This window comes from Manis javanica, chromosome 18 (genome assembly GCF_040802235.1).
Source record: "Manis javanica isolate MJ-LG chromosome 18, MJ_LKY, whole genome shotgun sequence".
In the NCBI taxonomy this organism is placed as follows: Eukaryota; Metazoa; Chordata; class Mammalia; order Pholidota; family Manidae; genus Manis; species Manis javanica.
In genome coordinates this window covers 4271770-4393665 of record NC_133173.1, presented here as the reverse complement: position 1 = coordinate 4393665, position 121896 = coordinate 4271770, and the positions used below count along the sequence as shown (strand labels likewise).

The 121896-nt window shown below is 49.7% G+C and overlaps 5 protein-coding genes and 1 long non-coding RNA gene across 13 annotated transcripts; 2 read left to right on the top strand and 4 right to left on the bottom strand.

Moving 5' to 3' along the window:
- Positions 1–1186: 1186 nt before the first annotated feature.
- MESP1 (mesoderm posterior bHLH transcription factor 1) lies at positions 1187–2697 on the bottom strand. The gene is made up of 2 exons (XM_037000431.2): positions 1817–2697; positions 1187–1538 (listed from the first exon to the last, which is right to left on the bottom strand). The coding sequence occupies exons 1-2, from the start codon at positions 2504–2506 to the stop codon at positions 1464–1466; spliced, it is 765 nt and encodes a 254-aa protein (XP_036856326.2). The 5' UTR covers positions 2507–2697; the 3' UTR covers positions 1187–1463.
- An 11660-nt stretch (positions 2698–14357) lies between these two features.
- On the top strand, positions 14358–16682 carry MESP2 (mesoderm posterior bHLH transcription factor 2). Of its 2 annotated transcripts, none has more exons than XM_073227104.1 (2): positions 14358–15256; positions 16010–16682. In XM_073227104.1, exons 1-2 carry the CDS (start codon positions 14417–14419, stop codon positions 16391–16393), a joined length of 1224 nt encoding a protein of 407 aa, XP_073083205.1. In that variant the 5' UTR covers positions 14358–14416; the 3' UTR covers positions 16394–16682. The 2 variants fall into 2 exon arrangements, with proteins under 2 accessions (XP_073083205.1, XP_036856324.2); XM_037000429.2 differs by having other exon boundaries at positions 16124–16679.
- A 4831-nt stretch (positions 16683–21513) lies between these two features.
- On the bottom strand, positions 21514–45389 carry ANPEP (alanyl aminopeptidase, membrane). The gene is made up of 21 exons (XM_017651365.3): positions 45244–45389; positions 38588–39432; positions 37931–38073; positions 37697–37836; positions 37200–37326; positions 36962–37116; positions 36607–36720; positions 36359–36502; positions 36135–36200; positions 35935–36000; positions 34319–34494; positions 34012–34091; positions 32634–32767; positions 32471–32526; positions 31434–31581; positions 28355–28446; positions 27806–27916; positions 27511–27678; positions 26620–26760; positions 26104–26185; positions 21514–22122 (listed from the first exon to the last, which is right to left on the bottom strand). Exons 2-21 carry the CDS (start codon positions 39211–39213, stop codon positions 21970–21972), a joined length of 2922 nt encoding a protein of 973 aa, XP_017506854.3. The 5' UTR covers positions 39214–39432; positions 45244–45389; the 3' UTR covers positions 21514–21969.
- Positions 45390–51610: 6221 nt separating this feature from the next.
- On the bottom strand, positions 51611–96681 carry AP3S2 (adaptor related protein complex 3 subunit sigma 2). 5 transcript variants are annotated; one of them, XR_005056585.2, is made up of 7 exons: positions 96463–96664; positions 93126–93217; positions 92597–92708; positions 83989–84060; positions 63651–63758; positions 63471–63561; positions 57631–62047 (listed from the first exon to the last, which is right to left on the bottom strand). XR_005056585.2 is itself a non-coding variant. In XM_017651368.3 (6 exons), exons 1-6 carry the CDS (start codon positions 96529–96531, stop codon positions 61919–61921), a joined length of 582 nt encoding a protein of 193 aa, XP_017506857.1. In that variant the 5' UTR covers positions 96532–96681; the 3' UTR covers positions 57631–61918. The 5 variants fall into 5 exon arrangements, 3 of the variants coding, with proteins under 3 accessions (XP_073083254.1, XP_017506857.1, XP_017506858.1); XR_005056587.2 differs by lacking the exon at positions 63471–63561 and adding an exon at positions 64712–64924 and having other exon boundaries at positions 61999–62047; positions 96463–96669; XM_017651368.3 differs by lacking the exon at positions 63471–63561 and having other exon boundaries at positions 96463–96681.
- On the top strand, positions 96569–100738 carry LOC140847290 (uncharacterized). Its single transcript, XR_012127174.1, has 2 exons — positions 96569–96707; positions 100477–100738. It is a non-coding gene; the product is annotated as an uncharacterized lncRNA (long non-coding RNA).
- Positions 99380–109415, bottom strand: ARPIN (actin related protein 2/3 complex inhibitor). Of its 3 annotated transcripts, none has more exons than XM_037000644.2 (7): positions 109260–109405; positions 108248–108456; positions 108051–108126; positions 106721–106853; positions 103570–103776; positions 103003–103166; positions 99380–102133 (listed from the first exon to the last, which is right to left on the bottom strand). In XM_037000644.2, exons 2-7 carry the CDS (start codon positions 108439–108441, stop codon positions 102125–102127), a joined length of 783 nt encoding a protein of 260 aa, XP_036856539.2. In that variant the 5' UTR covers positions 108442–108456; positions 109260–109405; the 3' UTR covers positions 99380–102124. The 3 variants fall into 3 exon arrangements, with proteins under 3 accessions (XP_036856539.2, XP_036856537.1, XP_036856538.1); XM_037000642.2 differs by having other exon boundaries at positions 108248–108431; positions 109260–109375; XM_037000643.2 differs by lacking the exon at positions 108248–108456 and having other exon boundaries at positions 109260–109415.
- Between the last annotated feature and the right edge of the window lie 12481 nt (positions 109416–121896).

The window sequence follows — 121896 nt, the reverse complement described above, 5'->3', positions numbered from 1 at the left end:
ACCTGCAGGGGCAGAACGTCGATTAGAGGGCCGGGTGGAGTGCGAAACTGGAGGCATGGGGGGTGGGGGGTGGCTCAAGGGTTTCTTTTCGGGTGATGAAAATGTTCTAGAGTGTTCTAAATTTTAGAACGCTATTCTAAAATAGTGGTGATAGTTGCGTAACTCGAATATAATATAACCACTGCATTATATACCTTAAAAGGGTGAATTTTATGGTGCATAAATTGTATCTCAATAAAGCTCTTATAAAAGACAAATACTAAAGCCTGTATTTCTAGGGTGCTCCATGGGTGAAGGGGAGAACTGCATACCTGCGGAGGGCCGAGGAACCCTTGGAGAGAGACCCCCTTCCTCCTCACCCCCAGTCTGGACGGCTCACCAGACTCCCTGAGCGCAGGCTCCTTCCGGCTCAAGACCCCCCACCCCTCCACACAGCCTTCCCTGATGCGAGTCCAGCCCGTGTACACAGCGTGGGCCAGCCTGGCCTGGTCCGGGTCAACTTACGGATTTGGATGCAGCTCTCAGGGCCTCTCATCTAACACTTGCTAGGACTCAAGGAGGCCATGGTTACATAAACTCAGGACTGACCCACTCGTGTTACTTCATGTCCCTAAACCACATGGGAGATATATCAGAGGGCACAGAAATAGGAAAACCGCAGGGTCAGGCCATGCTGTTCCAGCACAAGGGGAAAAAGGCCTTGGGGCACATGAAATGAACCCTTGCAGCTGGTGTCGCTTCAGCCTTAAGAGCTGGCAAAATCCTACCAGGACTGAGAACTCGGATTCTGAAGTCCTATCTAGGCTCGGGAGCTGATCCTTGCTTTCTTCTGTGAAATAGTTATTTGGGTATAAATGTGTCATGGGCCTGTTGGGCAGCAAGCACTCACTAATGAAAATGTATTTTCATAGAGATATTTTGGTTTTGTCCAGCTCCCCACCAGGTGCAGTGAAAAGACGGACAGTCTCCATTTGCTGACACTTTCTCATCTGAAGGGCCTGCCCCGTGCCAGGCCGACCGCCTGCGACAGGCGACGCTCCGCCAGCCAGGGCTGGAGGCAAGGAGCAAAGGGTCTGAGCTGTGCGCTTTGAGGGCTGAAGGTTGCAGGAACCCTCCCACCCCCTCTATGTTCTTTGGAGAAGGGGGAGGAAGCTATGTGTTCAAGTAGAAGCAGCACAAATTGCCATTTGATACCAGCAGTTTATTCACAAATAAATAAATACATGCTAGGCAGAACCACCTGCCTGCCTCACAGCGTCTACGCTATGGGTCCCTCCACCACGGGAGGGGCTGGGGAGGTACGTCCAGATGGGGGCAGGCTCTGACTCCGGAATGCCCGGGCCAGTGTCGCCAGCGTCCTCTTCCCGGAGAGGGCGCCTTGGAGAGCGACCACTTCGAAGGTGCTGGGGCCAAAAAGGTCTCGGTGCTCACTGGGCGCCAGTTGTCCGTCGTCATTTAACTACTCAGGCCGGTGGCCACTCCAGGGGCGAGAGGGGCATCCAGGTCTCCAGCAGGGCCAGCACGTCGCCGGGAAAGGGCTGCATGGGGAGAGGGAACAGCGTGGCCCTCAGTGTTGGCCGTCGGGAGTGCGTGTCCGCGCTCCTGGGCTGCACTCTCAGGGGGCCTCTGGCGGGGAACGGGGGACCCTGCCCCTGCGTGTCTCTCCCGCCCCTCGCCGCGTGAGCGCCCGTGTAAAGTGTTCTGGAGAGAGAGCAGGAGCAGCCAGGCTGCAGGTGGGGGTGCGGCAGGGGCTGGTGCCCCCGGCGCAGGTAGTAGGTGGCACCATCCACGACTGCGCGGGGAAGGAGGTACTAACCGGAGACGAGCGGCCCAGCTCCATCGCCCGCCCTCCCGGGCACGCCGCCTCGTCGTGAAGCACCGGCGGGTCGCGCTGCCCGGACGCCGGCAGGGCTCCGGGGCAGGCGGGCGGGGACCCCCAGCACGCCGCGCCGCTGGCCGCCGAGCCCGGGCCGGAGCAGCGCGCCTGCGTCTGCGCCTGCGCGGGGCCGCCGTCGGGGCAGAGCGGGCAGCCCCGGGGGAGCGCCGCCTCGCCGCGTCGCCGACGCCGGCGCTGCAGGCTCTCCTCGCTGAGGCCCAGCACGGCCGACAGGTGGCCGATGTAGCGGATGGCCAGGCGCAGCGTCTCGATCTTGGTCAGGCTCTGGCCGGCGGGCGCCACGGACGGCGGCAGGAAGCGGCGCAGCTCGTGCAGGGCGCGGGCGAGCGTGCGCATGCGCAGCTTCTCGCGCTCGCTGGCGCTCTGCCGCTGCCCGCTGCCCAGGCGGCCGCCGCGCCTCCCCGCCCGCCGGGCGCGAGGGGCCGCGTACGCGCGGGGCCGCCCGGGGCTCGGCGCGGGGCTGCCGGGCGCGGCGCTGCCCCAGGAATCCGGAGACGAGGCGGGGGAGCCGCCGAAGTCGCCGTCGGAGGGCGGCGGCGGCCGGGCCGGACCCCAGCCCGTGGGGAGGCTCCAGGACCCGGAGAGCGGCGGGCGTAGGGGCTGGGCCATGGCGGCGGCGCGTCTGGGGGCCGGCGGCCGGCGACCGCTTTATCCCTGCCTGAGGTGTGAAGTGGCCCCTTCCAGGCCGCATCGGCACTTCAAAGCGGGCTCGGGGTCTGCGGGGGCGGGGCCTGACCCTTTGAACCAAGTGGGGGTGACGGTGCTGGCCGTTGGCCGCGCCAGGTTGGCCCCACCTGGGCCTTCGCCTGGGCACCTGACCCAGCCGCTCGGGCCTCCTGCCTGCGCCCACTTGCAGGCATTTCCTGGCGTGTTGCGCCCTTTCAGGTTTCAGGAAGCGAGGTCAGGAAACTGGAAGTCCAGTACCTAGGTTTGGGTTGCCTTTACCTGTTAGGAAAATGCAAATTCCAACTTTTCTCTTTGTTTCCAGTTTGTGTACGGGAGCTTCAGGGCATGTTGCGGTTAGGTCTGTAGAATCGGGTAGGGACCAGGTGTAGGGCCCTGATTCCCACCAGGGGTGAGAGGAACACCTGGATGCGACCTTCCACGGTGTGGACAGTGGTGGGGAAGCTGTGAGGAAGCCGTCCCAGGCAAATCCAACAAGCTGGCCATCCGAGCTGAGGGAGAGGAAGTCCACTGCCCTCCAGGCCACCCCCAGCCTGGTAGGAATTAGGGCCTAGCTTGTTGCCACAGCTGCCAGCACTGGCCTCTAGCTGGTATTCTGCCCCTCTGGGACTGATGATGGACTTTGCCAATGAAATGTGAGCGGGAATGACACAGAAAATCATTTAACAAAATTTAACAATGCTTCATGACAAAAATTCACATCAAACTAGGAAGAGAGAACTTTCTCAAACTGATAAAAAGCTTCTCATCTACAAAGAACCTATAGCTATCATTCTACTAAAGAGTCAAAGATTGAAAGCTTTACCCCAATATTGAGGCAAGGATGTCTGTTTTTACCCACTCCTATTCAACTCTGTACTGGAGGGTCTAGCTTGTGCAATCAGAGAAATGAGAGGCATATAGACTGGAAAGGAAGAAAAATCCATGTCTATTTACAGACAACACAATCATCCACATAGGAAATCTTAGAGAATCTATATTGCCTGCCCAATCCTGGGGTGTGCGTTTGCACCCTGTCATAATAGCTGCTTCATGCATGGGTGTCTGCTCTCCAGATAGACTGTTAAGTACCTGGTGTCTGGCATCATGTCTTCAAGGGAAGTTGTATGTAGGGCCCTTTTCTGTGCCAGAGGTCTACTGTTTTGCAGCCCCTGTGGCTTATAGCCCTGTGAGACTGATGGGTGAACTGACTTGTTGCAAAGGCCAAGTGGCTTGGTACCTTATCCCTGGGCATCTCTGTCCACAACCACCCCCTCCACTTGTCTTTTATCTTCTGCCCTGGGCTGCCTCTAACACCTTCTGTATCCCACTCTCTGAGTCTGTCCTTGCAGCCCCAGAATCCTTATGCCTACAGTCACAGCTGGGAAAGGCAGTGCCAAACCACTCAGGGAAAGGGGAGGAGCCCGTGCCACAGGAACCATCTGCTCTCCAGGACAGCCTGGCCAGGAGGGCTCTGTCAGCAGGGCTGCCCCCTCTGGACCCTGGTTGGTGGACACCTTCTTGGGGCTCCACATTCCCAGCCAAGAGCCTGGCATTGGAGCTCAGTCACTAGGCTCCTTTGGTCCCACTGGACCAGACCAATAGAAGATTGGGAATTAGTAGAGCCTGTGAGTCCCCAGGCGGAGGAGGGAGGAAAAGCCAGGACAGGCAAGAGGACTGGGGTCTCAGAGGGCCCTGGGCACCATAGCCAACCTTCTGAATGTCAAAAAAAAAGACCCTCCAGTTCCCATGTAATCGATTTCCACTTTGTAGCTAATAATTGAGAAAACTCAATGACCAAAAACTCCTAGGCAATCAGTCACCCTTTTGTTTTATTGTCCAATCTTCAAAAATACAATATATGCACATGGTTAAAAAGTGGACAGGTCAATAAGTACAAAGGGTATAACAAACCTCTCTATCCTATCCTGCCTCTGAGGCCTCCAATTCCCTGTGCAGAGGCCATTACAGGTTTGTTGGCAACAACGCTCTGAAATGAATTTTTATTTTAAGTACAAATCAACTAGACATTTTTTGGACAAGAGGCCATGTGTGTGGGAGGCAGATTGTTTATCCTGAAAACACAGCTCTGGCCCCTTATGGACTCACATCTTTGACCTAATAGTGAACATTCACTGGGCACTCAGGCACTCGCTCCAGCACTCGCTCAGGAGGCAGCTGGAGCAGAGCGACTTCACGACGTGGGCATGACAGGAGGAGCTGCGGCGTCAGAGCCAAGGGAGGGTTAAAAAGACCCAGGAGCTGGTGTGGAGGCAGAGAACCCACAAAGATGGCACAGGAGCATTGGGGGCGGATGGGACATTTCCACCTTCAATCCTAATCTTGGGGTCTTCAGCCTTCATGGCTGACAAATTGGAGGCGCCACATGGGAGTCCTTCCCTCTCGTGTTGCCCTTGGGGTCCCTGGGCCCAGTCTGTGCAAGGGCTCCGGTCATGGGGCCTGGCGGAGCCAAGTGGCAGCAGAGGAGGGTCCCCCACCCTGGAGCCGGGCTCTGCCGCCTCCCATCGGCAGCCTCCCTTCCCCCTACCTCTCGCCTTTGATCTCCACATCGCCAGCCTCTCCTGTGGGTTCATTTGGGAGCTGCGCCAGTTAATGAGTTCTCCGGGCAGTGGGGCCCACACGCCCTCCCACTGGGGTGAGGACTTCACACCTCTGGGACCTGTGTTTTGACAAGTGCCGGAGCCACTGGCTCCCACTCCCCTGGCCCGAGCCAGCCTTTGCCTGCCAACGTGTAAGGCTGGGAAATCAGGCCTCAGGGAAGCCCCACTGAGCAAAGGCGAGAGTTCAGTTGGGGTCCTTGGCTGGGGCGGCGGCTGACAGGACAGGGCAGCACCTCTTAGGATGGAGCGTGGGTCTCAGCCTTCTCACTAGGGACCACTGGCTTCCTCAGCCCAAGCCTGGCTCCTGGGCACTGTCCCCACCCCTCCGTCCTGCTCCACTTCCCAGCCTCAGTGTCCTCATTTCCCCATCAACCCCTATGACATAAGAGTGCTAATCAAAGGTGCTATGTCAACACTCCCCTTGCAGCCCCTAATCCCCATCCCCGCCGGAGCCAGAGACCCCAGGAGAAGGAAGCAGATCTTCTACAGCCTGCTTAGCATCAGCAGTGCATCTCCTGGGAAGCCCCTCACCTGGCATCCCTACTGCTGGCCACACCTCAGTGACAGCCCAAGGGGCAAGCCTTTCCAGGGCAGTGACTGCTGTTCACAAGGCCCCCACCTTTAGGAAGCCCAGGACACCCCTTTGGAGTGTGGCCGGTGTGGGTTGGGATAGAATCCCTGTCCTGCCATGTCCGTCTGTATTACTTGGGTGACCCTCTCCATCGTGGACAGCAGCTCCTGGTCCTGTCCCAGGGGTGAGCGACACCTGTGCCGACATGAGGATCAAACCATACTCCACAGACCATGCTTCGTGCAGCACCCACATGCGTGTTCGCTACTGTCACCTGGGCCCTGGCACTGTGCTGGGGCTTGGCTGGGTCACAGCACGTGATCACAGTGATGTGTTACTGCCTTATTTTGGAGAAGAGGGAACGGGTGTGTGGAAAGGTTGTCCTATGTCACATGGCTGGTAGGGGCAGAACTGGGGTCCACCTGGCTCTCTTCTGTCCTCCCCACGACCTCCCCTGCCTCCTCTGAAGGACTCTGGGGGCTCCTTTCCTCCTGCACGACTGCCTGGAGAGTGAGGGTGCTGGGGGGGCAGCTGTGCCCTGGAGTCCTCAGGCCCCCGAAACCCTCGCCGCATGTCACAGGGACCTGTGGAGATGTAAAAGACAAAGGTTTCCAGGCCCACTCTGGACCCAGAGAACCGGAATTCCTGGAGGATAGAGCCAGAAAATCTAGGTATGAAGAGCTCAGTCTCCCCAGAATTATGAAGCTCAGCCACTTTTGAGAAGCAGTGCCCCACAGTGAACACCCTCCCCAATCCAGAGTGAAAAAGGCCCAGGGGAGTGCCTGGCGGGCCACCTGGGACAGATGAGGCCAGGCTGGGGCTGGGGAAGGAGCTGCAGCCGGCCACCTGGAGCCCAGAGCAGGCAGAGGCCCAGCAGGAAGGCTCCCAACCTCTCCTCCACCTCTCCCCTTCCCCAGCAGCCTCCCAGCTAAGGCCCCTGAGGCTCCCTGGGAGCCCCTTCCAGCTGAGATCACCCCCTCTCCTCACACCTTCAGCTCCTGGAGCCACGGAGTTGGCAAGCCATATGGAATAGATTATTCTGGACTCACGATAATCTGATTATCTTGGTCATAGATCAGCTAGATGCGCAGCCAGTGGAAGTCACAGGAGGCAGAGGGTGACGAGGAGGGAGGGGGTGGGAAGAAAGGAGAGAGATGTGGCAGATTCCAGGAGAGGAAGTGCCCGCAGCTCTGAGGTTCAGGGAGCTGGGCTGGGAGTGCGGGGCAAGGAGATGGTGCCTCCCTCCTTAGCGGTGTCACGTTTAGGCCCTTCGCCTCGCCTTGGTAAGTGGACGAGGGTCTAGGCCTTACCGTGTAACACTGGGAAACCAAGGCACAAAGGAGTTAAGGAGCTGAACAGCGCAAAACAAGATGCAGATGTGAATGTGGGAAAACGTGTCACATGGCACCTTCACTTCTCCAACTGTAAAGTGGAGCAGGGACTCCGCCTGCCTACCGAGATGCCCTGGAAGGGTGCGTGCCTTGGCTGGAAGGCGCCAGTCTCAGGCCCGAGTGTCGGCCTCTAGGTGTCCAGTGTTCTCGCATTCCCAACCACAGCCAGCAGGCGGTGCTGCCCAGCCTTCTGGAATCCTGAGATCTGAACAGGGCAGACCTACCTCCAGCCAGAGCCCTTTTTCTTGGAACCAGGGCCACTGCGGGTTTGGGGTGGTTGGTGGGCACAGGGAACTAAACAGATGTGTCAGAGATGCTGGGGTTGGCTTCAGAGGTGTGATGGGCAATGTGACCCCAGACAGGCTGCTTGACCTCTGCACACGACTTTTTACTCATCTGTCCACTGAGAAAAATATACCTCTTTGGGCAGAGGCAGAGCAAGGAGCCCCCGAGGAATGAGGAGAAGGGGGCAGGCTCAGGAGGGCAGGGGCCAAGGGGCTCGCTTCCCCCCACCTTCCCTACACAGCCCTGGAAGCAAAGGTTGAAACGCAAACGCAGACCAAAACTCAAGGCAGGGAGTGCCTTGGGCTCCGTGCCCTTGCCACCTCCCTGGTGGGGACTTGCGGGCCCAGTTCAGCTGCCAACTTGGAGCACGTCCAACACCAGCCCCTCCAGAAAGCACAGGGTGGAGCTCTCTCCAGGCAGGAGGTACAGGTTTCAGGCCCCTTCTACCCCTACACCTACCTGGCCGACCACTCACAACAGCACAGAGAGCAACCAGGACAGTGACGAGCCCTCTGCCGGGTCGCTGAGTGTCTCAGGCCCTCAGCCAGCCCCGGGTCCTCCTTCCCCAGGGCAGGGGAAAGACAGCACCTCCACCTCACCTCCCCAGAGGTTTCTGATTTCAGACCCAATAAAATGCAGAGTGGGTTGAGCTCCTACAGTTGAGGACAGGATCCTTTACCAGAGGCTGGGGGACAAGGATGTCCCTGGACAGGGTGGAGAACCTCTAGGGGGAAGGGACAGAGCTTAAATCGACCAGATAATAAATCAACAGGAAAAAGGTCTTATGCAGTCAGTATGATTAAAAGACTGAGGATAGGAAGAACTTGGTCCTTGGTTTGGGAGGCTCCTCCACCAGGAGACGCTGAGATTCAATCCTGGACCCCAGCCAGGGAAATTTTCTTCACCTTGGAGATGAGGTGCCACCCCAGGCCCTGGGAGTGTATGGTCAGCACCAGACACAGGTGGCCTGACTGGCTGAGGCACCCTAGGTGTGCCAACACGTGGGGCTCACTGCCACATGCATGGCGGATCAGCCTTGACAACCCACCTCTGGGGTCCCCAAGGCTGGTTTCAGGCTCCAGAACAGCCTTGGCATGGCATGCCCTCTGCCCAGTGGTTTCCCAGCTGGGAACTCATTCTGATTAGAAAAGACTGAAAGTGCAAGTGAGGACATACTGCCGAGTGCCAGGACCAGGCTGCAGAAAAACCCATTCAGCATGGCACCAATGACATAAGCAAAAATAAGAGAAAAACCTGAACAAGTCTCACATAGAAAGTTAGTGAATGACACATGCATTTTTGCAAGCATCTACTGTTTGTGAGTGTGAAAATGCCTCAGGGTGTTCACCAAATCTATAAGAACGTACCAGGACTTATGTGGTGTATGGGTGGGGGCAGGTCTGGATTCTGGAAGGAGGTCAAGGGAGTCCTCAACCTCACCTGTTTGCTTATTATTTTTCACAATGAGTTTGCATTCCTGTATTACATGTGCAATCTGCAAAGATAATTTTTTAGGTACAGGTATAAGGATGTACCTATGTAGAAAACTTTAAGGCATCTCAGTATATACTACAGAACCTGTTACCTAAACTGTCACCACCACACCATGGTGTGCTAGGTTGCCTTATAAATCTCATTGCAGAAATACATCCACTGGTGGGCAAAATGTTAACACATTGGTGAGAACAGCTGGTCACAGAACAACCTGCTCTCTCTGTGCTCAACGGAACAGAAAGCAGACTCACCCAGGTGTGTGTATGCCCATGTTCATAGCAGCATTGGGTACAGTAGCCAAAAGGTGGACAACCCAAATGTCCGTCAACAGGTGAATGGCAAACACCATGTGGGAGATGCACACAATGGGATATTAAGGAAAGAAGCTCCACACATGCTACGCCCTGGATGAACCTCAGAGACATTATGAACTAAGCCAGACACCAGAGGACAAACACTCCTTGGTCGTAGCCTGTCTCCTCCCCCTGGTCCCAGGGCCATAGGCCCTTGCCTTTCCCCTGGGCCCCCTAGGGCAGGGACCTGCAGCCTCCCACCCCGACCCCAGAAGGGCTTTCCAGGGTTTCTGAGGGGACCTGCTGCCAGGCTGTTTTGGAGGCCCCTGCACACCCTTGTTCCCAAGTCAACACCTTCTGCCCTGGGGGAGGTAGCCTTGTGTCAACAGGCAGAGAGGTGTGAAGACAGCCAGAGTGGCCAAGGGGAGGCTGGGCTGGCCCTCACCGCTCCCTGGTAATGAGAACACCACATGGCCCCTGCAGCCCCCACGTGGCCTGCCTCCCTCCGTCTCTCCCAGGTTCCCGCAGCCCGACTTCCCCAGGGCCTGGAAGGGACCCAAGGGGAACGGAAAGAAGACGTACGGGGAGGAGGCCAGGCCTTCACCTGCCTCCAGGTCCTTCAGCCTGCTCCCAGGGGCCCTGCACCGCCTGCCAAGAAGAAAGAGCAGGTGGAGAACTTTGGGGAGCAGGGCTGAGGGTGAACAAATGGTGGGGCTGTGCTAAGCCACCAAGAGCAGGCTTGACCAGAATCACTGCCTCCCCAGCCCAGCAGAGCCAGAGCTGAATGAGCACAGTCATGGTCCAGCCGGGGCCTCTGCCTTTCTCACCTGACGGGTGGTAAAGTAGGAAGTCTAGGAGGGGATGATGGGATGGAGGCCTCAGTTTCCTCACCTATATAATGGGAATATTAACATGGAATACTGACATGGACCCTGCCTACCTCAGAGCACCAAGCTTAGCTTAGCCAAAGGTCACAGTGGCCTTGTGGCTCCAGCCCCAAGAGCAGGCCCAGCTGAGCCAGAGCTCAGGCACAGAGAACAGGGGCGGGAGTGTTACAAGCACCGAGGTCTTCTGCATGGCCAGTCCATGTTGCTCTGCAGGGCCCCTTACGGCTCCCTTACCCTGAGACTTCCCAGACCCCAAAATAGCAGCTCCTGTGCCTTCCCTGCACCCTGGTGTCAGCTCTAAAGGAGAGGGTGAGCCTGGGGTCACTCACACACCAAGGCCCACGAAGCTGACTGCCTTCATAGCACACAGCCACAGATGTCCCTCCTTTTCACAGGTGAGTCAGATGAGGAAGAGAAGCAGAGATGCCCAACTGGAAGCCCCTGTGGGGCAGGCCAAAGAGAAACCAGCACTTGGGGCAGTTTCTGGCACAGAGGGAGGAATGCTTGAGGGTCCCAGTGCCAGAGGCAAGCGGGACAAGCAGCTGAGCCAGGACCCAGCCAACAAGGAGAAGCTGGTTTGGACGCTCTGTCCTAGGCTTGGCTGCGCTGGGCAGCTTTAGCCCCAGCCATCTGCGCTCACCCATTGCCTCTGTGACCTTTGCCACAGGCCAGCGGCTGGAGTGCCCTCTGAGGATGACTCCCACGCTAGAGCTACGGAGGGGAAGGGCTGGGGTGGGAGGTGGCAGGTAGAGCTGGATGTCCGAGGCCTGCTGCTAGCATCTCAGAGACGGAAGGAACCACCTCACCTCTTCCAGGGCCAAGACTGAAAATATCAGTCCCTTTACCCGCAACCCGACCTGGTCCTTTACCTATCGCCTTCTGCTGCCTCTGACCTTGCTATAAGCAACTTATAAACACAGGCTCTGTTGCTAAGCACTGTGACATGCATTAGCATATTTTACCCCAACAATTGCCCTCAAGATCAGAATCCCCACTTTATAGATGAGAAAACTGAGGTTGAGTAAGCTGCCCAAGTTTTCACAGCTGGTAAGGGGTGGTTCTGGGACTCTAAACCCAGGTCTACCTGGTTCCATAGCCCGACCTCCTAACCATTAAGCAATACTGCCTCTCTGTGCTAAGTCAAGGCCCAGGGGAGGGTCCAGCCTGACTTCCCTACTGGTGCACGGGGCTGGGGGCTGGCAGTGTGCCTGTGCTGCCAGAGCCTGGCTGAGGGGCCTGGCGAAGAGCCAGCGGCCGCGGCAAACCAGGCCTAGCCCTCCACCTTCCAGACTCGGGCTCTGAGATCCCACAGCCAGTCCGAGGCCTGGGTGCTGGGGCTACACCTGACCAAGACAGGAGGCCAGGCTACCCTAGAGAAGAAGGACAGTATGCAGGGCTCTGTGCGGGCTGTGGATTCCCATTAGTCCCCAAGTCCTTTCACAGGAAACCCCTTCAGGCTGGTTCTCATGGGTAAGGGATGGGGGTAGAGGAGGAATAATTCTGGATACTCAGAATCTTCCTGGAGCTCGCAAGGCCGTTCCACCACTCTGAGTCTAGCTGCCTGTGCACAAGGCAGTAGTTTGACAAAAACATGAAACTACACTGAAGGTGCATCGGTGGGGGACTGCCCATGGTGCGAGCATGCTACGGAACGGCACACGGCCCTTACACGGGTGAGTCGGAAAGCTCAGGATCAATACCACATGAACCTGAAAGCAAAATCCACAGGAAGAAATACATGTGAAACCTGATGAGTTTTGTTTATAACTGTCAATTACATGTATATAAATTCCTTGGCAATGCAGTATGGCAACATTTTTATAGTATTGCTCTGCCTGTGATGAATACATGATTTATTATAAATTACCAACCTAAAAGGTGTAGGACTGACTACTCTCTAAGTCACCCCTGCCCTTAGGAAAAGGTGTTGTTAACCTTAGTTTAAACCCTTCGAAATCATGAGATGTTGCACAACTGCTTCTTTCCAAGGAAAGCCTGTTTGAAATCAGCACCATTGTTGAGTCTGCCTTCTTCTGCGCTGTGTGCACTTCTTTCCTCTCCTCGTTCTAGCAGAGAACAAGCTAAACAAGTTTCCCTGACCACATTCACTGTCAATTATTAACTTTGTCATCATGTGAGAGTGGTAACTTGAGCATATTTTCTCCAGTCTTTCAAAGAGTAAATTCTGAGAAAGTGATGTCATTTCATCGAGTTTATCTGTACCTCCTGCCGTTTTATTTTTTTACAGTTAAAATTATCCACTATGATTTGAGGGGAAGAACATTTAAATCAACTATGACCAACTATAAATCAGCTAAATATGTCCTGACATGGAATGCTCTAAGATAAAGCTGTGGGATGAAAAAGCCAATTTCAGGTGGGATGAAAAAGCCAATTTCAGGCAACTTACCACTGCATGTTTTTTAAGCATACATGTTGCTGTATGTATCCTTGGCCCAGGTCTGGAAGGATGCTTGACCACCTAACAGTAGCTGTTACATTTAGGAAGGGGTTACAGGTTCTCCAGCTTTATCTGTAACATTTTCATTTCTTACAAAGAGAACAGGTTACTTATGTAATTTAATTTTTTAAGAGCCACAAAAATACTACGAGGTCATTTACTACTTCAGCCTGGTATGGGCTAATCTATTCTTGAAACATCATCATGTTAACCTTCAGTTATTGATTACTGATTTTTTATTTTTTAATGTCACGTCTGCTCAAAAGTCTGTTTGCTTCTCATCGCCTTGGGATTAAACCCGACCTCGTAGCCTGGCCCCAGCGGAGGTGTGCTGTGTCTCTCCACAGAACCACCTCCCACAGTGGCCCTGAGGCACCCCGGGAAGGCCCACTGCCAGGCCTTTGCGCATGCAGTTCCCACATCCAGGAAGGCCTTCTACCTGCCTCTCTCCCCATCCAAGTCCTGTCCAAGGTTCAAGGCCCAGCTGCGACCTCTCCACCTCTGTGGCCAGAGCTCTGCGGTCCCTGGCCATCACTCAGCCCTCAGCCTCCGAGTTTAGCCCTTTCGTAGAGATCAGAAAGGACACTGATGCCTCCTTTCAATTGTAATTATTGATGGAGTGAAAGCTTTTACTTTATAAACTTTACTATGTCAAACTGTCTACTATGAATCTATAACAACGGTTCCGTGAGTAGATACTGTAATTACTCCTTTTTAACAGAGCAGAAGAGGTCAGGCTCGAACAGGTTGAGGGCTCTTTATAAGGGTGCACACAGCTAGTTAGTGGGGGGCTACTAACTATATAACGGCCTGTTCAGTTGTCTCTCCCACAAGACTGAAATCTCATGAGAGCAGAGACCACAATTAGCTTGCTCACCCTGGTGTGCCTGACATTACCAGTTGCTAAATAAATATGAATTAAATGAGTAAAGCCCACAAGCATCTTGTACCTACTTTATAAAATGATAGCAGCAAACATTTAGCCCACTTGCCAGGTCCGTATTAAGTGGTTCCATGGGTGGTGCCACTCAGTACTGGCAACCATCCTAGGTGGTGGGTATTTTGTATTATTACCGCTATGAGGATGAGGAAACTTGAGCCTCAGAGTTGTTCAGTGACTTGTCCAAAGTCACACAGCAAATAAAGAGGGTCTGACTCAGGCCTGCTTGGGGAACCCCCTTCCCTCATCTTCATCAACCCCTGCACCCCCATTCCTCTTTGCCGGACTGCTCTGTTCTGTTTTCCAGGGACAGAAATTGCTGGCAGCGAGATGACTTTCTCAGTCACTCAGCACATCAGCAACTGCAGGTTCTGGAAACCCAGGAAGGGGCCCCAGGATGCGCACCCCGTCACTGAGCGTGGGGCCCCCGGCGCTTGTTATGACACCACCCAGCACACCTGGAGGCCCTGAGGAGCAGGTCCCGGGCACCGCCCCGGGGCTGGTGATGAGGGAGGCGGCCGCTCTTCACAGGGGCCCCCGAGTCACTTGAGGCACAGCCTGGCCGCCCCCCGATGTGGGCAATGCCCATGGCTGTGGCGCTCCCGGGCACTCACCCTGCGCGGTGGGCGCGGCGGGCTGGGAGGGGGCGCAGGGAGCAGCTTAGCAGCTCCATCCAGATGCGAATTGTCCCTCCCACACTTCCCGGGCTGCAGGGGCCTCCATTAAAGCCCCTGAGGGGTCAGAATCCACACCTCCGCAAATGGGCCCGCTTTCCCAGGCCCCCCACCCAACCCTTCCCTGGGCTCTGTGGGTTTTGACACCTCTCTGTAACCTGGTCGGGGGTCCCTTCTCACCTCTGGTCCAGATAAAAGCCGGGCCTGGCGGTGGACGGCCCAGCCGCCCGGAGCAGGCCATGGCCCAGTCCCCTCCCCTGCAGGGCCTCCTCCGCCAGGACCACTGGACCTTCCCGCAGGGCTGGGGCTGGGCCGGCCACTCCGACTCCACGTCCCCAGCCTCCTCCTCAGATTCGTCCGGCTCGTGCCCCTGCGACGGTGCCCGCGACCCCTCGCGGCCCGAACCTTCGGCCCACAGCGCCCGCGCCGCCGAGGCCGCCCCGACGGCGCCCGGACGTGCGAGGCCCCGGCCGGCAGGCGGGCAGCGGCAGAGCGCCAGCGAGCGCGAGAAGCTGCGCATGCGCACGCTCGCCCGCGCCCTGCACGAGCTGCGCCGCTTCCTGCCGCCGTCCGTGGCGCCCGCCGGCCAGAGCCTGACCAAGATCGAGACGCTGCGCCTGGCCATCCGCTACATCGGCCACCTGTCGGCCGTGCTGGGCCTCAGCGAGGAGAGCCTGCAGCGCCGGCGTCGGCGACGCGGCGAGGCGGCGCTCCCCCGGGGCTGCCCGCTCTGCCCCGACGGCGGCCCCGCGCAGGCGCAGACGCAGGCGCGCTGCTCCGGCCCGGGCTCGGCGACCAGTGGCGCGGCGTGCTGGGGGTCCCCGCCCGCCTGCCCCGGAGCCCTGCCGGCGCCCGAGCGCCTGGGGAACAGCGTGCCCGATGTGGGTTCCTGGGTGACACCCTCTTACTGCCCCGGGATGCAATCGCCCCGGCAAGTATCCCAAGGGAGAGCCCCGGACGCGGCCCTTTGGACACCGCCCCAAGCCTGTTTCGGAACGCAGACACCACCGGAGCCCGGGACCCAGGCCATGCCCTGGACGCCACCCCTGATGTCCCCGGAGCTGGCTGTGGTGTACCAGGTATGTGCCCTTGCTGCTGCTCGGGGTGATCCCCAGGCGTCAGCTGGGAGCGGAAAGAGTGTGTGGACATTAGTCTGCAGGAAAATCTCATACTTTTTAGATGGAGGGTTGTCTAATCCAACCCAGGCTAGAGGTGAGAGGAGCTAGCTGAAGGTAAGATGGAGAAGTCCCTAGCCATCTTGGGGAATGAGGTAGGGCTCTGGGGAGTTAAGGCCACCGCCGCCCCGGTATAGAAGTCTTCATAGCCATGTGAAGTGGGGGCTCCTCTGACTTGCTCCAGAGGCCAGAGTGGAGAGTAGCAGGGGCCACTGTCAGGCAGTATGTTACAAGTATTAAGGGTTGGCGGAAGCCAGGCTCTGCCAGCCCCAGGGGCAGGGGCTCTCTGAGTAGGTGGCCTTGCATTTGGTGACCTTCATGGTTTCTTCAAGGTCATGTTGACCTTCAAGCTTCATTCCTTCAAGAGGCCCATGAATGAATGTATCATGACTGATGAAAGAGCATATTAATACCACCATTTCTTGAGTGCTTACTGTGTGCCCAGTGCCATTCTTGGCACCTTACATGTATTGCCTCATCCAGCTCTCCAGCAATCCTGGGAAGTAGGTGTTATTATTATCACCCCATTTTACAGCTAAGAAAACTGAGATTAAAAGAGGTTGGGTCCTCATAGCTAGTGAGTAGCATAGGTGGGATTTGAACCCTGGCAGTGTAACTCCAGAGCGAAGTCATCTTAACCACTTTGCTTCACTGCAGCCATGGCACTGGGGCTGTTGGGAAGCTGCCAGCCACACTCCAGGAGCGTCCAGATCGGAGATCTCAGGGCATCAGAAGCAGCCCACTATCCAGCTGCTCTTGTCTTTCTTGCAGGGTATCTCTGTGTCTCCAGAGTCCGGTCTGTTGCCAGAAGCCCCACCCCTCCTGCCCCTCCCAGCATGCCAGAGACTCCAGCCTCAGACCCAGTGGGGATGCTGGAGCCACAGTGCAGAGGTGCCCCCCAGCTCAGAGGACCAGGGACCTGGCCCCACCTTCCAGCTCAGTGATGAAAGCCCTCCCCAGAGCTCAGGCCTACGGCTCAGTGACTGCCCTGAACTTTGGCAAGAAGATTTCGGGGGAACCCAGCTGGGCATCTTCTACTAATGGTCTTGCCTGGCCCCTTTTCAGCCAGGAATTAGGCCTATAGTGTGAGGCACCCTCCTCATTTGCTACTTCAGTCATTTTTAAGCTTGCCTTTAGCCAAGGATCGGGTGGGGCAGTGCCCCCCACTCTTGGACACCCCCTGAATGACCGATGCTCTGCAGAGCACAGCCAGAGCTGCAGTGAGATGACGGCTGCCTGACCGTGAAGTTGGCCAAGCTAGGACTGGTGGGGGAGGGTCCTGGGCTCGGGGTGGGGGCAGAAGCTTATTTGCCCAGGTTTTATACTTCTTATTAAAAACAAGAAAAAGGAAAATTGGTTTGGTCTGTTTTTCTTTTATCAGCCAGGGTTTTTATTGCCTCTAGAAAAGGAAAAATATCCCTATCCTGCAGGGAACAAGTCATGCTACTCCTCCCCTCCCTGCTCTAGGCCTGCAAAGGCTGGTGTGGGCCACTGTGACGATATTTATCGCACAGGGGTTCCATCTAGCCTCCTGTGCAAGGTGACACAGGTGGGTTAACACTTGGGCCCGATCACTTGCCTCAGACCCGTCTCCGCCGCCGTTTTCCTCCCCTCTGTGAGTGCATTCCTGCCAACCCATAGGGCTCTTCCACCATTCCACCCACATGCTAGGTCTAGTGTATTCATTTGCTAGGGTTGCCATAAGAAATATAAATTGGGTGTGTTACAGAACAGAAACGTATTCTCTCGCAGATCTGAAGACTAGAAGCCCTGGATCATGGTGTTAGCAGGTTTGGATTCTCCTGAGGCCTCTCTCCTTGGCTTGCAGATGGCCACCTCTCTCTGTGTCCTCAAATAGTCACTCCGCTGTCTGTGTTTCTATGTTTTAACCTCCTCTTCTTCTAAGGGCACCGAAGTGGATTAAGTTCTCCTCATATGACCTCATTTTACCTGAAGAACCTCTTTACAGGCTCTGTCTCTGAAGACATGCACATTCTGAGGTCCTGGAAGTTAGAGCTTCACTATGAAGTTGGGGGAATGCAATTCAGTCCATAACATCCACTCTTAGATGCCAGAGAGAAAACATTCCCCAGCAAATGGTGTGAATTACAGGGAAATGATCAGAGCCCAGGTTAAGGATGGGAGTTTAGAGAGAAGATGTGACAGCCGGTAGGAGATGGGGTTGGCAACAGTTAATGCTTGAGTTACCTGATCTCTTAGTCCTGCTGTGTTGATACATGCTGCCCTGAGTGAGAGTAAGGGGCACCTCCAGGGTCTCAGGGAAGGATGCCATGATCCATTAGCAAAGCCTGCCATGGGCTTGAGAGCCAGCAAGGGGTGGTGACTTCATTCTATATCTGCTGAATCAGGTAAGGAAGAGTTGTAGGGTGTTGGACTGGGTAACAAACGATGTGCAGAAGTGTGAGTGAAGAGTGACCCAGGCAGGAGAAACAGCACCAGTCAAATGGAAACAGAAGTGGCTGAAGTTCAGAGTTGATGGGGAGAAGTGATGAATGGAGTTGGAAAAGGTACGTGGAGGCAAGGAGCCCCATGTGGTGTGGGGAGACACTGGGCCTGTTTCCTGGGTGATGGGAGGCATTGAAGGTTGGAAGGGGCATAAGCTGGTCAGAGCTGCTCTTGGGCCCTTCGACTGCTTCACAGAAGCAGAACCACGCAGGGAGGCCAAGGTAACAGTACAGAGAGAGAGGGGGCAGGTGAGGGGAGCAGGACCAGAGAGCACCAGCTGCCTGCGCTCTTGGCCCACGTGGGGCCTCCCATCCACCCCTGCGTGGCACCCACTGCCTGCTCACAAGGCCTGTGACATCAGGCAAGTTACTCCCTCTCTGAGCCATACTGGCTCATCTCTTAAAAGAGGAACTGGCTTGGGTGGCCACTGAAGTGCTTTTCCCCAGCCTTCTAGAAGTGGGTTCTGGTTCCTATCGCAGAGCCATCTTGTCTCTAGGGCTGCCAGCCACAGCTGGAAGGATGGGAAAACCCCACACAAGGGTACACACAGCAAGGAGATGATACAGGATACAGTGACCCGCGTGCACATTCCCTACAGCTCTTACATGCTGTGTAATCTTGGGCAAGCTACAAAACTTCTCTGAGCCTCAGTTTCCTCAGCTGTGAAGTGGAGACAGTAATGAACCCTACCCCTCAGGGTTCTCAGGCTGAACACAGTAATTACCCAATACACAGTAGCTGAACAGAGTCACACGACCCTAGAGACCACCCAGTGCAGTGGTTCTCTAACTAGGCTGTGTGTTGAGCCATCTGGTTCCAGGGTCCCACCTGGAATGAGTCAGTGCACTGGGCCAGGGCCTGGGAGCCTGTGGCTTTAACGAGACCCTCCCCAGGGATTCTGAGGCCCAGCCAGGTTTGAGAGCAACGCATAATCTTCACCCCTTCATTTTACAGCAAGGAAACAGGTCCAGGGAGGGGAAGGACTTCCCTAGCTCCCTGCTAGGTATGGATGTCAGGCCCCCGCCTCCCTGTCTGGTGCTCTCTCCTTCTGAGAAGACCCAAGTCCTCGCCCCTCAGTCTCACCCTACGTGCCGCCAAGGCAGAACTGAACAATGGCCTGTCTTCTTCCTCTGGCCCCACTGATCTGGGATTGGACCTACAGGGACAGAGAGAGGTACTCCCTGGTCCAGCCACTGGTTCCCCTGTCCTCTGGCCCAGCTCCAAAGCCCTGCAGGGGCTGGACTGGAACCTCAGAGAGTGCTGGCTTTCACCAGCAGCAACCAAGGCTGAGCATCTGGAACCCGGCAGGCTTGTTCTCTCGGCTCCTCTGAAGAAAGCTCTTCCAGCAAGTGCAAAGACAGAGGTGAGAGGCTGCCAGCTGCAGTTGCCTGGATGCCAGTGGAGTGAGACAAGCATCCAAGACAAGGCCCGGGGTGCTTGGGGGATCCCCCACCCCTGCCCTTACCCTCTGGGAAGGAAGGCTCAGCCCTGCCTCTCCGGCGCAGCAGCCCCTCCTCCATCCGTGGCTTCATCCCTGGCATGCTGCGCTTGGCTACACCTCTGCTCTGCACCTGGCGGGGGAAGGAGAGGGGCTGATGCTGGGGCCCTGCCTGGGGTGACTGGTCTACCCACACCTTCCTGGGGACCCCAGTCACCATCCTAAGAGATTGGACGTTTGCTGAGTACCTCACCCAGGCTCTCAATGCCTCTTCAGTTACAGAACGTGCCTCCTGAGGAGCCTGCTGGGGCGGGAGAGGTGGGAGAGGGCACTGCGGGCAGGCTGCTTCCTGCGGGTTGTCAGGGTCTGCCTTCCCCACCTCGGCCTTGAGCCATCAGCCCACCCCAGGCAGAGCAGGAGTGGGCGGCCTGAGTTCAGGCTGGCTTCTGCCCCACCTGCCACCTGGAGCAGGTCTGGCTCTGCCTGTCCTGTGTCTTCCCTGCGCCTCCAGGGCCTTGACTCCCTCCAGCCACACCGGGTGTTACGAATGAACGGCAGCACTGTAAGGTGCCAGGGGACGACGAGCATGTAAGATGTGGACGTCACAGACCCTGCCCCAAACGGAGGACCGGCTTCCACTCAGAGCTGGGGTCTTGGTTCTAACTCTGCTTAGATGGGACTTTACCTCCCTACCCCTCCGTTTCCTTATCTGCAAAACTGAGATAAAGACAGTCATGTGCTGGGACAGTTGAGAATCGAATGAGATAATGCGCATAAACGCTTAGCCCAGTGCCAGGCACAGAGACGAGGACCCCTGTGGACTCTTCCCCCTGGAGGCCGGCTCTCCCCCGGGGACCCTCGATGACGCTGGCGGTGGTGGGGCTGGCCCACCCCCAGTGGAGACCATCTGAGGGGCCTGCCCTCTGGTGCCCAGAAGGTCAAGTGCCAGCCGTGGCTGCGGGGCACTGGCGACAGGAAGGGCTGGCCCAGAGGGCTGGCTGAGGGAGCCTCCAGGCTGGTGGAGGGACCCCACCCAACTGGGCTGGCCCAGCCCCTTGGCCTGCCTCACCTTTTGATGTGCGGATGGCGGGGAAGCCGGAGCTTTGCCTGCCCTGGGCCGCCTGCCTCTCACTGCGGGGCGGAGGCTGTGAGGGAAGAGGCTGGGGACCTGAGGCAGGAGACCCCGTAAGGATGACAGGAATACAGCTCCCCCAGGGGTGGGGCCATTTCCGCTATGTACCTGTTTCCTAAGATCCACACACCACCCCTGCCTTTACTGCGCAGGGACAGCCCCAAAGCCCAGGGATTTAGTCACTTGCTAGGAAACAGCGGCAGAGCTGTGATCTGAAACCAGACCCCGGACTCAGACTCCAGCCTGAGCAGCTCTCTGGGGTGTCAGTTGGAGGTGACCCAGGAGGAGCCCTGGACCTCCCCATTTCCCTCCCTCTGGCCTCGGATGCTCAGCTGGGCCTCCTGGGGCTGAGGCTGAGGCGGGCCTCTTACAGCCTGGCTCCATTTGCCAAGAAACTCCCACCAAGGCCAGTGCGGGCCCCAGGCCTTCTCAGGCTTGGCCCTGACCGTCAGCTGCCCCAGGTGATCCGGAGGCCTCCTGCCTTTTTCTGTCTGTGCTACTCTTGCAAACAACCAGTTTACAAATTGACATCCTACCCATTGATGGTGAATTCTGGAGTGGGGGGGGCATGCCCTTGGGCAGTGAGTGGTTGCACCAGGCCTGGGACCCAGGGCTTGCTGGCCTCAGTAAGACCCTTTCTCTCCCTGTCGTCGCAGGCGCTGCAGTGCAGGAACACGGGTCCGGCCCGCACTCTGCTCCCTGGCACCACGTGAGGTGGGTGCAAACCCCGGCTTCTGTAGACACAGAAACTCTTGCTTGCTGGAAAAGCACTCCCTCCGTTGTCAGGACCTGTGCCCGGCAACTCTGTGCCTGGCACTCAGCCCCAGCTCTCCCCACCTCACCATGGCAACCACTGGGTCCTCCTGCCTGCCCTCCACCTCCCCGTGGTTCCCCAGCATCCAGCCTCGGAAGCCTGCTGCCAGGGATCCGGATGGAATGAGCACTGTCGGCAGACGCCACAACACAGGTGTTGTATAGGAAGGACCAGCCACCCAGGCACTTCTCCCCTCCCAGGTGCCCTGGGAGTCCAGACCACAGCACTTCCTATACACCCAGGTTCCCTCCATCCCCATCTCCTAGCTGTGCAGACTCACTCCCGCTCTAGTTAGTAATGACTCTGGAAACTCATCTAGAAATCCTGTATTTACATTTTCTCTTAGAAAAAAATATACAGATCTGGTACCCTGTTGATTTCTCAGGTTCAGGGTCTTTACAGGAGGGCGAGAGAGGGCACAGGGCAGCCCCCCAAGGCCATCCATCACACATCAAGGGCTTCTGTTCATCTGGCCCTGCAGCTGGGCTTCCCTGAGAACAGCCCCAGGGCGCTGGGTGACAGGTGCCATGCCAGGCCTGGGATGGGGTTGGTATGAGGAACAGGCGCTGGAGGTACTTGGACAGTCTGGCCATCTGGAACTGGCTTGGCCACATAGGCAGAGTGGAAAGAATGTGGGCCAGAGACGGTGTCCCTGAGGGGAGGATGCTGGTGTCTCAGACTCTGGGAATGGGGACCCTGCCGTGGGCCCTGGGGACAGAGGCACATGGGCATCTCACATGGGGGCAGGTGACTGTAAAGGCCAGGGACTATTTGCTGTTTTCTGTGAACCATGCGAACACCACATCCTTGTTTCGCTTCACCCACTTGATGTTGGCTTTGGTCTTCTCCAGGGCTTGCTCCAGAGCCCGGGTGCCCGAGCCAAAGCCGGTGTCCATGTTGGTCTTCTTGAACTGCTCCAGCTGCCAGGAAAAAGAGGATTCTTAGCTCCAGGCTGGGTCTCTAACACAGCCTTGAGGAGAGGGCTTCCTGGTCCTGTGTTTCCCCCTCCACCCTCCGGGACCTCAGTCTATTCTCCAGGATGGGAAGGTCCAGTCCTTTCTTCCCCTTATCTAGGACAGGGGGCAAAAATGACAGCCAGGGTTAAATCTGGCTCTCAGATGTATTTGGCCTTCATTGTGTGAGTCTTTACTTAGTTAACCCTCAATTTTTAAATGAATTACAATCTCAATCCAATCAAGAGAGGAGAGAGAGACAAATTAAACAAGCAAGCAACCAGTCAAACTCAAAATATGGCCATTTCTATACTACAAATGACCCAGTTGCTTCAACAAATAAATGGTACTTTTTAAAAAAGAGATGTTACAGAGTAAAAGATGTGACAGCACTGGAGATTGCAACCAGATTAATTAGGAAAAGCCTGATTTTGTATGCAGAAAATCCTAAAGAATTCTCTAAAAATAAAATAGAATAACAACCCCAGGCTAATTAAAACTATTGAATTCAGCAAGGTTGCAGGATACAAGCATAAACAAAAATCAGTTACGTATCTATACACTAACAATGACAAAATCTGAAAAACAGTTCCATTTACAATAACAACAGAAAGAATAACATACTTTGGAATATATTTGACAAAAGAAGTGTCAGACTGGTATGCTAAAACTCACAAAACATTGTTGAAAGAAATTAAGAAGACCTAAATAAAAGGAAAAAGATCTAAATAAATCTGCATTAATGGATTGGAAGATTTAACATTATTAATATGGCAATACTGCCAAAATGATAGACAGATTCAAGGCAATTCCTATCAAAATTATAGCTGCCTTTTTTTGCAGACATTTTTGCAGAAATAGTAAGCTGATCCTAAAATTCATAAAGAAATGCAAGTGACCCCAAAATAGCCAAACACTCTTGAAAAAGAACACAAGTGGAGGGCTCACGGTCCCAATTCCAAAACTCACTACAGAACGACAGTAATCAAGACAGTGTGGCACTGCGTAAGGACAGATAGATAAACATCAGTGAAATAGAATTGAGAGTCCAGAAATAAACCCTCACAACTGATTTTCAGCAAGGGTGCCAAGACCCATCAGTGGTAAGAATAGTTTTTTCCCACAAACGGTGCTGGGACAAATGGAGAGCCACACACAAAGGAACTGCCCCGACCTTATACTACCTGCATGATGAACAGTTAGAATTGTTCAAAGTCCTTACTGATCAAAGTCCTAATTGATTATGGCCCTAAAATGATAAGACTCTTCATAAAAAGCATAGGTAAAGACACCATCAGCAGAATAAAAAGGCATCCTACAGTATAGGAGAATGTATTTGTAAATGTTATATCCAACAAGGGGTTAACATCCAAAATATAGAAAGAACTCACAGGCCTCAACAGCCAAAAAGCAAGTAACTCTATTAAAAAAATGGGTGGAGGATATGAACAGACACTTCTCCAGAGAAGAAATTCATATGGTCAACAGGCACATGAAAAGATGCTCCACATCGAGAATCATCAGGGAAATGCAAATTAAAACCACAAGGAGGTATCACCTCATACCAGTTAGTATGGCCAACACAGAAAAGACTAGGAACAACAAAAGCTGGCGAGGTTGCAGAGAAAGGGGAACCCTCCTACATTGCTGGTGGGATTGTAAGCTAGTTCAGCCATTGTGGAAAGTAGTATGGAGGTTCCTCAAAAAACTACAAACAGAAATACCATTTGACCCAGGAAGTCCACTCCTAGGAATTCACCCTAAGAAGTCAGGAACCCAAGAAATGGAAGCAACCTAAGTGTCCATCAGTAGATGAATGGATAAAGATGTGGTACATATACACAATGGAATATTATTCAGCCATAAGAAGAAAACAAATCCTACCATTTGCAACAACATGGATGGATGCTAGAGGGTATTATGCTCAGTGAAATAAGCCAGGCAGAGAAAGACAAGTATCAAATGATTTCACTCATCTGTGGAGTATAAGAACAAAGGAAAACTGAAGAAACAAAACAGCAGCAGAATCACAGAACCCAAGAATGGACTAACAGTTACCAAAGGGAAAGGGACTGGGGAGGGTGGGTGAGAAGGGAGGGAGAAGGGGAATAAGGGGCATTATAATTAGCACACGTAACTTGGGGGGGCACGGGGAAGGCAGTGTAGCACAGAGAAGACACATAGTGACTCTATAGCATCTTACTATGCTGATGGACAGTGACTGTAATGGGGGATATGGTGGGTACTTGATAATGGGGGGATTCTAGTAACCACAATGTTGCTCATGTGATTGTATATTAATGATACCAAAAAAAAAGCATAGGTATAAATCTCAGTGACCTTGGATTAGGTAATTTTTTCTTAGATACGATACCTAAGCACAAGCAACAAAAAAATAAGTAAAAAGTTGGACTTCATCAAAATAAAAAGTTTTTGTGCATCAAAAGACACTATCAAGAGAGTGAAAAGACAATCTATGGAATGAGAGAAATTATCTGTAAATCATGTACCTATTAAGGGCCTGGTATCCAGAATACATAAAGACCTCTTACTAGTCAACAATAAAAAATGGGCCAAGGATTTGAATAAACATTTCTTGAAAGGAGAAATACAAATGGCCAAAAAGCACATGAAAACATGCTCAACACCATCAGTCATCAGGGAGATGAAATTCATGACCACAGTGAGCTGCCACTTCACACCCACTAGGATGGCTACAACTTTTTTAAAAAAGGAAAGTAACAAGAGTCCAGAAAGACATAAAGAATTCAGACCCCTCATACTTTGCTGGTGGCAATGTAAGTTGGTACAGTTACTTTGGAAAACATTTGGATAGTTTCTTTTAAAGTTAAACCCAGAGTTATCAAATGACCCAGTAATTCCACTCCTATGTGTATATCCAAGAGAAATAAAAATTTGTCCATGAGTGTTTACAGCAGCATTATTTATAATAGTCAAAAAGTAGAAACAACCCAAATGTCAATGAACTGATCAACGGATAATCAGAAGGTGGTATATCCATACAATGGACTATTACTCAGCCATAAAAAGAATGATACATGTTAAAACATGGATGAACTTTGAAAATATCATACTAAGTGAAAGAAGCCAGACACAAAGGCCACATGTTGTATGACTGCATTTTATGAAATATCCAGAATTGTCATATCCATAGAGACAGAAAGTAGATCAGTGGTTGCTAGAGACTAGGGACCGAGAAATGCGGAGTGACAGCTAATGGGGATCAAATTTCTTTCTGGGGTAATGGAAATGTTCTAGAATTAGGTGGTGATTCTCCAAATCAACATTTGGAGAAATATTTTTTTTAAACCCTATAAATACATGAAAACCCATTTAAGAGGGTAAATTTCATGATACATGAATTAACTAAAAGAAGAATCCACCTAGTGCGATGAGTTAACTTTGGCTTCTGATTCAAATATACACATCGATTGCAAACAGAATTTTTAAAAAAGTAACTCAGAGAATTTGACAATGGCCTGGGTATAAAATGAGAGTAAAGGATTATCAATTTGCTTGGATTTGCTAATGACAGTGAGATTTTGTCTAAAAATTGTCTTAATTTTAGATATGACTAACGTATTTACAGGTGAAATTATATAGTGTCAGTGATTTTCTTGAGGGCTATCCACCCCCAAAAAGTGTTGGCAAAATGTTCAATCTTGGTAATGGGTACATGGTGGTTCCTTACATTATTCTCTTTACTTTTTGTCTATACAAAAATTCCAGGATGAATTTTTTTGACTGGACTGTCACCATTTAAAAAGTTTGGATGTCCAGCTTACCCTATACGTGAGGAAGGCCTGGTAACGTGGAGCCCATGCTCCCTCGAGACCACCCTCAGTGGTCAGCGGTCGCTGCACAGCAGCCCCCACCGCAGGCTGGGGATGGGCCTTCAAGTGCTCCCCGGGGTCCCTGGCCTCTTACCTGCTGCAGCTCGTACTCGGTGGAGAAACGTTGGGTCACTGCCTGGATGAGGTTGGAGAAGGAGAAGGAGCCACCTCCGTAACTGCGGGGCAGGGAGACATTGGAACCGTGAGCAGGGCTGAGTGGCTAGCGCTCAGTGGCTGGCAGATGACACTATACCCTCACAGCTGTGCTGTGATTGTCCCCAACTTGTAGATGAGATTAAATGACATGCCCAAGTGACACCGCTAGAGACTTGAGCACAGGTTGGACTGCAGTGTCCCTACTCTCGTCTCCCTGCAGAAGGCGCCCACCAGCCAGACTTTCTTTCCCCCAAGTGCGAAAAGGGATGGTCCACACTCTGCCCTGTTTCTCAATTCCTGCCCCAACCTGACCTCAAGCTGGGCCCGTGTCTGACCACTGCTCTGCAGCGTCCACCACCCCTCCTCCCAACCTGCAGTACCCCGTGCACACAGACCACCCCAGGGCACCCCAGCCTTGGCACGCATTCCCCGACATGGCTCTCAGCAGACTCACTCCTGAAAGAGCTTCTTCCAGTTGCTCTGGACAAAGTCCCAGACCAGACTTTGCCCAATGACATTGCTGGCGATGCTGCTAATGGTGGAGGTGGCATCCTGCTTCCGGATGAGGTCGGGGTTCAGGGTGTAACTCAGGTACCTGTGAGGGCAGGATGTGACCTTAGCGACCACTTCTAAGGGCTGCAGTCAGATGACAAGGGAGAAAAGCTGGGATGGCAAAGGACCCTGCCCCTCCCCTGTCTCTCAGGCATCCTCCCGACATCCCTTCATCATGCCAACGGTTGAAGACCAGTTGGTCCCACCTCCCTGTTGTAGATGGGACACTCCCCTAAGCAGGGTCACGGGCTATACTAGATGTCATGCCTCACATGGACCTGGTGCCTGATAAACATCTGACAATGAATGAAGGGCTCAGTGTCAGAGCTGTGAGCCCTGCACCAGGTAGGGAGGGCCACTCCTGCTTTGACACTGATAGTGGCTTTTCTTTACTGGGGTCCAGGAGATGGCATATAAAGCTCCTAGTGGGACCCACAGGCTTGAGGGAGGCCCAGCTGCACATCCAGAAAGGCCCAGGTCCAGCTGCCCCAGAGCCTCTGCAACAGAGGGAACCTGAGTTGTCGTCAAGCTAAAAGCATGGGACGTAGACCCAGACCTGGGTCCAAAATGCCTCTAACCTTTAGTAAACCTCTGGAACTTGGGGAGGCTGCTTTGCCTCTCTGAGCCAGTGTCTTCATCTGTGAAATGGGGGCCATGTTGCCCCACTGTGCACACCTGTGAGGATCCCACGAATGGGAGCGCGGAAGCCTGGCTGCTTCCTTTTCCCTTACAGTGGGATCCTGGTTCCCAGTAGGGAGGAGACCTCACCCAGCCCCAACTGGCCAGTCCTCACCTGTTCAGGATCCAGAGCTGGTTGGTGCAGGCCAGGGCTGAGCGGAGTTTGTCAGCCTCATTTACCAGTGTGGCATTTCGGAACTGCTTCCAGGCGAAGTCCCATTCCTCCTCGCCGCCCTGGGCGATGGCGTTGCAGTAGATGGTGGAGCGCAGGTTGGGGTTGATCCTGGCATGGGGTGGGGGTGTTAGGAGTGGAGCGGCAGCGGGGCGGGTGGGTTGAGGGTCTGAGAAGGACAGGACTGTGTGCTTAAAAGACAGGAGAAGTTTGGAGGAAGAGCAGGGTGCACACTCACGGGTTATTACTGGGGTCCTTCATCCACTGGGCGAAAAGGGCTGAGACCAGCTCCTTACACTCGGGAACTCCATTGGAGCAGGCGGTGCTGATGGCGTTGATCTCATTGTACCTACCCCAGGGTGGCACTCAGTCAGCAAGCCTGGCCCAGGCCCCACCAGGTTCCCTTGCGGACACACACGCTAGGAGGGTGGCGGGCAAGGGCTCTGTCTAAGGCTGTAGATCCAGCTGTTTGCTCTCTGCCTCGGGCAGCCCGGAAACCCAGAGCCACGGACACGTCTCCAGCTCCACCTTCCACACCTAGACTCTGAATGACCAGGCTGGGGAGGGGACTTCAGAGTTTCACATTGGTCCCCTGGACAAAGAAGCTGCAGAGAGCCTCAGGGCAGGGCCTTACACTCCTGGGCAAGGGTCTCTCTCTGCCTGGTTGCTCTGGTCCAGCCAGGAGCTGGGAGCTCCAGAGGGTGACACCACCGGTTGTTGCTCTGATGCCCCAGTCTGGGTGGCTAGGCCACCTGTGACCCCCAGGCCCAGGAGAGGTCATACTCACTGGTCCATCAGGTTTTCTGGGTGCTGAGTCCAGTTTTTGGTGATATTTTGGAAATGAAAGAAGAGGGGTGTGACCTGCTTCTTCAGGTACTCCTGGGAGAAAAAAACCCCCAAAACATAAATATCTTCAAGGGGAGACTCATGCCTGACCTGCCTGGGGCCAATGGGGGGGTAGACAGAGGGAAAAATGCTGGCGGCCCAGGGCCTTGCCCAAGGCAGACAGCACCCCGAGGGGCCAGCAGGGCCAGATGTCAGGTCTGAGGTTCTTCCTCCTCAAAGTCTCAGGCACTTCTAGCACTATGTCAAAGCGTCCCCTTTTCCTAATAGAGAGTTGGGGCGCACCACTCCTCCACCACCTGTCATAAATACTCCAAGATTATCCCAGGGAATTTAGAAAACACAGAAAAGCATATCTTGAAGAAAAAACAATCAGGAGCTCACCAAAACCACAATTTCCAAATGGGTGAGCTTACCCCCTCTTCCTTTCTAGCCCGCACATCTGCAGTTCTGCATGCTGCTCTGTTCTACCTGACCCTGTAATGTGAGCCCCGTCCCGTTATTAACCAGAGTCGGGTTCAACATGGTAGGCTGTCATGCATGCCCGCTGGAATCCCCATCCCAGTGTAAAAGGAATAAATCTCCAAGGACAAAGAGAATCGGAAAGGAAACCACGGTGGATGAGGCATCCCCACAGTTCAGGAGCGGGGAGGCAGAGAGGCGGAGGTGTAACTGGCTCGGCAGGGTGGGACAGCCTCCAGCAGAGCCCCTGCCAGGGCGACAATGGGGACGGAAGCAAGGAGACGTGCTGTGATAAGGCTCAGAATCAGAGGGACGGGTCTGAAGGGCACAGGTGGGAGGCAGGGGCTGTAACAGGGCAATGGAGTCAGTCCGCAGGAGGAGTAATTAACCCCCAAGCCACCACTTCCCTCCTTGGGAAGGCAACACCCCTTCCTCCCCCATGGGTGAGGCTGCATCAGAGGAGCTCAGAACTGGGGTCACCAGACACAGTGGGAGGATCGGTGGGCGTGGAGAGGGCTAGAGGTGAAAGGTCACCTACTGAATGGAGGGACCGCCAGTTTCCTTGCTCACTCTGACCCCAGAAAGCATGCATCATCAGCCACACTGCACAGGACAGAGGGTCACTCTCTGGAGACCTGAATGGTCTCAAGGGGACACCAGCAAGGTCCCTAGTTTTTGAAGGTCCCCATGAGAAGTTTGTTGGCCACTCAGTCACCCACAAGAAACCTGCAGGCAACGACCACCACTCCCCACGGAGCCTCCCACCGCTTTGTACGGCCTCACTCTCAAACCTGACAGGGCAGCTCAGCCTCCAGCTTGAAAGAGGAGAGACCAAAACAAACAGAAAACTCAGAGGAAGCAAGTCGATGGGAGAAAAAGAAAACTTTGTCAAAGCCTATGATAAATATCCTCCAAGAGTTCAGAGAAAAGCTTGCACAGGATGCTGGAGCCAGGCGCAGCACTTGGAAATTTAAAAATATGGTAGAAGAAATAAAAACAATCTGTAGAGGAGAGGTGGTACGCTAGGCTGAGAGCAAGTCCCGGGGGCAGAACAAAAAGGCAACAAGCTGGAAACCAGAAGAGAAAAGGAAGCCAGAGAAGCAATGGAGGCAGTGAGTTAACAGGGGTCCTAGGAAGGAAGATTTGGAAGAGAAAGGAGGGGAAGACAGTCCAAAGGAGAAGCTCCACGTCCCGACGGAGCGCATAAAAGAATGAAAAAGGCCCACCAGGACTGAGAGAAGAATCCACAAGCTTCCAGAAGCAGGCAACTGGCCACATTCAAATGACTGGACATGAGAAAGGCCCTGAGCTTCTCCACGGCAACATGAAAGGCTTGATGTCAGTGGAGCAAGAGCTCAAGTTTTCTAAGGAATACCTGCCAGCCTAGAAACCTCAGAACCCAGGTAAGCTCGCCATCCAGTGTGAAGGTGGAATAAAGACATTTCGGACAATCTGTCTCCAAAAAGTCCACCTTTCATCAATCCTTTCTCAAAAGCTTCTGGAGGAGGTGCTCAGCTATGGGAGAGGGAGATCGGGGAAGAATCCATGTGTTCAAGACACAGGAGAGCCTCCCAGGATAGGGGCGAAGCAGCAGCTCCAGAAGGAAGCAGGCCAGGAGAGGCCTCTGGGAGGATAGTCCTCCAGGAAAGAGCACATCTGATACATCTGTCTAAGATGGATAAAAAAAGAAACATAAACATAGTATTTGATGTGGTTCAGTAGGGAATGATACTTAACTAATTACAATAACATAAACGCTGAATACTGAATTGACCAAATATTGTGATTTAACTACATTAGGATGGTGGGGCGAACCCAAGTTAGGTGGGTTAATGAGTTAAAATGAGTTAAAAACTCATTTACCCTAATACCTCAGTTACCAGAGTAGGAAGTCAATAATGTGAAAAAATTTTAAGTTAAAAAAATAATCTCTTAAAGTATGATCAAATGACTACATACTATCCCACCAAATGCATATTCTAGTTTACTTAATCAATTCCCAACTAAGTGTTTTGGGGGTTTTCATCTTTTATAAAGCACACCACATTGCACATCCTTACGGGTCCAGCTTCATCCAGAGCAGCTGAGGGTCCCAGGACTCTGGGGGGAGCCCTGCGCTGCCATGCTTCAGCAGTGGGCACCTGCACCTCCCTCCCTGCCTGTGGTGGCTAGATAGGTGCAGGCTGGCTACTGCACAGAGGGCTTTCCTGGGGCTGAAGACGATTGCCCCTTCTACAGCGGGTAAAAGACTTCTTTCTGTTACTCCAGGGGGCTTTGTGCCTCCTGAAAGTTTTAAATTCTCCATCAGCAAACTCTCCAAAAGCTTGTGTCCTTTCTTTGCCCTGCTCAGACTGCCCACCTTTTCAGTACCTGCCTGCCCCCAGTACCTGCCCACCACACCCCATATTCCTCTCACTGTTCTGCCAAGCCTGCTCTTAGAAAAGGACCCGATGTCACGGCAGCCTGGAGGGTTCCACCACAGATACTTCTAGTAACTTCCTAACGGTGCACTTGCAGGCACCAGGTGAATGGGTCCCTGAGCCTGCCATGCACCTCTGTACCTTCATAGGGCCGTAGACTTCCGAGCGGTCAAACATGAGCTTGAAGTAGCTCAGGCTGCTCAGGGCAGCCTGCCAGGGCATGTACTCCGTCTCTTTGATCAGGAAGAGGGTGTTGTTTAGTGCCAGGGTGACAGAGACAATTTGGGCACTGGGGACAAACAGAGGAATTCAAGTAAGCACCAGTCCAGCCGTAAGGTGGGCCCTCAGCACCCTCCTGGAGCCTAGGCCCTGGGGCATCAGCTGAGGCAGCTCCCATGTTCACCAGGGGTAGGGGTGGGGGTGGGGTGGTCTCACAAGCAAAGCCTGCCCAGGCCCTGCCCTCAACGAATGCCAATCACATTCCCTTGCTTATTCCTAGTCCCAGGTAAAGAAACTGAGGCTCAGAAAGGTAAAATGACTTGCCTAAGGCCACACAGCACATAAGAGAGAGAGCTGAGACTCACAGGGACAAAAAGCCCATGCTCTTTAGTCTGCCCACCTCTTCTCTGATTTGCTTGGCCCTCTGGGCCCTCCTTCCTCCTCCTTCTCAAGAAGTCTGCATACATTTGGTTCATAAATGTCCCTGTCTATCACCTATGTCAAAGAGCTTAGCACCTGCCAGGAATACAGTAGGTGCTCAATAAATAATTATTTACCTGGGCTGCGTCTCTCCCGTCCAGTACTCCCAGCCTTTTTAGCGCCCAGCGCGGCAGCCTGGCCCACAGTCAGCCCTTAAGAAGAGCTTGCTGCAGTGGGGCAGTCTGGTTTTGGAGAAGGACAGGCGTGTGTCTGGCTGTCATGCTCTGCTGTGTGACCCCAGGCAAGGCACTCAGACTTGCATCTCAGACTCCTTACCTGGGACATGTGCGCTGTAACACTGACTGTGTCCTGGGGCGCAGGGGCCGAGGGCAGGGTGCACGGCATTGGGTACACTGTGCCTGGCACACAGCGGGGATGACCTGAGGGACCACCGGCTCTCACTATGGAACCTTACTTGCCAAAGTCATCAGGCCTTCCTCGGCTGAGCCAGGCGGCCTGGGGAGGGAGGTGGCGCTCACCTGGCCAGGTCAAAGGCATCATGGATGACCTGAGCCCGATTGATGACAGGGATGACCTAGAAGGGGCAAAAGAGCATGTGGCCTCAGGGTCTGCCCTCGGGCTGGCAGCAGTCCTGGGGCTGGGTCTGCAGCAGGGGACAGGGCGGGGGTGGCAGACACCCACCGACAGGTTTGTCTGCAGCTGAGTCTGAATCTTCCTCCAGTTGTTTTCATCATAGTTCACCTGGAAGTAGCCCGTCACGTTGAGGTTCAGCAGAACCCACTCGTCGGCTGTGGTCTTGAACAGCTCACTCTGGTCTGGGGGGAGAGACCAGAGCCGAACGGGCGGCTCAGAACGCTGCGGGCTAGCCCTTGGCTCTTCTCTCTCTGGGCCAGCCTGGCACCAGCTGGCACCAGAGCCTCTCCTCAAGAGGGGAGGAGGGGGGACGTGGGGCTGGGTGGCCAGGCTAGACTCCGCCTCTGGCCAATGGGTGACCTCCGACAAATCGGGTACCATCTCTGAACCTCAGTGCCCACCCTGCCTCCCACAGGCTCTGTGTGGCTGTGCCAGCTGCCTGGACACAACCCCGTACCCCAGACCAGGCTGCCGCTCCTCCGCCCCTGCCCCCCACAAGCTTGGAACAGCCCCACCACATTTCAGTCCTGGGGAGAGGGGGAAGCCCATGCAGTGCTCCCGTGCAACCCCCGCCCCCTCCCAAGCTGCTCATCTCTCCTTGGGGCTCAGTGGCACCTCCTCAATGCTTTCCCTTCCATCCCTTCTCCTGGCAGCCAGAGGAGGTCCTTCCGTACCTGCAGCTCAGACTCAGTCACCTGCCCACCTGCCCCCTGGCCTACAGGACCCTCAGGAACCAGCTTCACCTCGACAGCACACCTCTGTCCACCAGCCACGCTCAGCCCCCATTTCTCTCCTACCTCTATGACTTGCACTTGCTATTTCCTTTGCCTGGAATACTTTCTCTGCTGCCATTAACCTGGCAAACTCCTACTCTTCCTCTAGACTCAGCTCACCTCCTCCAGGAAGCCTTCCCTGACCTCTCCATGAAGTTAAAGCTCCCTTATTCCTGGCTCCCTACCCCATACGCCAGTAGCCCGGAGGCCATACACGCCTCTATGAAAACCCTCAGAACTGCTCTGGAATGTTAGAACTGCTTGTCTTCCTTCCCTTCACCCGTAGTTTTGGCCTAGACAGATTTCATATGCCTTGACTCTGGTTTCCTTGGGGCTTGACAGAGTGGGGCTGCTCATACTATGTGCCAGGCATTGTTTTCAACTTTTCAAGTGGAGGCTCTTTAATTCTCACAGAGCTTCATAGGACAGATACTGTTCTTAGCCACATTTTATAGATGAGGAAATGTAGACCAGAGAGGGATGGTAACTTGCCCAGGGTCACACAGCTGGGCAGTAGCACAGAACTTAGAACCAATGAAGTCGGCTCCATCTGTTGAATGACATTATAAAGGAAGCCCTCCCTGAGACCTGCCATGGCCCTGGAGCTGGGAATAGGGGGTGGGGGTGGCTATGCCCTGGGAGGGCTGGATTACCGCGGGCTTCGCCCTGCAGCCAGTGGCCGCTCTGCTGTGCGCCGTTCCTGAGCGAGGAGATGGGAACAATCCACAGGTAGCTGCAGGAAGACACCAGAGGCAGGCGATGAGGGACGGCCGCGCATGGCCGCTGCCAACAGAGAGCAGCTCTGCCCTCCCAGCTTCGGCCCGACTCTGGCACCAGCACCCCGTCCTCTTGACCCGAGAGGATCCTCAGTCCATCCACCAGGGCTGGGACCACAGCAACCAGGCCCAGCCGTGGTTGGGGGGCGCTAGGAAGCCTGCCTCAGGGACCCCGAGTGCTCACTTGAACTCTGATGGGCGGGTGACAGTGGACTCGGAGTCAAGGAGGAAGTGCTGCTGGGAAATGTCCCCTGTCTTGGTGTCCACGGTGATGACAGGGAAGCCCATCTGCAGGATCCAGCGGTCCATGATTTTGCGCACAGGGAAAGGCAGCTGGATGGCCGACTGATTGTCCACAGCCTGGGGCAGAGCAGGATGGGGCAGCTGTCAGCGGGCCCCGCCTCTCACCCCACCCGGGCAGCGCAGCCCCTGCAGCCCTGGCCTCTCCCCAGGGATGCCATCTTGCAGGAAGGCAGTGGAGAGGCCCTGGGCTGGAAGGCGGGAGCTGGGGGCCTGGCCCGTTCTGCCTCCCTTCTGCTGCCCAGTCAGGTGGGCTGAGAATTTCCCAGCCTCTGGTTTGTTCCACACTGATGAAGCAAATCTATGGGCCCCCCCCCCATTCGGTGGCTCAACCTGAGATGGGTGTGTGTCCCAGGATGACCACATTTCAGCCTGAACAACCTTGGGAGGATGAGAGGGGGAGGGGACAGAGATGGGGAAAGCCCACATCTGCTGGGCAGAGGGTCGTGGGCGGGGTTAAGGCAGCACCCATGGGTGGTCTGCGGACTGGCTTGGGGTGGCCGTCACTGTCCTCTCGGTGCTTTTTTACCTTTTTCTGTGCATGTGCACTGCTTTTGTAATAACAACAAAGTGACAACATCTGTTAAGTGAGAAATTACAGCTAAGAGGGGTCGGGGCTGGGGGGCTGCAGAGAGAGGGAATCAAGGAAGGCAGGGAGGACAGTGGGATGCTGGGGTGGACCAAGGCGGTGAGGCGCCCCCTTTGGCTGGCTGTGTCGGGGGATGCAGAGCAGGCCCACTGCAGATGGAGACCAGCCAGGAGGGCGCGGGAGCCCCACTGTGACTGTGTGACAGCACCCGGGGTCTCCCGCCCTGCTCAGACTGGCCACAGGACAGTGGGGGAGCAGCTGCAGGGGGAGCCTGAGGCTCGGGTTCTGGAAGGGTCAGTTGGGCTGAGGCGGGCTACCAAGGAGGGGTGGAGGCAGCTGTAAGAGAGCAAATGGTGAGCAGTGGCGGTGCACAGATCCAGCCCCGAGAGGCGGAGTGGGGGGTCAGAGGGTTGCCCGAAGCAGGGCCTGTCTGACTGGGCAGGAACACAAGGCAGGGCCGGATGGGAGGGTCAGGCTTTGTGCCGAAGGTGCTGGTGTGTGCAAAGTCAGCCCGCGGTGGGGGTGGGGGTGGGGGTTCAGGGCACAGGGCACCCGGGAGTGCTGAGTAAGTTGAGTGACTGGCTCCAAAGTCCCAGACAGAGGAGGGCCTGGGCTTGGGAACTGTGAGGCCCATTTCCTCCCCACTGAGCTGAGGGCACCCTTTAGCTCCCCTCACAGCCCACTGCAGCGTGAGGCAGACCGCAGGCCTGGTCCTGACCCACTGTCCCACGCCACTCCCTCCCAGGAGTCACTGCTGTGCCCATTTTACAGATGGGCAACCAAGGCTCCGAATGGCCAGCCTGGGCTGGAAGCAGCAGAGCTAGGCACACTCTCTTACATGTGTGGTGCCAAGAGCTTCCAGCCTCTCAGGACCCCAGCCAGATGGCCTTGCGGGACAGGCTGTCACCAACCTCCTGCAGATGGTCCCAAAGGTCCAGGTAGACAGTGTTCTTGTAGGCGAACTTGTGGAGGTAGGACTGTGGGAAGAGGTCACGGTGAGGACAAAGCTGGTGTTCCCCGCTCTGCGCTCCAACTCCGTGGTAGGCTGGGCACAGGGACAAGGGGGTGGCGGCTGCAGGCACCCCCGCCCTGGCTGGCCAAGGGCACTCACCGCCACGCCCTTCTTGAATAGGTCCTCGGTCAGGAAACTGGACAGCATTCTGAGGACAGAGGCCCCCTGCAGGAGGCGGGGCTCAGGGGCTGCACTGAGCTTGTGGGACCCTGGGCCCCCTCCCAGCCGGGACGCGTGTTCCCAGGGCCCAGCAGCAGGGGGCGCCCACCTCCCGCCCCGTGTTCCCCACCATCTCAGGGCCCACACAGAGGCTGGGGCAGCACCTTGCTGTAGGAGATGGCGTCGAACACCTCGCTGATCTGGGCGGGCGTGTTGACTTCCGAGGCGGGGGAGGACAGCGGGTGGGAGGAGGCCAGAGCGTCCACGGCCATCACTCGGTACACGTCATTTAGCACCATCAGATCTTTCTGCAGATCCCCGATGGCCATCAGGAGATGGGCCTGGGAGGGGGTGATCTGCTCCTCCCTGTCCCCCACCCCAGACTCTAGGGGCCCCCGGGCAGCTGGCTCACCAGATTCCAGCTGGGTTCTGCGTAGTCAGCACCCAGGTACTCCACGTAGGAGGCAAAGCCCTCGTTCAGCCACAGGTCGTTCCACCACTCCAAGGTCACCAGGTTCCCAAACCACTGTTGGGGAGGGGAGTCAGCCCTGCAAGCCACCAGCAGTACCCACAGCCACCCTTTCCCAGCGCCCCCCATGCACCATCCCAGGCTCCGGACTTTACTGACATCCTTGGGAGCCTCCCTGCTCCCTGGCCACGTGGGACCCTCTTCCCTTCTCAGCTGCCAAAGGCAGAGCCGGACTTGTGCCATCTCCTTCCAGAGGCCCCTGTTTCTTTCCCTGCATTCCCCAGGATGTGAGGGCTACCTGGTGGGCTAGCTCATGAGCAATCACAGTGACCACCCGCTCCTTGTTGCCACTGGAGGAGGATAGCGGGTCAAACAGCAGTGCACTCTCCCGGTAGGTCACCAGTCCCCAGTTCTCCATGGCGCCAGCATTGAAGTCAGGCAAGGCAATCTGGTCTGGGGAGACAAGGCCACTGAGAGGATGGCCTCTGGGCAGGGAGCCCCGTCTGATGCCCCACACCATGAGGTCCCTCACTCACCAGATTTGTTGAGTGGGTAAGGTGTATCATAATGTCTGGCAAAGAAGCTTAGAATGGGGCCCGTCACGTTCAGGGCATAATCACCATGGCTCTCATTGATTGCACCAGGCCGAGCCCAGATCCGGATCTGCAGAGAGGATGGAGGGAGAGGATGGTCAGGGGTCCCTCTTGGGTCCTGGTGCCCGCCAGGGCCCAGCAGGCTGGCAGGGGGAACCAACTAGGTTAAACAGGGGAGGGGCTCTGAGTCCCAGGGAGGAGCCTTTGGAATAAAAATAGTCTAGCACCCATGGGTCAGGAACTCCGTTCACGTAGAGGGACCTATTTTGCATATGCAGAGACTGAGGGTCAGAAAACTTGAGACACTCCTCTAAGATTCCTCAGAGCTGGGATTCAAACGCTGCCTAGCAACTCAGGGGCAGAGACAGGGCTGAGGATGAACGGGAACATCCCCCAGACAAGGGCACTCAGGGGAAGAACAGGTGGGCCCAGCCTCATACCTGGATGTTATTGGGCGCTATCCTCTCCACATACGTGAACTCACTAACAATGTAGGCCAGCAGGTACGTGGACATTTTAGGCGTGGTGTGGAACTCAGTGACACTCCAGGTGGCCTCTTCCTTAAGTGGGACGCTGGGACCTGAAAATGGAGCCTCAGACATGTGGGGACACACCCTCCCCTGGGCCCTGCACCCCAGCTCCTGGTTCCGTTCCCACAGCGCAGACCCACTCACCTTTGGGCAGCATGTTGGACAGAGCCGTGAGGTTGCTCCAGTGGATGAGGGTGATGTTGAATGTGGCCTTCATGGCTGGCTCGTCAAAGCACGGGAAGGACTTGCGGGCGTCTGGAGCCTGCATCTGTGTCGTGGCCAGCACCCTGCCCAAAGTGGGGTATTAGAGGCTGTGCAAGCAGAATGCCTGCCCCCTGCAGTGATGCGCAGGGTGGGGTCATTGGGGCATTGCTGGTCATGCATGGGGAGGGGTCCTCAGAAGGCTGGTTCACCCTCATCTCGCCCCAGTCCCCTACCCCAGGCAGCCTCCAGGCCCAACAGGCCAGCTGACTATGGGAGATCATAGCTCCTTCCTGACTCAGGGTGAAAGTCCTGACAGGCTCCATTCTTATATTAGCTGGGAGACTGCAGGCAGGCTGCTCTTGTGAGCCCCAGTTTTCCTATCTGTATAAGGGGTACTTCCATCATTCACCCCTGACTCCCTCATGTGGGGTCAAAGCCCTTGGGAAAAGGTTTATCTTGGCAGCTGCTGAAGCCACAGGTCTGCCAAGGGCTCCAGAAGGTTCCAAGGCCTTCAATCTAAGCCCTTCCTGGCCCCCAGGATCCAGCCATGCCTGAGCATCTAGGGTCTGCCCCTTCCAGGCAGTCGGCTCCACTCACTTTTTGACATTGCCCTCCATGTACTCGCTGCGGTAGAAGCCGGCCAGGTCGTCAGCCAGCTCCCCCTCAAACTCACTGAACAGCTCGTACACGCCGCCGGCCACCAGCTGGCCCCGGAGGTGCACCACCAGGTACTCAGTGATCTCCACCAGCTCGGTCCTGTCGATGTCAGGGGCCACCTGGGAGCTCCCCACGGCCTTCAGGACCACCCTGTGCCCCCCGACGGTGGTGTAGTTGAGCTTCTTGCTGTGGATGATGATGACATCGGTGGCTTCCACACAGGTGAAGCGCACAGTGCTGTTACCCTTGAAGATGTAGAGGCCCTTGTCGTTGGGGGTGAGGTAGGGCCTCAGCACCACATTGTAGGAGTCGGGAATCAGTGTCTTGGGGAGGCGGTAGTGATTCCAGGGCTTGCTTTGGTCCAAGGTGATGGCCGCCATGGTGGTGGAACCCGTGGGGGCCGCCGTGGTGGTGGAGCCCGTGGGGGCCGCCGTGGTGCTCTTGTCATTCTTGTTCTTCTCCTGGGAGTACACCACAGACAGAGCGATGATGACGCTCACAGCCGCCAAGCCCAGGAGGATGGCCAGGACGCCCACGGCCTTGGAAATGTAGAAGCCCTTGGCCATGGTGAGGGTGGGGAGGGCAGGGAGCTTGGGGAGGCTCAGGGCAGGCGAGGAACAGGGCAGCCTCGCGCCAGGCTTATATCCCTGATGGGGAGGAGCCCCAGAGCCCACAGACTGGGCAAAAATTAACCAGGGCTCAGATGGTGAAGGTCACTGGACTGGGCAGGGACAACCTCCTCGCAGGCTCCGGAGAGGGGATCCAGGAATGTGTGCTCAGCGCGCCTGCCGGGAGCAAACCGCGTCTGGTTACAGGCTGCAGGCTACCAGGGAGCCCACTGCCTGAGGGCTGAAGGGCAGGCTGCAGGCTGCAGGCCGCGGGCAGAGGCGGCATTGATCCACCTGCCTGCGCGCCGACACAGCGGGGGCAGAAGCAGGAGGACCGAGGTTAGAGTCAGGGGAGGACTGGGGCTCCTCAGCACCAGGTCCCAGCCTCCTCTGCGTTCTTCCAGGCCCCCCTCCCTTTCCCTTCTTGCCAAAAGTGTTTTCCTTAATTATCAACTCCCTGAATAGAATGAAGTAACTCCTGCCTTTCTGGGGTTTTTTTGAGAGGAAGCTAATGGAGGCATAACCTCTTCCCAGCCACGACCCTGGCAGGTAGCTTCACCTTTCTGAGGCTTCTGTCCTCATAAATAGATAACAGTATGTACCTCTCAGGTTTGTTGACCAGATTTAGTGAGAAAACATTAAACACCACAGAGAAGAACCTAAAGATCGTTTCTTCTTTCTTAGCATTTGCCACTGCCGAGATTCCTTGGCAGGAGCGAATCATTATACTCAATACCATGTGGTCTTATAGGAAAACAATGTTCATTCTCACCCTTCCCATCCACCAACCTAGTTGCTCAGACCTTAACCCTCACCTCCAAATCCAACTACCCCTGCCCCTACCCCTGATCTCACCGTGTCCTTGGTGAAAGCCACTCTCCTTGTTCACGTGGACACCTCTCTACCCTCAAAGACTTCCCACTTCCACTCAGGCCCTCTCAAACCTGTTTGCCATACAAATTGGGTCATTTTCTATTGCTGCTTAAAACCTTCCTTTTGCTCACAGAATCCAGACCAGATCTTCTAAGAGGTCCCACAAGTTGGGATGCTATCAGCCTGCCCACCTCCAGCTTCTTTCTCATCACATTCCCCTCTTTCGCAGTTCTCCAGATCCTCCACCCCAGGACCTTTGCACATGCTGTTCCCACTTCCTAGATCTCTCCCTTCTTGCCCTGGTTAATTCCTATTCATCCTTCATGTTTTCTTCAGAGACAATGCCCTGACCTCCCTATTCGGGTCAAGCCCCTATTAGTTCCATTAGTTCCAACCTCTTCTTCAAAGCCCTATAACTCAGTGTTTTCCATTTGATCTGTGTGGTGATGACTCAAGTCCTGTCTCCCCCACCAACTGCAGGACCCATGAGAGCAGGTGCTGGGCTGCTTCTGCTCACCAGCCCTTGCCATGGTACCTGACACATAGTAGGTGCTCAATACCTATCTGTCCAGTGGATGCACACATGTATGAATGGGCAAATGAATGAATGAATGAATGAGTCAGTTCACGAGTCACACCTTACTGAAGACTTTCTATCCCTTCTGCACTCCTTTCTCTGCCCTACGCTTGCTCTGGGATAATTGTCTGCCCCCTTCTCTGAGCCCTCTTCCAACCACGGCAGGCAGGCAGTACTCTTGTTAGGGCCAAATGCACCTCAGGGCTCAAATCTGTCTGCTCCACAGCTTGTCATCTCCTTAAGGACATCATTCATCTGAAACTCCGTGCCCTGGCGTGGGCCTGCCATCTCCTGAGCCCACATGAGGGCGTGGTGAGTGAACATGTTCAGGAATTGATTAGACACGCAGGCTAATTCGTTCAGGCATAATTGCAGGAGGAAATGACTGTCATCTGTCATCTGGCAGCAGAGAGCAGGACCTGAGTGCCAGGTCTTCAGGAGAATCCTGGGTGCCAGTCTCTCAGACTGAGGTGTTCTGAGCCCTTGGCATTTCCCTCCTCTCTAGAGACCTGCTCACAGGGCCTGGGTCTGGGTGGTGTGGCCTCCACTGCAGTGACCAGCAGCTACCCCATGTCGGGCCTGGGCTGATGGCCAAGGGGCCCCAGCCCCAGTGCGAAGCAATGTGCCCAGGAGGAGCCCCAGCTGGGCATGGTCACAGAGGGAACAGTGGCAGCAAGAGTAACACAGCACAGGCTCCCAGGCTCCCTCTCTTAGGACCAGAGCTTGGCAAGGGAAGCCATCTTTACAATTCGCCTGTGGGCTGGCACTCGGGGCCTTGTACCCCCCTGAACCAAGCTTCACTCTGTTCCTGACTGGGCTTGAAGCCCCCTCCCACCACTGCAGCAGAAAGATCCAGCCTGCTTGGCCTAATCCCTTCTCCAAACAAAGAACGGGGCCATGCCTGACCACTGCGATCTCTTCCTGTTTGTTTTGGACATGGACCACAGGCCCAGCTGGCTGGAATCTTTACTCTTTTGGAAAGAGCCTCCAGTCTTCAAAGCTGGCACAGCAGGCAACCCACTGCCCTGTAATGAGCGGTCCCTGCCCTGGGCACCATGCCAGCCAGGCGGGGGCCCCTTCTGTGATACTAAAAGGGCCCCTCCTCCAGTGCCCTGCAGTGGCCCAGGCCTGGACAGCTTCACACCCACTGGGTAGTGGTGGCAATACTGCCCTCCCTGGCCACCCAACCCCACCACACACCTCAGCTCAGGAATCTTCCTCTCCTGCTCGATCCTGGTCTCTGGCTCCTCACTGCCCACAGAATGAAACCTCAACTCTAGCTTGAGCCTGAAGACCTGTGAACTTGACCCTCTGGCCTCCCTCTGTCCAATGCCCACTGTGGTTCTAGTTCCAAGCATTTCCCCAAACATTCTGGTTTTTTTCACGCCCCTGTGCCTTTACTCATCCTGTTTCCTCGCCCTCATGTCCAACTCCTACTCATCCTTTGAAACCCAGCTCAAATGTCACTGCAATCCCATGCACGGCAGCTCCTTTCACCTCCATGCTCCCCTGGCCTCTGGCCCACATCTTCACCACAGTACTTATGGAAAGGCTATGTGTTCAAAAACCTGCCACTAGACAGGCATCCTGAGGGAAATCTCCAACTTCAAGCACCCCTCCATTATGAGCACAGGGCAGGAGACCAGTAACTGCCTAAATAAATGATAGCATCTACTACCCTCGCCATGGCACACAGGTCTGGCATGATCCAGCCCTCAGGACTCTCTGGTCCCGTCTTCTCAAGCCCTCTCCCCGTCGGCTCTGTCCTCTTCCTCACCGGCCTCTTCCGTTTCCTCAAGCCCAGCACGCTCTCCCTCCTCCAGCTGCCATTTGGGTCTAAGAAGCCTCTGTCTTTCTGTCACCGCATCCCCCACCCCCCAGTAGTCCTGGAGGCCCACGTCAGTGGCGCTGTCCCAGGGCAGCCCTCTTGGCATCCCCAAGACCCTGAGCATCATGGGGATAGTATTCTGCACACAGGTGAGCCCCCAGTACATTGCAGGGGGGTAACACATGCATGTGGAGCGGATGCATCAGCACAAAAATGAGAGGCAGTGGTGACAGATGGAATTCAGTGTCCTGCAGACACTGGACCCTCGGGACCTGGTTCGCCTCCATACCTCACACTCCCTCCTGGTCTCATGGAGGGTGCATACAAACCACCTTTGTGAATTCTGCCCTATCTGTGACCTTCCCGTACATTATTTACTTATTTTTATTTAAATCAATTTACCTCTTACCCTCCTTCTGAGCAATAATGACCATGAAATCACAATCAGAAGTGTTAAATTGTATTTTTTCCAACACACATTTCAATTCATGATTGTTGACTTAAAAGCTACTCATCTGGCTTTTCATCTAAAACATTTTGTGTAACGGCACCACTTTGGGGGTTGTTACCTCACCATGTCTGACTCTGGGGACAGCAGCACCTGTGGGCTGTCTTCGGCGTGGAGCCTTCCTGCACGCGAGCAAAGAGTGTGTGTTCCTGCTCCTGTCAACCTCCCAGAGGAGGAAAAGCCCAGGACAGCCAGCCCCATCTCAACCAAAGCAGTCTTTCGGTGCATCTCTATATTTCTATTCCATCTATGCTTTGATCCAGAGAACAAAAGTTCTTCTAAATTAAAAAAGAAGAAGGTTGACAATAATCGTGCTAAGAATATTTACAGCATAGCCTGTGGAAGACATCCACTGAATGGGAAAAGGAAGCTTTGTGTGAAATGTGGGGGTACAAACTGCCTCCTAGTCAAACATGAAAATGCCAGGAGCCTGGGAGGGGCGGCGGCAGGGAGGGCAGCACACAGGCAGCCTGGTGAACTAGGAGCCCACAGACCCCCAGGGCCTTGGGTTAGCTGCTTGCCGCTAATGCTTGCTTGGTTCCCCCGACAGTGGCAGGCCGGGAGCTAAGGGACAACCAGAGGCCGTCTGTCCACCCCGAAGGGGCAGTGAGTGAGTGGGGGTTGCTGAGGTCACAGCCAGGGCCCCAGCGCAGGGCACACGCTGGCCCCCTCAGGCCCCTGGCCTTCTCCCAGGCTTTGAAGCCTGCACCCACAGCTGTATGAGGCTGGGCCCGGGCCAGCCCCCAGGGTGCTTCCTCTGGGAGCCCTGGACATTGTCCATTTTGTGAGAACCTCAGAAGGCCCCAGTGGGAGGTCAGCTCCTGGCTTGGCCTCTCTCGCCCAATGCCGGGCACTCTAGGGAAGAAACAGAAGGGCCCTCGTGGGGTGGGTGGAAGTACAGCAGCAACGGAGGGGCCATTCTGGGCTATGGACCCTGCTTGGCAACTCCTGCCTGTGTAACTGGGGGCCTACTATGGGCTGCACCTGCATGATCACACCACCATGTGGCTGCTGAGGGTTAAGTGACTTGCCCCAGGGTCCCACAGCTAGCCCATGGCCGGTTCTACAGGCTTAACTATACATGGCCCCTGAAGTATCGTTCCAGCAGTCCCCCCAACATCTTCTACTGTGCAGTGCCCGGAGGGGTCAGAGGCCACATGAGGAGACAAACACCTTTCAGCACAACAACACACGATAGCAAGTTACAGGAGGCGGAGCTGTGTGGGAAGAAAGGCCTGACCATCTCTTAGGGCACTTGGTGTCCCTTCCTCTCGATTTTACAGGCACACTAAGGGGCACGGAGCGTGAGCAGCCGCTGCAAGGAGTGGCTCAGAGACTGGGGACCTGGTAGAAGCCAGTCTGAGGGCTCTGCAAATGGACTATGAGCTCCTTACCCCCAGACCAGGAGTGGGAGCTGCGGGGGGTTCTAGGAAGTGGGGCTTCTGGTCAGCCGGGGAGCCCTGGGGGCTGCTACCAGACACAGGCCTGTGGGGACCAAGGCCCTGCCTCCATGGGAGCCACCGTAGGGTCTCTGATGACAGGCACCCAGGGTTGGGCCCACGCAGGGGTAACGGCTGTGGGCCGGTGTGTTTGGCGGTACCCTGGGGCCTCAGTGTGGGCAGCTGGCCCACCACCCATGCCATCCCCCCCAGGCTCTAGACTAGCCCGTCCCCAGCGGGGGTCCCGGATTTTCAACCCACATGCAAGGGTCTGGGCCCAGTTCCAAAACCCTGGGCCCTTCCCACCTGGGACCCCTGCCTATTTCAGAATGCTCAGCAATAAAACTCTTGAAGCAGAGAGGCTGAAGGACTCCCCTTGTGGGGGTGCTAGGCAGCTCGCGCCCCACTCCCAGGAGGCGCGGGAGCCCTGGTGGGGCTGCGCTGCCTCACACGGTGGACCGGCTCCCCCATCCGTGAAATGGGAGCAGTTCTCAGTCACCTTATTCCACTGGCAGCGTGGCCTTAGCCCGAGGGCTTCACTGGGCCAGAGAGCGGCACCGGATCCCAGCCAAAGGGGTTCTGCTCATCCCCAGCCCTCAGTGCCCCGTCTCGGGTGGGAGAGGGTCGGCCACGGACAGCGGGGTCTCTGCGCGCAGCCCCTCCTCCGCGCCCTGTGCCCGCACCCCCCGCAGCCCCTCCATTGCGCCTCGCGGCCCCTCGCCGCGCCAGGTGCCCCGCAGCCCCTCCACCGCGCTCCACTTGCCTGTGGCCGCCGGGGCGCTCAACCCTGGCTCGGAGCCTCTTCCCCAGGACGACGAGCCAGGCACGGCGCTGCCCCTCCAGGACCTGACTCCTCCTTTCCCCGTTTTTAAAGGGAAGTAACCTGACCCGACCACTACTCCTCTCCGTTTAACCCGTCTCAGGCTGGCGCCAGCTGGACTCCCAGAGCCCCCGGGGCGGGGAGCGGCTCCCTGACAGTTCGAGGGGCCTGTAGTCGTTCCTTGACCCGGGTCTCCTGCTACGCGGACCGGGGCCCCGGCAGCCCCAGGGCCCCGCCCGCCACATCTGGACAGCATCTGCCTCTGGGGGAGGGGCACAGCGCCTCGCCCCTCCAGTTGGGGGTCAGGAGGGAGCCCCGCTCAACCAGAAAAAGAAACCGCTCACCCCCAAGACGGCATAACTTAACTTTGGTGATACCTGGGGCTGATCATTAAGAGGGCGGTGGAGCCGCAAGACCTAGCCAAAAAAGGGACCAGAAGCCCGGGGTACATGCTTCTCATCCAGATGCTGCAGGCATGCCTCTTCTCTGGGCAGTGCCAGATATCTGTATTCATTCCCTAGGGCTGCTGTAACAAATTAACCCAAACTAAAAACAATGCACTCACGCTCTCATGCTTGGGTATGTCAAGTCGGAAATGGCTCACTGGCTCAACTTGTGTGTGTGCAGCGGCCCTGTGGACGCTGCCCACATTCCTCTGCTGGTGTCCCCCTACTGATCTCCAGGCCGGCAATGCCCCTCCGGGCTTCCTGACGTTCTATCAGCATCACTCTGATGCTATCTCTTCTTCTGCCTTCTGCCTGACTTTCAGGATCCTTGTGATTACTCTGCATCTGCTGGGATAATCCAAGATCAGATCCCTACATTAAGGCCAGTTGATTAACAATTTTAATTTCATCTGCAACTTTAATTCCCCTTTGCCACATACCACAACATAGCCAGTTCTCTGTCAGGAGGGCTGCTTTTGGACTGACTGCGCCTCAGTACCTGCATTTGCACTGGCATCGGAAGCTGCACAGCCGGCCAGAGTGTCTCTACGTTGCAGCTTCGCTTCGCCTTCCCAATTTGTTGCTGGGCCCTTCAAAGCCAGCTCCCAAGCCTATTGGAATACAGAACTGTGTGCGCAGTAAAAGGCAGGCTCTGGGTTAGACCCTCAGCAATTACTCCGAGTTTTCCGCCTGTCCCTCCAGCCTCCTCCTGACGGCCCCCCGTCCAGCAAATTTGTCATAATCCTCTCCGTGGCTGACCAGCCAAAGACAGGCTCAGTCAGGCCAGGAGAGCATCTTCTGCCTTGGGTCCCTGCTCCTCTGCCTGTGTCTCTGGGGGCATTTGGGGACGTTCTGCTGGGACAGAAGTGCAGCCCACCTTTCTGGAGGCCAGTCTGGGGACAGGAATGAAGGTCACTTTGAGAAAGCAAGCCTAATGAAATTAAATTATTTGTGGACAAGGCTTTTTACTGCAGTATTATTTGTAATTCAGGAAAATCAGAAACAGCCCACATGTTCAGCTCTAGGTGACTGGTTGAATAAATTGTGGTCCTCCCATGTGAGGAAATACTACCTCACCACGAAAAGCAAATCATGTTTTATAACAACTGAATGAAACCATGGGAGAAATTTTTTTAAAAAATCCCCGAGTGGGGAAGTCCATTCTAAGTACCAGGCAAAACTTGAAGCCTCTAAAGCAAAGATTGATAAATTTGACTACCTAAAAAAGTAAAATTTCTGCATTGCAAAAAACATTACAAGCAAAGTCAAAAAGATAACTTTAAACTGGAAGTGGGGGAGACTGCAACTCATAACATAGGCACTTATATAGACATATCTTGAATACATAAGTGATGAAAATGATTCCAAAAATCCTTTTTAAAAGAATCAACAATGACTTCTTCAAATGGTGGAAAATGGGCAAGAGAAATGAAGAAACAGTTCATGGAAAGGGAGATTCAAAGGGGCCCTTGAACATGTGAAAAAATTCTCAGTATCTCTCTTAAAACGATAAACAAAAATTCTGTCTCTAAAGATACTATTCTTCACTTACCAGATCAGCAGAGACAAGAAAGTTCAGTAACATACTATTTGCAAGGGTGGGAGGGGAACAGGCACCCTCCTGCAATTGGGTAACACTCATTAAACATATAAACACGTGTCCGCTTTCATTCAGCACTTCCACGTCTAGAAACTTACCCTAGAGATGACATCACACACAAGGGAAAGGGTGACTGTATGTAAGCTTTTTGCGGCAACATCGTAGCTGCAGAGAACCTATCATGTCCACCAGTGGAGAAGGGACACGGAGCTCTTCTTGTCTGTCTGTGCAATGCAATGCATGGTATGTAGCTACGAAAAGGCTATCCATGGAACAATCTGCAAGGCATATTGGTAAGTAATAAAGGCAGGGGGCAGCTCATTGTTCAAGCAGCCTGTGTGATCTTTAAATTGTTAGATTTCTAGGTTTTTTTAGATTTTAAATTGTTAGATGTTTTTAATTACTATATTTAAAACATACACTATTTTTTTAGCAACCATCACCACCACCAAAACCGTGAAAACACCATTTTAAAAAGAAAGGAGATAAGACAGCATTAGGAAGGTGGTAGGTGTGGGGCCCTCACTGCTCCTGATCCCGGGCAGAACCCCAGGGGAGCGTTGGATGTCAGGGTGGGCAGGGCCCAGCTAGGACAACCCAGTGGGGCACTCTCCCAAAGCCGCCTCCTCTAAGCTGAGTCCTTGGCGACAGGGACAGTTGTCCCCAGGAATTCAGAAACAGCGTGGGGGCAGGCAGGAAAGGGCTGGAGACTCCCCGGCTCCCCCAGCCTTGATGGCCAGGAGCACTGTCTCCTCACCTGGCATAGTCCCTTCCCTACAGACTCCTCCCTCTCCCCGGGGAGCAGAGTGTCCTAGAACTGAGCACGTACTGCGCGTGGGTGCTTCAACGCTGAACCCAACACAGCCCCACCCAGGAGCAGGGAGACAGTGAGGAGGGAAAGGGTTATGGTTATTCATGCATTCATGTGATTGGTTAGTCAGTCAACAAATATTTAAGGAGGACACAAGGTGAATGGACACCGAGCTCGGCTCTGTGCACGCAGGTGGTACGTTCTCTGGGGGACTCACAGTCTACCTGGACACCAGCAGCAGGTATAACAGACTCTGAGGATGCAAAGCCAAGTCTGTACCATTTCCCACCATGTCCCAGGGCCTAGCAAGGAACTTGGCACGTATCAGCTAAATGAATGAGTTCCACAGTCATGACCGGGGAGGAAAGGAGAGACTCAGAGATCAGGGGGAGCTACTTGGTATGATGGAGGATTGAGTTGAATTAGCCTGATGGACAAGTGGAGGAAAGGTGTCCGCAGCAGAGGGTCCAGCATATGCAAAGACAGGGGGTTGGCTGTGTAGCCGGGCATGGGGCTGGTGCTCGTGGGACAGGACGCTGGAGCTTTGGAAGCTGGGCGAAGGGATTTAGGCTCTACCTCCAGGGAGGCTTGAGTCCCTTATGAATTTTGAGAAAAGGACACTGAGAGAGTTACTTTTCAGAGCAAACCCCTGAAGGTGGTTTGGAGGCCAGCTTGAGGGAAATGGGAGGAGGGAAGGGATGGCAGTTAGGAGGGGACAAGGGCTCTCCAGAGACAAGGAGCCCAGCAGCAGGGGGGTCTTCAAGGAGGGGGCGGGCAGCGGCAGGCGCAAGGAGGCAAGGCCTCTGGGAGACAGGGTGGGGCACTCACAGTTGCTACTGAGGTTTTTTTTTCTCATTGCTGTTGTTTTCAAGAATTCAGTTTGGATTTTATTATAAAATTGATTAAAAGCAGGTTTTATGAAAAAAAAGGAGGACAAAGAGCAGCTTTTAGAGCAAACTGTCTCAGCCAGGCAGGAAACAAGGGAGGGCTTGGTGCTGCTAAGCTGGGCTCAGCAGGGTCCTGAGCCACGGCAGGGACAGAATGGACACGGAGCCCAGTGGGAGGGACAGAAGTCCCCACGGCAGGCCGGGAAGCAGAGGGAGCCCCGCAGCCCGCGGCAGGTCCCACCCACCTGGTGCTGTGCCTCCTGCAAGTGGGCACGTGCTCCCAGCGGGCCAGCTCTGCCCTAGGGCTCCGGGCTTCCTGCCAGAGTCTGGCCTCTACCAGCAGGACAACGGACCTTGGTGGCTGCTTAGCCCGGCGCCTTCGCCTGCCTCACCTGTAAAATGGGGACAGTCCCTCACAGACCTGTGTGACCTGTATGGGAGGTATGCACAGAGCTTCAGGAAGCCTCCGCTCCTACCAATGCCTTCCAGGGATGCTGTCTGTGAAGTGTCTGCCTAACCAGTTTGGCAAGGCAGGTACCCCCTCAGGCCATGCCTCTCCCTGGGGGCAACAGCCTCCTTCCCAGGAGTCCTCAGCTCTGGGGCCCCCCCTGCCTCCTCAGCGCCCGCTCCCGCACCCCCTCGCAGGCCCTGCCCGCTCGTGCCCTTCCTGATGCTCCTCCCGGACCTGGAGCCCCAACCCTCCCCTCTGAGAGCTCCAGCCGCCCTCCTCCCTGCAGGCTTTCCCCCCACCTGCTGTCGCCTGTAACCCCTGCAGGCCTTCCTCCTGTGCACCCCGAGGCTACCAGGCAGCCTGTTCTCCTGTTCTCCCTGCGTGCCCACCTGCCAGCCTGGGGCCCACCTTCCCATCCAGGTGCTGCCCCGTGGTGCAGGCATGTGTGTCACATGCCTGTTTTCACCTGTGTTGGTGTCCTAGGGCTTTGGAAACAAATAACTACGAACTGGGAGGCTTAGAACAACAGGAAGTTATACTGTCACTGGAGGCCAGAAGTCTGAAATCAAGGTGTCAGCAGGGCCACACTCCCTCCAAAGCCTCCAGGAGAGGACACTTCAGTGCCCCCGTCAGCGTCTGGTGGCTGCGCCACTCCAATCCCTGCCTCTGTGGCCACGTGGCCTTCTCCTCCGCGTGTCTCCCGTGAGGACACCAGTCATTGGAGTTGGGGCTCACCAGAACAGTCCAAGATGATCTCATCTCCAGATCCGCAACTTAATTACATCAAACACCTTTTTTTCCAAATAAGGTCATAGTCACAGGTGCAGGGAATTAGGACCCACCGTTTGAGCCACCACATCCAGCAGGGCCCTGGGGCCCTCCTCAACCCCCTCAGCCTCCTCCAGGCCAGCCCCTCCCCACTCCCATGTAGCTCCCTGAAGTACACCCACCCTGCAACCCGCACCCCACATCACGCCTCCCCTGCCTTCAGCATCAGAGAGAAAATCATGAGGCTCCCTCCCCAGCTGCCCGTGGGGCCCCACTCTTCTCACACAGGGAGCCTTGCTCCAACTTGTCCCACCTCCCGGGGCTCCCTCCTCTTGCTCCGGCAGCCTGAGGTCTTGTCTAGAATTCCCTCTGAAAAGAATGCACTGGTAGGAACCCACATGGGGGGTGGGGGGGCCTGGTCCCTTCTCAGCCAGGGACCTTTCTCCACCGACCTGCTGTGAGGGCCCGTCAGGTGGCAGCATTCCTGGACTTTCTTCTCTTCAGAGCCCTGGGGAGGCTTGGAGGTCTCCACCAGCCCAGCTTGACCCCAGGGGCTCCCCAGAGTAATCCCGCCCTCTTTTGGGAGGAGGGCCACCTGCCCTGGGCCCAGGTCATGGGAGGCAGGTGGGTCCTCTTCCTGGTACTCAGACCTGCACAAACATGGCCCCAAGACTGCCCATCCAGAGAAGTGGGACCACGGGCTGATGGTCACAGAAGTCCACTCCAGGCTTCTGGGGGACCTGGGGCCTACATCTGGCTGGTGGGTTCAGGAAAGGGTTAAGCCTAGACCCCCTTGTCCAACTGGGGGTGGAGAGTGGACGGGGACCATTAAGAGTCAGGCTTTATGTCCTGGCTGTGATGATTATTAGCTAAGTGACTCTGGGCAAGGAGCTTCTCTGTGCCTCAGTTTCCTCATCTGCAGATAGTGATGACCTTTGCCTCACAGGGTTGGGGTGGGGATTCGATGAGGGGCACACAAAGCTTGTTAGGCCACAGGGCTCAAGGGTGCAGCCCTTCGTGGTTATTACCGGCAGCCCTGGGCTCTGCCTCTGGCTGGACCTGCCCTCCGGCCCCTGCCTCCTTTGTGGGTGGCCAGATCGTGAGGCTCGGTGATGCAGGGGTCAAATGTTTAACAGGGGTGGGAGCGGCTGATTTAGCATTTTCTGATCTCCATGGTGTAAATAATCCCTCCACATGGAGTTCGGGCTACCAAAGGAGGCGAAGTGGGGAGGCCGGGCTGGCGGCGCAGCACCCCAGGGCGCCTCTGCCACGGACCATCACGTGCAGGAGTCAGGAGCACAAACAGCAAGCAGATGTGGGAACCGAGTTAGGAAGCCACAGTTCTGAGTGTTACCTTTGTTTGTAATATATTTCATTTAATTGTAAGCACATGTACTTCAATCTTTAATAATAGCTATGTTTAGCAACTGATTCGCACAATTCCCGTAATTTTAACCCTTGGCTCTCTCCAGCTGGTGCAAACTGGTTCTAGACCCCCTCTGCTGCCATGCCATGTGGTGCCCCCTCTTCCAGGAGATGGGGGGGCTGCTAGGGTCCACCCACCTCCTCTTCACCCCAAGGAGCTCTTGAGGAACACCACGCTGACCTGGGGACCCTTCCCCTGCCTGCCATTCAAATTCCTTAAAGGTTAAAAGGCCCAGGGTTTGGACTCAGGTACACGGGGCTCAGATTCCAGATCCGACCTCGAATAGCGGTGTGACCATCAGCAAATAACTCAGTCTCAAGGATCCTCACTTTACTCATCTGCAAAAGAGAGATAAGAATTTTACTAGAATTCTAGTATAAAAGAGTTAGGTTTTCTTTAAATAGTTTTACTGACATATACTTATATACTTGACACCCAATCATTCAAAGTGTACAATTCATGTATATATTCTTGACAACATCTCCACAATGAGGATTATGAACATATCCACCACCCCTCAGATTCCCACGCGCCCCTCTGTATGATTTAACCCCTCCCTCTCACTCCTCCTCTCCCTTACCCTGTCCCCAGGAGCCACCAACCTGCTCTCTGTCCCTACAGATCAGTTTACATTTTCTAGAATTTTATACAAATGGAATCACCCAAATGGCATGTGCTTTTTGTCTGGCTGCTTTCACTCACAGGGTAGTAGTACAGGATTAAATGCACAGGGCCTGGTACGGAGCACGCCACGCAGTCCAGGTCCAGGACTGGCTGGGGCCGCCTGCAGCAGCCCACTGAGGCTACGTGATGCTACAGTAACAAAGTGCCCCTAAGTCTTAGCAGCTTACAATGAGATTCACATCTTGCTCAGATTAATGCCCTTCGTGGGGTGACGGCAGCTCTGCACCAAGTCAGCTCCACTCCAAAGCTCAGGTGAAGGAGCAGCCCTTATCTGGGACGCTGGTGTCTCCTGGCAGAGATAAAAGTGAACACGGCAGTGCCTGGCCAGGACTCCTGAAGTTCCTGCTTAGAAGTGGCACACCTCACTAATGCTCAGGCCATTCACCGAAGCGGGTCAGGTGGCCAAGCCTGATGTCAAAGGTGGGGAAGTGTCTTGCTCCCTCAGAGAGAAGCAGTGGATATTTTGAACTGTAATAATGCCCACCACGGCTGCTTCCACTATAATCATTTTTGTTATTGCTCAACCCCATCTATGAGCTGGAGGTCATACAAAGGCGCCACACACATGATGCAGCCTGACGTCCCAGGAGCCACCACCCTGGGCTGGGCTGCCTCACCCCTCCTCACCCTGCTCCGTGCCAGATAATGGCCCCCAAGCTCTGTCAGTTCTGACCCAGAATGTCCCATGAACCTCCACTTCTCTCCATCTCCACAGTCCTGCCCTGACTTGGTCTGGGCCACCACCAAAGGACTCCTGGGGTTATTTTCCTCCCCTTTCATCCATTCTCTGTACTAGAGCTAGGCTGTCACATCACACACGTAACCAGCCCCGGCCATGCTCCCCCCACACATAGACCCCTCCCTGCTCCCTGCGTCCTCAGTACAGGCTCCACCCCACTCCTGGCCTGACCTCCCTGGCCTCGTAGTCTCCACCCCAGCTCCAGCGCCTTGCAAGCCCTTCTCCACCAATCTCTTACCCCTCTGGCCTCCTGGCCTTGGCATGGGGGACCTGGCCAATTCCATGATGCTCGAGGGGCTTCCCCTGCCCCCCACAGACCAGCTCAGGGCCCCTGTGCCGGAGCACAGCGCTGTCTACTGTATGGATTTGAGGGCTGAGGACACATGACATCTTCCCCCCACGGAGGATGGCGGAGGAGCCCGGCGGCTGGGAGCGAAACTAGCAGGTGAAGAGAACAATAGTCACCACTACCTAGCATTTGCTTGGGTCATACCTTGTGCGGGTGCTATCACAAGTGCTCCCCATGGACTGATTCTTTTTTTTCCTTAAACCCATATGTTATGTTTTATTAAAATCTAATAAACCTTGAGAAAAACACACAATCTTACGCGAAGAACTAAGTGAATCTCCCCAAAGTGAACACGCAAGTGAAGCCTGCACCCAGATCAACAAAGGGAGCTCCCCCAGCACCCGAGGAGGCCACCCCGCCCCGCCGTCTCTGGCCTGCTGGGAGAACACTAACTCAGCTTCCAGTACTGTAGCTCACCTGGCCTGCGTGTGAGGTGCCAACAGGTGAAATCATACGGTTGACAGCGTTTCATGCCTGGCTTCTTACACCCAGTGTTGTTTGTTAAACGTACCTCCATTGCTGTGTGCAGCCGCTGCTTGCCCTCTCACGGCTGTGTCATATTCCAGGAGACCTACTGATTTATGCCGACTCAGTCCATTGTTGGTGCCTGTTTGGTTACCGCTGTGTTCGGCCATGACGCAGAGTGCTGCTATTAGCATGTTTGTCTGTGTCATCTGGAGGACGTGCACACTCGTTTACCATCACCGAGTCATGGGATAAACATGCTAATGCCAGCGGATTCCACCAGACACTTGCCCAGCTTTCCCACCAGCCACGTGTGAGGGTCCTGGATTAACCTGTAATCCTCGCAGCAATGCTCTGCTGCTCTTCCTCCCGGGGCAGGCTCCCCGCCGGGGGACTCCGGCGCCAGCCTCCTCTGCTTCCCGTCCCGGCTCCTGGACTCGAGCTTCCCGGTCAGCAGGGTCTGGGGCCTCGGGGTCCAGGGTGGTAGTGCTGGTGGCATGTTCCAGAGGATTTCTTTTCCATGTGCCCTCATCAGCTTGGTTTGGGGCTTTCCACCTTCCCTTTGAGCCTATGAAAGCTTCTTATAGCCCTTCAGTAAGCTTCTGGATTTGTTTCATTGTTTGCCACCAAGAATCCTGATAAAAAGGGATTATTTTGATAGAAGGGAGCTATTTTACTCCCATTTCACAGGTAAGGAAGTGGAAGCACAGAGAGGTCAAGTATGTTACCCAAGGTCACACAGCTGGCAGATGGCAGAGTCAGGATTCAGACCAAGTTGATACCCCATTCAGGCCCATAGGGTAAGTGCTTTCCCACACACTTACTACAACTAGAAGTAGGCAGCTAAATGACTCATTCAGGGTCACAGTGAATTAACAAGCCAGGCCTGTGACCCCCACCCCACAGCTTCCTGCCTTCAAGCCTGGAGTGTGGAGCTCCAGCACGTTGAGAGGGAACCAATGAGTGTGCATTCACCGGCTCACTGAATCATCACATACTTACTGACAGTTAAAGGGGGTCAGGCACTGTGAGACGCAGCAGCAACACAATGGCCCAAACAGTGAAAGACCAGAGGTGACACTGCATCGCCAGCACGGTAGGATGCAGCGGGGCCAGGTGAGGGGCAGGGAGTGACTGGGGAGGTAGCATGGGGAGGTCCTCTGAAGGTGGCGTCTGAGCAGGGCTGCCCTGAAGTGAGGCGTGAGGAAACCTGCAGCCAGCAGAGGAGACAGCAAAGGCTGGTGGCGGCTGTGAGCCCGGCGTGTTCGAGGAACCGCAAAGGCCAGTGTGGCTGGAAGGGAGGAAGCTAGGGTCAGCAGGAGATGAGGACAGGGAGGCAGGCAGGGGTCAGCTACGCAGGGCCCCGTGTTTCGTTCAGAGGCTGGTGGGAAGCCTTTGATAGGTTTCAAAGACTACAGGGCAGTGTTGTGGTCTGATTGACGCTTCAGAAGGTTCACTCTGGCTGCTGAGTGATGAATGAGGCTGGAAGGGGACACGCAGGGAGGCAGAGGTAGTTTGGAGCTGAGGTGGTGTCTAGGCAGGGGGTCAGGGTGGGGGGACATGGTGGTGAGACGTGGGCTCCAGTATGGCTGTCAAACAGGATCTGGGGCTGGTGGGCAGTGGGGTCCCCGGGAGAGGGCTTAAGCTTGGGGCTTGGAATGGGGGAGAACAGAGAGGCTGGGGCATCTGAGGCCTGAATCAGGGACCAAGCCAGGGACATTTGGCTCAGAGCAAAGGGGCCACCTGTGAGAACACAAAGGAGCCCAGAGCCACTCAGCAGGGCCAGGCCAGGGCTGGCAGTGGGGTGGTCTGACAGGAAAAGGTTGGAGCCCCAAACACTGCGGCTCAGGGAGGGCTGGTGGCGGGTGCCCGCTGAGGGCTGTCAATGTGCGCAGGCGCCGTGCACTGCCAGGTAGTGTCACTGTGACATGTCCAAGTTTGCTACAGATTTTGGACCCAGGGATTTCCTCCCAATCCCGTAACGTCATCATGCACTTTAAACACCTGGTGGGTTAGCTGGCACTGCCTGGAGCCCTGGTGGGGTCCAGCTGGTGAAGGGTAAGTAGAGGCAGGGAGCTCAGGAGGGGTATTCCAGCAGGAAAAGCACCCAGTCCAGCAACCTAGTAGGAGCAGCCTCAGCCTGGGCAGATGGACCCCACCCCCCCAGGGACACCTCCACCCCCCACCTGGTACTTCTGGGCTGAATGATCAGTGCCTGAGTCATGCTGGTAGCTAAGTATTTTGAATATCACCGGGGACCAATAGACCACCAGCCTGAGAAATGTACCTGCACCTCCTTTATATCATTTTGGCTGTGGCTTAATCCCACGGGTTTGCAAAGGGCATCCATTCTCATCAGTGCAGCAGAAACCTTCAACCTACCCTCTGGAAGGAGTGGCCCAGTCCTAGGAGGCAGGGGACGGCATCCTTATTCCCAAGCACTCCCTGGAGACCAGGCTGACGTCAAGAGTTGAACAAAAATATAAGGTTTGCTCTTGACAAGGCCCAAAGATCCCATTGCTCATGGGAAGTGTGGAGCCCCTCCAGGACCCTAACTCATCCAGGCCTGCTTGGCCAGAGGCCCTCACCCAGTCCTGGCCAAACACTGACTCCTTCTACTGCCTGAGGGACCTCTTGGCTTCCCCGCTGACTTCAGGGAAAGGGACTTCCAGGCCGTGTTCCCCATACTTCTGGTCCTACCAACCATGTTTGCTCTTCTGTCTTCAAACTCACTGTGAGGGAAGCTTCCCTTACCAGACTCCCACTTCCCCTACAGCTTTATTCCAAGGTGGCCTCTAGATATGGGCCCGGGACCCCTGCTGAGCCAGGTCAGCAGCCACTGTCCCCACCGCACTCTACGGAGGCTGGCCTTGGTCCCCTCCCCCATGCCAGGGCTTGGGCACCACACTCCTTCCGGCTTACTGCGTCTCCTGCAGCTTCCACTGCATCTGCACAAGCCCCCGTGAGGACAGCAGCCAGTGCTGCTGGACCCCTTCTGTCCCTAACCTCACGACCACCCCCTGGGGCAGGAGGCACCGGTGCCCCTTTACAGATGCTGCCGCCCAACCCACACTGACGTGACCACCCTGTGGCTTGGATCTGCCCCACTACTTGGCCAGACCCCCCCTTCAAAGTGCCCTCATTTTGCCCCTCCCTCAGGGCACAGGATGGGGGCACCTGCAGGCCCAGAAGAGGCCTTTTCCTTAGTCCCCAGCCCCTTGGACTCTCAGCAGGGGCCCCTTCCCGTTGAAAGGCTTCCCTTGACATGAAGTCACCCCACTGTCTAGACACTCCTCTACGTCCCCCGCCACAGGCTGTGCCCCCAACCCTCTCATCCCTTTGCTGTACCACCTGCCTCCCAACTTCGACCACCATCTCTGAGGGATGGACACTACCTTTCCTGCCCACTCCAGGTTCCCGGCTGGCTGGCGGACATCTGCGCCCGGATACTCTCAGGCAACTCCTACCTAACGTGGCCACACCCCAATTCTGGAGCCTTCTCCTTCCAAACCACCTTCTCCTCTCGGGTAGCGTCCTCGAAGGGCCTCCGGTCACTCGGGCGCGTCCTCGGCTGCCTCTCTCCTCCCCCTTACCCTCCACAGGCCCTCACCTGATCCTCCTGCCGCAGCCAGCGCTCTCCTTCCCCAAGTCCTGAGCACAGAGCCCTGGAGAGCCAGGCTGTAAGCTACTGTAAGAAGGAACCGTTTGCTTCAGCCATTCACTTGTCCTTTATTGAGCGGCACGCACTGGGCAGTGCTCATAGCAGCTGGGGTACAGCCCTGAATGGGAGACTAACCCCGCCTGGGAGGGGCACACATCCAGCGGACAGCTACAACCCAACAGGCAGCACGGCAGGGTGCCACAGGGACAGGTGGTCTAGGAGGCCCCCCTCCCTACACATGGCATGGGTGCAGTAGGCTGAGGTCAACCACCAAGGTCAAAGGGAACATGACCCTTTCAGGAAGATACACTCTGTTCTGGTAATAAACATCCAGGGCTTTGTTTCCTTATATTTTCAACTGGCAAATTGAAGTGCTTGTTGCTACCAGAGATGGTGCAGCTCCATGGTTTGCGGGAACAAAGGTTGGGAATGTGGCTGAACAGCCTTTTGTTATCTTAGTTTTGAGCTGTATATGAATGTATGTCCTTTTTAAAACATTAATTCACAGGAATTACAGAAATAAATAGGGATTATGAAGTCTTTCAGAAAAAATGAATCATTTTCATGCAACTATTTAAAGGGCCTGTCTGCCACATGCCAGAACGCTGCGGATGCTGAACTTCCCGAAGGGGCCAAGTCTTAACATGAGGACAGCCATTTGGCGACCCGCGAGCCCCGACTGCGTGCTGGTGTACGAGTGTGTGTGGACGCTGGCCAACAAAGACCACAGCGAGATAAGCGCCCTCAGAGGCAGGGCAGGTCCTGGGGGCTGCAGACCGGGAGTTTGCTAGGAGCCAACAGCCCCGAGTCTCTCATACGGAAGGAGACCCTCTGTCTTGGCTACTCATGCCCCATGTTTCTCTCCAGGCGCTGATCGCCGCTGCCTCCGGGGTGGTCATACTGAGGAAATCCCTACTAGTCCATACTAAGGACTAGACGACAAGACAGGATGTAGCCAGCAGCCAAGTTTAAGCCATATCCCCCTGGTTTCTTTCCCGGTAAAGCTGGGGCTACAGAGGGCTTCACGGGGGTGGCTCCACGGAAGGGGAGGCAGTGGGGAGGGAAGGCTGGCTCTGCACATGGCAGAGGCCTGAGTGACAGGGACTTGAGAAGGCTCAAGACGCCCTGACTTAATCCTGACTGAGAGGAGCACAGGGCCATGACCAGGCCCAGAGGCAAGGTGGGTGACTAGGTGGGCTGTGTGGGCTGAATGTTTGAGCCCCCCCAGTTCATATGTCGAAGCCTAAACCCCAAAACCAACGTGATGGTATTTGGAGTCAGAGCCTTTGGGATGTAATTAGGTTGGATGAAGCCATGGGGGTAGAGCCTCCAGGATGGAATTAGCACCCTGATAAGGGGATGAAGAGCCCAGGGCTTCCTTTTGTGCCATGTGAAGACACAGCAAAAAGATGGCTGCCTATGAAACAGGAAGCAGGTCCTCACTAGAAACCATATCTGCCGGCACCTCGACCTTGATCAGCATGCCGAACTGTGAGGAACGCTTGTTGTCTAAGCCCCCAGTCTATGGTATGCCTGCTGTAGCCGCTTGAACTAAGGCTGTGTGGGGTCGGCTGGGGGTGGGAAACAGGCTATTGGTCTTCAAATGCTCTACGTAACACAGAATCACCGAGTGGTCTGCACAACCCCGCGTGCCAGCAAGTGCAGCCCGTGCACTCCGAGTCCCCAGGAGAGAGAGCAGGAAGCCAAGCCTCGTTTCTGTCTTCAGTGCCTAGAACTGAGTCTGGCATTCACCAGGCACTTAGAAGTTGCATAATGCAAGAATTTTAGTTTTATTTAGTGGCAGTTAGTACTGAAGACCCAGAGTCCAGTATCACTTTAGGAAATCCTCAGCGCAAACCATTCGGGGCCAAGGACTGCCAAATTCCAACCTGGCCACTATTTTCATAACTGATATTTCTCAGCAGCAATATCTGTATCCCTCTCCCGAAAAAAAGGTCAGTATTTCCTTTTTTTCTAATAGGAAATTCGTTGGTTTTGCTGATAGGCAAGAAAGCTAGCTGATCTGCAGGCAAACCTCCGGTAATGAATGAAGAATTACTACGGCTTGTCCAAAGGGATCAAGTTTTCTAAAAAAACCAGGCTGAAGCTTTATGCCATTTTCAGAGGCAGTGTGAGGGATGTTATTAGGAGTCTACAGGACCAGTCGACAGTTTGGGGAACAATGGTTTCCGACAGGCAAAATACTCGAAGGCTATCCCAAAAAATTCAGGACACCGGGCTGTCCTGCAGCAATGCATGAAACCACAAAATAAACTCAAGAAAAATGGCTTCTAACTTTCTGACCCTCAGCCCTTAACACTCTGGGCTTTTGCCTCATCATCAGTTCAACAAAAGCCTAAGAGGACCCTCCGGCTCTCAGTCTATGATGCTGTCACTGGCTACCTTAGAAAAGGAAGTCTGTTTTTATTGGTTTATGGGAAGCTACTCAACCCCTTTGCGACTCAGCTTCCTTATCTATAAGAAGAAGACAAAATTGGGAGATGCCACCTTGAGCAGAGGAAAAAAAAAAGGATTTTGGAGTTACGCAGGCAAACAGTCTCAGTTCTTAGCCCAGCGTGACCTGAAGCAGGTCATTCAACCTCTCTGAGTCTTGCTTTGTTCACTTGCAAAACAGAGATGACAGTGTCTGCCGTTAAGGCCTGTGGGAGGATCCTGCGCAAGCCACCGTACAGCAGGTGCAAAATAGACATCGATTCCCTTCCTTTGTTCCTTCCTCACATTTGGCAAATGTGAGAGGAAGGGATGTAAACATGCTGAAATATCTGTAAAACAAAAATTAAGTCCTTCAAAAGAATGGTAGCAGAGGTTCTGAGATGAGATATATTCACCAACATATCCTCTTCCAGCATGTAAGAGCCTCCCTTCTGGCCAACACTGCCCATCCCTGCGCTTACCAGAGGGTCTACAGAGTGAGCACAGGAGGCCGCAGGGCACGGTGGGCCCCGGGCACAGGAAGCACTTTCAGAGAGGAGAGATGCAGTCCTGTCCGCAGTCCTGGTGGGCAGCGCCTCAGGTGGGCTCTGCGACAGCAGCAGGCCTGAGGCAACGATCTGGGCCCCTGGCCAGCAGGCACACGGTCCCCGGGCTGGGGCACTTCACCATGACGGCGCAGTGAGCCCCCTTGTCTCAAGGCAGCCCCACCCTATACCGGGGACCTGGCCTCCCGGCAGCACCGGTGCTTTTTTCAGCTCTAACCTGACCACAGGAAGGATTCTTCTCACACCTGTAAACACAGGTCCCTAAGCCAGCTCTGGGAGAATGTCACCTGAGGGGGAACAAGGCCCATAAGCAGAGCTGGGGGTGGGGGTGGGGAACCCCTCACCCTGGGAGAAAGTGCTGCACTGCTGTGGCCTCCGCTGGCTTTCCACGTCCCCAGCCTTCCCCGTGTGGGGGCCAGAGCAGGCGATCACAGCTCGGGCTTCTCACCAGAAGCGGGCAGCAGTGGGTTTCCTGGACCGAGGAGACTCATCACTCAGAACACAGCAAGTGACTGTCTACTCCCCGTGAAAGAGTGTATTTAAACCTGGTTAAGAGCAGTAATTCCGAGATGTTCTACATGTTGTCAGCTTTACCTTCTACAGACACAGCGCCTTTTCCCCAGTTTGTGGGGGACCCTTTGGCTGTGCTGGAGAGATAGCCATGTGGGGGTGCTCTGTTAGCAGAACCACGTGCCAGGCTCACGACTTGGACTGTGTCCTACGCAGAAACATCTGTGAGAGCAGAACTAGGACTCGGCAGCAGGGGAAATATGTCCTGCAGGCGATCATGAGAAAGCCTGACTACACAGAGGGATTCTGGGTACGACAACCCTAGCAGAGCCAATAGGCAACTCTGGCTCTCCTAAACACCTCCCCTTGCCGGCCATTCACACCCCCAAATCTGAAGGGCCGGCCTTTCCTGCTCTGACACCTTGCCAGCAGGAAATGCTGCAGGACAGAAACCTCAGGGCGCTCAGGATGAAGACTCCAGTCAGAGAAGCGCTGGTGGTGGGGTTCTGGGAAGCAGGTGGGCCTCTCAACACAGTCCCCAGTTCCTGGGAGTGGCTGTGTGCGGTAGGTAAAGGGTGTGAGTGGCGGGGTGCGCTGACCGCCCCCACTTCCCAAAGCAGCCAGGGTCCCCTCACATCTGCAGGGGCCACGTGTATCAGAGGCCAGCAAGGCTGCACATGTGAGAACTGAGGACTCCCTTCCCCACCCACAACACGAGGGGCAGGCCCGAGGCTGGGCTCTAAGGCTCAGGGTGGGCTCTGCTGCGGGACCGGCTTGACTTCGCTTGTTTCAAGGACTCCAGTTCAGACCAGTCTTCAACCCTCAAACAAACTGGGACAGGTTGGGGACTTTGATGTTGAGATCTCCAATGTTGATGTTCCGAGGGATCTCTGGCAGGTTGATGTTTTTCACAGCAGACACGGCCCGGGCGGGGGCTGCTGAGAGGCCACCCTGAGGAGAATGAGAGGTGGTATGAGACACACTTGGTGTCAACTACTAATGCTTAAAAAAGGCAGCTGAAGGAGACCTGGAAAATGTCCAAACTGAACACACACAATGCAAGTTTTTATTTTTCCTCCTTATTCCTCAAAGGTGGCCAACAGAACAACCTTTAGGTTAGCTGGGGACTATGGCACACGGACCCAAACTCCATGCTCCTTAACGTGGGGCTGTGGCTTACGCAGTTTTATAGCCCCAGCATTAAAGAGAGCCTGGCAACAGCAGGGACTCTGTAAATGCTTGCTGAAATCATACGAACTGGCTTAGCCAGGCCATATTTAGCATCGGGGCACTCATCAGGTTACGAAACACAACAAAACAAAGCCCGCCCCTCAAGAGACTGCAGACTCCACTAGAAAAGTGCAGTCACAGGAAAATTCTTAAAAGCAAAAGGAATGTCGTAGCCTAGGGCAACCGCTTGCCCGCTAATTATGTGAGATGGGAAAGAACTGGCTCTGGAAATGTCATGTGGTAACAAGACAGGAGCAAGGACACACAGGAGGTGGAGTCACGCACAGACACGGAAGGTCTGGCAACAGAACCCAGAGGGCAAGGGGTCTCGGTGAGCCCTCCCTGTCCAGGATCACCCACAGTGTGCAGAGAAGTGGGGAAGTAGCCAAGACTCTCGAAAGCTCTCCTCCTCACGACTGTGTTCAGGACACTGACTCCAACTCCCCCTCGCCCAGCAAGGCTCCATTGCTCCTGGTTACCAAACCCCTTGCCTCTGACTCACTCACTATTTCTGGAAGCTTCCCAACCCACATTCTAAAAGAACCAGAGCTGCCATAATAGCTGTGGTGTGGAAAAGCTTCTTCCGCAGGGCTGCCAGTCCTCACAGAAGTAGTCCTGGTTTGGCAAGATCAAATTCATCACACAAAGCAAAGAAGACACTCAAGACACTCAGATAGTTAAAGAGTAATTTGTTCTGCTCTTTCTGCAACGTGGGAAGGTGTGTGCCTGTAACCTCGACTCTCTGGTAAGGCTGACGAAGGCGATGGAAAGCTCAAGGGGATGGGATCAAATTTCCTGTGAGCCACTGTCTCCAGCCTGGCACTATGTGGGGGTGGGCTGGGGCATGTTATTTTCAAACCCAGCCCAAGCCTGTAGCTTTTTATAAGGCTAACTGGAAATAAGGAAATTGGCAACTCTTGAGGTCTGAAAGACATAAGAAATGGCTGCTGGGGGATGAGATTCACACAGCACACAAACTAGGAAACCACACTGGAATCTGAGAAAGGGCTTCAGGGTGCCTCCAGGGGCTTTGGCGAAAGGAGGAATCACAAACCACAAACAAGGGCCCTAACACCAGGCCAGAAGCTGTTTCCTTTCCTGTGCCCTCTGGCTTTTCCATTCACACTTTCCGCCTCATGCTTACCTGCTTAATTTTCAGGGACAGCCTTCAAATCATTGAGTTTTGATGGATTCAAGGAAGAAATAAGATGTGTCTAAACACTCCTAAGGTTCCACTGCAACACAAATCAATACATGTATCCATTCCTCCTTCTGCCCAGGCCTTCTCTCACCAGCCGGGGGCAAAAGCATTGCCGTGACTCACCTCAGATCTCTCCAGCCTGCTCTGAGCTTCAATCTGAGCCACGATTTCGTTCATGTTCGTTTCCAGCACCATCCCCCCCATCACCACCTCCTGGAGGATGTAGTGTACCTGGAGGGGAAGCAGAAGCAGGGAGAGCTAGAGCTCTCTCTGCTGTCCGGAGCGGCCCAGAAGGAATCCTCGCGGGCATGCCTGCAGCAGCCACGCAGGCCGCCCCGACACCTGCTCCTGATTCCCAGTGGACCTCAGCCCCCTGGACCACCCACTCTCACGTGAGACCACCGGGTGTCCCCACGCGTGGGCATGTTGTAACACGGATCTCTCCCACGAGCGCCGGTAGCTCCTTCTAACCTGTTTAAGGTGGGGAGTTGGTGGCTGAGAGCACAGCCTTTGAAGTCAGACCGACCTTATTTAAATCTCAGCTCTGCTCTTCGTTCGCTGGGTGACCCTGGGCAAATTACCCTCTCGGTGCTTCGGTGTCCTTCTGGGACTGAGGTAGGACCAAAGGAGGTGCCTTGTGTGAGCCCCGGCTGAGGCCCGGCACACACTGGGTTCTGAATCCATATTGAGGGCTTCCAGCGCCAGTCCCGTCATCACCCACCCTGACTGGCACTACGCCAGGACCACCCCGACCCCAGAGCATGTCCGTGTGAACTGAGATGTCTCCCAGTCTCCCTGACATAGCTCCTCCACTGTGTGCTCGGATGCAGGCACCACGGCCTCTCCTTAGCCCCCGTCCTACCCGTCTCTCATAGCCTCGATAATCATGAAGCCAGGCTCAGCATGAATACCTTCTGGGCATGAGGCTCACACTGGGGGGGGCTCAGGTTCCATCTAGCCAACTGCTCCCCAAACAGAGCCACATCCCGGCGCACCGACCGCCCTGACAGTTAAGTGGCTGCTAATGCACCACGGAAGGCTGCATGGAGAGCCCCAAGTGGGTGGCGTCTGAGGCGCCCACTGGGGTGTAAGGGATGGTACTTCATCAGATCCAGTCATATCAGCATGACCGGCAAGGTGCTCTCAGCCAAGTCGGAAAGAAATGCACCACCTTGTGTTGTTACCTGTTAACTCGTAAGTGCCATATTAGTGGAACAGTCCTATAGGTGGCCAGAGAAGGAAGCCAGCAGCGGATAGAGAGACCAGAGGTCACTTCACAGACCGCGAGGGAGGACGGAAGTGTGCTCTGACATCAGAGAGGCAGGGCGGACTGCAGGTGAAAGGCACTGGATGAAGCAGTTTTGCGGGTGTACGGTACGGGGAGCACCGCACTCTGGCTGGAATGGCAAGTTCAGGCAAAAGAGAGGCTGGAGACAATGCAGAGAAGGTGGTCTGGGCCTAAAGCCAGGTCTCTCAACCCGGCACTACCGCCGCTTGGGGCTGGATGACCTCCTGTCTGTCCCTGTGTCTCTGTGCACGTGCATTCTAACACACGAAGTTCTCATAGTAAGTAGAGGGAAGGAATTAACAAGGGTATTTCTTCCGACCTCCAGGGGAGTGTGTAGTAAAGGATACATTCAAATACAAATAAAGTAAAAAAAAAAAAAAAAAATAAAGTATATTTGTCTACACTGAATCTTATTAATCATGGTTCTGTCTATATATACACTTTCATAAACATTCTTAAATTTTATATATTATGAATTATTTCATTATCTATATGTAAAGGGAGATATAATAGTGAAATTCTCATATTTAGATAACTTACAAAATGTTAAAGAAGACTGGTCTTAAAATTATTCCCTGGGGAACTGTACTGTTTATACTTCCCCATCAAGAAATAGACCTCTGAAAACACTAAGGTGGTTTCTCAAAAAAATTAAAGTCAAATCCGTATAATCCGACAGTTCCACTGCTGTGGATATACCCCAAAGAACTGAAAACAAGGATTCACAGAGACATGTGCACACCCATCTCCACAGCAGCAGTATTCACAATAGCCAAAAGGTGGACACAACAGCCAGCATCCATCAGCGGATGAACGGATAAACAAAACGCGGTAGTTACAGTTTCCCCTGGAACAGCACAGGGGTTTGGGCACTTCAAAAATTCGTGTGTAACTTAACTACTTAACTACCCCAAACACTTAACTACTAATAGCCCACTGTTAACCAGGAGCCTTGCCATAACATAAACAGTTGATTAACCCACATTTTGTTATGCGCACTATATTCTTACAGTGAACAGGCTGGAGAAAAGAATATGTTTTTTCAAGTTGTTGCAAATCTCCAAAAAAATTTCCAATATATTTATTGAAGAAAATCTGTGTGTAGTGGACCCACAAAGTTTAAACCTGGGTTGTTCAAGGATCAACTGTACATGCAATGGAATATTATTCAGCATTTAAAAGGAAGAAAATTCTGAATTCTGACACATGCTACTGCATGGATGAACCTTGAAGACATCATGCTAAGTGCAATGAGCCAGACATGAAAGGGCAAAAACGGTATGATTCCACTCATGTGAGGTCCCTCGAGTAGTCACTCACAGGTGCAGAAAGCAGAACGAGGGGTGCCAAGAGCTGAGGGGAGGAGGGAATGGGGAGCGGCTGTTTAATGAGTTTAGAGTTTCAGTTTTGTGAGATGAGGAGTTCTGGAGAACTCCGGGTTGCACAGAGACGTGAATGGACTTAACTACTCAACTGCACACTTAAAAATGAGGAAGGTAAACTTTGCCATGTACATTTTACCACCGTTGAAAGACAACAGGTCTCTCCACCAGCACTCCTAGTACTCAGTGAATCCCTTCCTCACAGCAGGAGGCAGTGGGCTTCTTGAGCCTCTATATGTGCTGAGCATTTTATATGTAACTTATTTTAATTTTATAGCATCTTTCTGAGGTAGGTAATCTTCATTTTATATATGAGAAAACTGATACACGGAAAGGTCAATGAACTATCTCAATGTCACATATACCAGCAGCAGAACTGAGCACTGAATCTAGGTCTGTCTGACTCTAGAGGTCATACTGCACCCACCCTCTCTACCATACTTTCTCAAAATTCGAAACTGCGTCCTCCACCCAGTTCATCCCTTACTCCTAGTCCATATGGAATCATTTTAAGACTTGCCTTTGGTGTGTGCTTTAGTCCCAAGGCTTAGAGCAATGCCCACTGAGGAGCAGTGCTTTAGTTTGCAAGATGAAGAGTTCTGGAGAACTCTGGGTTGCACAGAAACATGAATGTACTTAACTATTTGCATGCTTTATTCCCAAGGCTTAGAGCATGCCCACTGAGGAGCAGACATACTGAATGAATGAAAGGCTTTTCGTAAGCCCAAGCAGCATAGCAGATGCATGACAGTGTGCTGGTGGAGGCTTCGTGGAGAAGGTGTCATAAAAGGCCTGATATAAGGGGGACTAGTGGTTGGTCACAGAAAATGTCAGTTAAGACTTCTGATTTGAACACTGCACCATGAAGTCATAATTTTGAAATGCTATTCAAAATGTGTCCTAAGTGCAAAAAGGAGAAACAAAAAAAAATACAAATTCATTTTCAACAAAACTAGGAGGCTATAAAAATGAATTCTGTACAGGATCTACCTAAAGATACAAGAAAAAAATGAGGAAAGAAATTGGAAAACCAAACAGCAGACTAAGATTCCAGACTGGAAAAATGCTGCCTTGGATCAGATAAAACTGTAGTAAGTATCTTGCAAAATTAAAAAAAGAAAACTATGAAGCAAGAGCTCAAAACAGAAGTGAGGGAGCTTATGGGTGAGGCAGGGAGACAACAAGGAGAGAAGACATACACCAGGAAGCTATGGCAGGAAGTAGCAGGAAAAATGCACAGGGGTGAAGATGCAAGCAGAAGGAACAAGGGGGCAAAGGGACCCTCTTCTCCGAAAGGGGAGACCATAAAGGGCAGAAATGATAAAAGGCAAGTGAAATGAAATAAGAGTTAAAAGGAATAAAGAGAAATCTGAGTTCAGGAGACAGCAGAGGAGATAGAACATATGCATAAAAGAAAACTGCAACAGAACTATGCAAAAATTGGTCCCTCAAGACTACATAAAGATATAATTCAAGATGTTTCTGACATAAAAGAGGATCTATATACTAAAAGGGAACATTGTATCCCAGAGAAAACTGACCCAGAGCAGTCAGTGCCAAGACAGACCTGGAGGGGAGATTTCTGGATTTCTGCAACCAGGCAATAAGATCAAGTCACTTAAAAGAGGGACAAAATCTTGACAATTTCCACAGTAAAATCCAATACTAGAAGAAAAAGGAATAATACTTTACAAAATTCCCAAGGAGAGAAAGTGTGACTGAGGATTTTTATACCCAGTTGGTTGTCAGTCAAGGGTAATATTGTTCCATGAATCTTCCTTGAGAAACCCACAAAAGGAACACTTCTCCAACCAAGGGATGACTGGAAAAACTATGGCAGCAAGGCGGGCAGTGAGCCCCGAATCTACTTAGTGGTAGGACAACAGAATGTCAATGTCAAGTGCCCTGACAATGCTGAAAAGCCACAGCCAGCAAAAACTAGGAAAACAAAGGGGAAAAGGAGGGAGGTAGAATAAGAACACCAAACTCCTCATCCTCAATAACCAGAGCCGATGGATGTCATTTAAAACTGGACCATTCAAAACAGGCAGCATTTCTTTGAGTGCAGATAGAGGGGACCTGAGAGACTTGGAGGTTGCCGAGCACAGGTGTGGGAATAAGGCAGCCACAAATCAATGCTAAATCATGTACCTAAAACACTAGGGAGACAGTGAGATGACAAAGAATGGTTCCGTTAAATGACAGGAATTGACCGATGGGCTGATCTGGAGGATGCCAGCAGAAATGTAGGTAAACACAGCAGAGAACACTGAGTTAAAATACCAAGACAACAAAGGGAAGTGGGAGAAAGAAAATCTGAAATCTGAGTCATGTAGGTGGCAATACAAACCACAAGAACAGAAGAGAGCAAAGAAGGGAAGGTCCTCAAGAGCCTTAAACCCAGCCTGACACAGTGTGCACTGAACCAATAGGAATTACCAAGTAGTAATAATTTATGGCTTTCTGCTATTTCAGCAACCACCTCAAATAATGACATGAACAAAATTCATTCAGAAGTGTTTGTTGAGAGAGTTTAAACAAAAGTGATACTGATTCCTTAGCTCCTGCCAAATCCAATGGTAATCTGACCTCGGAATAACCACAACCAGGAAGACTTTCATCTGAACATAAAGATTAACATACCCCAATAAACCAACAGGGTATCTTGATGTAAGAGGAAGGCAACAGAGAAAATAGTTTGAGTCATGAATCTGAAGTCTCAACAGGTAAAATGCTGGTGTAAACAAGGTCAAGATACATAAACGTATGGCCACACTTTAATGAGTTGAATTTGTTTGTAATTGTCCTATTTAAACTTTTCTTTTTAAATCTGTCAAAACAGTCAAAGAGTAGGAATAATTACCAAAATCAAAATGTCTATTCCTCTGAAGGCAATCCAACCAGCCACCAAGCCTCTGTTCTCTTCTCCCCACACCTCTGGACATCTATCTGTCTTACTTCGTTTTTCTCGTCTAGGAAGCGATCACATTGTCCTCCTCCCTGGAGGAACTCGCTTCTGTGACTGAAGCCACTGCCATCAATCCGGCCACTCTGTTCTTCTCTGTCCACACAAGTCAACTCCGGAGACCTTCCCCTCAAGAACTTCTAATGCCCTACAAGCAATATAAATATCCTGATCAGGATGGGGGCCTGTAAGTTTGTGCCCTGGGCTCCCCCAAGGAGTTTTTCTGTGACCCAGTTTAGTAATAGATGAAATAGGAAGAAGTCTGGTGCATGCTGAGGATTCAGCAGTGCTCAGGGACAGCCTTGGGACTCCTAGAAGGTGTGACTCTTCTGTCCTGAAGAGCTCAAATCAGAAGTTCTGTGCCAGCAACAGCCTGGCCAGCAGGTCTACTGTAAAAATGCTCAGGAAGGGAAAATAACACTGGGAGGCATCGGAGGGGAGGTACATGACTCTCTAACCTGCTGGGACTTACTGACAGAAAGCACTTTCCAAACTGGACCAAGGGCCTGCAGTGCTGCTGACTGCTAAGAGGTCCCGATCTGAACCCTCACCACTTCCTACCACTCTTCATGCTGATCCTGTTCAGCAAGCTGTGAAAATCAGAGATGTCCTTCCTGGATTTGAGGTGCTCAATGAGGAATACTCAAGGCTTGGGCCAAGTAATTTCAAGAGGCTAAGGACTGCTCTAGGTTGAGATCTCTCGGGATATACTGTGCCTGGGATGTGTTTCTACTGAGATACTTGATTCAGTGCACTGTCATATTTTTTTCTTGTCTGTCTCTTCTCCTCAACCATGATTTTCCTTGAGGGCATGTTCTGTCATATTCATACATGGGTTCCCAGTGCTAAGCACTGTGCTTGGTAATAGCGTAACTTCATAAATGCTAGAACCACAAAAGATCTAGACTAGCCAAAGCAATCCTGAGAAAGAAGAACAAAGCTGGGAATATTATGCTCCCTGACTCAAGCTATACTCTAAAGCTACAGCAATCAAAACAGTATGGTACTGGCACAAGAACAGACCCATACATCAATGGAACAGAACAGAGGGTCCAAATATAAACTCATGCATATATGGTCAATTAATATATGATAAGGGAGCCATGAATATACAATGGAAAAATGACAGCCTCTTCAACAACTGGCGTTGGCAAAACTGGACAGCTACATCTAAGAGAATGAAACTGGATTATTGTCTAACTCCATACACAAAAGTAAACTCAAAATGGATAAAAGAACTGAATGTAACTCAACTCATGAAACCATAAAACTCACAGAAGAAGACACAGGCAAAAATCTCTTAAACATAAGCATGAGCAATTCTTTCCTGGACACATCTCCTTGGGCAAGGGAAACAAAATAAAAAATGAACAAACTACATCAAACTAAAAAGCTTCTGCACAGCAAAGGATATCATCAGCAGAACAAAAAGGCAATCTACAGGATGGGAGAATATATTGGTAAATGATTTATCTGATAAGGGGTACATCCAAAATATATAAAAAACTTCATATGCCTCAACACCAAGTAACTCAATTAAAAAACGGGCAGAGACCTGAACAGTCATTTCTCCAAAGAAACACAGATGGCCAACGGGCACATAAAAAGCTGTTCCACATCGCTTATCATCAGGGAAATGCAAATCAAAACCACAATGAGATATCACCTTATACCAGTTAGAATGGCCACTATCCAAAAGACTAGAAATAACAAGTATTGGCAAGGATGTAGAGAAAGGGGAGCCCTCCTACACTGTTGCTGGAATGTAAATTGGTGCTGAATGGATGACAGAGACCTGTGTGGCTCAGACACAGCCCTCAGAGTTGGCCTGGCTTTCCGTTCTGGCCCTGAGAAACATGCTCTGCTGCCTGGGACCCAGAGTCAACCTCTGCAGATAAAGGAGGGTTAAAATGAGCTTGCAAGTTCATGTCAGGATTCACAGAATCTAAGAGGAAAAACAGAGTGTCACTTCAAGGACAGAGGTGCTCCTTAGGGACACAGCTCTGGAATTGCTGGGGATGGAGACAAGTCAGTGCCACTAACCCTATCAAAGATAGTGGATCCCAGGATCTTCAAGAGTTCCATCCATCCTTGGTTATGTTTCTCCCTGAATTTTTTTGGATCCAATCTTAGGTCAATAGAAATCATCACTAAAAGCAAACTGACGTGGAGCCTGAAAATAACAAATGAGATATTACTTTTTCCTCTAGTAAAAACAGTTTACAGACCTTAAATTGGCCATGCCCCAAAATTTTATTTTTAGGTATTAAACTTACAATTTCTTTTTCTATAAATATAAAAACTAAGGTTTCCATCCTAGCAGCTTACAAAAGCTGACTTCAAATCTGTGATGCTACCTAGAAAGCGTTACCGCAGAGCACACCTGCAGCCAAAACTACCATGGGTAATACCATTTAGTACACACAGCTCAGTGTCAGGATGGCGGGAAGCCATCTAGTGGAACTCCACGGGCTGGGACACCGGGGCCACATCACACTTAGCCCAAGCTCGGCCACATCCACAGAAACCTCCAGCCCCAGACCAATCTCTCCCCAGGCGTTCTGCACTGGAAGACAAAAGCCCGTTGTACCACAAAAGGCAAGATTCACATGCCATGGATATGCCCAGCCATGCTCTTGTACCTGTCTTAAAACAACTGTGTCACCACAGAGAAGACAATAAAACACTAATCAAATACAACAGAGCAAGGTCACAGTGCTTGTACTGGAACATGAGGATGCCAATATTGCAACATTCAAGTTTTAAAAAAGAATTGTTACTCACTGATAAGATTATCTAGCCCACTAATAAAAACCTGAGTGCTGATAACTTTTCCTATCACTCTTGGCTTGGCTGGTTTCACTAATCCTAGGAAAGGCCTTCAGAGCGTAAAGAGGGAAGAGCTCTGGGGCAGGGTGAGGTATGCGTCCTCTCTCTGTCCACGCTCGAGGGTCTGGAGGCTCTTCACAGGCCAAAGGTGGGAGCACTCTCAGTGGATTCAGTACCGACAAGAGAAGTGAGAATCATGGGAGTCATCTTGGCCCAGAGTTAGTCTCTAGCTCCTAAAGTATCCATTTCAGAAAGAGATTAAAAGCGAGAGAAGGCATGAACATACCTTCCAGATGCCTGGCACATCTGCCGCCTCCTCTCTTCACCCTGCTTTCAGTCCAAAGCCCAGTGTTTTTCCAGCACTTTAAGACATGCCAAGGACTGCCTGTCCTCATTCCCTGCGGCAGGGCTTCATCTCCCCAGCCTACAGATGAGCACACGGGAATTAGAGTCTACACCTGCTGCCCGAGTGTCTTGCAGGCCTGACTGCAGGGGATCCGGAGCAAGCGCCAGGCACACCTGGTCCCGCCGAGAAGCGAGGGAGATGAAACCGCATGCGAGAGTCAAACACTAAACCAACATTAATCCTTTCAGTGGACTTCAGAAGCACAGATCTGAACAGACATTTTCCAAAGAAGATACACAGGTGGCCAACAGGCACATGAAAAGTTCCTCACATCACATCATCAGGGAAACGCAAATTTAAACCACAATACAGTACCACCTTAAACCTGTTAGAATGGTTGTTACCAAAAAGACAAGAGATAGTAAGTGTTGGTGAAGACGTGGAGAAAAGGGAACCTTCACACAGTGTTGCAGGGAATGTAAGCTGGTGCAGTCATGATGGATAAACAGTATGCAGGGTCTTCAAAAAATTTAAAACTAGCACCATGTATGATCCAACAGTGCTACTTCTGGGTATTTAGCCAAAGAAAATGAAAAAACTAACTTGAAAAGATACATGTACCCCTATGTTCACTGCAGCACTATTTACAACAGCCAAGATATGGAAGCAATGTAATTGTCCACTGATGGATGAATTTATAAAGAAATTGTGGTGTACATATACAGTAGAATATTATTCAGCCAGAAATAAAAAGAATGAAATCTTGCCATTTGCAAATGGATGGACTTTGAGGACATTAGGCAAAGTGAAATAAGTCAGACAGAGAAAGCAAATACCATATGATCTCTCTTATATACGTAGTCTTAAAACACATTAGGCTGGCATGTGCATACAGTGAGACAACAAATTTGACTGGATCTGTACTGTTGGAACTCAACCAGGAGTTGGGAGGGGTGCAAGTTGTAGCGCTCCAAAACCTTACGACTATAGACTATCTACGGTTAAAAGAACATATGGGATGTGAACAGATCCCAGAAATGGGTTGCTTTAATTTGTCTGATTTCTCTCAGACTGTTCAAGTACAGTTGGACAATATCCATCATATCATAGACAAATTCTCACAAATGCCTAGGGTGCCTAACTGGTTTTCTTGGCTTCACTGGAGATGGCTGGTAATTATAGATTTGCTTAGTTTATGTCACCGTATTCCTATTATGTTAATATGTGTGCGCAAGTTAGTTAGTAGTTTAAAACCTATACATGCTAATGTTACTCTACAAGAAGATATGTCAAAGAAATAATCAATCCTCCCATGTTTCCTTCCATATGCTACCTCTATAGCTTTTCTTCTTCCTTCCTAATTACAACCCTTAAATAGAATTCGTGCCTCATATCGAATTTACTGAGCATCATAATTCCTCCAGGTGGTAAAGATACCTCGAGACAAGTGCTGGGCATAAAAGCCACAGGGCATAAATCTGCAAAGAAGTAAAAAGCTAACCTTCTCAAACAATATGGCTTCTCTCTCACTTACCAACTTTACATCTCCCTGTAGGGCCCCGGAAGATGACTGGTTAGCCAGAGACGGATAAGATTCCTCAAGGGAGGAACAACCTAAAACAGGCACAGTCGCAGGGGGGCCATCAGGTGAGAAATTGGGGATCAACAGTGGTGAGGCTTAGAACCTCACCCCCCCTGTTTTGAGAGAAATCTGCATCCGTGGATGTTTTAAGGCCCTTGTCTAGCTTGGATTAACACATAGTCTACAGGAACACACCTGATCATCTACAATTGCTCTCTTACAACACTAAACTATCTTGCATCTACCTACCACTTCAGCATTTTATTAAAAATAAAAATAATAATAGTAATAAAGGGAGAAATGTGGGATCCACATATAAATCAAGTATAAAAATCAAACGAATATTCATATTTGACCTGATTGTTTATAGTTCATAATGCGTGATCAAAACCGAAAGTTTCTGTGATGACTGCCCTTGAACTGTTCACCATGTAAGAACTTATTCACTATGTAAGAATTCGTTCACCGTGTAAGAACTTGTTTGTTATGCTTCAGAAGATTGGAGACTGACGAGAATTAGGCTTGAGATGGATTAATGATTGTGCATTGAGCATTGACCCCCCCTATACAGAATTTTATTGTTGTTAACAACCATTTATTCAATAAATATGAGAGATGCCCTCTCAAAAAAAAAAAAAAAACACAAATACACACCTACAACTAAGCTCATAGATACAGAAAACAGACTGGTGGTTGCCAGAGATGGGGGCAGGTGGCGGGGTGGAGAAAATGTGAAGAGGGTCAAAAGGTAAAATAATTAAAAAAAAAAAAAAGGATAACAGCAAATGTATTTGACTTTGTGTGCCCATGTATTTGTGTTTACATGCAAGTGAAACAAATGACAGCAGTGATACAAGATGAGGGAGGAATTAGGATTATTTTATTATTGTAAGGTATTTGCACTACCAAAAAATTATGCAGTAAAGGAATGTTACATAACAAAAATGCTGATGCTGTATCACTGAATGAAAAATAAACTGGCTATATACAGCATGGGGAAAAAAAGTGTACTAAACACTCTCCTGACTTCTAAAACAGAATATTCTGAACATAATTTAACTTTTTCTTTGCTACTCATTGTTAACGTCAACTCATGGATCTACTCTAATGCCGAGATACCGTCAGGAACCCGTAGACACACAGGGCTGTCTGGCCCTAGGCAGCTCCGCCAAAGTGAAGAAAGAACCTGTTTTTCAATCGAAGAAACTGAGGCACAGAAGTCTTTAAGAGATAAGAAATCAAAAGGCCAGATGGAATGGCCAAAAAGGCAGGTAAAATACCAGATGAATGTGTATCAGAGAAACCAGGAACAAAGAATGCTTTAAGAATGAGGGAATGTCAAAGCCTTGTGTGGGAAGTGTCCACTGGGCTCGGAACTGCAGAGGACAAGGCTCTCCACAATCTAATCACCATCATTCATGTCTTCAAACTTCTCTCTGATTAACCCCCACACACACCCTGAACTCTACCCGACAGCTGGGCCCCCAATGACTACAGTGAATGGACACACCATAGCATGAGGGAGAAATAAACCATGTTGCTATAAACTATTGGGAGTTTTGGAGTAATTCATTATCTAGTCTACCTTTATATGACACAGACACCCAGCTTGGTGAGGGGGGTCTCAACTCGGGGTCAAGAAATTCTGCTTTTCACTTTGCTTGCCCTCTGTGCCCTTTCCCCTCTGCTCTCTCCATGAGATGAGTTCTCTGTGTGTAGCTGCTACCCTTTTCACTGACCTGCAACCTGAAGCAAAGCCATGAAACTCAGCACTAGCTTAGATAAGCTGATCTCCACCTGACCTGCAGATGTGTGAGAATAAATGACAGTCATAAAAAAAAAAAATTCTGCTTTTCAACCTACAGGTTCAGTGTAATCCCTACCAAAATAGCAATGGTATTTTTCACTGAACTAGAGCAAACAATCCTAAAATTTGTATGGAACCACAAAAGACTGTGAATAGCCAAAGCAATCCTGAGAAAGAACAAAGCTGCAGTTAACACACTCCCTGATTTCAAACTGTACTCCAAAGCTACAATGATACAAACAGTGTGGTCCTGGCACAAGAACAGATTCACAAACCAGTGGAACAGAAGAGACAGTCCAGAAAAAAATCACACTTAAATGGTCAATTAACATACGACAAAGGAGCCATGAATATACAATGGAGAAAAGATAGTCTCTTCAATTAATGGTGTTGGGGAAACTGGATGGCTACATGCAAAAGAATGAAAATGGATCACTGTCTTACACCACACACAAAAATATACTCAAAATGGATTAAAGGCCTAAATATAAGACCCAAAACCAAAAATCTACTAAAAGAAAACCCAGGCAGTAATCTCTTGAATATCAACATTAGGAACTTCCTTCTGTGTATGTCTTCTCAGGAAAGGGGAAAAAAAGCAAAAATATACAAGTGGGACTATATCAAACTAAAAAGCTCCTGCACAGTAAAGGAAACCATTAACAAAATGAAAAGGCAGCCCACGGTTATGGGAGAATTTACTTGCAAACAATATATCCAATAAAGAGCTAATATCTAAAATACATTAAAAAAACTCAAACAACTCAACACAAGAAAAACAAATAATCTGATTTAAAAATGGCAGAGGACCTGAATAGAACTTTTTCCAAAGAAGACATACAGAAGGCCAACCGGCACAAGAAAAGATGTTCAACATCACTAGTCGTCAGGGAATGTAAATCAAAACCACAATGAGATACCACTTCATACCAGTCAGAATGGCTAGTATCAACAAGACAAGAAATAATAAGCACTGGCAAAGATGTGGAGAAAAGGAGCCCTCCTACACTGTTAGTGGGAATATAAATTGATGCAGCCACTATGGAAAGCAGTATGGAGTTTCCATAAAAAACCAAAAATAGAAATACCGTACAACCCAGTAACTCAACTTCTAGAAATTTACCTAAAGAAAACAAATTCGGTAATTTGAAAAGATACATGCACACCTATGATTACTGCCCCATTATTTACCACAGCCAAGATATGGAAGCAATCCAAGTGCCCAGTAATAGATGAATGGATAAAGAAGATGTGGTACATATACACAATGGAATATTACTCAGCCATAAAAAAGGACATTTTGTTATTTAAGACAACATGAATGGAATTAGAGGGTATTACGCTAAGTGAAATAAGCAAGACAGAGAAAAATAAATACCATATGATTTCCCTTCTATGTGGAATATAAAAAACAAAATAAAAAAGAATTAGACCCCTAAGTTACTGACAACAGACTGTTGGTTACCATAGATTACCACAGGGAGGGGATGAGTGAAATCGGAGAAGGGGATAAAGAGGAACAAATTTCAAATCATAGAATAAATTGGTCACAGAAATGGAAATATAGCATAGAGAGTATTACCAATAATAATGGAATATATGGGTATGGCAACAGGGGTCACCACACTTACTAGGGTGAGCATTTAGTAATGTATATAATTATCTAATCACTACCTGATTAACCATACCTGAAATCAATATAATATCCTATGTCAACTATATTCAAACAAAAAAAAGAAATTCTGCTTTTTTATCTCAGAGCAGGCCAATTCTCATCTACATTATAAAGGATATGGGAAAGAACAGTAGAACTAAATCCCAATTCCAGCCTTTTAGGGCACCTACAAATCAGTGATACAATTTGTTTCATCTGCAACACATCCAAGTAATATCACTGGTAAGAAGTTTCGCTATTGACTACAATCTTGACCAAACACTGGGTTTTATTGAAAAGGCTGGATAACAGACAGACAGAGCTCTAAAGGTCAAATTTTGCTGTTTTGTGTACACTGTCATTGTAATGCCCTTGCCCAGTAATACGGGATGATTAAGCAAGGCAAAAAGGTTCTCTGTCATTTCAAGGGGCAGAAAATCTCTGAGACTGTGCACCGAGGCAGGGCAAAGTTCAAGTAAGGAAAGTGAGTGTACTGTAGCAGGTCTAAAGTGTAGTTTGGAGCAGTCTTAACTTTTCTTTCTTTCTTCTAAACAAAGTATAGTGATGTTAGAAATTCAAGGAATCCTTATAGCTAGTCTCAGTTGTCCTGAGGGAATATGATACTGCCTTCTGAAAAACATTCTGCCACAAAATTCTTATCTATCAAGCAACAGCAGACAAGGGCTCAGGATGCACTGGGATGAAGGGTTGGCCTCGGCTCCCCTGTCTCTCTCAGGCCCGTCCAAAAAGAGAAATAGAGGTAGAAATATTAGGACGCCAACAAGCATCCTTCACAGAACTAAACAGCAGACAGGTGTCTTGTTCTTCTAGGCCAAACAGCTCCTCCTTCACTAAAAACACACAATGTGTGTCCCTCACTCTCACTTCCATTCCTGGAGACTAGCAATCAGGGCATCTGCTTCAACATCAGTAGGGCGTGGAAGGGGGTAATAGCCTTGTGATCACATGCTCTGTTCGAGAAGGGACCTTCAACTAACGCTGTCCATTATACTGTTTATCATCTTTCATCTTGGGACTCATTAGTTCCCTTCAACTTTGAGCTCTCAGCTTTTTTCCATTTCAGCAGCCTCTACTTAACAGAGTTAGAATTCCATACTATGAAGTTCCTTCAGCTCTGACCCGCCCAAACATAGGTTCCAACTTTCCTGAGATAGACCATTGCAGACTGAACCTATAAAAGGGCTGGGTAGATACCCTTGACGTAGCCACTGACTGTGACTCTGATGACCAAATCTTAAAAGCTCAATTGAGTTCTAAATCCAGCTTTGCTGTTGAGACACTGGTAGATCAGAATGGTAGGCTACCCACATGGTTTTCCTGGAACAAAACTAAATTCATCATAACAACATCAATATACAGTTTTGGTATACTGAGCTGTGTCTGGGGATTTCTGAAAGCAAAAGGCAGCCAGTTGTCCTGGGCAAAGTAAGCTCCAAATGGCACAGTCTGGAGAGGTGAGGACTACCCCAGAGACTATGAAATCGGACTGACTCCAGACTGCAGCAGTTTAAACCATATGAGGGTAGCTACCTGGGAGCTCTTTAGTGACACCCAAGACTACCTCACTCAGTAAAAGGCATCATGTCACCCATGGGAGACAACACAAAGATCAAGACGGTCCAATCAAGTAGGGAAAACATACAAACATATAAACGAAGGTATGTGAGGACAGAAATAGCACTATATACGGTTCACAGAGATCAAGACAGGCCAGGGTGATGAGGACAAGCTTTAGGGTGATAGGATTTGACCTAAGCTTGAAAGACAGGCTGGATTCAGTTGCAAAAAAAGATGTGAACAAACAATTCAGGCAGAGGCTCTGAGCAGGAATTGCTAAGTGACTAAGACTGGTACACTATGGCTGCAGTGCAGAGTATCCACTAAGAAGTAACAGTAAGTAAGACCAAGAGAGAACAGAGACAACTGTGGATAGCCTGGAATGCCTGGCTCCGGGACTAGGCTTGATAATGGGGGACCAAAACAGGTCTGTGATAAAGGGAGCAGCTGGTGTAAAGGTGCTTTGGCAAATGAATTCAATTCCAGTGTGCAAGATCAACAAGAAGGAAGAGAAAATGAGGTTAGAATACCTGATAGACACAACTGGAATCAAGAGGCCCCATAACTAGATAGCACTTGACCCATTGTCTGAAGTAGGATTTATATACATATATGAAGGACATTAGTTGACTAAGTGAGGAAATTAAAATATGAACCATATACTGAATAACAGAGTTTATTAGAATATGTAATTACACTGTGGTTGAATTATATTGTAATTATGTTAAAGAATTATGCACAGCATATTCTATATAACAATGTTTTTGTTCTTAGAAGATGCCTGCTGAAGTATTTATGGAGGAGAAGTTATAATGCCTGCAACTAACTCAAATGTTTCAGGAAGAAAGGATTTACCTGTAAGGAGAGACACAGAAGCAAGTTCAGATGCCGAATGTTAGTAACTGGTGGACCTAAGAACAACATACAAGAAGGACTTTACAGAAGAAGCAATGGGTTTTAGCGACCGGCTGCCGGGGGCAAGGAGGAGGGAGGAGGGAGGAAAGGTTTGAAAACATCTGACAGAACAGGAACGACGGCCGCACCACGAGACAGAGGAAGCTGGGGAAGCAACGGTTTTCAGGAGCTGCACACTGAAGCTGGTGCTGGAGAAGGAGTGGCAAAAAGCAACGAAATGCGAGAATGAGGTAAGGAAGAAATGTCCTCAGGCAGTGGAAATACAGGAACAGGACCCAGGCCTTCCATCAGTACTAGAAAATTATCAGTTTGGGAATTACCTAGATGGATAATAGTTTAAGTATGAGAAATGGATGAGATCTGTGATAGAAACCTGAGGAAGAGGAGTGAGGTAAGAGATGACTGACGACGTAATTCAGTGTTAGAAGGGGGGATGAGAATAAGAGAAGAACCAAGAGGGTTCTGTGACAGAAACAAGGGGGAAAAGGATTAAGCAGTGGTCCATGGAATGATCAATAACATCAAATACTGCAAAAACACTGAAGAATGTTTGAATGGCAAATGGGATTAGGAAATCAGCCGTGAATTTTGGGTAGGGGTTAAAATCAGGCTGTTGGGCCCCAGAAATCTAACAGATGAAGTAGAAGTGCAAGACTGGGTGTAAACCACTCAGTCGTTCAAGAAGTTTATCTTAAATCCAACGATGGAGACGGAACTACCGTTAAAAGGGGGCAGAAGCACAGGCCGAGCCGTATTCCGTGAGAGACTGGGGCAATCTGGGGAGATCCGCAGCTGCAGAAGGAACATCTAGGACACCTTGGAGATGGGATGAAGCAGCGAGATTAGGTGTGTGCTGGGGAGAGACAGGAGAGGACTTAGCTCCATAAATAGAATAGAACAGACCCTCCTTTAAGACAAGAAGGAAGGGACAGCAAAGAGGTGACGACAACAGCAGTGATAAAGAGGACATCAACGAAGACACGTAAGGTATCTGAAAGGAAATCTTGAGATTAGACAGAAATAGATGGGGCAGCAGGAACCGGTATACCTGGTCCTCACACAGGCCTACTTCCCAGCCACATGTGCTGAGGGAGGTGGGGCAGAGCTGTGACAATCAAAGCAGAGGGCAAAGGTCCAGGCAGTGACAGGGGCTCCTGACTCGAGGTGGACTCTCCAGCGCAGAAGGAGGAAATCCAAGGGGACACTCCTATTGTCTTACTCCTAATGTCAGGTGCGTTGCCTACCTGAGTAAAAAGACCATCTTCCATTATTAGCAGAAGATACGCCTGAATTAATAACTACTCTGCGGGAGGGTAGAGGGGCAATGACAGGCTTGAAATCCCACTGGAACGGTCACCTGAGCGAGATACGTTTAGACGGGTTGAAGCTCAGGAGGAGGAGATCCTGGCTCCTTGCATCACAACTTTTCAGTAACTTCTGGTGATACGGGCAGCAGTAACTCTGTGATGTAATGTGAACAACTAAAAATAAAGTCTTATACAGGAAACTTGCAGCAGAAGCAAGATATTTTATGGAACTTATTTGAAGATAAGACACATGAGAAAGAAGAACATTTCATGACCTTTCGCTTCCCTTTAAAGCCGTGCCCAGTAATATAATTAGGACTGAATTGCTTTACAGCTTGAGCAGATAGCCACACAAATATTTAAAAACAGTATGAGAATGATTAGGCAAAAAATCATGATGAACTCAGAGATGGAGAAAAAGTTTTTGATGCATTTTAACATCGCTTTGTCACTAAAAACTCTCTAGCCACTAGATAAGAAGGGAAGAAACTTCCTTAACCTCATAAAGAATATTTGCCAAAAAACCTACTATATTTCAAAAAGTATAGATACATCAAATACTGTATGTCATGGGGACAGAATGAAAGCTTCCCCCGAAAGAAGGAACAAAGTGAGGTGTCCTCCTCACCACGTCACTCGGTATCACACGGTAGGTCCTCCCCAGCCAGGCGAAGCAAGGAAAAGATGTGAAAACTATGAAGATTGGAAATACTCAGGTGAAGTAAATAAAGTGATTTCTATACAGCAGCAATAAACAAAAATGACTACTTAAAACATCACATACATAAAACACAAGTATCTAGGTTTAAATTTAATAAAAGATATGTGAAACTTCTTTGGGAAAGATCATAAAAGTTCATTGAGAAACCTCAAAGACCTAAAGAAATGGATACACCCTAAAACTCAGTACTGTAAAGATGTACATTCTCCTCAAATGTTGTATAGGTTCAATGCAATTCCAATCAGAATTCCAATGTGTGTGTGTAACTTATAAGCTGACTCTAAATCATACACAAAATGCAGAGGATCCAAGCTCACCTTCCGCAGAGACTGCCAGCTGCCTCCCCAGGTGTGTCATCCCCGTCCCCAGAGCCCTCAGACTGGGCAGCTGGCATTCCCAGGCCACTGCCACAAACAGCTGGCACCTAAAGAGATTGCCTGGTGTCCATGGGGCTTGTTTATCTCCTCATTGGCAAAGCTACTCTCACAGTTGCCTGATAAAAGGGGGGCACCAGGAAAGGGGGTGGGGGCACCACTCCAGAAGAGACTGGCCCGCACAGCTCTGCACCGGTCAGCGGGAGGACGGCAGACCTGTGCCTTCCTTCCCTTGCTGTGACCTTCCCTTTTCCCAAGCTCACTAACCCATGCTTTGAGACGTGGATCCATCTCCAACCTGATAAGCAGCAGGTGGCACCCACAAAGAACTCCACTCTGAAACCAGGTGGTAACCCCAAAGGTAACACCTTGTATATAACAATTTAAAAAATTTGTTTTAAAATAATACCAATAAGGTCTTTAAAAGGCATTCCTCCTTCCCCCACACTCCCAAGTCCCTTCAATCTTAACCTTTTCCCCTCACTAGTGCAGAGGGGAACCACGGCTCTCCTCACAGACAAGCCGACAGCAACTCCAAGCACCTGTAAAGAGGGGGGCCGAGAGGCCTCTGAGGTGTCTGAGACCCTGTCACATGAAAAGGACCTTTCTGAGGACCACCTCAAAAGCGCCAGTGAGCCCTGGAAGCCTTGAGAGGTTGCCAGGGAGCCCCAAGTCAAGTATCTGCAGAAGACTTGAAGCTGTGTAACTCTTGCAGCAGGCTGCTCACGAGCCACAGAGCCAAGCCAGATGTGGAGAGAAAACTCCACTCGTGCCAGCATCCAGCCTTGAGACTGCACTCACCACATCTGTCTGCAAAGGGCCGCCTGGCAACCCTGAGAGTCAACCAAGACCACAGAGGTCACTGGAAAATGACAAGAAAGTCCTCGACACAGCAGTGCTAGCCACGATGGATCTGAAACACCTATCTCAGCATGATGAAAACAGATTAGTCAAGGATCGTGGCTTAGCAATGAGTGGTGGTCTCCTAAAAATATTAACTCTCTGCAAAGGCCATGGATCGTAGTGACAGCAATCTGCTGAATTAAAGGCCCAAGCAGACCTCAGATGCCCTCACGTCCACCGTGAACAGCACTGCGTACAGCGTGTGCCCCACCGAGCAGAATGAATGTGGCGGTTCCCAGTCCCTTTCTTACCATCTGCCACATTTTATTTGGCATGTGAGGACATAGACCACCGCTACGCAGCGAATCTGAAAACATGTGCCTGGGGGACCACTTCAATTCTGTGTGCATCCCCACCGAGTATCACCTGACGTCAAACTATGTTAATGGTGTCTTAGTCACTGTACTAGAAAAACATAAAGTTTACTACCTGGGTCAAAACCCCTGTGTCATCATTATTCAAAGCATCATTGTCACTGGACTATCTCTAGGAAACTCATTTTATAATCAACATAAAACTATCTATCTCATCTTTAGGAGCCAGTCATCTAGTGACATCATTGCCCTGTATCAAGAAGTCTATCTGTGAAAGATGAACCAGGGTACAGGCCCAGTAATAGTCTTGTACATGTTAAAATTGGTAATAGAACTTGGCAAAATACCCCAAAACTATTAAACTGATAAAATGAAACAGAGTCTAGGAATATCCCCAGAATAAAAACAAAAACAAAAGGACGTTCGGGTGTTGGAATAGCTAGAGATGTCCTAGACTCTCGGTTTTCTGGTAATCCTGGTGAGGGAGAGAAGGTACCTTATCCATATGGAAGATCAAATCCAGCTCACAAACGTTTTCAAAGCATTTATCCAGGGTCTCCACAAAAACCTAGGAAACAGAAACAGATAAAGAGGAGAAACAGAACCACATTCACATGTTCATAAATGTCATATCTGAAAATAAAGGGAGCAGTCATGATACCATTTACCTTATGATAAATCTCAAAAAACAATAAAAAACTACCAGCATTGGCTCATCCCCCAACTTATCCCATGGCAAAGGGACAATCTAGGACAGGACACCTGGTTTTAGCAACACAACCAGAAGGCACATGTGGCTTTCTCCCCCCTTTATAAATGCTAGTTTACATAAGAGAATAACAAACTGAAATACCAACTACTTACAATACTATACCCTTTCCCCAAGCCTTCGTGTATACATGTACCTAATTTTTTCATCATTATATACAGTTCATAACATCTAGTTAACATACTTTGATCCCACTAATTTCAACTAACATTAGGTTCAAAACATCTTCTCATGAATCAACTTAATTAACATACTTACAATTTTAATTTTTTACCTTTTTAATATAACATTTAAACAGAAAAGTGTACAAATGATAAGGGTGCAGCTTAATGAAGTTTCCAAACATCATGTTTTCCAAACCACCATTCAGATTCTGAAACGGAGTATGACCAGCTCCCGCGAAGCCCCCTTCCTGCCCTAAGCCAGTACCCCCTCTCCAAAGAGAGCCACCGTCCTGACTCCTATCACCATAGCTCAGTTCTACCTGCCTTTGAATTACATGGATGAGTCATCCATGTACTCCCTGTTGGGCTTCCTTTACTCAACAATGTTTGTGAATTCCTCCAGGCTGTTGAAGGTCATAAAATCGTGTTCATATTCACTGCTGTACAGTATTTCATACCAAAATTTTTTAATCTATTCTCCTATAAGTAGATATTTGATTTACCTTCAGTTTTTGAGTATAAATTGATATAAATGGAAATCATATTTCCAACCACTTGGGAAAATTATTTGACATTATTTACTAATCCCCTAGGACCCAGCAATTCTACTCCATATGGCACACAACATGTATGCAAAAAGACACATGCAGTAACTTCCTGACAGCACTACTCATAACTCTGTATTTTCAACACTTACTGAATAGCTCACTGCAAAGATCACACACTTAAATATGGGCTTGTTCTCGGTCACTGTGCTGGCCCCTTAGCGAGCCCTCACAATCCAGCAACTCAAGTCCTTCGGCTTGTGGAAATTTTATCAAATCACTTTGTGGAGAATTTCGTTCGTCCTTTCACATTCTTAATCTTTCTTCTGAAGCTCCTTATATCAGGGTAGTGGACTTCCTTATTTTCTTTTCTCTCCTGTTTTCCTCTCAGGTTTTTAATTTCTAAGAGATCATTCTGTTCTCTGTTTATTGTCTGTTTGGCAGCCTGTTTTTTTCTGTCTTCTTTTATTCTCTGTGGCTTAAAGATCGGGGTTGGTTGGTTTTCCTTTCTTTGCAGGTCTGTTTTTCCTCTAAGTTGCTTTTACTGCTTGTTTTAGTCTCTATCTTCCACGTTGGAGGCTTTCCTCAGATGTCTGATTATACTTGTTTTTTAACTCATCAGAATAAAAGGCTGTTGGGAAGCCCTGCTACCATGGCAATTTATTGAGGAGCTTCCCAGGCACGCCCCTGAGCTTTTTCATTTTCTTCACCTTAGACTGGTCAGATTTCCCAGAGAAATTTTACAATATGCTTGGGCTGCTATAACAATATAGCACAGGCTGCGTGGCTTAAACAGTAGAAATTAATTTTCTCAGTGTGGAGGCCAGAAGTCCCAGACCAAGGTCTGGCAGGACTGGTTCCCGGTGCGGACTCCTGGCTCCCAGACAGCCACTGACTTGCTGTGTCCGAGCGGGGTCTCTCCTTGCTTCGTGCACATTGAGAGGGCACGCGATCTCAGGCGTCTTTTCCTCTCATGAGAACACCATTTGTATGGGACCAGGACCTCACCCTTATGACCTCATTTAACCGTAACAAGTTCCTTACAGGCCCCATTTCCCAATACAGTCACATTGTAGGGTAGGGCTTCAATGACACAATTTAGTCCATGTAACAACTGGGATGTCAAATGGGTTAGTGGAACAGCATGAGATGGAATAACCCCAGAAAAGACATGCTCTTGCCCAAGTTCTTCCACTCTTCAGCTCTTTGAATGACTGGCTATTTCATCAGTCACGACCCAGCTCCAGCGTTACTTCTCAGAGAGGCTTCTCCTGGCACCCTATCTGAAGTACCCCTATCACACCATCCTGTGAGCACTTCCTCAGAGAGGACCTTGTGTATGTGCCGCCTTCTCACATCCAGAACGTAAGCCAGGCGGGAACATGACCTGTGGACTGAGGTGTACCTACAGTGGATGGTACGTGTCTAGCATGCAGTGATCACTGTGTTTATTTTAGAGTTTTGGATATTAAGTTTTCATTATATTCACAAATATTTCTTTACCATTACACAGCCTTCCTTTTAGTTCTTTGCTCACTTACATTGTTCGTTATTTCCATTTCAATAAAGTTGAAACTATGCTTTATCTTCTCTTCTTCACTAGTCAGTTTATTTTCCTATCACAACTGGGACAAAATTCCAAACCATCTGTTTCCAGTTAAATATATGTATACTATTAATCTTTGTAGCACAATGATTTACTGAAATCTTTTAAAAACAAGCTGTATTTTAATACATAAGTAAGATATGGAACTGAGTTACCTTTTCTCCATATGATTATACAGTTTCTCCAAATTACTCAATCACTCACTGTTTCGCTACTCTAGTTTAACATAAATTTCTGAAATTCCACTCCATTTCTGGAACTTTAAGTTAAACTAGGAGTAGAAAAACAATGGGAGACTGAGTAATCTGGAGAAACTGGTCTAATTATATTACAAGAGGTTTACATGAAAAAGAACATTGTAAATTCACCCATGGAAAACGAAGATGTAAATAATAAAATAAAAATTCAGCCATTTGTGAGGTACCACTCTACCTCTGAGTAGAAACGTTAAATGACATATTTCAGTGTTGGAGCTGGTAAGAAACAAAAACTCATATAGTCCTGGAGGCATTACAAATTAATACAGACTTCCTGAATATCTAGCTAGCAACATGCATTGTAATTAGAAATATTAATCCCTTTGACCCAGGAACTCTGTTTTCAGCAGGTGTGAATAAGCACAACAGTTCGCATAAAGCCCTATGGTAGTTTTATCAGTGTTAGTTTAAAGGAAAATAACAATCAAACTATTCAGTGTCTGTTCTACTGCTCTGCTGTGTGGATCAGCTGAGAACACTCATTTTAGCCCCACTAAATGTTCGGCTTCAGTACTCTTGAAATAAAGAAGGAAGTCAAGGCAAGCTGAGAAGCAGATGAGGAGCGGTCCGGACCTCCTCCTCGTGCTCCTGCCGGCCGGCCGGAACCCGAGGCGCCGACTGGGGCAGGCTCTACGTTTGCCAGCGCTCACTCGCATGATGGTCCTCGGACCTCCCCAGAAAGGCCTCTTAGGAACTTCCAGCGATACTGAAGCCAGATGGTGACCCAGAGACATATTGTTCAGATTATTTTCTCTTGGAAACCTTCGTCTAAAAGTGGCAAGTTACCCTTTCTTTACACAGCTAAGTTTCTGCTTGTCACTCAGTCTTTCCAGACTAAGCAAAATAGCATTTAGGGAATACACATCACACGGTAAAACTGTACAGAGAAGCAACGGAATGATCATCTCCAGAATCTGAGGGCTGCAGTGTACGGGGGGATGAACTGAGTGGGGACATACAGAGCTTTAAGGGACTAGAATGTACTGTTTCTTAAGCTAAGCAAGAGCTTCATTTTGTTGGCATTCTTTAAACTGGATAGGCATGTTTAGCATGTTTTTTTGTATATACAAGAGGTTTCACAATAAAAATAACTTTAAAAACAGTAATCTTACTGGGATTCTAAATGGGTTTTCAGTAATTTATAATCTGAAAGTACTGACATTTTAATGAATTTTCTCAGCAAACAAAGGGTATGTTTTATTCATTTATTTTTCTCTTCTTTCATTTTCACTATATTTTGAAAATTTTCTTCGTATAGAACTTATTTATGTTTATTCCTGGGTATATCTTATGGACGTTTTGCTATTGTGAGTGGACCTCTTTAAAATGTATTTTCTAATTTATTATTGTTAAGGGAAAGCTATTAAAATTTTACATGTTAAACTTGTATTCAGTCCCCTTACTGAACTCTATTATTAGTTCTAATTATTTTCAAGTTGATTCTTTTGGATTTTCTAGCTAGATATAACTTCACCTCCAATCATTATATATTCTGAAGCCTAGTAAAACCAATCTCCTATTACTGCCATGTTCCCTCAAAACACACTTTTACATTTTGCAGCCATTCATTTTTCTGATAAGTTTTCCCTTTAGCAAGTCCTATTAGATCTCCTGATGGAATTATATTTGGTTTCCCACTTAATCTACTGACTAGTACTGTCATCTATGCTTGCCTCTTCCCAACAGGGGAGGGCTCGTAGCTCCATTTATTTCAAATACTCCTTTATGTTTTTCCTTTAAGATTTTATTGTTTCATTAGAAACAGTCAAGTATCCCATACTAAGTTAATTTCCAAATACTACATACCCTTTGTCACTACTTTAAGTGAAATTTCTCTAATTACAAATTTGTTTTCACAGAAATCGGAAATTCGATTTTGATGGAGTTATTTCATATGCTACCATTTTGCTCACATTCATTACTTGATAAAATTTTGATGGGTTTTTTGTTTTTAGGTTTTCTAGATACATAATCAGGCCATTCTTACAGTGATAACATCTCTCTCTTCCTTTACTATCCAACTTCATTTTTTTTTTATCACTCCTAACAAATATTTGTTCAGATTAGAGTACATAGTAAAAGACACTCTTGTTTTTATGAATCCCTGTAGCTTTCTCCCCTGAGATAACAAAGGTTCTGGTTTTTGGTTCTAAAACTAAAACTGGCTGTTTGTAGAGAAATAAACTAGGTGATAGAGGAGAGGGAAAGTAAGACATTTTTTACTGTGTACTCTTGATACGCCTGTTGAATTCTAAATCACATAAATGTATTATTTCTTCAACAATAGTTTATGCTAAATAAACATGCACTAAATAATTTTTAAAAATGCTTCCTGTTGTAATTTAAGAGTATTTCAGGAATATAATTTCGATACTCATTTCTCTCAGCATCTACTGACACAACTGTATTAGTTCCACTGTTTTTCTTACTGCTGTAATAGACTCTAAGAATTTTTCCTTGTTAAACTGACTTGTATCCTTAGGCTAAAGACAGTTGGGACACAATGAATAATTCTTCTAGTATGCAGTATTCCTGAGAGAGAAAGAATTTTTGAGCTAGAAGAGAATATCTAGTACACTTGTAAATCAAAACAAACCCGCACACAGAAGAGTCAAAACATAAAAAAGCAAAATTCTACTAGCAACAAGCTGAAATGATTTACGGCCAGACTGCTTGTTAATGGGGGAGTCGGAAACAAGAGCCAGGTCTCATGACTTATTGGTTCAACTGATTATTGGCCAAGATTTTATTTAGTAATTTTGTACCAATACTAATATGCAATATATAATAACATTTTCCTTTGGAGAGGCGTTTGGATCACAACCAATTTACTCCATAAAATACACTTAAGTAGTATGATATTTTTATTCTGAGTTTAAAAAATAACTTAGGTAATATACAGGTTTTATTGCACTTCAACATTAAAAAAAAATTCTTCTGAGCCCATTAGGGTATCAGGGCTTTTGTTAACCTTTCTTATCTCATCCTGATATTGGATTAAGTGCCTTTTTGTTAACCTAACTTGGGTATTTATTTTTGGTAGTCAGCTATTTCAAATATATCGGTAACACAATTATGTATTTCATCCTCTAAAATCATTTTGATGCTTCCTATCTGACTTTTATCTTCCTTATATTAGGCCAACTATTTGATTTTATTTTGTCTTTTCAAAAAGCAAACACTATAGTTCCTATTATTTTCATCTTTTACTTATCTATCTTCCCAAATCCAATGCACAATATTTAATAAATATCCATTACATTATAAAGTTATAGTTTGTCTTATTAATACAGATATATGAAGTACATTTCCTCTAGTAGCTGCATCTCAATATTTCAAGTATTACCCTTATATTTCCTTTATTTTCTAACATACTTGGTATATGCACATCTCTACAGCATTCTAAAATTTACAATACCATAAAGTACACTGTTACAACTGAATTCTACAACCTAATATTTCCATATTCAGATGGTGGATCCATGACTCAAACCCAGGCTTTCTGATTCTAGGTCTTGAGCTCCTCCTACTACACCACACTGCCTCTCAATGTCTAATCCGACTGGGGTGTTAAGAAAGCATTTAAAATTATCTTAGAGATGAATCTTTTTTAGATGTTTTCATTATTTATTTATACTTTCACGTATGATAAAAGATTATGACACATGAAATTTTTAATTAAGCATCTTAAATCATTTTCTGAATGTGAGTAGGTATGAATAAATTTTAAAAGTTGGTATGTTCAAGAAGAACATCACTTTTTTAGAAAAGAGTCTGGTGTATTTGAAATTTGAAAATAACACTCCCAAATTTGCCATTTTTGACCCTTCTAAATTTAATATTAAGTTTAGCTTCTCTAATTTTATCTTAACAAAATAAAACACAGCTGTAAGCATGTAAAGTTTGTATTTTACAGCCAGAGGGTTTTGCTCTCCATAATTGTTGTTAATGAGATTTTAATACAAGCTTCTATTTGAGTGTAGTCTACTTAAGCAACTTATTCAAGGAAGCCCACCTAGAATTCCATGTGTAAAATGATGAAACTGTACTAAATTAATGGTTCCCAAGCTAGGGTGATAAGGAAAAATTCTGAAATGTCCTAAAATTAAGTGACATAAGGCCAGAGAATGGTGAGAGAGATACATGGGAAGGTAATCAGTCAATAACCACGGGACATAGCTAGCCAGAAACTCCACATTCCTGGATGAAATCACTTAGCAATTATCTAGAACGTCCCCAGAACTACGGCATTCCTCATGCTCGTGAACAGCGTCTGACCATCATCAGCAACCAATCCACGAGCCGCCTCTATCAACTGACCACCTATCCCTAGGCCTCCCGCTTCGCATTTGCCCACCTTCTTTATATCCACAGCCAAAGCAAACTGAAGGAACTTTCTTCCCTGAGACCCCTTAGAAATGTCCTGCTTCTTGAGTCCGGCAGACAAGTTGTTTCTGTTAACTGACCCTGCGGTTGGTGAAGCAGAAACTGCCTGTCCCAGGACTCAGTCCTTCTCTGGCTGCATTTATAAAGGCTCAATAAACCCTTTTATTTCAGAGATCTCTCAGTCTCAAGAGTTTTTGATTTGTCAAGGGTCCCTGTACAACTCAGTTTCCATGAAGGCAGTGAAAAGAATGCATAAGCCACTTTTAATTTTCAAAAATCCTAACAAAAATTATGTTAACCTACATCGAGATTGCACAGACCAACTAAAACATCAATTTCTTTGTTTTAGGCTAAAATTACAAGTGAAAATATAAAGTAAGAATTTTAAATGTCATTTGGTTGGACAGTTGAAAAAAACTTCAAAACATGATGTGTTGTAATTTATAGTAAGAACTATTTGGTATTCATCCCCATTTCTGGCACAGACCTCCTAAAACCCTAGGAATTTCCTGAGTGATAAAGGTGTCTTTTGTTTATATTAATAAGATGACTTCTGAAAGCACTTAAGGATGGGGCTAGTTGCCAGGGGAACCAACCATTGTGATTAGAGGGTTGGAACTTTCAGTCCCACAGACCACCTCCAGGGAGGGGAGAGGGGCTGGAGATGCAATCAATCACCAATGATTTACTCAATCACACCCATGTAATGAGGCCAGGGTCTGGAGAGCTTCGAGGCTGGTGACATGTGGAGATGCTGGGAGAGTGGGATGCCTAGAGAGCACTTGGAAGCTCTGCGCCCTTTCCCCATACCCTGTCCTATGCCCCTCTTCCATCTAGCTGTCCCTGAGTTACAACTTTTTAGAATAAACTGGTGATCTAGTAAGTAATATGTTACCCTGAGTTCTGTGAGCCACTCTGGCAAATTAATTGAGCCCAAGGAGGAGGATGAGCAAACCTTTAATTTATAGCCAGTTGGTCAGAAGCACAGGTGACAGACAACCTGGACTTGCGACTGGTGTCTGTCTATCTCTAGGTAGACAGTGTCAGAATTTAGTTAAGTGTGTGGGACACTGGTCATTTCCATGAAGAACTGAGTTAACTGCTTAATGGTGATGGGGAAAAACACACACATCAGAATTGGTGTCAGAATCACACATGAAAACCAAGGTCAGTGAGAGAGCTGGGTAGAAACAATGAATCCAAAAGCTCTAAGAGTTTATAAGGGTGCTAAGGAGCCTTCGCACAGCATCATATAGTGGACATCTAGCAACTTTTACCAGTATCAATAAAGAGACTGACAAAAGGCTCTACAAGAGGGTTACTTAAAAACCCTGGGCCAACTTAAAATGACTGCCACTGTTAGCTGACTACACATACCTGGATGAGGTCCAAGATCCCAAGTTCACTCTCTGATGAATCCACACAGAAAACAAAGTAGAGGGTAGCATAGTGCCGATAAATCAGTTTGTAGTCAGAGCCACCAAGCAAACTGTGGAAGATGGAAAACATTTAAATGCCTGTATCTTCATTAAGCAGATCAAAGAGAAACCCTGTGCCAAGGAATGAAAACAGGCCCAATAGAAATGGGGAGGACAGGCCAAACAACGGGCCGTTTCTACCAGGTGAATGGCAACCACATTTGGCAGAGATGCCTAGAGCCACCTTACCTTACATCACGTTCTGCCCATCCTCCCAGGAGCCAAACCTCTAATGAGTAATATCTGGAGCACAACCATTCAACAGCTTCTGAAACAGAACTGAGTCTCTGTCTGAGCAGATCATGCTAAGATCAGCTCACAGCGCTTTAGGTACCCACCCGACACTTGGGTGCTGCCTGAAGAAGTGCTGCTGATGAAGGCCACCCAAACGTGGACATATGGGGAGAAAACAAAAGCCAATCATTTACCTTCCACCCTCCAAGAAGTTACAAATGTTGTCATCCCGCTTGAGAACTAGATGGAAGGTCTCTCGAACAATCTGCTGCTGAATTTCTTCTGGCTATGGAATAAAAGAAATAAAGCAAATAAGCAGAGAAGTCTGAAAAACTATATTCCTTGATGAAGTTGGACAGGGAGAGAAGTGCTTCCAAGCAGGAAATGATTTGGTACCAAAAAAAAAAAGGTAGAGAAAAAATAAAAGGGAAATCTATGGAAAAATGGGTGACAAGCGTCTGTTAGAGGAATTAAGAAGGGTGTATTTACCTAGCTATCTACTCACAACTATTACTGTCCTGATCAACAAGCTAATATTTCTTTACAGTTAATAACCAAGCAAAGGAGAATGGATCAACTTTCATACAAGGCAGAACAGTAACTAGAAGGCCTGGTACTGAAATATTTTGTTGTCCCCTAGAAAACATCTATCAGGGTAAATAACAAATATAAACAGGTCTAACACTTCAAAGAGGTCAAGATGTAATAGTGTATATACTTTAAAAATCTAAGCTTGCCATCTTGTGTAAAGTAACAGAGGTAGCACATGTAAGATGATATGCTACTCTCCACAAAAGTATTGAGAAAAAAAGTTCTATTTACAGATCAGAATTTTGAACAATCGCAGGGCTACAAATATTTTTTTTCACTTAATATTCACTTGCGACACACAGGGAAGCTCAACTGTGATGGAATCTCTTGGTAACTCACATTTGATTCCTATTTACATCTATATGGTTCTTAATAAGTATAGTTTAAAAAAGGATGAAGGGAGGGAGAAACCAGTCATTAAGACAAAAGTAACAAAAAGCTCTAGAGCAATGCTCTCAAATCTCAATGTACAATGAATCACCTGGGGATGCTGTTAAAATGCAGACTGGCATTTAGTAGGCCGGGGGTAAATTCTGAGACTGCATTTCTAACATGCTTCCAGGAGACACCAGTGCTGCTGGTCTGTGGGCCACACTTTGGGTAGCAAAGCTTAAGAAAACCTTCAGATTGGACGTGCCCCAAGAGTCAGAAAACAGATTCAAGTAATGTTAATCCCTTTCTTTCTACAGACTGAACTTAGGTTTGAAATGATTAGTTATCTAAAAGAAAAGAGAGAAAAAAACAGAAAATGTCACTGTGAAATTACTTTTCATAATTTTGACTCAAAATGGGTATACAGTAGCTCTTAGCATTTATTGAATGGATGAATGAAAACTTGCTAATCACTGGTCTTCATAAATTCAAGTAAACCAATCACTATTTTCCTGGTTTCTATTTAAAGAACTCAAAAAGCTCACAGATGACAGGATGATGTAAAAGATTAACTCTGTGTACTCGGTAATACAAAACATGCCAAGTAAAAAAGTTTCACGTTTTTAAACGGAGGAAAACAATCTTTCAAACTAAACCCTTTTTGCTCAACTGAGGAGGAAGTGGCAGTAGTCAGTGGGGAAGTGGTATGAAATGGTGAGGCCACCTAATTTCCAATTCAACACAAGTGTAAGCTACCAATTGCTTACATGCCTCAATTATTTTAATAATCTCTCATATCTTTTAGTACTCTGTGGTTTGTAAGGTAATTTTTATGCATGAACTAATTTGGTTCTTAGAAAAATCTTACATTCTCCAAAGAAGATATACAAATGGTCACTAAAGATACTCAACATCATTAGTCATTAGGGAGATGGAAATTAAAACCACAATGAAAATGAGCTCTGCACCCACTAAAATGTCTTAAATCAAAAAGATAACAAATATTGATAAGGAAGTGGAGAAATTGGACCTCCTATGCATTGCTGATGGTATGTGAAAGGGTGCAGCCACTTCGGAGAAATCTGGCAGGTCCTCAAAACATTCACCACACAGCATATAACCTGACAATTCTACCTCTAGGTATATAACCAAGAAAAATGGAAAACACACGCCCACACAAAAACCTGCATATGCATGTTCATAGCAGCATTATTCACAGGAGCTGTGGGTGGGAAGACCAACTGACCAATGGACAATTAAAATTCCATACAATGGAATATAACTCTGCCATAAAACGGAATGAAGAACTGATACACACCACAACATGGACGACTCTTGAAAACATTATATCAAGTAATAGAAGCCAATCATGAAAGACCACATATTGTATGACTCCATCTGTATGAAATGTCTGTAATAGACAAATTCAGAGAGACAGAAACTAGATCACTGGTTGTTGGGGCTGGTGGAGTTGAGGGGGTAAATACTAATGGGTAGGGATTTCTTTCTGGGGCAATGAAAATGTTCTAAAATTGTAATGGCTGCATAACTTGTGAACATACTAAAAAACACTGAATTGCAGACTTTAAATAGGTGAACTGTTATGGTATACGACTTCTACCTCAATAACACTTAAAAAAAGGAAAGATTCACACACACACACACACAAAGCAAATACAAATTGAATAATTCTATTAGATGTTAATATTTTACCTTGTTATAATTAATAAAAATCTAATCTAGCTTTAAAAATTATATGAAAAAGGTAAAATTATTCTTTTCATTTCTATTTGACAGATGAGGAAATACAGTCTTAAAGATGTTTGTTAACTTGTCAATAGACACAAGGGTAAAAAAAAAAAAAAAAGGGGGAGCTGAGGCTTGAATTTTAAGTTTTCTGACTTTCTCCTTTTCGGTTTCACCAGCCCACCTACCATACATGTAACAGTTCGAAACCTAGATATAGCTGCGAAGAAATAAAACATTGGGGCGCAGGAGCATTTGCGTTTCTCTAGAGGAGTGTTTTTAGACAACTCAAGTGCCTATTATTTATTGAGCCGTCATGCGGCAGCATTTATAACTTCTCATCATTTCTCACTTTTAAACTGACTTTTCTTCAACTCTACACGTAGAGTGATGGGTATCCAGACCCTAAGCAGTCCCAGCCAACACTGAAGCAAAATTAATTCCAAGAAAGCAAAACCTTTTAAGAAACTACGTTTAACAGCCAACAAGATTAAAGGACCTTCAATCAAGTTCTCAAGAAGGCGCCTCCCCATCCCCGCCCCGTCACTTGTAGTGCCGAGACCCAAGGAGAAGTGTCACAAAATGGCACAGAAAAACCAAGGTCCAGGAAAGGATCAGAGAGCGCGGCGGCAGCGGGGCGGGGGGCAGAAGTCCTGCCACTGGCCGGAGTCCGGGGATGGAGGTCAAGGAAGACAAGGGTCACGCACGGTGCAGGAGCCCGAGGCGGTCAGCGGGCGGTGCCCGCGTGCGCCGGAGGGCCCCAAGGGAGGGAAGAGGGCGCGGCTCCCCCGAAGAGACATGACCGAGCTGGGCCGCACTCACAAAATGCTGATAGAAGCGGACCAGCCGCGGCTTCCCGTGGTTGTTGAAAACCAGAATCGCCTGAATCATCTTTGCCGGCCACGTTTCTTTCGGCACCGGCGGCTCCCAGAGAGCACCTCCTTCCGCCACAATACAGACACTTCCGGTTGGTGCGCTGCAGAGAGTGGCCCGCGGAAACTTGCCCCCGATGCCCTCGGGGCCTGGCCGCGAAGAGTCCGGCTGCTCTGCACGGCTTGAGGATCCAGGTTGGTCGGGTTCGCCAGGGCAGGTCCGGTGCAGACACCGAGTCCGGGGAGGGTCGTCACCGTGGCCAGAGTCGGTTGGCCAGCTAGGGCCTGGCTGGGATACGAACCCGGAACCGTGCCCTTTGCCCAGACAGACCGCTTGCTGCAGAATCCCAGGCGCGGCGCAAAGCCGAGGTCGTCGGAAAAGCAGGCGCAGCCAGCAGAAACCAAATTCTAACAGCAAGCCAGGCTCCCTGGCAGAGGTGGCCGGAGCCTCCCTTTCTGTCTACGCTAAAACATATAAGCCTGCCCTCCCCTTAACACTTGCAGAACGTCCCGCAGTGTGGAAATACAGCTAATTTAGCCATTCCCCGATTGGGGAACATTAAGTTCATTATTCTCAATATTATATACAGAGCTTCAGTGAATTACTTAGATGCCTCCTCGTGCAAAAGGGCTATTTCTCCATGGTAGAGAGTGAATGGTTGAATTGATCTTTAGTGCAATTCCATTTAAAAGGTACTTGCGATTCCAAATTGGTAGTTTTTTCTTCTGTTAATGACTTAATGGGTGTGGTGGAGCACGTCCCTGTATTGCAGATAGAGCTGCAAATTGGAATCCCCTATCCAGAGGACCGTCACTATGTCAGAGGTTTTTAAAATATACAGAACATTATACCCATAATATCCAGTTTTAGAACTTATAATAAAACGATTGTGAATTTGTGAAAATTTAACCTCAAGTATGTCCATCTCAGCAGTTTATTACAGGGAAAAATGGAAAGCAAACCAATTATTCCAAAATGAGAAACTGGTTAAATGCATTGACCTGCATGCCTGGAAATTAAAGTTATTAAAAGTCATGTTGTAAAAGATTCACAGTACAGGGAAATGTTCATGATATAAGTGTAAAGAGTACACAATGGACAGGGACATTCCACTTTGTAAAAGAATGGAAGTAGATGCCCCAAAAGATGAATACTAGTTGTGTCTGGAGAAAGACAGCATCACAGAATGCTCAGCCATAGGTCCTTGGCACCTGCCCTGATTGAAACCCTGGCTCTGCTGATGGCATGGATACCTTAGGCAAGTGTCTTGATCTGTAAAACAGACATAATATCAGTTTCCTTCACTGTAAAACTGGGCTTTTTCTACTTGAAAAAAAAGATTCTACTTAACTTCAGTTATAAACACCAAAAGAATTAATATTTGTAATTATTTGGAGCAGTGCATGGCATGTAATGGATTACTATGTAAGTGATTTTTTAAGTAGTAGAACTACATGTACTTTTTAATTTTCTAAAATATAAGTTTGATTTATTAGTTTATTAACTTAAAAAATCCAAAGGCAATAAGTATGCACTGAAACTTGATAAAATGTTCCAAATGTTGAACAGAAATATGAAAGAAAATTCTAAAACAGAAGAATAATGATGGGGACCTAGCTCTACCAACTATTAAAGTCTACTATGATACTTAAGATTGTCACTACAGGGAGACTCATTGAAATATAATGGATAATTTAAGTACCAATAACTTTAATATGTGATGCAGGAGAAGTCATAACTTGACAGTGGGAAGGAATTCAACAAATATGTTGGGGTAACTGGTTAGCAACTTGAAAACAAGCAATTTCATTACCTCACTTCATACCTTCCCACAAATTAAAGGCAGAATGGATTAAATAATTAAATATAAAACCAGGTAACCAAAATGGGAGAAAATGAAATTGAGTATCTAACATCTGAAAAGAGAATATAAGCTTTTTAAAAGCCAACAAAAGTCACAAAAAAAGTTAACAGCTATATCCATATAAAGATTGTTTGTAAAATCAATTTTTAAAAATGGAAAGAAGTTGCTAAACTATGGCAAATGGTTATATGTAAAATATAAATAAGTCTGATAAACCAAAAAAACCTCCTCCTCCCTAGTAGACAAAAGGGGAAATACATACAGGAAATTAACATGAGAAAAATGTTTACAATCCCTCTTAATGGGAAAGACCAATTAAAGTATTAACTTTAAAATAAAAATTAAAGCATTACTTTCACCTTATCAAATATAATTTCTAAAAATGTCATAATACCCAGGCAGTATAGCACAGAGAAGACAAGTAATGACTCTATAGCATCTTAGTACACTGGTAGACAGTGATTGCAAAGGGACTGGGTGGGGGTGGAGGGTGGTGAGGACTTGATAATATGGGTGAATGTTGAAACCACAATGTTGTTCATGTGAAACCTCTGTAAGATTGTTTATCCGTGATACTTTAAAAAAATGTTTAAGTGTTATACCCAGTTCTGGCAAGGATAGCATGAAAATGGTCCTCCTACATTGTTTTTGAAAGTGTAATTTAGAACAACCCTTTTGGAAAACAAGGTAACAAAACCTTTTTCAAAAATTCCTAGATTCCCAATCATCTGACTCCTGGGAATCTGTCCCTAAAGAAATAACCCAAAAATATAATGTGTGTGTATGTGTGACTTGTGGGCGGGTGGTTGGGTGAGATTGAGGGAACTATATCATTTACAACAGTATTTGACATATTAATTATATTAGCTCTAAATAGGGATCAATTAATTATCCCAAAAGTGGAGAATAACAGCTATTAAATGGTAGCCAACCTTTAAGCACTGGTTATGAAGACTATGTAGCAATATGGAAAGTGATTGTGTAACAGTAATTGAAAAAGGATTATCAAATTTTACGGTTAGGTTTATTATCACAACAACCGTATACAGAAGTTGCACACGTCCCAGGAGCAGGCCACTGCCGCCCCTTGGCTTTTCTCTTGCTGCAAAGTCCCTTCCCTTCTCTGTCTACCTGAATTGTTTTCCATTGTCACCCCGACTGCTACAGACCAAACCATTCCAGTCTCTCACCCTGACAACTGCAGCAGCCTCCTAGTTATGCTCACTGCCTTCCGTTTCACTGTAGTCAAGCAATCTTTGAAGTACACAAATCAGATCTTACCACTCTCCCTGGGATCCCTGGCTTCCAGGAAGTTAAGGACAAAGTCCCCAAATACTTAACATGCTGAAAATGCCACGCCCAACCTCCAGCCTCATCTCAAACGTGCCTCCACCTCCGCCCATCCTTTGAGCTCCAGTCACAGCGGCCGTTTCCTTCTAGGAGCTGCCCGGAGACACCAAGCCCTTTCGAAGCCCTGGGTTTGGCGCACTGACACCCTGGACCTCCTTGTTTGGAATGATGGCCTGCCCATTTGAGCCTGCCATACCCTCTGGCCACAGGGCTTTGGGCAGCACAGTGCCCTCACTAGGTCCCTCTACCCAGTCAGTGTCCCCCAGTCCTCCTGCTTAACCACCCCCTTGGCCACCCCATGACTGAGGCCCAGCATGCTCCGTAGTGAGCCAGCCCCACTCACACAGGACACCAGAAGGCGGCGTCCACAATAGCCGGGGTGAGAGGGGCAAGGTGGTCTGAACTGAAAAAGGGCGACAAGAGCAGAAGAGACCCGCGAGCAGCCCCGTAACCATGACTTCAGATGGCGTAACTGAAGCGTGAATCCCAAGCCTCACAGCCATATCATGGAGCTCAGATCAAGAGTCAAAGATGTAGGCAGGTTCCTTAAGTCTGGGAATGTAACCCTGCTTCGCAAGGCCAGGGCCATCTCTGGTCCCTGTGTGCAAGGCCCTTCTGTAGGCCGAGGAAGCAGGGGACAGAGGAAGGAGTATAACCTTTGCTTATTAGCTGTGTGACTCTGGGCAATTTGAACATAAGCAGTTATGACCCTTGCCTTAACCTTTCTGGGGCCCTTTTCTCTTCTGCAGTATACACGTGAAAGCAGAATAATCTTGAAGTTAAGAACGTGGACTTCGAAACCTGACTGTTAAGTTTCCCCTGCTATCTTAAAGCGGAGCATTCCTATGGGAACTTTCCTAAGCTGAAACGGCGTAGAGTGAAGAAGCAATTACAATTTATATGGAAAAATTTTTGAGCATTCCCAGACTCAAAAAATAACCTCTCTTAGGCTTTTCTGGTACCCTAGGACACAGCTTGCTAACAGTGCAAAATAAATCGAGATAAAGCACAGATGCTCAGGTACAGTTCAAAGCTATGGCTGCGTGATGCTGAGGTGCTGAGGGGAAGGAGTTTGGCGAGACCCCTCTCACGGCTGGGGGTGCCCCCTGCCTCTAGAAGTTGTTGCAAAACAAACACTGAACACTACTTTTGTTTTTAACCTTTTCTCTTAAAAGCAAAAATGCTCTTCAGATTTTCTTTTGGTTAGTAAAAACAGGCATGTACTAATGTTAAGGCTTTCATAAAGGGAAGTGGAGTAATGCAGACTTTTGAAAAGCAGGGGATACCTCTGCTGACACCAGGAGGAACTCAACAGTCAGCAGTCACACTTACCGTGGGAAGCCTCTAGTGCTGTTGGCTGCATTAGGGGACTCCACCACCCCTTCTTTTCTGAGGCAAGCAGGATCCACATGCCACCGAGTCCCTACCCTTTCTTGGGACCCGCAGATTTCACCTCTAGCTCTCTTCACAGATCTGGGTGTGGGCACAGCACCCAGCAAGGCAATGTTCATGAGCAAAAAGCAATGGCTGCCTTCTAGGGACACTGCTCAGCTGGAAGGCTGTTTACACCCGACAAATACCCAGTCAGTGTAGAGGAATCCTTTTCTGAAGATTTAGCCAATCATATAAAGTTCTAAAGATACATAACAGAAACAAAATATCAAAAATGTGGCCTGGCAGAGTGAGCCTGAGAGATGCGGACCAGCCAGCCACACCTGAGGCTCCTCTAGCCCTCCCTGAGGACACCATGCCCAGGGAAGCAGTCAGGAGGCAGGAACCCCCAGGGTGGCAGAGAACCAAGGAAGAAAAAAGAACTGACAGCTCCAGGGAAAGGAAAGGATGGGGCAGGGGACAAGACGGCTTGAGCCGGAGCACAGGGGCCACAGCCCAGCGCCGGGGAGGAGGCTGACGTGAAGGGAGAGCAGGAGATGCGAGCAGAGTGGGGAGCCACAGAGAACTTTTCCTCCAAGCCACTCTGCATGTCGATGAGGGGTACTCCCTGACCTGCACCAAGACCAAGTGCAGTTGCTCTGAATGCCCTGGGGACTCACCCCCTGCCTGCCTCCAGAAGGAAGGCTCACACTCAAGGCAAGGGTCACCAGGACACCGTCTAGGAAAGCTAGACCCACAAGGTAAACCATGCTGCTGGCTCCTTGTCCTCCACCCACCACCCAGGGAGAGACCCTCCAGAGCCACAGCATGGGGCCCCACTGCTAACACGGTCCAGGTTTGATTTTAGCAGAGCTTGTTCAACGCGTACTCCACGGTGGCTGGAGGGGGGAACCAGGTAAGGCTGGGCATTGGCAGACTTCTCCCTCCATCTCCAGAGTGGAAGTCGATGGAAGAAATTCTCAACGGTGGTGGGTGGGCTGGAAGGCTCCCCATCGCCCACCAATCTCAGTCATCCTAGGGGGTAAAGAGAAGAGAAATGAACAGGGCACATTTCATGAAAGCATTTTGTAAGTCATCAAGTAAGGGTTTGATTAAGTGGTAGCGGTGGGGCCCTTGGCCTCCTCCTTAGAGCTGTGGCCCAGGCAGCTGGCCTGGCAGCTCCAGTTGTTTTTCAGTCCAAGACTCACTTCATTAAGACAAAAGGGGATCCAGACTCTACTCTACCCGGCCCTGCTTTCTCTAGCAAACGTCATCTTCTTGGTCACCTGGGTAAGTAACCCATTTTTCTGTGACTTGTTTTAAGTGTTCAATTTGGGGCCTTTTGACATCAAACCTTTAGGTGAAATATTCCTCGGAAAAACAAATCAACTGTGCACAGGCTGAGCATCAACTAGGGGGCTGACCCTTGGCAAAAAGAGAACCAGTAAGGACAAAGTCAGCCGTTTTCCAGCCACTTTGGGCAGGAAGCCCAGAACAAAGGGGGGGGGGAAACGCCCATTCAGCTGCTCCACTGCCTGAAATGGCTAATGCGTTCACGTGCAGTGGAAATGTTTGGGGGACTTCATGACATTCGGTCTCACTGGCTCCCCTGTGCACTCCATTCTCCCCATCCCTCATGTTTATAAACCTGTGGGGCTTTCTTGTAGATTGGCACAGTTCAGACCCACCAAAAAGAAAGGTCCCAGGGTGTTACCCTGCATGCCTTGAAGGAATTTTTCTGATGCTAACACACTCTCAGGAATTCCACGGAATCCCACCAAAGCAGGCGGGTAACCCATGCTGCTGGCTCCTTGTCCTCCACCCACCCACAGCCAGCACACGCAGAACTCCCACCAGGGGCCAAACCAGCGACGCCGCAGTCCCAGTCGTCTCCCTCGACCTACCCACTCCTCGTCCTCTGCCCCGTCTCCCTGCTCTCGGGTCTTCACGTCCGCCCCTTCGCAAGACTTCTGGGCCAGGATGTTGTCTGTCCAGGATGACCCCATCTTTCCATCACCAGCAAAATTACACTTGGTCACTGCTCCAGCCTCAAGTTTGGCTAATGAATCTGAAAGAAGAGAGCTAGTTGAATGGCCTCTCTCCCTGTAGCAGAAACACAGCAGGGGCTGGCCCATCTGCTGAGGTCCCCTAGGCCTGGGGTAAGCCACTGTTCTCTTCAGCCTGGGTGTGGCCAGGGAGACCCTGGGTGGGTGGGACCCCCCAAGGCACTAGATAGAACAGGTCTCCCTCAGGAACCACAGGATCGGGCACCCCAGGATCCGCAGTGTCCAAGTTTTTGACCACAGGGCACTTGCCCAGGGACTTAGGGATAGAATCCACGGAGTCAGGTCCCCACAGAGGCCAGGCCTGGCCGGCTCCTATGAGCTCTACACAGGACGGGCGGGGGAGCCTCAGGCAGGAGGCCACCTGAGGACACTGGGCCACACCTGCCATCAGGCTGCACTGCTCACCCAGGAAGGGGCCGTCGCCTCGTGTTTTCAGCCGCACCCCGGCCCCCAGCTCGAACTCCAGTGCCTCCATCTCCGACTCAGGCATCCAGAAGGCCACTGTCTGGTCAGGGGTGAGGCTCCCCGTCAGCGCAAGCAGTTCTGGCTTATTCACCAGACCCTTCAGTGCCTCGGGTGTCAGTCTGTCCGTGTCCCCCTTGGCCTCCACCTCTGCAGGCACACAGCACACAAGGGTTATCACACAGGCAGGAGGGCCTTTTGGGAGTCAGGTGAGGGCTGGGTGTTTCTACATGCTCACAGCCACCTGCAGTAGGACTTGAGCACCCATCCTGCCAGCACTCATCAAGGAATCCCTGGCAGAGGCGTCAGGCACACAGACTCTGGAACCAGGCTGGATGCCTGGTACAAATCTGCTCATAAGCTGGGTGACCTCAGGCAAGTTCCTTAATCTCTCTGTGCCTGACAGATAGGGATAAAAATGCTTCCCTGACAGGACTCTCATGGGGTGTAAATAAAATAATACACGTAAAGCACTTAGCACAGAGGCTGGCACACAGTGAACCCTGGGTATTAGTGTTTGCATTACTCCTACTTTACAGATCATAAGGCCAAGGCTTAGAGAGGCTCAGCAATTTGCCCGACGTCACACAGCCAGGCAGGATTCAACCCTCTACACACTCCTGCCCTCCCGTGGAGACCCCAGTGACCAGCAGGGTTCTCTCCAGGGTCTCCATGGCTGCGGTGGAGTCGGCCGGAACCAGCTGCCAACTCCAGTGGTCCCCACGCTCTCTGCTGGACGGCTCACCCTGGCCCTGCAGGGCAGAGGCTCAGGGAAGATTCCAACAGCCTCACCTGACACCCTAAAGGCCCCACATCTGCAGACCCTGGGTGGGGCGGGGGTCCAGACTGAGAGGTGAGGTCCCGCAGGGCTGGGGGCACTCACAAGGCCCAAGTCTGCACAGAGGTGCCCCGTCCCTCAGCACAGCAACTCTGGAGCTGTCCAGGTGGTTGTGTTCTCCACGCCAACCCCCCCGGGCCCAGCTCTGATGGAGAACAGCCAGCGAGCCACAGAGCCCAGAGCCACAGAGCCCACACCTGGAACAGAACCCTTGCCGAGCTCCGACACACTCACACCCAGGACAGAACCTCTGCCGAGCCCCGACACACTCACACGCAGGACAGAACCTCTGCCGAGCCCCGACACACTCACACGCAGGACAGAACCTCTGCCGAGCCCCGACACACTCACACCCAGGACTTCCAAGCGGCTCCCTTCTCTTGAGCCCTCACCCCACCCGACACCTCGCAGACAAACCACCTCAGCCCGGCTTCCAAAATGCCAGAAGCCAGAGGTGGAACCATCGCCTCCCCATCGGTTTATCTATGACCACCTGAAGCCCCTCCTCCGCCCCTTCTATCTCCAGGGACAAGGTGTCCCCAGCCTCAGCCAGGACCTCCAGCTGGGCTGCAGATCCCACCCCGTCCCGCCTCCCCGGGGACCTGCCTCTCCCTCTCCACTCAGATCTGTCCTCAACGCCTTCCTGTTCCCCTCCTGGCTTTGACTCCCGCTACGCCAGAGCTCTCCCACCCTACCGGTCACCGGGGAGCTCTTCACTGGGCAGCCCTTGGCGGCCCCACAGTCCAAGCTTACCGGGCCTTGGGCAGCACCCGACCCCGCTGCCGCGTCCTCCCTCTGCCCCCTGGGCTTCGCGGGCCCTCAGAGACACGCACCCTCCCTGTCTCCCTCGGACCTCTCTGGCGGCTCCTTCTCCTTACGGGATGCCCTCCCTGGCCACCTCCAACGGTGGCTCCCCCAGGTGACCTCCTGGCGACTTCATCTAGCTCCCCAGCTTCAACACAACAGTGCCAGTCACTCCGGTGAGCCGCCAGAACTGCGCGTCCCAGTCCTCAGTGGCCACCTCCCTCTTCCAGAAGTGCACCATGTGTCCCACCGGAACTCTTCTCCCTAGCCCCGCTCCCCGTGTACCTCCCCCCTCCCCCCGAGCCTGTCCCCAAGCCCCAGCCCGGGGGTCACCCTGCCTCCTCCCTCCTCCTCCCCATATCCAAGCACACACTGAGGCCACTGGTCTTGCTCTATCTCCAGCCTCTCTCGTCTTCCATCAGCACTGTCAGGCCCCCAATCCTGGCCCTCTTATCTCCCCCCGCCAGTTGCCATCACAGCTCCTAACAGGTCTCCTGCCCTCCAATCTATTCACCTCCCCAGGGACTTCTAAAAACAATCCTAATCACATCACTCCCCTACTTAAAACCACTCATTACAGGATTCCTATACCTTCAAAGCCCCCTCTGGGGCCCTTCTCCACCCGGCCCCTCACGCTGTCCTCCCTGCACGGCCTCTGTGCACCTGCATGGGGAGCCCGCAGCCCCTGGAATGCCACTAGCCCACCACCCCCTCTCTGAAATGCCCCTCCAAGCCCTGGCACCAGGCTGATTCCTGCTTATCCTTTGGGACGCAGTACTGATGTTCCCTCCTCCCGGGTGCCCCCCAACCATGCCTGCCTGGGCTCAGAGCCAACCCCCACGTTCCAGGCACTGGCCTGTCCCTCTCCTCTACCAGACTGCGAACACCTTGAGGGCAGCCTTGTTCATCCCTGGACCCCCAGCAGGCGGCACACGGCCGATGCTCACTAAGTGGTCAGGGATTAATGGGCAACTGAAAGCAGCCATGAATAAAACAAGAGGGAAGGATGGGTTCCCACCCAACCTCGACACCTCCTCACACAGGGACAGGCCGCAGAGCAGTCCTTCTACAGCCAGAACCGGGAAAAGGAATGAAATCGCAGAGGGCCCAAGAACCAAATGAGAATTTTGGCAGAAAATGGAGGCCACTGGGAGACTGGCCTGGGCTCTGCACAAAGACAGTGAATGCTCAGAGTCAGGTTCATGGATGATTCTGCCAGACTGCAGGACGGGGCAAGGTGGAGGGGCCAGCTAGGCGCTTGCGGCTGGGGGGAGCCTGGGGAGCCTGAGTGAATGGGGCACAGAAAGAGTCCAGGAAAGATTCTAAGGCCAGACATGGGCTTTGAGGCCAACCTGCTGAAAAAACTCTTTCTAGCAGCCAAGTGACCCCTAGAGACAGAGGCAGGCCACAGTGCAGGGGGGCCGTGAGGGAGAAAGGGGGGAAGATACCTACTGTAGGATGACATGAGGAAGCCTGTGTTCACCCTCCTGGTGGCGCTGAAGTTGGGCTCGATTTCGTTTCCCCTGGGGTCAAACTGACGGCGATGGATGCGAGTAGGCCGAATGTACAGCACGTGGTAGCGCTCCTGGGGCCGGGCGGGGAGAGGAGGGGCTGCTTCACTGTCCCCCGCTTCGGCTGCAGCCCTCCCCACCCTCACTCCCCACCCTGGAATCCCACCTCAGCGCCAAAAGACCTTCAAGCTGGGAAGATGCCCCCTCCAGCGTCAATCCATCCACCCACCCATCCATTCATGTACTTCCTAGTGGGGTGCCTGCCCCACTGATGAACCGAGCTAGACGTCCATGGGAGGGCCAGCCCTGACCACCAGGCCTGCACACAGCCAGAGGCAGAAAGTGTGTAGAAAACCCTAACACAGGCACCAAGGACCCCTACAGCACGAAGCAGGAGTGGAAGCGGCCACAGCGCCACGGCAAGGACACCGAAAGGGAATTCTGAGCGAGGGCAGCCATTGCGCCTCTTCCAGATGTAGGACCAGAGCCCAATCACTCCTGGCCTGTTTCCCTTGCCACAGGGGGACAGGATATCTTCTACCTTCAGGAGTGTTGTGAGGGTTCAGTAGCTAACGAAGGAGCCAGCCCAGTGTGAAGCATGCAGTGCGCTGCAGTGACACTTCTAACCGCAGCAGGTAGATGAAATGCCCCTCCAGGTGGAAGAGGGAACCACCTCCCGAGAGAAACGGGACGGCAAGGTCTCAAAGGGCGGAGAAGCCCGCAGCTGCGGGAATTAGGGTGCAGGAAGAGTAGTAGTGAAGTCTGGGATGGGTACTTCAAGGGACGCCAAGGTCCCGCGCGCATGCTCGAGCAACACTGGGCGCTTGGAGGACAGGTGCCTGGACACTCAGCCCTCCCAGAATACAGAGCCTCTCGTCCTGCCCAAGCCTCCCGGCTGCTAAATCTGTTCCACGAGAAGGTGACAGGACCTCTTCGATTGGCTCTCCTGCCCGCTCGGCACCCACAGCCTCAGTCCCGAACCCTCCTGGTCACATCTTTTGGCTTTGAGGCCTGATCTGTCTGTCTTCGTAGCAAGAACCCGGGCCCTCCTGTCTGACCCCCGCCCAGCACAGCCCTAACCGATCCCTTTTACTCCGTGGCTCCTTTCGGCTGCTAATCTCCTGATTTACCTCCCACCTGCCCTGTGAGGCCTCAAGAAAAGAGCTGGGCCTCAAGTCTTGTCCCTGGCAGAACCAGGCACGGCAGGCGCCCTGATGGGTGAGAGCCGTGAAGCGGGTGCCCTGCAGGCGGCCCCAAGGAGACCTCCTCACCTTCCTGCCGTGGGCATCCGTGATGCTGTGCCGAGAAACATCCACCAGTTCTCCCTCCAGCAGGACGCCATTTCCCCTGGGGAGGAGAGGGAAAGAGGGAACAGTTGGTTCTCAGCCCTCAGGAAAGAACCACAGGCCGGCTGCCCAGACTGAGAGTCGACACTGGGACAGAACCAAGTCCTCCGGGCGACTCTTACCCACTGGGTCCCTGGAAGGCCGGGTCCTGGGCAGCCCTTTCTCTGTGCCTCCTGCCTGGGGCCTCTGTTCCCCTGGGGGTCCCAAGGGCTGGGTGAGGCGGAGCCATGTCAGGCCGGGAGACCCAGCTCGGCCCTGCTGCGGCGTCACTGTCACAAGAGCCTCTGCTGTTTCTAGGATGACAACCTAAGATCATGTATGTGCAGGTGTTCTGTAAGATATTAAGTGCTTACTAAATATAAAGGATTTTATTTTTTATTTAACCAAGTTTGGGGGGAGGGGCATCTAAACCGCTATAGGTATCTTCCCCTTTCACCTGTTTTAAAGCACGTTTATACTCCTGTTCTCACTCATGTCCACTTTGGAAATGGAGAGACCCAGGCTCGGGAGTTTTGTGCCTCGCCCAAGGTCGCGGTCTCCCCAACTGGGAGGAACTGGACCCGAGCTTCCCGATTCTGGTTTTCATAAAGCAGAACCTGGGGGCTTCCTTTTCTGGAACCACGGAAATGGGGGAGGGGTGAGGATGGCTGCAGGGATGAGGGTGAAAAGTGAACACCAGCCCCACCGTCCTTGGTGCGAGCTCCCCCCAACCCTGGCGCGGTTGGAACCGGCACCGCCCCTGGGTTCTCGGAACCGCCGCGTGCGTGAGGACGGGGCCTGGCGCTCCGGACCCAAGTCCCCCTCCGGGCAGGCCCCGACAGCGGCCCGGCCAGACCGACTCCACACCACTGTCCCTCGGGAGGGGGGCCGGAGAGGCGGCCCGTGCGAGGGCAGCGGGGCAGGGGCCGCAGCTACAATCCCCGCGCTGGGGTAGCCACCAAGGTCGCAGCCTTCGGGGCTGGTGGGAGTCGGGCCGAGACGCCCTCCCGTGGGTGCGACAGCCCGAGAGCCTCCGCCCGAAGGCGGCCCTTGTGGGTGGGCCCGGGCGGCGGGAGGGGGCGCCTGGGGCGGCCCGCCCTGCCCACCGCACCCGGCCCCTCCCCAGGCGGGGCGCGCGGAGGCGGCGGGGCCTACCGCTGGTGGGCGGCGGGGTCCCAGGCCCCGGGCAGCCGCGCGCTGCGCACCGGCCTGCTGCGGAGGCCGCCGTCCTGGTAGATGCGGCTCATCCTCCCGCGGCCGCCGCTCCGGCGGGGAGGGCGCTTCCGGGCTGCGGGCCTGGGCGGGGCGCGGCCCGCGTTCCCGGCGGGACTTAAAGGGCCCGCTCCGCGTTCTCGCCGCACCCGTGCGCCCAGGGTGGGGCGGGGGCCTTAGCACGGGCCACGCGGGGTACGTCCTTCTTTTTTCTCTCCCTCTTCCTTGTTACTAGAGGGAAACTACTGCCCCAATATACTCACAAAGGGGAAATTGAGGCCCAGAGATCCTATAGGATCAGCTCTGGAAGGATGGGTTTCCAGGGAGCAGGAATGGAGAAAAGGGAACAGCCCTCGGGGAGGTCAGGGGCGGTGGTCAGCACAGAAGCTGCACTTTATGTCCCGCCTCGGGTCCCACGATGACAGAGAGGGGTTCCAGGGATCTGTGAGGAAGGAGCCTAGACTTGCGTGTCACATCAGCGACACACGAGGGTTTGAATTCTAGCTGTGTGAGCGTGGGCAAGGTCTTCAACCTCTCTGAGCCCATGCATACTCCTCGGGAAAATGGAGTCAGTATCAGGGGTTGTAAAGATTAATACAAACTCACTCTTGAACATAGTATTGCCCTTCTTCGTCTTCCAGGATAGTTCTTGGTTTTAGTATAGCTGGACCTCTACCCAGCTGCCTACTGCCTTTTGCACACATCTTTAACAGTCTAGGGGTGCATTTTCCAAGCCTGGGTGCTTTGGTCTGTCCTGCCCCCGGAGTTGTTGGAGAGCCTTTATTCTCTTGTTTGAGAAGGGCAGGTGGACCCGCTCATGGAATCCAGGTGTGGCCTCTGAGGGAGCAGTCAACGGGGAGGTGGCCAGATAGGTGCCTTCCCAGGTATCCAAGCCGACAATGAGCTGTAGGTGCTAGAGCACCATCTCCCCCACATACACAACATGACTTTTGTGAATCCTGGGCTCTTTTTTTTTTTACAAGGGCTCCTGCCTCCATTAAAATGTTTTTCAGTTATGTTTTATGACTGGGTTAACATAAACATGAATTTATTGATATTATATACTAAAACATTTTCTTTGGCCTAAACATTCTTCTTGTCTTCTGATATTAAAAGAAAACATTTTTGTAAGTCCTAAGCATTGTGTCTACTGGATTAGTCAGCGCCACCCCCATGTTTGGCCTACCAGGCTGCTCCCTAAAAGTCTAAGCAGGAAGGACATAGAAGAGCCCTCATGGGAAGCTTTCTGCCTAGAACTGTCCTTGATTCTCTCTTCAAAACTTCCTAGGCTGATATAAGAAATTCCTATAACTCAATAGCAAAAAACCACCAGATTAAAAAATGGGCAAAGAAACTTTTTCTCCAAAGAAGACATACAAATGGCCAACAACTGTATGAAAAACCATTCAACATTAGTAATCATCAAGGAAATGCAAGTCAAAATCACAGTGAGCCGTCACCTCACACCTGTTAGAATGGTCCTTATCAAAATGACCGAAGATAAATGTTAGTAAGCATAGAGAAAAGGGAACCCTTGGGCACTGTTGGTCGGAAGGTAAATTGGTGCAGCCACCATGGAAAACTGTGGAAATACCTCAAAAAACTAAAACAATTGCCATGTGACCCTGCAATCCCATTTCTGAGTACACATCAAAGGCATTGAAATCAGATCTCAAAGGGACATCTGCACCCCCATGTTCCTTGCAGCATTATTCACATTAGCCAAACTTGGAAGCAACTTCAATGTCTGTCAGTGGATGAATGGAAAAAGGAAATGTGGTGTCTACATACAATGGGATATTATTCAGCCTTAAAAAATAAGGAAACCCTGCCATTTGCAACAACATGAATGGACCTGGGAGTGAAAAAAACCAGACACAGAAAGACAAATACTGCATGGCCTCATTTACATAGAGAATCTAAAATAGGCAAAACTCATCGAAGCTGGGAGTGGAATGGTGGTAGCCGGGTCTGGGAAGATGGGGGGAAAGGGGGGCAGTGGTCAAAGGGCGCAAAGTTGCAGGTATTCAAGCTGAGTAAGACCTATCTACTGTGTAGCATAGTGCCTACAGTTAACAATACTGTATTATATACTTAAAAATTTACTAAGAGGGTAGGTCTTAGGTTAAGCATTCTTATCACACCCAAAATAATAATTAAGAGCTCAGCAGGCGGAAACTTGGAGGTGGTGGGTTATGTTTATGGTGATGGTTTCACAGGCATAAACTTATCTCCAAACTCCAGTTATACACATTAAGTATCTACAGTTTTTTGTATGTCAATCATACCCCAATAAAATGGCTTAAAAAATAAACTCCCCAGGCTGTCACAGCTAAGTGACTGGTGTACCCCCATCCTCCTTCCCCTCTCTGCATCATCATCCCCCTCCAATGGCTCTAAACCCTCACTGCCTTAGATGGCAGCCACTAGCCACATGTAACTATTTAAATTTAAATGAATTCAACCTAAATAAAACTTAAAATTCAATTCTTCAGTCTCACTAGCACATTTCAAGTGCTCAATAGCCAACAGCGCGTGGCTAGCAGCTACCATTTTGGGTGGCACAAATACAGAACGTTTCATTAATTGCAGAAAGTTCTACCCGAAAATATCCTTTCTCAGGAAAAGTAATCTTCTTATCGGATTCTGTGACTTCACCCCATTAGTACCATCAGCAGACCAGGCGTCAGCAAGACGGAGCCTAAAAGAACAAGCAAACATCTTTTTTTTTTAAGTTTTGATATTTGTTTCCTAAAAAGCATCAATCATCATGGGGAAAAAAACATCTTTTTTGGACTTTCTTACACCTATTTGCAGGTCATGGATGTCTATATGAAATGATAAACCAGGAGGTACAACACGGAGGCCGCTTAAGCTTTGGGCCCCTCCATTCCATGACAAGTTCAGGAATAAGAAATAGGTTTATGTGGTCTGTAGTCTTGCCCACCTGTGATTCAGTTTTTGCCGGCTTTGCGGGCGTGAGAGTGCGCTACCCACCTCACTGACTCATCTGGTGTGGGGCGCATAGTGTGGGGGCCCAAAGGACCAGGGCAAGTGGGTCATAGCACAACGGAAACATGCTTCACAGTGCCTGGCAACGAGGTCTACGGGGAGTGGAGAAGGCCCAAGGTGTGAAACAGAAGGGGCCAGAAGCTGGTGTGTAGAAATGCAGACAGGTTATCAAAATTAGACAGGTAAAAACGTGAGCAGAGGATTTGGTTCTCATTAACCCTGGTCAGAATGGATCTTTGTTCAGGAATGTTCTCGCTAAGGCTGTGCATGTAATTATAAGCATGTTAACTTTTTTTTTTCTCTTTCAATGGGTACTGGGCAAAACGGAACTTATTGGGATTCTTGTAGGGCACAAATACATAACAGTAAAACCAACGAGGAGTGCACGTGTGATGCAGTCGTAGGTTTTATGCATCAGATCACTTCTTAGCACATGTGACACATTTTGCCTTGACAAAGTCTGGTGGTTCCAGAAGAAATAAAGTACCGGTTTGCCAAAAAATGCAGTGAAATAATGTGCAGAAAACATACACAGACACCACAGAGTCAAGGATACAAAACAAAGAATGCACTCAAGAGAGAAAGCATAACATGAAATAAGATGCCTGAATAAGAACGGAACTATCCATCATATTACATCAATAAATGCAAATAAGGCAAGCCTCATTTGGAAAGAAAATCCATGCTATGCCTTTGTACCAGACATCTCTTACCACCGCATCAGAGCCTCTGTCCCTCGTGTGCCAATCAGGCCGTTGCCCTCTCCTGTCCTAGACTCTCTATGGGGACCAGCTGTGCTCTGGCTCCAACTGATTTCACCCAAAAACAACCCTCTGCACCTCACTTCACGACCATATGGCACCACTTGCCCCCTAAGACAATGGGTCCCAAGGGTGGTCCTTCAAAGAAGACGCCCAGGATGGGACCGTGGTTGGATTACCAATTGTTCTGATGGCAATAAGGCCACTATTACTAGGTGGCGATAACCCTTGGCATGAAGTGGCATCAAAATTACTACGGTTTTCATCTGTGGTTAATTAGGGTGAGGCACAGGCGGAAGGTGAAGCTGTGCTGGGAAATGGGGTGCCTCTAGCGTCTGATCAGTACGGGGCCATGATAATCCTAGGAAACGCAGAGTAGGCTGACTTCATTAACAACATTGGAAACCTTGCAGAAAACAAAATCATAGGCTCAGGGCGGCTAATGGCCAGCTTAAGGGATACATAAAGGCCATGGGGCGCTTTGTGGCTGTTTTTTAAGGAGACTTTCATCTTCTGCAGCTTCGAGGGAAACTGCTGTCAGGCTCAGCAGCTGACTGTAAGGTGACAGTTGCTTGTTCCATTCCAGCTGTTGCTGAGATGGCAAACCATGTGCGTGTGACTCACTTACGTGGGTACAACCCAACAGGGCCGCAAGCCCTCCTGTGCCACTTCTCTCCCTGCTCTTGCCCTGGGGCACCCTTGCTGATGCTGAAGCAGGAGACGCCAGGGCCCGCTGGGCACTGGAGCTCATATAGCATTTAAGTGCACAGGAGTTAACAGCTGTGGAGAGAACCTCTGACCAAAGCTGGCAGATAAATCCTTCCTCCTTTCTCTCTCTATACAGACTGTGATGAAACACAGTTGAAACGGCCCCTTGGAAGACGGTTGCATAAGATCAGACAAGCACCCGCTCTTAGTTCCAAGTGGTGACCAGGTCGTATGGCACCCTTAGGTTTGCTCTTCTCCCCTGGGATCGCACTCCTAGTACAGGAGCAGCAAGGAAGATTTTGTCTCCGGCTATGCTCTGTGAGGAACCCATTACAATACAGTTATGTACGAGAATTTTCTAAAAGAAAGTGACCCAGAAAGACAAAAAGGATGTGGCAAAGACCAGGGAGAACCTACAAACCAAATAAAAGTCACACTTTTCATAATTTTAAAAATGCATTCAATCAGATTTTTTAAAAGGGAACATTATAGTGCGAAACATCACAGCCCACAGAGAAACTAAATAAGATAATAGGTCAAATCAAATAGGATTAAAATTCAAAAATGCAAAATCTGTCAAAGGAAATGGGAAAAAAGCACACTGAGCTCCTACCCTACACCTATTAGGATGGCTACGGAATAAAAGCAAAAACAGAAATAACAGGTGTTGGTGAGAATACAGAGCCGTTGTGCATCACTGGTGGGAATGTAAACCGGTGGGAAACAGCATGTAGATTCCTCAAAAATTAAACATAGAAACGTCATATAATCCAGCAATTCTACTTCTGGGTATAAACCCGAAAGAATTGAAAGCAGAGGCTTGAAGAAACATTTGTACACCCATATTCGCAGCAGCCTCATTTACAACAGCTGATAGGCGGAAACAACCTAAATATCCATCTCTGGATGAGTGGATAAAGAAAATGTGGGCCATACATACAATAGAATATTATTTAACCTTAAAAAGGAAGGAAATGAATGGTGACACACGCCACAGCATGGATGAGCCCTGAAGACACCTTGCTAAGTAAAATGAGCCAGCCGCCAGTGGACAAATACTATGTAATTCCACTCATGTGAGGTCCCTGGAGTAGTCAAATTCATAGACAGAGAAATGAAATGGTGGTTGCCAGGGGCTGGGGGTGGGGTCGGGGCAGGAATGGAAATCTAGGGTTTCATGGGTAGAGAGTTTCGGTTTGGGAAAATGCAAAAGTTCTAGAGATGACGGGTCACAGCCACGTGAGTGTACTTAATGCCACGGAACTATACAATTAAACATGGTTAAGATGGTAAACTTTATATCAAATATATTTTGCAGCAGGAAAAAATTTCAAGGTACACAACCCCTGTAGAAAATATGATAAGCAAAAAGAAAAAGTTTTTAGAAATTGCATTAAAGGAAAAAAAAAGAAACAGATTGAGTCTATGTCTAAAATGATGTATGTCAATTTTAAAACACACACATCCACACTGGAACACTGGATGTCTTTGTTTGCTAGGGCTGCCATAGCACAGTCCGCTGGCCTGGGGGTCTTCAACAACAGAAATCTGTTCCCTCACAGTTCCAGAGGCTGCAAGTCTGAGAGCAAGGAGTCCGCAAGGGCTGGTGCCTTCTGAGGCCTCCCTCCTTGGCTTGGCGACGGCCGTCTTCTCCCGGTGTCCCCAGTGGCCTTTTTCCCTACGTGCATACATGTCAGCGTTCAAATTTCCTCTTCTTGTAAGACCAGCCATATTGGATTAGGACCAACTCTAAAGACTTCAATTTAACTTAATTACCTCTTTAAAGACGTTATCTCCAAACGTTGCTACATTCTGAGTGAGGTTCTAGGAGTCAGGACTTCAACACAGGGACACAATTCAGACCATAACCCTGTATGTCATTCAGTGATACATACATAACCACGGACACTTAGTTAAATATGTGAAAGCGGGTTCCAGAAGATGAGGGGGCAGGGAGAGTAGAGTTGAGATAGGAGTGAAAATGGTGAATGTAGGGGAAATATGAAAATGTGTGTCTATTAGAAATACAATAGAAATAAGAGACTCTAATTTACTCCTCTCAGCCAAGAACAGATGAAACAGACAAAAATTATTTGTTAATAGCTTACTATAATATCTTGCTATGGGTATGCTTTACCATTTCTTCCTCATTGTTATTTACTGGTTTTTATTTTTTCTCTCCAAAAATCATTCTCTGCATTTATTTATTAGTCCTACCTTTTTTTTTTTGTTTTCTAACTCATTATTTTCTCTTTTAAGCTTCATGAATTCCTTCCTTCTGCTTTCCTTACATTCATTTCACTGTTCTTTATTAATGTCCCGAGTTGAACACTAAATCCACTTACTTTCATTCTATCTGGCTGAGTGATCTGTTTATAAGCTGTCAGTCAGGCCCTGCTGTCCTGATGCTCTTGGGACAGAGAGTCAAGAGTGACCCCCCCCAGCGCAAGTCCCAGATTTCTGTGCTCTTCATAGTTCGGGGAGATACTCCTCCTTGCTGCCCTCAAAGGCACCTACCTCTTTTCCCTCCCTGTAACATATGCCTCACAATGATTAGGGTTCCCAAAATAAGATCTCTAGGAAGGCAGATCCGCACATTCGCGTGCGACCCCACATTCCCATAGTGGGAGGTGGGCGGACACATGTAACACCGGCATAGGATAAAGGTGCCTTTGCAGACCAGCATGAAAGAGAGGCACAGACCAACAGGTGGCATCAGGACAATTGAATCCCAATAGATTAAAAATAAAAATTTTAAAGTACTGTAAAAATGCCAGAAGAAAAAATGGAAAAAAGCTTACTAATTTCAGTGTGGGATGACTTTTCTCTACAAAAACCAAAATCTCCACCATAAAAGGAGACTGATAAATTTGGCTTCGTAAATTTGAGAATTGATGTACTGACATGCCAATGCTATGAAAAAAATGGGGTGAGGGAGCACTGTTCTAGATTTGTAAATGGCTTATAAACATGTAAAAAGAGGCTCAACCTCACTCATAATTAAATATATGCAAATAAAACCACTGAGTGAGTTGAACCTCTTTTAACATGTTTTATAAGCCATTTATACTTATATTTTCTGTGAAAGCTGAGTTTTGCTTTCAATCATATTTTCCCCCCAATTTGGTAAAGATCAAAACACTTGGTAATGCAAATTTATCTACATCAATAAACAGACACTCACATACATTTCTGGAGAAAAATACATATGTGAGCTGGTATGACTTTTTGAAAATATGCTTGACAGTGTCTATTAAAACTACAAACACATAGATTTAAAATTTCTCATCATAAGAAAAAAAATTTTGTAACTATGTATAGTAAAAGATTTTAAGTAGACTTATTCTAGTGATTGTTTTGCAATATATAAGAATATCAAATCATTAACCTGTACTCTTAAAACTAATGAGATGTTATCTGTATGTCAGTTGTACCTCAAAAAAAAAAAAGCTATAAGCACAGATAGCTTTCTACCCAGCAATTCTATTTCTCAGAATAAAACTATTTCTAAGAATATATTCCTATATGTATGAAAAAACATATTTGTGAGCATTGTTTGAAATAGCAATAGACTAGAAATGACCTAACTGTCCATCAATGGGGACCTGTTAGATAAATTATTAAGAAAATACTATAGGGCCATAAAAAAGAATGAAGCACATGTACGCAACCACATACAGCGTGTAGAGGTGTGCGCATGCAATATCGAACTATTTCACTTATTGTTAAGTAAAATCAGCAAAAGTATAGCACAGAGTGCCCAATATAACTTTTGAACAATACTGATGGAGGACTTGCTCCATGCTGGGAACTGTCCTCAGTACTGGAGATGGAGAGGTAAACGGAACAGCTCAGATCCAAGCTGCCACGAAGCTTACATTCTGGTAAAGGAGAGGCAGTGAACCAAGAAAACAATCCAGAAGTGAGATCATTTCAAAGTGGTTTTCAAATGCTATGAAAGAAACTCGACAAAGACAGGTGACAATGAGAGATGGGTGCATGGGGCTGCTTTAGAACAGGTGCTCAGTGAAGACTTCTCTAGGGGTGCCATCTGAGTTGAGGCACCAAGGGGCAAGAAAAAAGGCCCTGAGGCAGGAAAGAGCTAAGAGTGCTAAGGGCCACAGTCATGGCCAGTCCAGCTGGAGTGTAGTGACTGGTGGGGACAACAGTACAGATGAGATCTGAGTGATAGACAGGGCTCGGGACTTGTATCTTACTGTAAAACATTTTCCCATTGTGTACAAAAAAGAGAATATAAATGTACATAAATGCATTTCTTCTTATATGTGTGCTTGTTTATGTACATAATATTTCAGGAAGGAGAAATAAGAAAGTGATCACAGTGGCTGCTGCCTGCAAGGGGACTGGGCTCCAGGGCAGGAAGAAGACATGTTTTACAGTGTATCTTTTTATGCTGTTTGATAGTTATACCATGTACAAGAATTACTTTTTCAATTAAAAACTAGTTAATTTTTTAAACTCTGGAGACATCTTAAGATTCAGTCTTGTTGTAATCAGAGAAATGCAAATTAAAACGTCAGGGAAATAAGATTTTTTTAGGAAGGATTTAAAAACTCATAAAGCTCATAGTTGATAAGGATATGCAAAAATGAACTTCTGTATTGTTTGTACATTTTATTTGTAGGAACGAGCATTGGTAAACCTTTCCTGAGGGTCACTGAACTTTTTGACATCACAGGCCTTAACTTTTTTAGTGTGTCCTTGACTCAACCATTCCATATAAATGAGTTTCCCCAGAAGAAAGAAACAGGGAAAGGTGCAAAGATTAAACTACAAGGCTATTAATCCCAGCATGTTAATAATAGGGGAACTATAGGAGGGAGCAATTTATATTCTAACAACAGTCATTTATTTAAATAAATTATGGTATATCCATACAATGGGATTGTATGACTATATTTAAAATGCCGTTAAAGAATATTTAATTACTTCATTTATTGTTAGGTGAAAAATAAAGTTACAAGAGTGGTCCATATTCCAGTTTTAGCACAAATATATATATGAATACTACAAAAATATTAACAATAATTAATAAACCATAGGTGATTTGTAGTCTCTTCTTTTTGCTTAAAGTGCACTTTTTGGAACTCAGGTGGGTGTAATTGGATTATAATTTGTAGAGAAGAAGACACTGTCATTGTTTAGCCTATGCACTGCTGTTTCATTTTATTTTCTTTGGTTTATGCATGTATTTCTACAATGAACTCCCATGAATCCACCTCCCAACTACAATATTGCCAATAACCATATATGGCTCCTCACCTTTCTCATCCCCATCTTCCCTCAACTAAAAGTACCCACCACCCTGAATTTTGTGCTCCTTATTCCTTGCTTCTTTTCATTTTTTTAATCTTTTAAAAACTATGGTAAACTACACATAAAATTTAACAACTAAGGCATTTTCAAGTGTACAGTTCAGTGGCATTAAAAACATTCATACTGTTGGACTGCCATCACCACCATCCATCTCGAGAAGTTTTTTCATCTTGCAAAACTAAAACTCTGTCCTTATTAACTAGTAACTCCCCACTCTCTCCCCCCTCCAGCCCATGGTAACCACCATTGTACTTTCTGTCTCTGAATATGACTTCTCTAGGGACCTCTTGTAACAGGAATCATACAGTATTTCATCCTTTTGTGACTGGCATATTTCACTTAGCCTAGTGTCCTTAGCTTCGGCCATGTTGCAGCATGTGCCTGGATTTCCTTCCTTTTTATAGCTGAATAATATTCTATTATATGTATATACCACCTTTGGTCTATCCGTTCAAACATCACTAACACTCAGGTTATTTCTGCCAGTTTTGGCTATTGCAAAAAATGCCACCATGAACATGAGCATACGTCTATCTCTTCGAGCCCCTGCTTCCAGTCCTTTTGAATATATACTCAGAAGTGGAATTGCTAGGTCATATGATGGTTCTGTTTTTAATTTTTTGAGGCCAATTTTTTGCCACCATATTGTTTTTCATAGCAGTTGCATCATTTTACATTCCCACCATGAACCCAGAGTTCTGGGGTTTCGACTCTTCCACATTCAAACCACCACTTGCTATTTTCTGCTATAAATGCGTATGATATATATATGGCCGACCTAGTGGGTGTGAGCTGATATTATTGTGGTTATTTGCATTTTCCTAAGGATTAGTGATGCTAGGAACACCTTGCATGTGCTTGTTGGCCATTTGCATATCCTCTTTAGAGAAATGTCTTTTCATGTCTTTGCCCATTTTTTAAAAGGGTTGTTTATTTTTTGTTGTTGTTGAGTTGTAGCAGTTCTTTATATATTCTAGATATTAGTCCCTTCTCAGATACATGATTTGAAAACTTTTTCTCCCATTCTGTGTACTTCTTTTTCATTCTGTTGATTGTGTCCTTTGATGCACAGAAGTTTTTCATTTTATGTAATCCAATTTATCTGGTTTTTTTCTCTTGTTGTCTGTGCTTTTGGTTTCATATCCATATCCCTATAAAATGGTTTTATACATATATGGGTGCCTAAACAATATCTTATTTTGTTTTTCTTGTTTTAGAGTCCTATAAAAAGTTTATTGTGCTCCATCCATGTGGTTATCTGAGAAGGACTATTTTCATTCATCATAAAGCTATCCAGATTCACACATGTGTTGCCTGGTGTTATAGTTCACTTGTTCTCAGAGCTGTATATCAGCCCACTGTATGAATATACCAACATTTATTCATTCATCTCCTACATCTGTGAATACTTCCATATGTGTCTCCTGGTGCATGTGTATTAGAGTCCTCTCAGCTGTCTGCCTAGGAGTCATTGGTTCAAATCTACAAAATAATGCCAAGTTATTTCAAAGTAGCTGAATCAATTTATACACCCACCAGCAATGTTTATGAGATCTCATTGATACACATCTAACACTTTGTATAGTTATATTTCTTAATTTTTCATCTTAAATTTTAATCTTGTGAATATTAAACAGTATCTTATTGTGGTCTTGATTTGTATTTCTCTGTTTAGCATGGAGACTGAGCATCTCTCTAAGGTACCTATTGGCCATTGATATGTTCTCTTCTGTGAAATGCCTGTTCATGTCTTTTGTCTATGTTTAGATAAGTTTGCTTATCTTTTTCTTGATAAGTTTGAAGATATTTATTATGCATTCTCCACAGCAATTCTTTGGTTGGATACATATGTTGCAAATATTTTCTCCCTTTTCTCCCCCCCTCACTTTTTACAGTGTCTATTGGTGAATAAGTGCTCTTAATTTAAATGCAATGTATAAATTTTCTCTTGTATGGTTAGAACTTGTTGGCAGGCATCTGGCTTAAGAAATCTTTCCCTACTCTAAAGTTAGAAAGATATCCCCTATATTTTTTTCCAAAAGTTTTTGAGTTTTACCTCTTGCATTTAAGTGTATAATATACTCAGATTTGATTTTTTTGCACTGCTCTAAGGAAGAGATGCAGATTACTTTTTTCCCCATATGGATAATTGATTTACTCTACTCCATTTATTGGTAAGTATTGGAGGTAGCATGGCAGAATGTGAAGAGCAAACTAGTCAATAAATGGAGCTGGGCATGGAAATAAGGCCTTGAGCCTAAGGGAAGTCTGCAGGGGCTACTGATGTTTCTTCCTTAACAATAACTGACAGGTGATAGGAGATTGTTTTCTTGCATGTTGTCATACAAAGATTTGATACTAGGGGCTGTTGCAGCCTTTGTGTCCCCAGAGGGGATGTTGCTGACACCCAGAAAATGGACAATTGGAAATTTGTAAAGGACAAAAGTCTTTGATGATATAATTGAGCTGCTGAACCAACTCCTGAAGCAAGCATCTGGTACATATTACATTTTCAACAAATACTTTAGAATAAGTAAATGAATGAATACATATATCCCCCTGGGACCATTCCCTGTGCCTGATAACACCCAATTCTTTTCTGCCTCTGTACCTTTGTATTTTCTGTTCCTTCTCATGGAATGTTACCATCTCCATCTCCTAAAATCTGGCTCATCCTCCAAGACTCATCTAGAATACCTCATTTTCCCTGAAGCTTATTCTAACCTTCTGAGGTAAATGTGATTTCTCTCTCCCTTGAATGC

What these genes read in the sequence shown, in the direction of transcription:
- MESP1 (XM_037000431.2), bottom strand. Translation starts at nt 2,506, where the DNA reads ATGGCCCAGCCCCTACGCCCGCCGCTCTCCGGGTCCTGGAGCCTCCCC. An exon ending in AGCTGGGCCGCTCGTCTCCG is followed by an intron (nt 1,539 to 1,816) that starts GTTAGTACCTCC and finishes CTCCCCATGCAG; the next exon opens with CCCTTTCCCGGCGACGTGCT.
- MESP2 (XM_073227104.1), top strand. Translation starts at nt 14,417, where the DNA reads ATGGCCCAGTCCCCTCCCCTGCAGGGCCTCCTCCGCCAGGACCACTGG. An exon ending in AGCTGGCTGTGGTGTACCAG is followed by an intron (nt 15,257 to 16,009) that starts GTATGTGCCCTT and finishes GCTTCACTGCAG; the next exon opens with CCATGGCACTGGGGCTGTTG.
- ANPEP (XM_017651365.3), bottom strand. Translation starts at nt 39,213, where the DNA reads ATGGCCAAGGGCTTCTACATTTCCAAGGCCGTGGGCGTCCTGGCCATC. An exon ending in GTCCAACATGCTGCCCAAAG is followed by an intron (nt 37,837 to 37,930) that starts GTGAGTGGGTCT and finishes CTCCATTTTCAG; the next exon opens with GTCCCAGCGTCCCACTTAAG. An exon ending in AGCTGCAGACAAACCTGTCG is followed by an intron (nt 32,527 to 32,633) that starts GTGGGTGTCTGC and finishes TGCCCCTTCTAG; the next exon opens with GTCATCCCTGTCATCAATCG.
- AP3S2 (XM_017651368.3), bottom strand. Translation starts at nt 96,531, where the DNA reads ATGATTCAGGCGATTCTGGTTTTCAACAACCACGGGAAGCCGCGGCTG. An exon ending in AACTTCTTGGAGGGTGGAAG is followed by an intron (nt 92,709 to 93,125) that starts GTAAATGATTGG and finishes CATCTTCCACAG; the next exon opens with TTTGCTTGGTGGCTCTGACT. An exon ending in GCAGGCTGGAGAGATCTGAG is followed by an intron (nt 62,048 to 63,650) that starts GTGAGTCACGGC and finishes CATTCTCCTCAG; the next exon opens with GGTGGCCTCTCAGCAGCCCC.
- ARPIN (XM_037000644.2), bottom strand. Translation starts at nt 108,441, where the DNA reads ATGATCTTAGGTTGTCATCCTAGAAACAGCAGAGGCTCTTGTGACAGT. An exon ending in CTTCCTCATGTCATCCTACA is followed by an intron (nt 103,777 to 106,720) that starts GTAGGTATCTTC and finishes GTGTGCCTGCAG; the next exon opens with AGGTGGAGGCCAAGGGGGAC. An exon ending in AGGCGACGGCCCCTTCCTGG is followed by an intron (nt 103,167 to 103,569) that starts GTGAGCAGTGCA and finishes CTCTTCTTTCAG; the next exon opens with ATTCATTAGCCAAACTTGAG.